The sequence below is a fragment of the Idiotropiscis lumnitzeri genome, chromosome 11, assembly GCF_059441095.1.
Source record: "Idiotropiscis lumnitzeri isolate Australia: NSW breed Sydney's pygmy pipehorse chromosome 11, RoL_Ilum_1.0, whole genome shotgun sequence".
Taxonomy (NCBI): domain Eukaryota; kingdom Metazoa; phylum Chordata; class Actinopteri; order Syngnathiformes; family Syngnathidae; genus Idiotropiscis; species Idiotropiscis lumnitzeri.
This window is the reverse complement of record NC_142401.1, coordinates 10,229,991-10,333,762: the sequence shown is the minus strand read 5'-3', so window position 1 is coordinate 10,333,762 and position 103,772 is coordinate 10,229,991. Positions and strand designations below refer to the sequence as shown.

General features: G+C 40.5%; 6 protein-coding genes across 11 annotated transcripts; 2 read left to right on the top strand and 4 right to left on the bottom strand.

Annotated features, from left to right (window-relative positions):
- Positions 1-400: 400 nt before the first annotated feature.
- itga7 (integrin, alpha 7) lies at positions 401-33,926 on the bottom strand. Of its 4 annotated transcripts, none has more exons than XM_088309593.1 (26): positions 33,552-33,926; positions 21,387-21,514; positions 20,658-20,737; positions 20,327-20,582; positions 19,711-19,842; positions 19,123-19,230; positions 15,608-15,815; positions 15,121-15,317; positions 14,441-14,529; positions 14,234-14,361; positions 14,071-14,166; positions 13,936-13,997; positions 13,630-13,799; positions 13,237-13,386; positions 13,047-13,162; positions 12,705-12,891; positions 12,551-12,625; positions 11,968-12,047; positions 11,794-11,871; positions 11,524-11,626; positions 11,126-11,332; positions 10,831-10,947; positions 10,216-10,329; positions 10,020-10,118; positions 6,066-6,191; positions 401-3,226 (listed from the first exon to the last, which is right to left on the bottom strand). In XM_088309593.1, the coding sequence occupies exons 1-26, from the start codon at positions 33,743-33,745 to the stop codon at positions 3,074-3,076; spliced, it is 3,453 nt and encodes a 1,150-aa protein (XP_088165719.1). In that variant the 5' UTR covers positions 33,746-33,926; the 3' UTR covers positions 401-3,073. The 4 variants fall into 4 exon arrangements, with proteins under 4 accessions (XP_088165719.1, XP_088165718.1, XP_088165715.1 ...); XM_088309592.1 differs by lacking the exon at positions 19,123-19,230 and adding an exon at positions 5,743-5,825 and having other exon boundaries at positions 401-3,264; positions 33,552-33,760; XM_088309589.1 differs by lacking the exon at positions 19,123-19,230.
- Positions 33,927-37,588: 3,662 nt separating this feature from the next.
- LOC148327317 (protein shisa-5-like) lies at positions 37,589-40,124 on the bottom strand. The gene is made up of 5 exons (XM_088309612.1): positions 39,963-40,124; positions 39,701-39,848; positions 38,683-38,846; positions 38,214-38,372; positions 37,589-37,892 (listed from the first exon to the last, which is right to left on the bottom strand). The coding sequence occupies exons 1-5, from the start codon at positions 40,027-40,029 to the stop codon at positions 37,801-37,803; spliced, it is 630 nt and encodes a 209-aa protein (XP_088165738.1). The 5' UTR covers positions 40,030-40,124; the 3' UTR covers positions 37,589-37,800.
- Positions 40,125-42,506: 2,382 nt separating this feature from the next.
- Positions 42,507-49,043, bottom strand: LOC148327316 (protein shisa-4-like). The gene is made up of 5 exons (XM_088309969.1): positions 48,876-49,043; positions 46,688-46,841; positions 45,332-45,468; positions 43,985-44,242; positions 42,507-43,234 (listed from the first exon to the last, which is right to left on the bottom strand). Exons 1-5 carry the CDS (start codon positions 48,943-48,945, stop codon positions 43,050-43,052), a joined length of 804 nt encoding a protein of 267 aa, XP_088166095.1. The 5' UTR covers positions 48,946-49,043; the 3' UTR covers positions 42,507-43,049.
- A 1,407-nt stretch (positions 49,044-50,450) lies between these two features.
- Positions 50,451-55,387, top strand: alas1 (5'-aminolevulinate synthase 1). The gene is made up of 11 exons (XM_088309890.1): positions 50,451-50,622; positions 51,072-51,286; positions 51,369-51,554; positions 51,645-51,770; positions 51,887-52,106; positions 53,004-53,188; positions 53,271-53,450; positions 53,549-53,713; positions 54,467-54,735; positions 54,816-54,978; positions 55,069-55,387. Exons 2-11 carry the CDS (start codon positions 51,082-51,084, stop codon positions 55,227-55,229), a joined length of 1,860 nt encoding a protein of 619 aa, XP_088166016.1. The 5' UTR covers positions 50,451-50,622; positions 51,072-51,081; the 3' UTR covers positions 55,230-55,387.
- An 8,330-nt stretch (positions 55,388-63,717) lies between these two features.
- Positions 63,718-90,447, top strand: LOC148327313 (uncharacterized). Of its 3 annotated transcripts, none has more exons than XM_088308973.1 (11): positions 63,718-63,876; positions 68,374-68,458; positions 68,546-68,717; positions 68,911-69,090; positions 69,158-69,265; positions 69,356-69,471; positions 70,673-70,806; positions 72,806-72,874; positions 72,975-73,052; positions 83,002-83,229; positions 89,565-90,447. In XM_088308973.1, exons 1-11 carry the CDS (start codon positions 63,862-63,864, stop codon positions 89,694-89,696), a joined length of 1,317 nt encoding a protein of 438 aa, XP_088165099.1. In that variant the 5' UTR covers positions 63,718-63,861; the 3' UTR covers positions 89,697-90,447. The 3 variants fall into 3 exon arrangements, with proteins under 3 accessions (XP_088165099.1, XP_088165100.1, XP_088165101.1); XM_088308974.1 differs by lacking the exon at positions 89,565-90,447 and adding an exon at positions 83,325-83,701; XM_088308975.1 differs by lacking the exon at positions 63,718-63,876 and adding an exon at positions 67,164-67,298.
- On the bottom strand, positions 66,146-67,250 carry LOC148327314 (B9 domain-containing protein 2). Its single transcript, XM_088308976.1, has one exon. It carries the CDS (start codon positions 66,941-66,943, stop codon positions 66,416-66,418), a length of 528 nt encoding a protein of 175 aa, XP_088165102.1. The 5' UTR covers positions 66,944-67,250; the 3' UTR covers positions 66,146-66,415.
- Positions 90,448-103,772: the final 13,325 nt, after the last annotated feature.

Sequence of the window (103,772 nt, the reverse complement as noted above, 5' to 3'; positions counted from 1 at the left end):
GACATAAACCTTATAGTGCATTCATTTGCAAAAGAGAAGACTGGAGGGTGTAACCCCCTAAAACAAACAAATGAAGGAAGCTGCAGTGCAAAGGCTTGAAAAGCATCGCAAAAGAAGAATGCAAAAGTTTAGTCGTTCCACAAATTTGGTGCAGTTTGGCAAGCAAACGATTTGAAATGAAATATTCAGGTTTAATCACTTTAATATTCTTTACCTGTGGCTGTTCGGATGCTCAACTAAAAATCCGTGAAAAATAAAAATAGTATGGTTCCATATGAAAATATAAAGTAAACATAAAGCATATGACTATTCAAGCCTGTATGTAGTATATGCATGTAAATTTGAAAGATGCTTCTCTCTGCACACGCATGACACTCAACCTCAAATTATGCCTTACACGTTCAGATGTGACTGTTTATTCAGACATGAACACAAAATTGCTTCTGACTCTCAGATGAGTTTGTGGTCTGCTTACTTAACAACATAAATGATCTGCTTCATCACATGACTCATAATAGAGGGGCAGATTCAACATCTGCATAATTTCCAAGACATATTTCACAAGCAAACAACAAATTAGGGAGAATATTGTTGAGCAACGCAGGAAATGCCACCTGAATCATCGCCATTTCCTGCATGTGGCATCAGGATCAACACCAGAAGCCAAGCTGAACTGGAGCATTCATTTTGCCTGGTGTAGTACGCCCTCTGCTGGACACTAATTGAATTGTCCAGACAAAGACAACATGAATTCTACAGTTTCTTCAATTAGACTTTTTAAATTACTATGAGGGCACATTATCAAATACAAATATGGCTCCACCGCGTCACAAACCTCAACAGAGAAATCGACACTTTCGCCAAAGTTCTGCTTACCGTTCAGCATTGATGTCATGTCTCTCCCCTTTCGTTCACACTGCAAATAAATGTCGCTTTCACTAAACCTCACGTGGAGATAGCAGAAAACAAGATTGACTCGGTTGTTTAATTTCACACTTGATAAGTGAACAGAAACTCCAGAGACCCAACTATCGGCAAATACAAGTATTCAAAGAGCAGATTTTCCACAATATATCTTTAGATCACATCGGGAATATCGAAATGTATACCAAATTGCAAAATCTATTGTAGCAGTTCCATGATTTACATAATGAGCAAAAATTACAATAAAATAACGAAAAGCCTCTTGCAACATGTTGCAATCAAAACCACATGTCAGCACCTTTCGCGCTCCAGAAACCACGATTTCAGAAATTCACGACGGATCAGGACCTTTGCGGTCAAGCAATGATTAAAGGCAGACGTGTTCTTTGACGTCTCCATGGTGACAAACGAACCGATTGTCATCAGCAGCAAACAGTCTCAGTCAAAGGCTCAAATAATGAAACTCAAGCGGTGAGAGGATTCATCGATGATTCCTACAATGCAAGATGACTGAACGTGAAATATTTCAATTCAAAGCAAGAAAAAGTTAAATAAGAAAAAGAATAAAATCGGGGGAAATGTTACTGCTCACACGTGCTATGACGAAAATTGTGAGGGTAATTTTATTTCCACTGCCAAGTGTGAAAGTGCAATTTGTATTGTTTTGATCACGAAATTAGAAACTCTACAGTCCACTTACGTTGGTGCAAAATGCTGCTATGAGCAAATATTTCCAGCAGGTGGTGCTGTACCAGGGTAGAAGTCAGATATGTAAAATTATCAATTTTGCTTTTCATCCGTTTCCTAGTGCTTGTCTAGTTCTTCGGAATGTCACCTCTCCTTCACCTTTGTTGGATGACGTCATCAAGTCAAGGAGAGATGAAAAGGTGCTTCCTTTCCAACATATGAAAAGATGGCACTGTTTTAGATGAATTTGACACTTTTCCACATTTTCTAACCTCGCATTTTCTTTTGCTTTTCTTGGCCTCACTTCCACCTGTGACCCCCCAAAAAGGTCTGTTATTTTCTTAAATGAGTGTTATTTAAAAAAACAAACAAAAAAAAAACATTTTTATTGATATGTTTTATGTCTTGAAGAGCGCCTGTCAACTCCGTCCGAAGTCTTGTAGCTTTAAAAGTTGCTGGAGTAACCTATGCTCAAGCAGACTTAAAGGTTGCATCCTGGCACCCTTCCTGAGGATTTGTAGAATTCGAACACTCCAATCCTCCAAGTTTATCTACTTGGATAGGATAGGAAATTCCTTGGCAAAAACAAGAATTTCAAAAGGCCTCATGTGTCAAACTGAAGGCCCGTAGGCCAGATCCAGCCCGCCATATTTTGCAGCCAAAAGCAAATGTGTCTACTTCATGTTAGTTGCGAAATTATTTTTTTCTTTAAATTTTAGCTACACCCAAATTGCCATTTTTTCTTCACTTTTTACAGATTACAAGCATTTTTTAAATAACAACTCCCTTTGTAACATGAAGTGAAAAATAGCATTCATATATTATGCTTGTCACTAATTTTCATGATGCAGTGGTAATTGTCTATATGCAATAATATGGTGATTTTAATATATATATATATATATATATATATAAATAAACTTAATTTGACACCAACCGAGTGTGCATGTTTGGGGGATAAGGGGATTAAACTGGAGTATGGCAGAAATCGTGGTCAGGTGTGCAACATACCTGCCCATAAATCATACATTTTTCGGGTTTCTGTCAGCCCTGCTTTTAGGTCCAGGACTTCTGGTTAACTTTCCACAAGGACAAGGGTCCCCCAAAAATAGCAAAAAAAAAAAAAAAAAAAAAAAAAAAGCCCTTTTCTGGGGAATTGATTTTTGGCCATCTTTTTACAACTAATCATGTAAAAATTGCCCAAATGAGTTGTCAGTGCTACAGCAGTTAAGGCAAAAAACAAACCGAAAACTAGTAGTCCTTGTCACAGGCTACCTCAGCATAGTCCCACAATCAGTAAATATGCTTCAAATACTCAACGATGGCCGTGCAGTCAGTCAAGATCCAGTCTTCGGCAGCGTGCACGTGTCACAGCTTCAGTTTGTCAGCGTTTCAAATGAGTGCCACGCTCAGAAGGGGTGTGTGGTTGTGGGTGGTCGAAGGGGAGGTTGCGTGTGTGTTTTTATGAAGTCCCGTCACTCCAGTGTGTGGCCCATTCCTTTTTATGAACGCCGGATTTCTCTGTCTGGAACTGCGGCCGCTCCTGGCGAGGGATCTTCACCGCGTGGTACTGAGGCAGTTTGTCTTTGAGGTGGGCCCGTTGGAAGAAACCACACTGGGGGGTCGCAGTCACAATGGAAAGAAGGAAGAGATACACACCATTAGCATTCTCAATTAGCCCACAAGGCAATTCTCAGAGTGGCAGTTTTGGCAGGTCGTTTTTCCACGTCATTTTGAAAGCTCCATTCTGAACGAGCCGCACTGGCCAACAATGCAGGGGAACGAAATTTTATTCTTGTGCAAACTGCGAACAGCAAAAAGGAAAATTGCAGAAAAATTAAGATTGTGGAGTATAATGCAGCTGAGTCTAGTGTACAGTATTTTTAGCATGTTTTTTTGACAGTACAATAAAACAGCAGTCAGTTATAAGGCAAAGCAACAGCACAAGCTAGCATTAGCATGTGTTTCTATTTTCGCCATTTCTAGCGGTTTAGTCTTTAATTTATAATGACATGGTGGTAGGAAAACAGACTTCTACAGCAAAGTGGAGACTATGGAGTGCAACACTGCAGCTTCCAGAACTAAGACTAACTAAGACATGTTTTGTGTGAACTCAAAAAACTTGAAGGTCACAGAGACCAACTTCAGTTTTCCACGCCGCACTGAATCAGCCCGAACAAAAGTCGCAAAAAAAAATAAAATGATCCAAAACAAATAGAGGAGACTGAGGGCAGAAATACTGACCACTCCAAAAAGTAGCATCCCCCAAAAAAAAAAAAAAAAAAAAATTAAACGCATTAATCAGAACAAAACAGAATGGAAGAGAGTGAGGAAAGCAGAATTGTATCCAAGTGGAGACTTAGGGCAGCAAGAAAATGTAGTACTTCTAGCAAACTGAAAACAATGGATATAATTTGAGAATGCCTGTTGAAATTTTGGTCACGTCGAAATGTAAATCCTCAAATGTTGCAATACAAGAGTAAAAGCTAAAATTACTTTGTAATTTAATTTCTAGCCACAAATGACTGTATTTCCATTTGTTTGCTAAGAACAGTGGTTCGATTCTACGTGTATTTCCATTCATTCCCATATCAAGCAACCCATGAAAATCATCACCAGCCTTGGTAAATCCATGTTGTTATTCCAAAACTCAAACACACCGTCAACATGCTCTTCGGAAACTTCAGATCACTCGTCGATTGTGGCAGCCACATAAAGGCACACGTTGGTAAAATGTGAATTTAGTTGTGAAGTGTGACAAACCAAGCAAGTGTGTGTGACAAGTGCAGGCAGTCCACAGCAACACACAGCACAGCAAGCGTCTCGAAAGCCCGCGACTCAACACGGACGTGTGGTGTTCACAGGATGAAAGATTTTCAATGGCGACATGTTAATATTCCATGTTGATAGAAATTTTATGGTTGCTTTTTTACTTCGTGTATTAGATCAAATGTGCAAGTGCTCAATTATTGGAGGACGTTTATCTGGGCGGTTTTTTTTTTTTTTTTTTGACATGTCATGCTCCTTTGCAGGGTTAGCAAATTTAATCTAAAAGTATTTTAAAAAGGATTCAAATGTGAATTAAAATCTAGACATGTTTTAAATTGTGCATGGATTAATTCATTAAAAAGGTACAATAATTGTGCTAACTTTTTAAAATTTTTTTATGGTGGACAAAACAATACTGTGACATTTTGAGGTGTCTCTTTATTAAGACACTTTTTCTTACACACCTCGTCTAAATAGTAAACAAATGATCTTATTTGTATTATATTGTGCACGGATTAAATAATTGTCGTAAAAGATTCACTGAAATGACTTTATTTGGGTTCTTTGATACTCATCATGGCTCCTGACTGCCCCTAAATGATGGCAGCGCAAGTAAATATTTCATCTCGCCTCTGATTTTTTTTTTTTGCTGTTTAATATTTAATAAACAGATTTAATGAAATTAAGCCAACAAAACATTTTAAATGTTTCTTTATTGCTATATGATGCAAAATTAGGATTACAAGTTGACTTCAAATGTGGCTCAATGTATTAAATTATGCTTAAATTAATCAAAATGTACAATAATTTTATGTTTATTTAATTTTTTTAATTTTATTTGTCTATGTTTTGATTTATTATGACAAAGAAATTCAGTTCGGGGTGTCGCACTCTTGTTGTTTGTCTCCATTTTCAATTTGATAATAATTAATTTAATCTGAATGCTAGTGTGTAATTCTATTTTCCTTCTTACAGTTGCAATCCGCCGCTAAGAATGTGACATCACATAAACCGGCTAGCAAAGATTTGATAATCTAAAGAGATTTAATCTCCAAATTTCAAGTTTTAAAGCAGCACTGCGTCACACTGAGAGCGGTTTCTTTTATTCTTCTTTCCATAAAGTAAGAAGTATGAGAAAATCTTGTTCTGTCACGACCGTAACATCGCATTTTATAGTAATTCTTAAAAAAATAATTGATCTCATCCTAGTGAACACCAACACGCCATAAATGTCGGTGAGCGTGAGGTAACAGCAACCATAGGGCGGCCATCTTTACCACGTTGAAGGAAGCAGAAGGAGGGGAGAGAGCGAGCCCGACTGAAATGTGTTGCCATTACAGTTCCGAGGCCTGCTTCTCCACCTCCGAGGGCTGGACGCCCAAATGGGCGCGGTAGTACTCCGCGTCATAGTGTTGGCGCCTCTCGCTGCGCTTGAAGAAGCCACACTGGGGTTCCAAAGATGGAGCGCAGGGAGGAGGTGAAGAGAGCAAGGAAGAATTTCAGAGGTGAAAAGGAGACAATTGGGGTGTTTCCACCAACCAACCAACCAAACTGTTTCGTAACGACCAAAATCATCTGATGAGCGTCGCTGCTCTTGGGCTCTCTTCAGCTGCAAACTTCATAAAACGGAATGACGGACATGTTTTCTCTGGTTATGTACTGCAGGTGTGTGATGATGTCATTACCTTCCAGAGTATGCAGACCAGCAGTGTGAGCAGAAGGATGCCTGCCAGGACGGCGATGAGGATGATCCACCAGGGGATTGAGTACTGATCAACGAGACCGGGCTCGGGATAGATCATCACTGGAACCTAAAGCACAAAGACCAATCAAGAGTGGACACCTTGTCAGAAGTATTCATCCTGTGGGATGATTTATTTTGGAATACATAAACGTAAATAACAATAAAGATTTGAATTAGTGTTCTAATGTGGATGAATGTATTCCATTGGTCATTCAATAATTAAAATGTGACAGATTTTTTTTAACTTGCAGTTTCATTAAATATTAGATCCAATATAACGTGCTAAGTAATTCCTATATAAAGAATATATTTCCCATCAAAAGCTTTTTATGTCGCCTCCCTGATGAAGATCAAGATTAAGATTTAATTAAAATGTAACATATAATACAAGTGTTATTGTGAGTAATTAAAATAAAAAAGCCCATGGCCGTTTGCACTTACAGCATGGCTAAAATAAAATTATAAATGTAAAGTAAATTAAAAACAAAGTATTTGAATCCTAATGGAAATTAAAAAATGACATATAAATCAATTGTGATTAAATCATAAAATGTAAAATAAAATATTATTATTATTATTATTATTATGAAGACATCTGTTCACATTTCCCATTTAAGTTTTAAACAAAATAGAAAAAAAATTACATTTTAATCAACTGATTAATTCATTTAATGATCTTATGATTTATGTCATTTTCACATTTTGAAGAGGAAAAAAAAAATGTTTACAACCATGGAAAACCATTATGAAACAGCCTTTTTCTGTCGTTTGCAGTTAATTTTAAATGTCTAGTCCAACTAACGCTACATTTGTTTGGACCAATATATCACTGACAACAAAAACATAAAAGTTGAACTTCCGGTATGATCGAGACATTTTCCAGAGGTTTTCTTGATAATAACCAAAATCATCTTTCTAAAATAGTTTTGTACTGCCAAAACTGAGCTTTTAGGCATTCCATGATTTCTTTTGCGTCGCTTAGTCAACTTGACGACCTGGGATTACAAATCCTGGGAAACCGCTATGTGCGCGATAGCAGTGTGATCGTCGTCACGGAAACCTGGCTGCACGCAGACGTCCCCGACGCTAGCATCCAGCTGGCCGGGCGCTCGCTACATCGCGCGGATCGGACGAGGGACACCGGTAAGAGGAGGGGCGGGGGGCTCTGTGTTTACGTGCATGAGAACTGGTGCGGCGATAGCACGATCGTCGAGAAGCACTCTTCCCCCGACATCGAGTTCATGTCCGTTAAATGCCGGCCTTATTTTCTCCCGAGGGAGCTAACGGTAGTGATTGTCACAGCTGTTTACATCCCTCCCGACGCTAGCACTAGCACGGCGCTCTCGCTACTCGCGTGCGTCATCAATAAACATCAGCGGGCCCACCCTGATGGCGTTCACGTAGTAGCGGGAGACTTTAATAAGGCCAATTTAAAGACTGTACTCCCAGAGTTTCACCAGCATGTCAAGTGCCCAACGAGGGGAGACAACACTCTCGACCATGTGTACTCGAACATCAAGCACGCATACAGAGCCCTCCCACTCGCCCCTCTCGGCCAGTCAGACCACCTGTCCTTGCAGCTCGCACCTGCGTACACCCCTCTCAGGCGCAGATTCAGGCCTACCACAAAGACTGTGAAAACCTGGCGTGACGACGCCATGAGTGAATTACAGGACTGCTTTCATGACACAAACTGGGACCTCTTTGATCATCAGGACCTTGATGTCTACACGCATTGTGTACTGGACTACATCAAGTTCTGCATGGAAACTGTGTCCCAACATAAGACTATACGGACCTTTCCAAATGCGAAGCCCTGGATGTCCAGCAGGGTTCGCTCTCTCCTCAAGGCCCGTGACGCTGCCTTCAGGTCAGGCGACAAAGCCCAGTACAGGGTGGCTCGTGCTGACCTGAGCAAAGGCATCAAGCTAGCCAAGGCAACCTACAAGGGGAGGCTGGAGGCCCACCTTGCCAGTAACAGGCCACGGGAGGTGTGGCAGGGTCTACGGAGCATCACCAACTTCCGTGGCAGCAGCACGACCTCTGTAGACCCGAGTGCATCGCTGGCAGAGGAGCTTAACTGCTTCTTCGCTCGCTTTGACTCGCCCCAACCGTCACACCCCCGCACTTCAAGCTCCAACTCCCCCCCACTCATCGTAGAGGAACACGATGTGAGGCGCGCGCTCCTGGCGGTCAACCCCAGGAAAGCTACTGGACCCGACGGAATACCAGGCAAGGTCCTCAGAACATGTGCCCACCAACTGTCACATGTTTTCTGCAGGATCTTCAACCGCTCCCTGGCTCAGGCAGTCATCCCCTCCTGCTTGAAAACTTCCACCATTATTCCTGTCCCCAAAAAGTCACCAGCCGTCCACCTGAATGACTACCGTCCTGTTGCTCTCACACCAGTCATTATGAAGTGCTTCGAGAGGCTGGTTCTCCAGCACATCAGGGACTGCCTTCCTCCCACTCTGGACCCCTACCAGTTTGCATACCGGGCTAACAGATCCACTGAGGACGCCATCGACACTGCTCTGCATGTTGTGCTGGGCCACCTGGAACGACAGCAGAGCTATGCAAGGATGCTCTTTGTGGACTACAGCTCGGCATTCAACACGATCATCCCAGACATCCTCGTCGCCAAACTGGACACTCTCGGCCTCCCTGCCCTCACACGCATCTGGATTAAGGACTTTCTGACCAACAGACCCCAGACTGTGTTGCTCGGCCCCTACACGTCCTCCACCCTCATGCTGAGCACCGGTTCCCCCCAAGGATGCGTGCTGAGCCCTCTCCTGTACGCCCTCTACACCTACGACTGCAGCCCGGCCCACGGCAACAACACCATCGTCAAGTTTGCTGACGACACGACAGTGGTCGGTCTGATCTCGGAAGGTGACGAGACAGCCTACAGAGAGGAGGTAAAGAGACTGACAACTTGGTGCAAGGACAACAGACTGCACCTTAACTCTGCTAAAACAAAGGAGATTGTCGTCGACTTCAGGAGGAACAAGACGCTGCCGCCCCCCCTCTGCATCGAAGGCGTGTGTGTGGAGAGGGTCCACACGTTCAAGTTCCTGGGAGTACAGATCTCCGATGACCTTTCTTGGAGTCACAACACCACAGCAGTGGTAAAGAAGGTCCGCCAACGTCTGCACTTCCTGAGAGTCCTCAGGAAATTCAACCTGGACAGGAAGCTGCTGCTGGCCTTCTACCACTCGTCCATCGAGAGCCTGCTGACGTACTGTGTCTCCACCTGGTACAGCGGCTGCACTGAGGCGGACAGAGTGAGGCTCCAGAGGACAGTCAAAACAGCGCAAAGGATTATTGGCTGCCCTCTCCCCCCACTGTCGGACATCTACACCGCCCGGTGCCTCAGAAGGGCTCTCAACATCGTCAATGACAATACCCACCCAAACTCACACCTGTTCGACCTGTTGCCCTCTGGCAGGCGCTACAGATGCATCAAATCAAGGACCAATAGACTGAGAAACAGTTTCTTTCCGAGAGCCATCTCCATACTGAACTCTCACACACACACGAGACCACCCTAACCTCGCAAAACAGCATTGTGATGTGTTTCTATATGCCCTATTCAGTACTGAATTCCATTGCACTGTCTTCTTTATTTATCTAATTTATATATTTGTCTGTATTATTGTTGTATTGCACTGGAGAGGGGAGCCCTCTAATCTCGTTGCACACTTGAGTACAATGACAATAAAGGGATTTCTATTCTATTTCTATTCTATTTCTATTCTTGATATACTTTTAACGGCAGCAAACGAGAATTTGAAGCAAACATTGTGGTCTGTTAATTTTTTTTTTTTCCATGGCTGTATGTCTAGAAAGCTTCACGATCACGTCAGCTTTAATATGTGATTGTATGAGTCACCTGTGCTGCAGCATCCCTGAGTAGCAGATGTTTGATGGTGGACTTGACGGTGATTTCTGCTTTGACTAGCAGTTCCAAAGCACTGACAGCTGGGAATTCCTGCGAACACATGGTGGTAGCACTCACATGAATTAAAGAGCAGAGTGATAAACGGATGTGGGCTTTTTGGCTGACAGAACAAGTCCGCAAATTGTACCTCGATGAAAGTGCTGTTCCACAGCCTGCCTTGGAGCCTGAGTACCGCCTGCCCGGAGAAGCTGTGGAGGGGGCACTGCAAGAGCACGCAACGCGCTGACCCCAGGAGACAATCCTGTCACACCAAAACAACAAACAATCATCACAATGTTCACTTTAAAAACTTCTGCTCAATTGTAACTCAATGTCCAAAAGGGACAAAGCCAAAATAATAAAATAAAAATAAAAATAATTAAATAAATAAATAAAACAACGGAGATTTACGTTAAATTCACACAAGTAGTGGGTTTGTCTATTTTTGACCCAAAATGGGTTATATTTGACTCAGCGGTTTTAGGAGTGTGATGTGAACTCCATCCACTGGTTCCAAAGGCAGCAAGCGCCGTTACCCACCGAGCCATCCAGCAAACACCTACATTGCCTAAAAATGTTGCATTGGATTTGCTCAATTTCAGGACATGTAACTGGCAACCAGCTTCAGCACCTACATCCGTCCAAATCTAATCGTCAGACCAATCTGCTGGGTCAAAATTATTAGCCCCTCCAGTGGGTTGGGAAATCAACGCAGCATTTCTTAATGTGTGATCATTTATATGATTCTTCGTCCTCTTCTCACCAGTTTGAGTGACTTGCGCCTCTCAGAAGCAGCCACAGCCGGAGCGGTTCGTTGCACGTTGCCGCTACTCGTCTCTTGGCCTTCGAGATCCGGGTGGGAACGGCGAGCACGTCCAGCCTGGTGACAAGCCGAGCAGACAAACGACGCAAACATGAAAGCTTTAATTATACGACGGTACCTTCAATTTGGAGTGTGGTTTGTCCAGTGACCAAATGCATAATGCAGTTTTCCCCATCGAAATTAATTTGCATGCCATCATTCACGCATTTGGGACTTCATTTCCCATCACACTCACCGTTTGATTGACAAGCTCTGCAGGTGTGGGGCCATGCAGACCCAAAGGGTTAATCGCCTCCGTCGGAGTACAGTGGGATGCCAAATGTCCATCGAAGTTCATGCTGGCCAGGTACAGGAGCCACTTTCCATTGGCCAGCTCGTAAGGCCACATGATGTTGAGGAAGGCGGAGCCAAGTGTTTGCAGGGCTTGTCCGGGATTGGCCACCTGAGGGGCGGGCATATCATATCGCCAATCATTAAACCACAGTCTTGCCATTGCCCCAGTCAGAGAACCGGACTTTTTAACTTACTTTTCACAATTTTAATCAGACCGTGTTGCAAAAAAGGGTCAAGTGCCCAACTCTGCATATAAACGCATATCCACTTGTTAAAAGCATAAATGTTGCCGTTCCTCACCACAAACTCAAAGTCCACTTGGCTGCCGACGTCCTCGAAACTGCTCATGGCGCTCTCCCCCTTAACAGCACCGCTGAAGAACAGCTGGTGAGGACGAGCCAGCCTGCAGCAACACACAATCGCATTCGTAGTCAGGACGAGTGTACACAGACGCACACAAATACACACTTTTTCAAAGCTGAAACATTTAGTTTATTTTAGCAATTAATAATTAACTGTAAAGGTGTGTCTAATATAGTGGCCGGTGAGTAGAAAGTAACTGTTACTTACCCACTGACAGACAGAGGGAGCTCTATTACAACTTTAGCCATCGCTGTAATTGGTGCCAGGTCAGGCTGCTCACTGATGCTGTGGACAAATAATGAATACCATAAAAATAAAATCATCAGCTCCTGTATAATATGTAAAACGGAAAATGTATTAATACTACAAAAAGGTACTTGCGTAGTCAGTTGGAGGTCGGCAGTCAACTCAGTGGTTTCAATGGTGATGTTGGCCGTGCTCAAGTTGATGGAGAATTTCAACTAAAAAGAGATTTCAATGGATGTATTCTTATTATATTGTGCATTATTAATACAGATTTTATTCTCTTAAAATATTTGAAAATATTTTATTTATATTTTGGAAAAGTACAAGTTTGATTTGAATAATATTGTTCTCTATAGCTGACTGGGAAGTGTATCACATTATTCTAAAATATGTAATAGTTTTATTTATTATTTATTACTCAAATATTTTTTAATAATATATATTACTTAATAATATATACCCACTCAAATCCTTATCATTCATAGTATATAGTGAGTAAGTTAAAATTACATGTATATAATAATAACAACAACAACAACAACAATAATAATAATAATAATAATAGCAATAATAATAATAATGATAGTAATAATAATAATAATAATAATAATAATAATAATAATAATAATAATAATAATAATAATAATAATAATAATAGTAATAATAATAATAATAATAACAATAATAATAAATGTATTCAATCCAAATGGGGGCTCACCTTGGTATTTCTTTTCACAGGATTCCCCAGATCACATTCTACGTCTGAGCCATTTTGGTTGGCTTGACACCTCATCTATAAGTGAGTCATCAATATGAGCAAAGGTTCGCCAAACTATCTCAACAGATTGCAACTCGTGATGATGGCCACACACCTGAGCGGGCACCCTGGAGCCAGCGTAGGAGAGCGTTTTCGGAAGAGAAATGAGCAGCTGAGCGGCGTGGGCGTCGTCGCCGTCCTCCTCGGGACGTAGCGGGTCGGAGGGCGTGTTAGTGACGGTGATCTCCAACACCACCACGCGCTGGTCGGACAAGGAGAACACCTGCACGTCATCCTCGTCCCTGAGATGCACAATCAGGGTGAAGATTAACGGCAGTTTGGACCGAAGCAAGATGGTGGCAGAGGTCCATTCATACTTGGGCGACCAGTTGCTAGGCACCAGCCAACAGCATCCATACAAGCCACTCACATGCATGTTTTGTATCCACACACTAACCTTGGCAGCGGGGTGAACAGGTCAGAGGTGAGAGGCCGCGTTCCAAAGCGGTAGCTCAGCTTTAGGTTGCTCTGACAGATTTTGTCTGGGCCGCATCCCTCTCGCAGGAAGTTCACCTTCAACAAAAGAAGAAGTGCGACTTTGAAAGTGAATGTTATTGCGCAGAGTAGTAGCAGTAACCATGACTGACCTCCGAGTGCAGCGTGTTGGAAGGTGACACGTTGAGCACAGGGGCGAGTTTCTCCAGCCGCTTGACTGCAGAGTGTCTTCGCGGGGGCACGGGTTTGATAGTGTGGGTGATGGACAATGAGATTGGTCGCAGTTTGTCCCGGATGTTCTCCTGCATGGAGAGAGTACCTCATTGAAATAGATTCCTTTCTTGAATTTTCATTTTACTGGGCCATGAACCTCATTAGTATCTCGTGAAGAGGAAAGCAATGACATCCTGTTTTGTCTCAAACAGATAATCCGTGTCCAATTCGATAACTCTGATGTCATCACTTTGCTCCTATACATATTTGCATAATGCTTAATGCTATGCCGTCCTAACCGGCACGCCAGTCCTCAAAAAAGTCTTACTGACATGAAGCTGGAAGGTCGCGGTGGTGCACGCCGGGTGTTTCTGGCGATGAAGCTCCACCTCCTCCGTCTGTATGTACTCGGGCTCCAGGGAACTGCGGCCCAGGAAGTTGACACGGTGGGGCAGGCCCAGCTTCCTGCGCTCTGAGTCGGCTTCAAAGCGCACCACCAGGGCTTCAAGGTGGATGGTGCGCAGCGAGGGAGAGAGATTGAAATGCGGAAATGTCAGGAAGCATGCACGGGGAGCAGGACACTTCATTTTTTTTAAAAGCCGTGTGCTAATTAGCCAGACGCCATATCCAAGTCTCACTTATATGTGGTGAGTAGTGCACCGGGTGGGCCGCGTAGACGAAGCAGGCCTTGACTTCGATGCTAAAATGGAGAGCAAACAGATGAGGATCACGCAAGCAGCTAATGTTACCATATTGCTCAGATCTGCTCTTACCAAACGCCATCTCGGCCCTTGCAGTTATACTGGGCCAGGTCGATGTACTGCGGATCAATGGATATTTCCCGAATCACGTGGATGACTGGGCGAGACCTTTGCGGACAAAATGGAAAGATCAAAGGAATGCTAAAAGAAGAATCGCCCAATCCGCTTTTTATACCTGAAGAGCACCAGGGAATTACTGAGAGAGCCCACTGCGAGGTCTGGATAGTGGTTCTCATCCACATCCAAGCCACCTGAGATGGAGTATCCAAAACGTCTCACGTCAAAGTCTCGGCCATCCAGCACCTAAATAGTCAAACAATAAATAAAGCAACTTACATCGAATACTTTTTTATTTCATTCTTAAAAAAAAAAAAAAACTCACCTGAGCGGGTTTGGTTTCAATTCCAGCATCCGAGCCTCGATAGATGAACACCTTGCCATCCCCATCAAACGGCGCACCAACGGCAATGTCTGTACCAGGGTTATAATAGTTGTTGATTTTTTTATTCGAGTTTAATATTGTCCTGGCTTTGGCGTTTTAAATTCAGTTTTAATTAGTACGTAAGTAAAGTTGCTACTTTTATTATTTTTTTTTTTTTTAAATGCTTTGTTTTAGTTGAGTTTTTATTAGTTTTGCTATTAGTTTTATTTATATATTTATTTTTTAATAAATGGTATATTTTATTATAGGGGGAAGACTTTATTCTTGTAATATTACACGTTTTACACGACTTTAGGGATCTTAGATTTCGGATTTACTAGGTAGGTAGGTTAGGTAGGTAATTGGTTGAATGTTTTCAAACCCCAAATCTACAGATCACGTACCCCAGAGGGTCCGGTGACCCTAGATTGAGAACCACTACACTAGATGACTCTCGGATGTGAGGCAGCGTGACAAAAATAAAGAAAGGCGGAAATTATTGCACGCATACAACTCTAGGGTCAGTTTTCAAAGGAGATGTGTTTGTTTGCAGTAACGTAATGCTAGTCTTTTGCCATTATATTAAAAAAAAAAAAAAAAAAAAAAAGTCATGCATTTCTGCATAGACGTCTGACTCCTACCTCCATATCCGTCCTGGTCTAGATCACCTATGTTGCTGACGATCATGCCAAACATAGAGTCGTACGTCCCGTTGAGACGGATGGGCCGGGCCTGATCGTCCCAGTGACCGAAGGGGTTCAGGTACACGTAGACAGCACCGCCAATCTCTGCCTTACGGTCAAAGAAATTGGGCGCTCCCACAATCAGGTCGGTCCAGCTAAGGAAAGAAACTATTAATTAATACGCATTATAGAGCAGTATCTATCATAAGGTTTTGGTTCCGTTTGGTTCACGCTCTTACTCCGGATTTCCTTTCCAAGCTTTTTTTGGAAAACATTGAAGTCATACTTTGCCATGCTATTGCACTGGACTTCTTTCTCGGACAATCACGACTGCATTTGTTCAGCATCAAGGATTTCCTGATCCCAACCTGTCCGTCCTGAACCGAACTGTAACGCTTAGTGAAAATTGAAAGACGAAAGAGACCCACGTCTCCTCTTTCCTCACCCATCATTGTTAAGATCGGTGGTCGCCACCGAGTAGCCGAAGGAAGATGCGAGCTCCTCTCCCCAGAAAATGTGCTCGGGCACCAGCCGGTAAACGTTGTCTTTGCGTAGCAGCACCACGGCCCCCGTGTGATTAGCCCGCGGAGCACCCGCCACAAAGGTCAACTCCCCGAGGCTCGTGATCCCCATGGCCGAGTCCACCGAGAAGCCTGGCCGAGGAGGCGGAAGCGGGTCGTTAGACTCTGGATTTAGTAGTATTGACCGTGTGGGGGCTGCTCTATGCTCATCTTCTTACTAATGAAATGTATGCCTAAAGTGACTATTGATTTTATGTCCAACTCCTGATGAGGCCAGCTAGTGCTTGTCGGTCTGCCGGTATGTGGGGTGATCTATTGAGCTTTAGCTCATGTCTCCTGAGGTCTGCATCGCTTACTTTTAGTCAAGGCATGTAAACATTGTGACTAGACATAAATCACATTTATAGCCCTAAACTGTGGTGAGCACTCTCTGGGGTGTGTGTGATATAATCGGGTATAATAATTACACATTTAGATTGCTGTTTGGGTTGTAAATGGGCGATGATTTGACTTGCTATAGGAGGGTATATATATATATATATATATATATATATATATATATAATTACATATTTTCATTTGGGGCTACCCCACAAAATACATTTGTGGCTATAAATGTTTTGTATACTTTTGGGGAAGGCTGACCTCAAGCATCTGCTGGTTTCTTTCCTATAGGTGTGCGTATGTGTAATGTGTGTGCGTGTGGGGTTGGGGGGTTCTGTATACAATGTAGAAGTGTGATTGTGGCAGGTGTGGTGTGTTTGGGTCAAAACAACAAAAAACACATCATAACAAACTATCTAAACAGAAGCAAGCACATGCATTTGTGACAACATGCAAAGGGAGTGAGTGACAAAAGGGGGATGGTCTGTGACTGTCTAACACTTCAATGTGGTTAAAAAAAAAACATGAAAGGACGACACAAGGCCGAGACAAACAGCAAGCAGCTCCAGGACAACAGGTGAGGAATGTCTGCAGTGTAAAACATAACGGGCGTCAGAGGAGCTACTTTTGCCACACATGGTGGCTTTTAACGCAGGTCGGGTACAAGGTCACTGTAGTAACTAAAGTGGGGAACGGACAAGGATTAGAAATTCTGGCGTGTTAAGTCTTTCCCTTAACTAATTAAATATTCACTTCCTCAGTGTTCTTTCTAACATTTGATCCATGAGCTAATTTGTATAGGTTTTTACGCATTAATTATTAACATTATGTTACTTATATAATTCAATGCAATGGGTTTGTTATATTTGTATTATTTTAAGTATTTTTTTAATCATTTTATTTCATGTTTAAGATTTGACTACTTAGAAAGAGAGGCATTATTTTATCAATAATATTATAATAATAAAAAAAAATGTCAAATGCAAATGCATACGAACTAGATCCACTTGAGTAAGTAATAAATATTAAGTAATAATATTAAAATAAAATAAAAACAGAGCATTTTCTATAATATTTTTGTAAATTATATTTTATGACCACATAGTATTTAATTATACATATGGTATATAGGTATATAGGTTATATTTACAAATGCAATTTTCACAAACATGCCAGTTTTTATTCCAAAAATGAGGGTGTTATCTCCAAAAAAAAAAAAAAAAACCAGAGAGAAAGCAAGTATAAACAAAGAGGAACAGAGAGAACTTTCTAAAAACAAAATTCAGAACTAAACTGATGGAACGTTGTGCTTCTGAAAAAGGAATCAGCTTATGGATTATTCTGAACAAAGAAATCAAAGAATCGAGTTAAACATCACATTAAAGAAATTTTAAAAAAGAATAAATAAAGCCAGTCTGTTACAGAAAAAGAAATGTAAATTTTTGTTTGGTTGTTATACCAGTGTCATTTTTGAGTCTTTGAACGACATTAACTGAATCTTGGGAACTGAATATTTTATTTTTGTAGTTATAGTAAATGGAATTGTCATTAAATTACTTTTTTAGTTTTTTTGTTATGGAATTTGATTCTGGGTTGAAACAGGACAGTTTTTTCTGCTCCATTCAATTTGAGAACGGAAAACATTTGTACTCATATTTTTGTTTCTTCTGTTATAAATAAATGAAATAAATAGGGGAAATGAAATTAAATCATCATCAAATTATAAAAATAAAATCCTTTGAAATTAATTGACTTTAGGATTTTTCACGACTGACTTTTTGACAAGAATATATTTGTTTTCATCAGGCATGCACTTGTGTCATTTCATCCCATTAGGATCAATGGGGTCATGTGAGTTATTAAAAAAAAAATGAAGGCTAAAATGTCACATGGGAATTAGTGTTGTCTAGGAAACGGCTAAATAAGGAGAGGGGCGAAAGGGTGAACAGGCCTGGAAGGTATGTGAATTAGGAGATTTACGGGAGATCCACGCAGTCAGTGAGACGTAAGAACACTGCAATCCAACGTTAACGATGAAAAGGTCCTGTTAAGTCAACAATGGGTCATTAAGCTTAAACGGGACACAGAAAAAAAAAAAAAAACCTCAACACATCCGATGCATCAACCCTTGTTAGTGAACACGCTAAAAAAAAACAAAAAAAAAAACACTCTTTTGGAGAACTGGGAGAATGTGGTCGAGAAAACCAACACCAAGATACCCTGGAAAAGCCTCCTTTTTTTTGGACACTACATGCAGACTTGAGATGACAAAGACCTACAGACACAAGAGACAAACTCACTGTTGCTCCAAGAGACAACCACCTACTGATGTTGTTGTGGAGGGGGCGGGTGCGTTTAGATGTTTTGATTTGAATCAGGTGTATTGGAGGGTGGAAACATCTAAAACATGCGAGATTGTGGACCTGGAGAACTGGCGTTGCCCGCCCCTGCTGAAGTGGTTCAATCGCTTGAGTCAATACAGGGATTCTTTTGCTAAACAGTAGCAGGATGGATTGAATCTGACAGGATAAGTGGAATGCAAATGAATAGATGGATGGTTTAAATCAGGCGTGGGCAAACTAGGGCCCGGGGGCCACATGCGGCCCGTTAAACGTTTTAATCCGGCCCGCTGAACTTGAAAAAAATTAAATGAATAAACCTTGTTAATGATTTATTTTCTAAATACTGTGGTTTTTCAAAGACATATTCTTGTAATGCTTTTGATCACTTCCATTTAAAATTAAATGTATTTATTTTCTCCGATGATGTGAGATTACCAAAACACTCCATTCATCTGCTCCTGGTCCGGCCCCTCTGTCAAATTTTAGGACCCATTGTGGCCCGCCAATCAAAACGTTTGCCCACCCCTGGTTTAAATTTTTCAGGTGGTTGTCTCTTAAACAGTAAAAGGGACAAAGTCCAACACAGATCAAAATCCGGACATGTGCCATTAGCAGAGAGGACTAACACCAAGAAGAAGAAAATTGATTTTAGGGCTACTTCTAAGTCAGAAAAGGCCAATCCGGCCCAAAGAACAACACATCACACCTACAAACCTAAGTAGCTATTATGGGCTACATCCTCAAAGGCTGTGGGCTTCCTGGAGGGCTCCAGAGTTTTATACAGCAGTGCGTCTTCAACTGGGCTAGCCATGAACAAGAGCCCTATGGCCCAAGACAGGAAAGGAAAGGAGGTAGAGGGACCAGTGCAGGGTGGTGAAATGTGAGGGAGGTAAGGTGGGTGATGGAGAGAGTGACAAAGAAAGGGGGGGAGAGGAGGGTGCAGGTGAGACAAGCTGTGATTGATTGGTGCCGTGTTTTGGTGGGTGGGCGGCAGCCGTTTTCCCTGGAAGAAACCTCCCGGCTCTCTGGTGGAGTGACAGCCCTCCGGGTTCAGAGTGTACCCTCAAGACTCATGGCCGTCATCGGACCATTTGGAAGCCCAATATAATTCCCAGTCCAGAAATAACTCCAAACTCCAACAAGCTAGGAATGCGTTGAAAATCATCCTGGGGTTTCTGCTCCAATTGAGGCCAGGGGCGATATGAGAGAGTGTTGTGGGGGGGTACATTCTGAGCCCTGGTCGCAATCCTCCACCAGACCCTCGCTTCCTCCTCAGCTGTGAGCAGGGAGGGCGACTCCTACCCAGGTAACTGTGGTAGGGCACCGGGATGAGCCGGGCATTAAGCTGTTTCTGATCCGCCACCTCGTAGGGTCCGTCATCATAGAAACCAAGGTCAAGCAGCGTCTGGTTTAGCAGCTGCACGCGCATTTCACCTGGAATGGAAACGTGTGGGGCCACAACACAGCTGTAAGTAATATTTGTATGCTTCCATCACACTGGTGGAAACCATTTTGGTGACTACACTTTAAAATTAGGGGTGTCCAACCCTTGTCCTTGAGGGCCTTTATTCAACAAGTTTTAGATGTCTCCCTCCTCTAGTACACCTGATTCAAATGATCAGGTTCATTATCAGGAGTCTCTGAGCTTGCTGATGAAAAATGAATGGGGGGGCCTCGTGGACTGTGGTTGGACACCCTTGGTTTAGAATATCAGACAACCTCAGATAATCACAAAATGCAACATACAGTACATTCACTTCTTGTGTTTCGGACAAACTAACAATCTAGATCATTTCCTGTTTGTTCTTTCTTATGTATCTATCGACAACTATCTGATGCCTGAGCTTTCCGTCCTACTAAGTGCCACTCTCGTTCATCTCTTTCAGCGCGTCATCTTAATCCCGACAGGCCACCATACCTTTCCAGTTGTAAGTCCCAGGGGCGCCAAACAATATGAAATTGTTGTCTGGGGTGAAACTGACGGAAAGACCCTGCTGGCAGAAGCCAAACTGCTCGTGACCCTGCGGCCGACCCTCGCAGAATTTCCACTCTCCTCCGTCTAGGTCGTCCCGCTCCGTCAGGTCTTCACTCAGGACATAGCAGCGGCCGATGGGATCGCGCGTCTCCGAGGGTTGATGCACACGCTGCCGGAGCTCGTACAGGTGCGCACAGGTCTGAGGGTGGATAGTGTGCTGTTGTTGCTAATGTGGAATCAGAAGATGCTTTTTAATCAAGAGAGCCTGACTTACCACCACCTTTCCTCCAATGCCCTGGCTCTTGACAGTAACTCCCAGCCACTGGTTGTCTTTGCTCTCTTTGTTTAGACTCACTGTTGGAGAAGAACGGAAGACGGGATGAAAAAAATATCTCGGATCTGGTCCGAACGGCTCGGTGACACGTGCGCCTCAAACCAGATCAGCCTGTGTTCAATTTTTTGGTTCACATTTCAAAAATAGACTCTTTAGCTTCATGAAAGATTCTGAAGAGTCTAAAGGTGTGAATGTAAGCGTGAATGGTCGTTGTCTATATGGGCTCTGTCATTGATAGTGCTGGCCGTATCCCACAAACCATAAGATATTTCAAATGCGCTGTGATGAAATCATTGGTAGTGCTTTGACAAAAAGAGCCCCTGGAAAAAAATTGAGAACATTTTTTGGAGGTCTGGCAAAGATCGTGCATCATTCTGACATTTGTATTCAGAAACGTGTGCCATCTTTTGTCAAGTAATACTAATAAATAAATAAAAAAATAAAAAAATAACAACATACTATTTTTAATTTGCAAAAAAAAACACAAAATGGACAATGCCAAAAAAAAACAAGAAAAAAACATATTTTTCACTTGTAAAAAAAAAAACAGGGACAAGGACAAGAAACCAGGAATGTTTTAATGCTTGTTGGTGACTTGTATACCGTTTCACTGCACCTAATGTGACTCAATGAAAGTGGATGTGCCCTTAAATAGGAATAAAAACTTACCTTCACCATCAATGTCCACCCTCTCACAGTCATATTCCTCAGGCGTGATAGGACACTTGAAGAGCGCTCCCGGTCGACTGCCGCGCAACAAACCCTGGCCTGCAGCCTGTGGCGCCCCCACCAGAATCCTGAAGTAACACAAACTGAAGGGTTACGATGATGGATGATCCCAGGATGAATGGATCCACACGACCAGGATCAATCCAATCTACAAATGTTGATCAGGTATTAGACGCATCACCACTAGTTTATGATTTAAGGCGGTTTGCATTATTCAACGCTGATATTTTGGTCACTGGTTGATTTTTCTGCATTTAAATACTTGAATATCGGACAGAATCACGTCAGTCACTGGACAATATTCAGAAACTATTACTGTAACCACCACAAGTAGCTGTGTGTTAGACAGAAAACATGGCTTTGCATTATCTTGACTGCGGCCCAGCTCTGCGTGGAGTCTAGGCAAGTAAAAGCCTTTATTCTCACTGAGGTGGGTGCTGAGATTTTAGAGGGGCCAGAGTCGCTGCCCTCTGCCTTATTAGGAGCGCAGATTCGTAGGCTAGCCGGCTATTTTAAAAACTGAATGTTGGGCCGCATTCCAGCCAACGCTGTCAGCCATGGCGGATGCATGGAAGCGAGTTGTCAAGACACAGAGGGGAAAAGGGGGAAGAGGAAGTAGGGAAAGTAACGAGGGAAAGTTAAAATAGGAAAGGTAAAAATAGTTAGCCTCAAGGATCAGCTTTTGTTTCCAGCTCGGTCAAAAGCATGCGTGGCGAAAACATTCTCTTCGGTCAGAGAATTGTTAAATGACTAAACGGAAAAGGTAACTGCTAATTACCAATTAATTGTAATTTGGCACTACACAAACTAAATTTCTATTGAATTTCACCAGCACCTTGTTACTATTAGCATTAGCTTGTTAGCCTTTTATTTTTCGGTAGATGCTGCTGTTTTGGTTAGCAATTGCATTTCAATGGAGTCAGCAGTTACCTCTGCAATGTCCACGCGTGAACGATAATTGACAATTAATTAAGATCATTGCAACTGCTGAGCTACTTTTTTTTTTTTTTTTTACTCGACGGCATCTGCCCAAAAAGGGCATTTATTCATCTCTGTCTAATATTGATATGAGTCACGATTCCCGACTCCTAATTCAATGTCGGCCTTTTAGAGGCCTTTATTCTTCATTGTTCAGCTATGAGTCACAAACTGTCGTCATTTTCAATTGCCAGCTCATCTTTCAGTGAACTCACATGACATGCACGACTAAGCTTTGTAGGGTTTAAATATGTGGTGTGTGTTCGTGTGTTGGTAGCGAAACATCAACGACATGTAGGCTTGCCTCACTGTAGCGTACATTGCCATCACAATACCCTAAGATCATATCAGACATTTGAGTCTGATCTAAGGTTTTGTTTGGACAAACCCACATGAGCTGTTCAAATTACACAGCAGAAAGCTGTCCATATCATCTTTAATCCGCCAAGGGATTAGATAACATACCATGCCCTCTCCTGCATTCGGTACCCCTTCTTATAGAACTGTATAGATGAGTTGAATGCTCACTGATTTTGCCTGAATTTTGCCTACTATATAATAATAATGTTGTGAGGGTTCTTTTTTTTTTGTTTTCTTAAAAATAGCCAAAATTAAATTTCTTTTTTTTTTTTTTACATGGAAAAAGCTCAATGCCAACCACCCATTAGTAACATTCATCTTGCTCAGTTTTTTCGGTCTTTTTTTTTTAAGTTTAAAATAACAACAACATTATGTACAAGATGAGACCATTTTCTTCATTCCCATTATTTGGCAATTTAAAAAAAAAATCTACATAGCCTATTAAATCATCCCTTTTCAAATAGTGGGACGGGCCCCCGTGGGTGGGGGGGGGGGCGCGGTGCAACGCTAGGTGATCCATGTGTGACCCCAAAGAACATTTACATATAAACATTTATTTAAATACTTTTTTTTTTTTTGCCATACTTGAATATTCATTGCACATCCACTTCAGTAGGTGGCAGTGGCGCTCTCATTGTCAGAGAGTAAAAAGTAATTTATTAGATCCATATATATATTATTTTTATGTTAACAATGATACAATGTTATTAAGAGGTGTACTTAAAACGATTTTATTGACAAATGGGTCTTAGAGGCTGCGTAACAAAAGTAATTGAAAAGCACAACATTTAATATAAAACAGAACATTTTTGACTAAAGTTTTAGACTCTAATACACAGTCAGCGCTGGTTGTTGTTGTTATGCAATAGAATCGTACCACAGGTATCAAACGAACAGCTGCTAATAATGATTAGTTATCATTTACCAGACTGCAAGACAAACACTGCGCACTGATAATGTGACTTGTCACCCAATATAAATTGGCGTTAAACCGATGAAAACCAGACTATCACCAAACATTTGCCACTGATAAGCTGTCAATCACTGATGAATAACTGGCACTAAAAGCAATTAACTACTTAATGGCGAAGGGTTTTCTTCTTTGAACATAACTTAGAAACATGCGTACTGGCCTAGAAACATTTAACCCCGATAATTATTCGGGAGGCAAAGTGGTGCCTGAGTTTAGCACCTCTGCCCATTAGTGTGAATCTGAGTGTGAATACTTGTTTATTTATCCGTGCTCTGTATGGTGTGGCAACCAGACTACAGTGCACTCCACTTCTCTTGCCAAATGCCAGCTGGCAATTAGTGGTAGCCTGGTAGGAAATGGATGGATCGGTACCTTATTTCGACTTGAAAAGAAACAGACCTTTTATTGTTCGTTGATTGGACTTTTGATAGGTATTCGATGTTGTGAAACATTAGTTGCACCCTCAACATTTCCACCAGGATTTCAGCTTGATGAACCACCTAATCTCTTCTCTCACACTTAACATGTGTTGGGTGGACAGCAGGCTTTGGAAGGCGGCTCTGCAGAATCAGCAGGGGGGCGAGGGGCTCATTTGGCCTCCTCTTATTGTCCGCAGGCAAGACTGTGACCTCTCATCTGGATGCACAAACACACACTTGCAAAGGCAAACGTGCAGGCGTGCAGGCATCACTCTGTATCTGAATCTTTAGCCAGCAAAAGTTTAACTACAACAACTGGACTCAGTACCCGGACGGACGCCTGTCTATAAAACGGTCGTTTTCAGGGAAATCTCGCTAAGGAAAGCAACAGCTGAGTATGAGATGCTGTGAATCATGATGCGAGCCACCATGAGCCACAGACAGAGGGCATGGCTAATGCATAATAAAGTGGGAAAAGAGAGGGACAGAGACAGCTGGCAGTCCTTGCGAAAACCCCTTTGGGACGCGGTGGTTTACTGCCAGGGGAGGTGATTCAATGCAATGATTGGTTTCAGAGTGAGCTTTCAAAAAAACATTTGGCAAACTGGAAATTCCCTCAAAAAGTTTGAGTTTCATGATGCAGTTGTTGAGATTTGAAGACAATCAGGTCTCGAAATGGTAAATTCCATTCATGCATTTACTGCACCCTCAGTGTCATGGGAGAGATGGTTCCTATCCTAGCTGGCGGGGTAAAAGTCAAATACCCTGACCCGGTGGTCTATAAATCACAAGATATGAAAACAGACAACCATTCACACTCAGTGAGTGGCAACTGAACACACACTGCCTGCAACCAAAGTCTGGCAAGTGAACTACTACACCGTCAGTTGCTATGGCAGATGCCATCTCATTTTCAGCATCATAAATTACAATCTAAAGGTTGATATATCACATCACAGCCAACGGGCTGTGAAATCCGAGAAATCGGACTGGACGTTTGTTTAAGTATGCCGAAGTTTCAGCAATGTTATGACATTGCTTTTTTTTCTAAATATCACCTTTGTTAGATTAGACCTCTTCGGCACACGTAATTATACAGTCGACTCGAACCAAGTCCTCCTTCTCCACGGCAGTTTTTGGCACACCTATACTCGAGCCTCTCACCGCACCAGCTGGCCCTCTATTGATCGTGAATGACCATTTCCAGGGCATTGATGAGGTAATGGTTGGCCCTGAGGAACATATTCACATCTGTTCTGTCATGCTTCACCTTATCAATTCATTGAGCCGTTAGTTACCTACTGGGAGTGTAAAGTATACTTTTAGGCAGCTCGTGGGCTTAGGGTGGATAACAACTACCCATCGATGTATTTTTCATCCATTTCTATGGAAAAGAAAACATTCACACTCACATTCACGTCGATGGACGATTCAGTCTTCAATGGACCTGCACATTTTTTGCATTGGGGGTGGATGCTAGAGTATCCTGGAGAAACGGGGCAGAACGAGCACAATCCATACAGAAGGCTGGTGCTGGTATACAATCTGCGATCCACAGAACTGACAGGCACACATGCTAACTATTAGCCTCACAGTGCTGCTACAATTCTAAAGATTTATACTAATTTACGGCACCAGAATAAATTGGTGTGGAAAACCCAGATATTTATTCTCCAAGTTGGAGGCACACCCCAACTATGAATGGTAGCATGGAATGGAAATGCAACAGAAACTTTTTCAAGCAGCTAACACAGTTAATATTGTTTCAATGTCACTTTTTTGCGTTTATCTGCATGGCATAAAAACATGCTTTTTTTTTTAGTTATGGATTTATCAACACTAATATGAAATATACAAAAGGAATATTTATAACTTGGACTGCAAGACAAACCTGTCAAATAAAATGGTTTAATATCCTGCTTTATACACGACTGCTACTGTATAGAGATGCTATCATGTGATTGATTCAATTGCACGCGTGTAGACCCACGCACACACACACACGCACACACATTTAATCAAAAGGTGAGGCCGGTCATGGCTTATTCATCTCCTATTTGTGTTAGACCCTCCCCCGCCTTTGGAGAATGTGACAACCAGGGTCACCCTCTTGCTTTCTCCGCAAACAACCTTGATGACACTTGAATAATGAAATACTCTAAACAAACCATGGTGTCACTGACGATCTCAATGTGGAAAGCACGCCATGTTTTCCTGCTCTCAGTGCGACTGAAGTTGTGTCTTTCTTGCTGACGCTGCGCATTGTACCGCTCTCACTCGACTAATATTCCTGAAAGCTTTCGGGCCTGGCTTTCACGTGAATGCGTTGCAGGAGATTTAATGACAAGAGTTACTGTAGAAAGATCATGAATTGCGTTTGGGCATGGGGGAGAAAGCGGGGGAAGCTGTTTTTAACCTATGATGGAGGAAGGCAAAGGGGTGGGGGGCGGGAGTTCTTTTATTGTGCTTTTGTGATGCAAATCAACAAGTCCATTTTGTGTGTGACGGAATGGCGCAGGGACATGGTGGCACACATTTAAAGGGGCGTCAAACTCATTCTTGTCGCAGGCAACATTGTAGTTATGGTTTCCTACAGAGGGCGGTTATGACGGTGACGCCATATAAATGGATAATTGCCTTACCAGGTTTATTTGGAAGTTCATTTAGAGCAAGTGTAGGCAAAATAAGGCCCGGGGGCCACATGCGGCCCGTTAAACGTTTTAATCCGGCCCGCCGAACTTGAAAAAAAAATAAATGAATAAACCTTGTTAATGTTTTATTTTCCAAATACTGTGGTGTGACAAAGACATATTTTGTTGTCATTCTTTTGTTCATTTTCATTTCAAATTAAATGTATTTTTTTTTCTCCGATGAGGTGAGGTTACCAAAACACTCCATCCATCTGCGCTTGGTCCAGCCCCTCTGTCAAATTTTAGAACCCATTGTGGACCGCCAATCAAAAAGTTTGCTCACCCCTAGTTAGAGTATTATCTTATTCCAGAGTCTCAAAGCAACCCAATAAAAAGCGGCATTGTACTTTAGAAACATATACAGTGGTGATGACATTTAATAACAATGATTATTATACGAGTCTGTCAGTACAATTCATTTACTTTTGTAAAACCTCAGTTCAGCAAAAATGTGACTTATGTTTAATGTATTGGATCCGCCGTAAAGACATTCAAAATGTTTAAAGCATACAGGTAAGAAAACAGTTTTCAAACTGGTTCTACCGTCACCAGTGTTTTATATTTCCATGTAACTGTCACTTTTCTCCAACATGCCAACAATTTACAACCCACTGTCACCCATGTGATCGATCACGACATACCAGTATGTTGCGCTGAGATTTCAAGAGGTGAAAATTGCGTCCTTGAATACAAAAGATGACTGAAAGAGGATGACGATTACACACAATAGGAAGCCACACAGTCAAAACAGCATTGCTGATTTGTGAGCTGCAGAAATACACCGCATCGCCCGTGCGACACGTTCAACGAAACACAGAGGACGGAAGATGTAATGCTTCCATTGGATTGGGTCCAGCATATAAACGGATGCAGTGGCAGCGAGCCAAACACATCTATGGGGAAGGCTACATGTTGTATATCATGCTGCTTTGGCTATATGGATGGATAACACCAGTAAAACATGAGTGCTGCATACAGACTGTAAGTGCTTGATTGTATAAAACCAAAGCAGTACTGCTACAGAGAGGGTGAGAAGCTCGGTCATGGGGCTCAGAGTTGAGCGAGGATGAGGTTGCTCAGACAACTGGTTAGGATGCCTCGTGGACGTCTCCCTGGTGAGGTGTTCCGGACACATCTCAAGGGGGAGGAGCCCACAGGGACGGCGCAAAACATGCCTCGGGATTCCCTAGGAAGAGCAAGATAAAGTGGCTGGGAAAGGGAAGTTTGGGTTTATCCGCTAAAGATGCTAATCCCGCAACCCTACCATGGATAAGAGCAAGAAAATGGACGGATGAATTAGTAGATGTCAAATGTTATTATTTTTTTATTTTGAATGAGGGTTTTTTTGTGTAATTTCTCTATTTGTAATTATAAATCCGTATTTTATGTTTAAATATTTATCAACCTTATTAGTTTTTTAAAATATGTATTACTTTATTTTATTTTTTTTTCAAATGTGAAATTTAGTTTTTATTTTTGTCTTGATATTAATTTAAAAGATCCTTATTTCTTTATTTAAAATTTAGTAATATATAATGCATGTATTTTAATATTTTATATGCAATTTTGTTATTTTAATTGATTTTATTATTTGATATTTTTATTGTAAAAATATGTATCTTCAAATTTATTTTCTTTATAAATGTTTTAAATTTGATCATTTTTTATTTCAAAATATATTCTAATGTATCTTCAGTTTCATATTTTAGTATCCTCAGTTTTTTTTTATATATACACAAACACACACACACACACACACACGTGTTCCCAACCAACCCAATTGCCAAACAATATACATTATAGTACAAGCATTATTCAAGTGTTGCCAGTACTAAAATGCTGTTTTATGAGAATTTTGCTATAGGTTGTGTTGAAAGTCAGACAAAGTACAATATCGAATTTGCGGTTCTGATAGACAAACTGGGGGCTTGAACACAGGGAGTTTCCTGTCTACGCCATGTGCTCAACTATTAGTGGAACCACTTGTCATCTCAGTATAAATAGCAGATGCCCACATAACTCCCACTCAAATGCCCCCGTCGTCTGTCTGACAGTAGCGGCAGGAGCAGATTGTCAAGCTGCTTCGAGATGCCAACAGACCTCCGCCAAGGCCAAGTAATAGAAGCCAGCACTTGTGCTCACACTGAGGAGATAGTGTGCAGCACGGCACAAAGACAGTACAGTAGTTTACTGCACCGCAACCGCAAGAAGCTGGCTATCAGCGTGGGCTTCAAGATGCCTTTTGCTGATGGCCGTCTTTCACAAAGCTGCTTTGATTTTTACAAACCGCCTTTGTGCCTCCAAAAAAATGATACTAGCGTCGGCACGGAAACGAAGATCACCTTATTTAGACTTGACCAATGACGGGATTCATCTATTTCTGGGGAGTATACACAGGTTGTCCCAAAAGTCACTGTACAATTCCATTTTTCTGTTTCATTTCAGGTATCATTCGGACAAATGTGAGGCTATCAGCATTTGAGAAGCTTGGGCTTTGCAGTTTTGTAAGGAAAACGCTAAGAGTGCTGTGTTTTCATGACGTTTTCATTCCTTTGGGGAACAGCCTCTATTCAAGGGATTGCCACTATTTCAGGAAATGGTAAAGTGAGGATTGTAGTTAGTTAGTGTTACTGTCTGCTTGCATCAGGGCCAAATGGGTCCTGGGAGCTTTGGTGAAAAAAAAAATAATAATTTGCAATGTGTCTTTGCAATGCTCATTACTGGCATCTATAGGTGTGGAATGCAACAGCACCCTCTTCCATGTCAGAATAGGACACACAGGAATGTTTAGGGTTGTATTGGATCGCGTGAGCCTAATGAGGCGTTCATAACTTCAAAGTAGTTATCATATCACAATCATGGGACCTCAGGCAAGAGTCAGACACAAAGCTCGGGCACATTCAAAGAACAGATGAGTCACGGTAGCATCTGATTACAACACTTTGGGGCAAGATGTCTCTTCATAGCACTTTTTAGAACGTGTCATCTGAACTGCTTAATGGAAATGTATTATTCATGCAGGAGAGTCAGTTTCCCTAGATTTGTTTGGTGAATAACAAAGTATGCTTTCAGGATGAAGTCTGATAAGATACTGCTGAGGTTGTGATACTGATATCTTGATTTCAGGGAATTGCACCCGTAATGCGACATGTACTGTAGATATGTTTACCGTACTTAAAGCTATTTCTGTTTTTAGATATTGCCCTAAAAGGGCCTCACAGGGTAAATGGTAATTGGACTACACTTACACCGTGTTAAAGAAAGAAAAAAGTAATAAATACAATTGTAAATTAATTAATAAAAATCAGGTTTTGGTGCATTTTTTTAGTCAGACAGAAACCTTATTGCTAACCTTTTTTTTAATTAGATTTTTTAAATATTTCTTATAATAATAATATTCCGCTCGTGTGCCTAATATTGAGGCCGTTGAGCATAAACATGTAGTCAGGCGTTTCCATCCAACAATATTTTGCTAAAAATATCACCGAGACGTCCATACATAGCGATGGAGTGATGTTACGAGCAGCCACGTATACACACCATCCATGCCATCGCTTTCTTGAATCTCTTCAGGTCTTCCAGCATGGCAGCAATATGACACTTTTGGCTCGAGTCTCTTTTTAAAATAAGATAGAGCCATGCTGCTGCGCCGTATATATACAGTATTAGTTATTTCACAGTCGCTTTGCAGCTGATGTCACAGTGTTGGTTTGAGCAGGCGACATCATGACTGCGGTGCTGCTAAAGCGGGCAGTTGACAGTTAAAAATGGAGGAATATTGTATTAGGGAAGATGCCTTTATTTAGTTCATACACAGCGTCTGGACCAAAAAAAAAATACAATTTGCTGCTAGATTGTGGTTTATGATAAGTGAAAGTGGAGTTTAACAAAAAAAAACAACAAAAAAAAAAAACTACGGTACTGCATTATAAACAAATACGGAGAAATATTTTCCAAACAATGAGGTGGACCGAATGGATCCACTCAAAAATGAGACGGAAATTATCCCATTCCTCATTGGTCTGAAAGTTGTATTTATTACAAATAATATAACATTGTTCATCTATCTAAGCCAGCGACATATTCAGTAGTGAAAGTGAGTATGATTAAATGCTCTTCCACTTGTTTGAAGGGCCAATTAAACTGTTGACAAAAGTTTTATTTTCAACTACACAGACCCAGATTTCACACAGAGTAAGTAAACATGTTATATATAGACAATATCGTCATTATTTTTGGTAAGAGTGGTGCCTTGACACAAGTTGAATTCATTTCCGGGCCATTGCCATGATTTAAAATGATCTCTCCTCATTGAAATGAATGAAAAATCCATTAATCTGCTCCGGCACTCGTGAAAAACATTTTTTGTTAAGCGATTTTTAATATGAAAAATTGCACTCTACAATTTAGCACGTTATTACAAATATTCAGTAATAACACCATTTAAAAGAGTGTAGATAAGTGAAAAGTTTATGCATCATGGTTTCAGACATTAATGTGCATCGACATTGGGGGGCTCCCTCTGGTGCCAGATAATTGGCCACCAGGGGACAATATAATACTTAATAGAAAATGAATATGCAAAGAATCTGATCCCTTTTCAGTCCAGCAAGCTGTAGTAATTTTTCGTTTTTTTACAGAGGATGAAGTATATATGTTGTTGAGTGTGATTATATTGTCAGTGCTACATTGCTTAGTCTTGCGTTAGCATTGAGCTAGTAGCCGTTCATAAGTTATGTGGTTTTGTTCATTTGACATGTTTACTTCGATAGCAAAAGACACACTCAAAGACAATTCATTTTCTTATTTAATCAATTCATGCGCGAGTCTGTTTTTATTAGCAACAGAGTTCAAATAGATAAGTGTGGGACCTCAAAAGTCTCTAGAGAACTTTGAAGTTGAACGGTCGTCATGAGTAATGTGCTTAAAAAACGTCAGCAAATGCCTTGATTCCCGTGAGAATCGGTGGATTATTTTTTTTTTTTTTCTTTGTGTGTTGGCGGTGAGGGGGGCTTCAACAAGAGAAGAACTGATTGTCAACCTCTTTTTATATTTGCATGACAGTTCATCTTGAAGCAAAAAGAAGGGAGAGCACATTAATGGGCGCAGTGAGGATCTGCATACCGAATCAATACGGTGCTTAATAGGTTTTTAGAATCTTATGTTCCACTCCACTTTGTGTTTGGCTGCTATTCTTAAGTGCTGTACAAGTAAAAAAAAAATGAATGTAGCATTAGGCTTTAAAAACAGCAGGAGTATAAGTGAAGACCTGATTTTAGACAACTTATACGTCAACTCTCGCATGCGGTAACACTGATGATAATCAATAAACCTTGATGACGTGTTTAATGAAACAATTTCCATCTTCTGCTGATTCATCACATATACCCTCATTCGCCCTTGACTTCCCGTTTGGTTCGAGCTGAATGTACAGCACACAATAAACTCCTGCGGCCATTTCAATTACCGGTGCCCTGACAATCATTTGGCACAACAATGCAGCAGCACAGATTCAGTGGCAACATTTTTATCGCACACTGTGTGTCGCAGTGACAAAGTATGGAACATGATGTGCAGATCTCCCCATAAGCAGAATGATCCATCGTAAACTACCCAAATTTCACTCGCTCGGAAAATTATTCATCTACTATAAATATTGCATCTATGCCAGAGATGTTTAGTGACGCAAGCTGCGTGTCCACCTGTTGCAATGCGTACGTCAGAAAAACAGCTTTATGTTTTTCTAAGCACATTTGTGAGTAAGTTGAGGCAAGATCATATTTAGTCATATACAATATATATCGTTGGATTTTTTTTTTTTTGTAAAACATTTATCCATGACTTAATTTACGATAAATAGTCTACTATTCCCAGTCGGGCCTGACCGATTAATCGGCCAGCCAATTTAATCTGCCAATATTAGCGCTTTATTTCAAAAATATTTTTAATACATACATTTTTTATATACTTAAAACACTACACCATAAGACAAAGATAATAACATTCAAACATTACACCCCCACAAAAAAATCTTCAAAATATAGTTTTTAATTTTTGACGATTTCTTTCTCTGTTCTAAAGTTGAGCAAATAAAGACAAAGCATTGAAAAACAGTCGAATGTTCTTCTTGTGATCCATATCTTTATTGTTGGCACCAAAAATACATTATTTTATTTGTTATCTTTTTTTTTTTAATTAATCAGACCATTAATCATTTATAAGGGTTTTATTCTGCCAAATATCACAATTAGCATCAGCCCAAAAAAAAATCCATATTGGTCAAGCCTTAACACCCAGTGCAGTACACAACATGTATTTATCTTCATTTTATGTTTAGTTTTACTGTAGGCTTAACAAGGAGTAGTATTAAATCCCTTTTTGAAGTTTGTTCACTCTTGTGATCTGAGCTGAGTTGAGTTCACTGCCACCAAAAGGTGATCTTCATTTTTTGCAAGTCAAAGCGAAAAAATAAGCCAAAACACGGCTAATATGTCAAGAAACTCATGTGACTCAAACATCGAGACATCATTGTGCTGTTATATATTAAATGTATAATATTTGTGATTATATATTTTAAGAGTGTAAAGCACTTCCTGTGTTCTTTCTATGATAACTTGTCAAAGGGAAGAGGCAGAATGCTTCCATACAGGATTAGAACAGGTGCACGCAGAAGTTATAAACTCACCAGCTCTGAGGTTCTGGGGTGAGCTGCTGGTGCAGAGCGAGAGAGAAACCAAAAAAGGTCCCGCGGTCTCCCAGCTTGTGCAGCGTGTGAGTAGTATCCAGGTTGAAAGCCCCCACGTGGTAGAGGAGAGTCAGCAGAGCCCACAGGAGACCCATCCTGGTCCCAAGGTGTCCACCTAGGGCCGCTTCTGCCATGCTGAAGCTTCAGGAGCCGAACGAAAAGATCTCCCAGTTATTCCGAGGAGGAAATCCTGCTCCTGCGGCGGGAAATCCTCTTGTTGTGGCTTTTTGGTGCAGTCAGTGTGAAAGGGGGGAGCAGGCTGGGCTCAATGTGCTCCCGTCGGCTACCAGAGTGCAAGTGTGCAGTACGCGCCTCCTCCCCTCTCCTGCTCCTCTGTGCACCCGAGGGAGACGAGGGAGGACAAGTGCCTTGAATAGCCCCACTCACTCCTCCCCCCTCCATCCTTACACACACACACACACGCCCCCCCCCCCCCCCCCCACACACACACACACTCTCAGCTGACAGCAACACTCAAAGGACTGCTGCCAAAATACCAGGCAAGGTTGTCAAGGTACTTGGAGGCTATTGAATAGAGACAAGAGTGGGTGAAGAAAAAAATAAATATATAAAAATACACCTTTTATCTGCCTGGTTCACACGGTCCAAAATACTTCCCTTTTTAGATGACATGCATTGAATTGATTGGACTGTAGAGAATTGTTAGTGTACTCCAAGACATTTTATTAATATTTTTTATTTGTTTGTTTTTAAATGCAAAGTTTTAATGATTTTGGCAGTGTGTTTTGTGTTTGTTCCCGATATTTTTAATTATAGTTCCATACTTGATAACGGCTGATTATTGCGGTGTACAGTGGCGCCTTGAGATGTAAGAGTAATTCGATCCATAACCACGCCCACTGAAATAAGTTACAATTCTTACAGGAAAACTAGCACATTATAATATTGTACTGTAAAAAAAAAAAGTAACCACATAATTAAATATAATGCCAAGAAATTAAACTGCCTTTGTTTAAATTCACTTGGCATTGTGCTGCCAAACTGCCATCTATTAGTTTAAGTAGTTGAGTTAAAACACACTATAGAAGTGATCGTGATCATTTATTTTTCACATTTATTGATTTTAATTAACATAATATTGTGATGTAATTGACTTTAAAAAAAACATTACATTATGGTATTTTAGAATATCAAGGTAACAAAATCTTTTACGTGAGCAAATAATAATTACAGATAAAATTAAAATAAGTAAGAAACTTAAAAGCTGTTTCATGTATTTACTTTTTTGGGGTCAATTTTATTTTTGGGTGGAGCCTATACCAGTGGATTTTATTACATATGATGAATATTTGCATTCTAAATTTGTTACATTACATTCTATTCTGTTAGATCATTTTGTTTTAATTTTGATAATTAATTGAAATAACAAATCAGTGAAATCCCTTAACAGTTCACTTGAATGCCGCACCCATCGCCCCAAATATCGGTGTTTATACTGTACAGTATAAAACACGCGGTGAACAGGAAGTAGCTCATGCACACACACCATGGAGACAATCTGGACTACATTAGAAAGTCCACAATGAGCCATAAAAAAATTGAACTTTTGTATTTCCTGTGAGAGGACAGAATGGTGGGAAAGGTCCGTCCACATATTGTTGACTTTTGCAACGACTTTACATCCCAGTCGTGCGATGTCAGCTGCAGTCGGACCACCTGATGACTGCTAGTGTGCAGCTGTCCCCTCAACTGTTGCATGCAATAAACCATCACGTGTGTGACGTATTACATGAGGTTTAGCTTGCTTGTCGCAAGTTACCTTCAAACTTTAGCTGTTTATAGGGATGAAAGTGGAGTGATAGAATGAATTTAAAAAACTACTGTTGTCGTTTTGTGCAATAATTCTATTTCTATTTTTGCCTTGTAGTCACAATGTAGTTAATTTTAATGATTTTTTTTTTTCTTGTCAACTGGCTCCACAAAAAATACATTTGTATGAATTAAATTGTGTTTGCAAGCGTGTAGGAACGTTGCATGTATGACTACTTGGACAGGGAAGCAAAGCATCCACTTGGGAGTTTGTTCCCACACACAAGCCAAGCCATTCTTGCGAGGCGCTCTGCGGCCAGCATGAAACACGTTTTCAACTGTCCAGACGGTGTTTTAACACGAGAACATTCTTATGCTCGCAACTGGGTTATAGTAAGTTAAAAAGTTTACTTGAAAACTTCGTTGTGTACTACTCACCTTCGCTGAGCGAGAAGAGGGAGGATTGTTGACTTTGTGCATCCAACTGCAACACAAATGTAAAAAGAAGTTAAGCATTGTATGTTAAAACAATAACCCCCCCCAAAAGTGTGGACTCACCATTTATGTAACGGATTTAGACATCAAGGTGAGTCTCTTCACATTCCAATCGTCTGTTATTTGTGATGTGGAGTTTTTGTTGCTCTGGTCAAATCGTATTGACAGCCAAGAAGAGACTGTTCTATGCTTATGATACTTTTTACCCTCATTTGCTATACTTCTGTACTGGCAACGACAAACACAGGAAGCCCTTCTACAAATAAACATTGTTGATAAGTCATTTATTTCTTTTCCAAGTAACAGATATTTCGCTAAAAAGAATATGTTTTGAAAATGGTATAGGTTCTTTTTAATAAATAAAAAAAATCACTTAATTGTATATATTTAATATTTAAAAGTGGAAATTTCCTAACATTCATGCAATGTTTGAGTTTTTAAATAATATAATTAATGTACAGAATATGTAAAAGCACATAAGATCGAATCAATAAATATTTAATTAAATAATTATAACACCGGGCAGCACGATGGCCTCACAGTGCAGATGAGCCGGCTGCGGCCTTCCTGTGTGGAGTTTGCATGTTCTCCCCGTGCCTGTGTGGGTTTCCTCCCTGTATTCCGGTTTCCTCCCACATTCCAAAAACATGCATGGCAAGTTGATTGGACACTTTAAATTGCACGTAGGTGTGAGCGCGGATGGTTGTTTGTCTATGTGTGCCATGCGATTGGCTGGCACCCAGTCCAGGGTGTCCCCCGTCTACGGCCTGAAGATAGCTGAGATAGGCTCCGGCGCCCCCCGCGGCCCTCCTGTGAAGAAGCGGTTCAGATCATGAATGGATTGATTACAGCACCATTAGCTTCTTTATTTCAACGAAGTGCTATCGGTTGTGTATTGTGTCTTCCGCTTTAAAATACGGATGAATTGTGACCCATACGACTTTAATGCGGATGCGCCATATTTATTTTATAAAAAAAGGCCATTGAAAAAGACCTCGGGACAGAACACAGCAATGTTGGATGCATGGACGCAAGGAAAGACCGATGCCACATGGCGCATGACAGCGGCATCCTGACGCGAAGCCTCATTAACAGTCAGAGCACCACCTCAAGGAGAGTGCTTATTTTAGGCCTTAAGTAGTCGGCACATATGGGCATGGTCATTTTTCCCGTTTTAGCCCCGCCCACCGCAGTCCCGTCCATAGTCAGCACTATTACTGTATTGATTCATTGACACAAAAAGATGCGGTGGTGTGTGGGGGTACTGTAAAAGGGTGTGTTGCCGCTCATTACGGGATTAAATCCAAGCACATCCAGGCTGACTATTTAACTACACTTCCCTAAAGGAGGCTGAGCTCAGTGCAGCTGTTTTCCCACACTGGATGCGCATTTTGGAATATCAAAGGTGGGGGGAATAGCAGCGCATTCATCATAAGATGTCACCTTGTCAAATTGTGACCGACAAGAAAAGTGGATCGAGTCCAAATAAATCCGAATGCTCCTTTGCTGTTGACTTGATGATTTATACCTTGAGAAACAACAGGAAATGTGACATCATTATTAAATGACTCTTTCCTGGATCATCTTGCAGCCTCTGGGCCCTCAAAGTGGACAAATAGTGAGCTCTGGTGGTGCACTGAGTCTACTGCGGGCACATAGCAGTAGGCGTGGAACAAGAAACCTACGGATCTTTTTAAACAGGACATTACGAGCAGCATTTTGTCTTATTTTAATTGAAGCTTAAAAAGAGGATAGTTGCAGAATAGATATTTACACTTGTGTTTCATAATTTTCAAAAGAGTAAGCGTGGATGTTGTCAAGCTTAATATAGCCACTCTGTCATGATGAAATATACATTTTAAAAACCTTTCAGAAATTCCAAATATATTTCCTAAACAAGCACACTCCTTTCCAAGTGTGAGATTTAGGGTTTGAAGCCATATGCGGGGTTGTAGGGAGGTTGTGAATGTTCATCTGGACGTGGCGGAAGAACACCTGGAGGGTATGCTGAAGGAGCTGAAACAAATATAGATGACAGAATGTGACATGATAATGAAAATGCACATCTGCAGGTCAAGCAAAAGCTGAATATCGGCATTTCATATATATATATATATATATATATATACATATATATATATATACACACATATATATAAAACTGTAATAAACTGTGGAAAAATATGCATTGCATACAAAATAATTTCACACAAACTAAACATAATAAAATTTTTCTATACAATTATAAAGAGTACAAAAATATCCTTGTATAATGAGCCCAACTCATCTTATTATTATTTTATTACAATCTCATTACAAGTCAAAGAAAGAACTCACCTACTCCCATGTATGGCGCTGGGCCCACCGGTGCTGTGGGCATAGCGGGGCCTCCGTAATGAGGCGGTACAGGTACGGGCTGGTAGCCCGGATGGTACGGCTGATGTTGAGGTGTTGAGGCCGGCTGATTGGGAGCGGCGACAAAGGTGGTTGTCACATCTACACGAAGTGTGAATTTTTTTTATTTAGTGGGAGTCTAGGAGAGGACAACAATTGTGTGTTGTGCAGTGACTCCAAACACTTTAGCAATCTGCGAAAGATTGTCCAACCTCAAACAGGCCGAATAATAAAAATGCTCTTCCACGAGACACAAAAAAGTTGTAAATTAATATGGGTGTGTAGACTTTTTATATCAATTGGACATTCTTTACATTTGTTTAGTGTTTTGCTGTGTAAATTTTCTAATGTCAAATAAGTGATATGGCTCAAAAAATATTGGTAAACAAACTGACAAAAGAAAGTGTCTCACTTGTGTGTCCCCGCGAGTTGCGTTGTTTCCTGCACTTTTTGTACAGAAAGCAGCATGGAGCCACAAAGCAGGTGACGAGACCCACGCAGAAGATAATGGGAATGACCGCGCCGAGGATGCTGCCCAAAAGTAAGGCAGGCCTGGAGTGCTTCTCAAAGCGAGGCCTGCGCAGATGAACCAGCAGTAGTCATCAACTGAAGCATTATCACTCATGTGTGGTTAAAATTTAACCTCTAAAGTTGATGTTTTGCTCCCCACTGTAAAACCTAGAGAACTGGGTAAAATATATTAGCTAGCTAGCTAGCTAGCTAGCTAGCTAGCTAGCTAGATAGCTATGTATGTAGTCCACCTTTTGCCCAAAGTCAGCTGGACAGATGTAGAACAATGTAATCCAGTAGCGCCTCCATCAGGACTAAATTAAAAACAATAGTGAATAAAAATGAATAGAGTGCCATCATTGTTTTTAATTTGTCCTAAATCTCATGAGTAAAAAGGCTACTTCTTTTTTAATGGAGGATTATCAACATATACAATACAATACAATGTGAGGCACCATTATTACATTATTACTCTAGTCTACAAAGGTGGTTGGGTTGCATTTGTACCATAGTGTCAAGTCAAGTTAAGTCAAATAACTTAATTTGGGAAAGATTTTTTTTAAAGGATACCCTGCTCACAAGTGTAAAAATACATTTTTGTTCATTTCTACCGCTTTTCTAGTTCAGCCATTCAGGTGAACTGGATTTCTTCCAATTGACCTTTGGCAAGAAACGGGGCACACCCTGGACTAGTCACCAGACAAAAATTCACACCTATGAGCAAATTAGTCTTCAATGAACTTGAAAAAAAAAAAAGTAAAAGAAAAAGTAACACATGCAGTTGTTCGTTGATCCTCGCCTTGTAAGGTTTGTCGACTCACGGTTTTGAGCGACTAACTCGCTTGCCCCCCAAAATTTCAGTACTGTCCAAGTTGAGAGGTTAAAAAATCCAGAGATATTTTTTGTGCAAATTTTGCTACCTGTCATCGCAGAGTTCTTGAGTTAACTGCTTTGTCTTTTCAGTGCAGCAATACTTATTGCTACAGGTTCCACAACAGTACAAGCCACCACACTGGTGACCATCGCGGCGGATGCCGCTGTCGTCCCAGTAGCTGGAACAGTCGTCAGCTGGAAGACAAGCCAAGACATATTGAGAGCACAAATTAACCTTTTGCTTTCACTTACATAATGAGTTCCATACTTAAACGTCTGGAGAAAGATAAAACCAAAAATGTAACTCACCCCATGTAGTTGGTAGAACGATGACATAGGACACAAACACTAGAATGGACAAAACGGCCGACACCATTACTGCGAAGACACACTAATACTGACTTTAGCACATACTCTTTGTGTATTTGTGTGTGTGTGTGGAAGTAGTGTGCATCTGACCCACCCAGCAGCATAGTCACCCAACAACATTCCTTCCTGAGAACCTGCTCGGTGTAATTAATGAGGGATTGCTATGGTTAAAAGGTATCCAAATAAAATGTGTATCATATGCTTCTTTTAGGACTTTCAGGTCAAGTCGAGCGACAGAACAAGCAACTGTGGATTGGAGAGCCTCAGGCTGACGGGAACCCTGAGAAAAGGCTGACATTAGCCCATATCAATGAGAAAACACTGGCACTGCTCTAGACACTACTACAATGTGGCGGAAATTTCTACGAGCTTTACTCGCTGTTGCTTCCTGGTGGCGTGCAGGAGCCTTGAAGCGGGAGCTGATATTGGTCTATATCAGAGGTGTCAAACGCATTTTTCTGGCAGGCAACATCATAGTTTTGGTTTTGCTCGGTGGCCCATTATGACAGTGAACCCATATAAATCATCATCATCATGTTATTATTACATATACACAACAAACTAATGGATACCTAGTTTTTAAAATCATCATCCCGGAAAATGTTGTTTAACTAACATTCAATTCATTTTGAAAGTGTGATTGATAGCAAAGAAAAAAATGCAATATTGTAACGTTTTTAAAATTGACAATTTGAAATTTTGGTATTTTAACAAGAAACATGAAGCTGTGCATGATTTGCCTTCGTGGGCCCCATGAAATGATGTGGAGGGCCGGATCTGGCCCCTGGGCCTCGGGTTTGACACCTGTGGTCAATATCAATGCTTCAGATGAGTTTGTTTTTTGGGGGTCCTTTAGGGTCCTTCATGGCTGGGACTCCACAACATACACCGCCACTTACTTCATGAGGCACCACCTAATGGGATGCACAATTTCTCAGTATGACGCAGTGCAAATGACAGTGCTAAGACATATTTCTTGATGGTCTTACAGGACATTTTAACTCTTGGAAATAAAAGGCTCCAATCAAACATCTTCAGCATGACCAAACAGACCCAAAATGAAAATAAATCAAAATGTATAAACTTAAAAATCTAAATCAGATATTTTGGGACAATGTGGATATCCATCTCTAAAAGTCTTCAAATAAAACCTCGGCGTAACATCGCACATCACAACGCTGACCTTGAAAGGTAGGAGACATCCACATGATACAAGCATACATACAAGGCGAAATTCTATTTATTGAGCCGGCATGTGGTCACATTTCACAGGAAGAAAGTCGAGCAATCTGTACGCATGGTACACAAATCACACACCGTGATGTGATGGGGAACATCTACCAAAATCTAAATCAAAAGGAGGAAGTTGCAAAGCTCCGGTGAGCTTGCGTTACATCGGGTTTTGAAAGGCTCCGCTGGGTTTGCAAAAAGGTCACTTGAGCATATGTACTTTCAAGTAAAAGAGGAAATCAACGAGGCAATTCTGTGCAGAGCGCAGGAAAAGACGGTTAGTAGAATAGCATAGCTTAGAAAATCTAGATGTTGAAAAGTGAAACATGAGGTGAGACAAAAAAAAAACAAAAACAAGACTGGGTTGAGTCACAAGCAAGCTGCTCTTGTCTTGTTTCGTTTTTGTCACACCTCGAAGCTGACATATTTTATGTTGACCAGGTTAATGCAACTATATATTCCAAATTCCATCCACCTAATGTTGTTTTTGACATGATGTGGTTAAGAAGGCACAGCAGTTGCATGTCAGTAAATCAAGAACAAAGAAACTTTGGTTACTTTGCTACTAATGCATTGGTACATTTGCATCCAGTCTTAACAATTAAAACATCCTAAGGTTGCACCCCAAAAAAATATTGACAATACAAACAAAAATCCAAGTTGTTAAGTCCACATAAAATGCTCATAACAAACATTCCCTTTTAGCCGGGGAGCTCCTCACTCCGTAACATATATTTTCCACTATTGTCAAAAAAAAATAAAATTATACTTTCAACTTTTTCCCCCCACAAGCTACTGACCACTACTTTCCCAAGAGACTCTCCTTTTTTGCATGTGGCAGTTTTCAAAGTGTGAGGCAAGACACTTTACTCCAAAGGATGGCACAACAGCTTGAGTAAAATTACAAAACACTTTTTAAGACAAATGTTAAAGGAAAAGAGCTAATTTTTTTTTTTTTGTCCTAACAACGCGAGGGGAAAATAGACACGTATATTAAAAGGATTTAAATACAATGCTAAGTATTGTTACATAAACTGTTCAGGCTGGAATTTATGCACTGGTGTTGACAACTTGTTTAGCTAATCTTGTGTAGATAGTAACAGAAGTAAGATGATGCTGTAGGAACTGGCGGAACAACAGCAGGGGGTGGCAAAAGTCAGCTCTAAGAATTCCATTTCGTTTGTGCAAAACTGCTTTTAAAATGTTACTTAAAGTTTTAAAATGTAGTGAAGGTTGTAAATATTCAATACCTGCTTTGTTTTTTTACATTGTGTTATGCCTTAATGGACAAAACTCTGTAGTTTTTATGCCCTTTAAAGTGTGTCTCACAGTCCCACACTTTGAAAACTCCATGACATCTGCCAAAAAAACATATTACAACAATTACACACAAACGGCAAAAAAATAAAGAACTCTATCACTGGCTACACATTGTAATAGCACTGGCGGACGACAGGAGCAGCTAACAATGAAAAGGCGATACGTGGCTAGACAGAAGTAATAACGTCAGCACAAGAGAACACGACAACAACGTGTCCAATTTTAACACTGTAATAATCAAACATGGCCGAAGATGGTCGAGAAGGTTCAAATGGGGGAAGGAGGAAGAAAAGAAAAAAAAATGAAATCTGGACTTGCTTCCTGAGAACTGCAAGGCAAACATCTCTTCCCAAAAAGGCATGCACAAACCTTTTTGTGCATTAGTGTGTATAGAAATGGCCTGGGTGGATGTAGCATGACAAAGTACAAAGAAAAAAAATATTCTTTGAAGATGCTGCAGAAAATTCAACATGACCTTTATCCCATCTTGGGTGGCGGAGAGACAAAATCTGGGTTGTATGCCGGCTGAGCCAGATAGTCTACTTGGGCTGCAGGAGCGTTGGCCTGTGGCTGCACGGGGGGCTGCAGAGGGTAGGACGGCTGACCAGGGTTGAACGCAGCTTGGCTGTAAGGCATCGGGTTGGGAGGGTAGCCCGGGCCGGCTGGATACAAGGAAAGACAAAAAAAAGATAAGTGTCAAATTTCACAGAGTATTACTTTTGCGGTGATTAAACGGGGTTTTATTTTTATTTGATCCTTTTTGGTCAAATACACGTGGTTAATCCATGCACACAGACCAATCACACGCATCACAAATCTTCTCATGTAACTCAATGGTTCAGAGCCACTTTGTGAGTTTGAGGATACCAGCAGAGTCTGGTTGCAACACTGCTTCAAAAGCACTTTGATTTTCAAGCAAACAGCATACAACAAATTCAGTGAGTGTTTATCGTTGGTTATATTGTTTCAATACAAGAAAATTGTATGTATTTTTTTGGATTACCTTGGAGCAGGAGTGGGCAAACTACGGCCCGGGGGCCACATGCAGCCCCTTAAACGTTTTCATTCGGCCCGCCGAACTTGAAAAGAAATTCAATGAATAAACCTTGTTAATGTTTTATTTTCAAAATACTGTGTTTTTTTTTTCAAATACATATATATTGTTGTAATGCTTTTATTCATTTTCATTTAAAATTAAATGAATTTTTTTCTCCTATGAGGTGAGGTTGCCAAAACACTCCAGCTATCTGCTCCTGGTCCGGCCCCTCTGTCAAATTTTGGAACCCATTGTGGCCGACCAATCAAAAAGTTTGCCCACCCCTGCCTTAGACTATCGGTGGTAGGCGATATCAACATCTGTAATCAAATTAGTCGACTTATTCAAGGTCATGTGTGTACAAATCCCCACTCACTCGCTTCCTGATATGTTGGCGGTGGTCCTGGTGTGTAAGGCTGTCCTGGAGGAGGAATGGCGGGCATAGGCTGTGGCGGGTATCCCTGAGGTGGCATGGGCTGGCCCCCATAGCCCATCTGCACTGGTACAGGATGGTAGGCTGGATAAGGTGCCCCCTGGTAGGGCTGTGGTTGCCCGGGCGATGCCGTTGGTTGCTGAGGGTAACGCTGGGGGGTGTTGGTTACAACGGTAGTGTGAGTGGTGGTTGCGATTACCGCTGTGAGGAAATGCCAGAAAGAAAAGTCATTTCCAAATCAAGGGCAAAAACATGAAGACAAGCATAATTACCAACACACAACAATCATACTTTTTACATAAACCTGGAGGAATTTTGTGTTATAAAAAACAAAAATAAATCCAAAGAAGAGTAGAGCCTGTATAAAATCACAAGCGAAAACCCCACAAATCCCATCTCTCAACCCCACCCACACCATTCTTTTTCCACCCCAAGGCCATCATGACCACTTCCCGTACACAATGTGCGGTGGTCGTGAGGTCCTCTCATGTGGTTGCCGTGGAGACTATGAGTCATGCACATTTGCACAGACGCACAGACACAGTAGGTGGAGCTCTGACATTCCAGCTGCACTCTCCTCGGCAACAAACTATGGCCAGCTGACAGGAAGTTAAAGAGTACACAACAGGAGTGAGGCACACACTCGTTTTTTCCCCCTGCCTAATATATGTAAATGCTTGTGGGAATTTTCACTGTGTCATCAATTAAATTTCTTCCCAAGTTTATGTGAAACTAATTGGAACAGAGCCAACAAAAGCGGAAAGTCCCATTTTGTAAGTACAAAGAATGAGAGTCATGGCGCATGATTCTCCTGACTGCGCTTCTTCAAAATCTAGACAAACCAAGTATGACTCTGAGTCACTGGGGGAAAAGATGACTTCACTTTGAATGGTTCGACAGTATAACATGATCAGCTGCGGGTTTTCACTTGTTCAAAACGACTTGAGAATCCATCTGACAGAAATGATTTGCAGATGTGTAGGATCTTTATTTTCCTGGCATGCAAACAACTAACCTAACATGCGTGTTATCTAATCTCATCATGCATCTAATCTCGTTGTAAACTGAGTATGATGACAATAAAGGGCATTCTCATTCTGACGTTTGAGGACCATGGGAATTAAATTCAATACAAAATGAAAAAGAGGAAGAGGAAAGGAAGATGCACGCCTAAAGAATCATATGAACATTGTGTTTCAAGAGCATTGCCAGAGAGTGACTGAGGACAAGCAAAAACATAATTTCAACAGAAATGGACATCTATAATTGACGGGTAGCGGATGAACTTACGTCGTGGCTTGCGGCACACCTTGTACAGGCAACAGCAGGGACACACGCAGCAGCTGATGAGCACCACCACCACAAAGATGACACCGCCGATCACGGAACCCAACATTGGAGTGGTTTCCATGAATGAATGATATTCACTAATCAAAGGAACAAATATTATAATGAAGAATTAATAATAAATATAACACAGAAAGAAAAAAAAATTCACCAGAAGAAGTTGTACAATTTGGAACTTTTTATGATAACACAGGTCAGAAGTTGCGCCATTTCCAGTGTAAAGTCATTTTACGTCACGAGACTTCAGGTTAAATGAGCCTCCAAATGATTGCCGTTTTTCTTTGCCCATCTAGAGCATTACGATTGATTGCAAAACGGGAAAAATGTAACAAAAGCATAAAGACGTGAATCTCAGTTACGAACTTAATTGGCTAAGCAATTACGATTGTAACGCCAAAGGTTCATAAATTGAGGTACAGTTTCCCACTGAAATTAATGGAAATGTAATTAAGTTCCAGCACTAATTCTAAGTTATACAGCCTTTTTTAAACTACATGCAGTTACAATGCTTAATTAAGTGACAAGACACTCTCATAAAAAAAAAAAAGAAGAGTTGAAAAAATATGCTAACTATTTACTAGTCAGGGTACCCTGTGACTGGCTGGCAACAGTTCAGGGCCGCCGCGCCGGATCATCACGTTGTCGTCGTGCGGTGGCAGAGTACCCATACGGGGAAACCAAGAATGATCCAAAAACCCGGCGTCCGAACCGAAACTCTGTTTCGCTCCCGGACCCATACCTCTATGAATAGAGGTGTAGCCATACGAAACTTACTTACTAGTCAGGGGAGGAGGGCTGCAGTTCCGCCACTGAAAAATCGTATTCTTCCGTAATACCATGGGAGATTCTTCTCTCTCTCCTTTTTCAAATATGGTTTTTACAATTCATTATTTGATTTTGTCACACCACTCCAGTAAAACTCTTTTTTTGCCTTTTGGGTTAAAAAAAATATCAAGTGGGACTAATACCTCACTTGCCATGCATGATGCACAAAGCCTATTACACAACACAAGAAACGGCACAGCTCCCATGACAATTATTTGTGATTTGATGATCAAGGATATGGAGGCAAAACTTTCGCCTACATATGCAAAAGAGCGATAAAACTATTTTATAGTTTACAGCAATTCGTTCAGCATGTTGCTCGAGAAACAACTACAACGTTGCTTTATGACGGCAGGGGTACACAAGTCTCCACTGTCCTGGCCTGACGCGTACAATGTGGCTCAAGTGAAATATAACACCAGTAATACAAGTTGCGAAATCACAGGTGTGTAGTGTTAATGCGAAGAGTATTACCATTCTTCTTGGCTATCCTCCGTAAAGCGATGAAAACTATCCCGACAGCACCGTTTGGAATAGCAGTTACCACAGCAGAATCCTTGGAAACATCGCTCGTATTCGTGATACTGGCCATATGTGTCAGTGTAGGCCAGGCAGTGTTTATCGTCCGCTGTAACACATTACAAGCAAAAAAATAAATAAATAAAAAAAACGCAAGCAGCAGGTTTCAGTTGATGATGAGCCTGGATGTCACTTATTACATTGGGCCGTAAAATGTTGTTCAACCACCGTCACGGACATAAAAACTCCTTTAAATTCATATGCTTGACATTACGGAGAGCTCAGCATTGATCGATATTTGACTATTGATTGGTAGAGTGTGAATGAAATATTATTTTGAAAATTAGGTACTGCAATCTGTGAGTACACAAGCAGAACAACTCATGTGAAAATGTAGTAAAACAGTTAGCCCATAAGATGGCAAATTTTTTAAAAAAAATACATTTAAAAAAAAAAAAGTCTTTATAGTGCTTCTGCAGAAAGGCAGGTCGCTTAAGTTATTCCTCCGTCATTATAGCAGGGATATATTTTCGAATTGTTGAGCATGGAAATACTAACGCGATACTACTGCCAAAGGAAATTATGAGACAAATGGCGAAGAGCCAGGAAAAAGAAAGTTATCTTGAAGAGACAATATCAGCAGTCCTACTTCAAATACGGGCTCATCCCTTCAGGTGATTCGCACGCACGAAGGCTGGTTTATATAATAAGTGGCGACCATTTGACATGAAGCAATGAAGCCTTCAAAACTGCCCAGACAAACTTCCGTTTTCAACTATCTTTGAAGTTGCATTTTATGCAATGACGTTGATCTAAACAAAATTACAATTTAGACTGGAGGTCAATAAGACATGTGATGTTACGCTTAATGGTGAGATGCATTTTTAATAATTACATTACACTTTTCTTTCCTGAAAAACAGAGATAGTCAGTCTGTCCCAGGGCCAGAACAGTCTGTCCCAGGGCCAGAATAGTCTGTCCCGGTCAGCCGCCCATTTTTGGGGCATGACAAATATTATAAAAAGGCTCGATCAAGCAAGACCGGAGGTAGATTTTAGTCTGGCCCTCATGCGTGTGATGTGGTCGCGAGGCGGACAAAAGTTCGTCTCAATCTACTGAGTGAAATGGGCAAACGACAAAAATTGTCTCTGAACGAGTGAAAAGTGCCACGACTAACTGTCCGTACTTACTTGCATTGGGCACGTTCGTGGAGAGGCAGAAGAATAATGAGACAAAGAATAATGAGACAAAGAGGAAGAAGAAGGAGAAGGACAGCCGGGTTTACATGGAGACTTTTTTTGTCATTCTGTTTGAAATCATTCCAAATGAATATCTCTGGTCACCTGTTTATGTGACGTGATCTTTTCTGATTCGCAGTTTACATACTCCACCCTGTTAATCAGATTAGCCGGGCCGACAATTTTTATGAATAAGGACTGAGGGCCGAGGCCGGAACAATACCGAGTTCGCGGCCGGAGGGCGGCTGACTGATCGGTAAAAAAAAGGGTCATGTGCCCAGTTAGGGTGAAAAAGTCGGTTGGGGGCAGCTGGTGAAAGATAAATATAAATGCAAACACCGCAAGCTTTTAAACTGTTACATTATTAGTTTCCGAAATAGCATGTCCGCAGTATTACAACATAAGACTAAATATGTAATTATACTGTCCAACAAGTGTGCTTTGATTGAATGGCAATTATTTTATTACTGTAACTGTAGACCAAGCCATTACAATTGCAATGAAGTTCTTTGAGGGTTAAACCAAATTGATTAGATCATACTGAACAAATGATCATTGTATATTGCGAGGTAGGATTTTTTTGTTCCATGTACATGTTTGACATGTACTTCGACATGTAATATTATGTACGAGGTGGTGCACTTAACTTTCTTTTTGGGGAAAACGAAACTGTCGAAAAAGCTGTCGTTTAAATCACTCAACCGAGAGAAAACGAAATAAAAGGGCCGTGAAAACATGCGTTTGAATTATTCGTTTAGGTAGCTACCGTCATTACAAGGCTCATACTTATTTCATTTTTTGGGCGGGGGGGTGCGCTTCTCGGCAATGACAAATAGCTCTGTGACCGAAACAACAATGGCAACCACGGAACATTGTCGATAACTAGACTTATTTTCCAAACTTACCGGACACGCAGGCGACCAGAGCGGCACATAGTAAGGCCAAAAGGACGACACCGGGCAGGCCTGAAGCCATGGTTTCTCGTTGTAGATGCAGAAGCCAGGATGGAGTCACACGCACAACAGGAAGCGAACGCCTCAACCTCTTAACAAAGATCGTCTGTTCATATTGCAACTGGTGTCTCACTCCAATGTACTTCCGCCCTCACTTCGGGTTGATCGGACTGACACATTTTGGATCAAATAGTTGAAGAGCAGAAGATTGTTGCTTGCGATGTGTCTCAATATTTGTCACTGACATGGCATCCACGTACAAATATAATTAATTTGTAGTCCATCCATTTTTCACTGAAACATTTTTATTGGGGCATTATTTATCTGATGTGACCATGTATGTGAAGGAATAAATTTAACTCGTGCAGTGTGCCATTCAACTGTACATTTTACATTTACAGGGAAATCTCCTGTCAAATACCACAAATCCAACATTTTCAGGGGGGGGAAGAAAACGTCAAATATCAAGCAAAATTTTAATTTAAAACTGTCATCGTGTACTGTGACGTTATGCAGTCTTGTGAGACTTCACACAAACACACACAGTTTTGAGTTTTGTCTTTTTCTAACGCTTCCAGGAACAGCATATGTGGAGGGAAAGTGTCATCACCATAGAACCAGAAATTTAACATACTCTGACACGGTAAATGATCTGGCTACTCAGGGCATCAAATATAATTAAATATCAATTTTATACGATTACAAATCCCTGCCAACTTTGGGTGAGAGGTGGGCTCCATCTGGCTTGGACAGGTCACCAGTCAATCACACTTACATGGTCTATTTCGAGTGTTCAAAGAGCCTAACATGCATGCATGTTTTTGCAATGTTGGAGGGAGACTGAGTACTTGGATTTGGTAAGCAAGAATGGATGAACCATACAAACTCCACACAGATTCAAACCACAATCCTCAAAATTGTGAGGCAAACGTGTAAACCACAAGTCCATCATTGTTTACAGGACGTAAACCGCAGTCAGCAAGTGTCATTCCTAAAAATATCTGTAGAGAGCAGCAAAACCTCACTGAGCGGAAACGCAAAAATTCTCGAGTCCACACTGAAAAGAATTACCAAGACAAAATTGCATGTAAATAAAGGTGTGTTCAACTGATCTTCACAACGGATCGATTTTTTTCCCCATCAATAATACTCGGCGGTCCCATGGTACCTTACTCTTCCTAACCAGCTGAAAAAAATGTGCTCTTAAAATTGTTTCTATTTCACATCTTTTTCTTTTTCAATTATCAATGCACGTACAAAAGATTCAGCATTCAACTTAAAACGTTTGAAAAAAATACTAGACTTTTGATCTTAATGTGATTGGACACGTTCATTCAAAAGGTTAGAGAAGTTCAAATGGAGATAATTTGTGTAATCTTCTATCTTCATCAAACATTTTAGCCTGTTGCAGGAAACACGGGTCATATCTACGTACTGTAATTGGAATTATCTTCCTGGAAATTCTTAACTGAGGGAAAAAACGCTTAAAGGCACACGTGTGAGATCTCGCGAGACTTGTCAAGCGAGGCTTGCGCTTATAAGCGGCTGCACATCCGCGTCCTTCTCGTTCGTCCTCAGTGTAGGATAACGAAGTTGTCGCTTCTTGGCTTTCTTCTCCATCGAGAACTTCGCGCTTTCAACTCTTCGAGTTCACTTAAAAGACGAACTTTGTCATTTTTTCCCTGTGAGATTTTTCTTGGTGAGTTTTGTTGATAATTTTCTTGGTCCTACTCTTACCGCCGCCATCATTCTCAGTCGCTGCTTATAGCTTCGTGGCTAATGTGTTGGTTGCTTAAGACAAAGTCAGGTCAAACTGTAAAGAGCGTGGGCGTTCTTTCCCCCATTTTCTTTTACTCAAGTTCTTGTCAGTATTTACAGTTTTAGTCGATGTGTAGAACAATCGGATGGGCAAAACATTTTTTCCGCATGTGTTATAATCACGTAATACCAGGAAGAATTTGAAGGCGACCCAAAGTGTTTGTCATTTCTCTTGACTGTCGAGGTTTAGTCATGATTTTATCAACGCGTTTTTCATTGAGACAGTTGACGATTTTCACTCCTGTTTAGAAAAATAACCATTTAACATCTTGTTTGACTTTATGGCGTGGAAATATGAGAATCATTTCCCATATGTTTCTTCTCCTTCAGCACAATCACCATGGATGTCATAGTGCGCCGCTGTCCATTCCTGGCCCGCATGCCCCAGGCCTTCATGCAGCAGCCCAGGAATTCGCTGGTGGTTTATGCCCAGCGATGCCCCATCATGATGGAGATGGCCTCCAAACCAATGGCTCCGTCTCTGGCGCGGGCTCTCTGTTCGTCCTCTTCCCATCAACAGAGGACAGAGAATAACACCACCGAAGGTATGATAATGATCAATTAAGCGACATGATTACAACCGGGTGCAATTGCGTAACTAAAGTCGGATTGTCTTTGGACTTTTAGGCACCAAATCGGAAGTGGAGGCCAAGCTGCCTGCTGGGCATTCAACCGTGCAGCCTTCTGGTCAGGCTGTGGCCTCCAAATGCCCCTTCCTGGCTGCAGAGATGGGCCAGAAGAATAGCAGCGTGGTCCGCCAGGTTGGCATGGAGTTCCAAGAGGATGTTCAGGAAGTCCGGACTGTCCAGAAAGGTGAGTGTCACTTCTGGAGTAACCTCGCAAGAAAGCTGAAGTAGAAACATGATGGTCATCGTCCTCCATTTTGTTCCTTCTCTTTTCCAGAGGTGTATCCTGATCAGCTGAAGAAGCCTTCCTTGGCCGGTTCGAGTGAAAGTCTCATGAAGACCCTTCTTAAGCAGCGCCCTAAGATGGTCTCGCACCTGCTCCAGGACAACTTGCCAAGCAGCTGTAAGTGCAGTGTGCAATGCGGTTTTGTGAAGAAATTAACTGATCACTTTCGTCACAACTTGTTACCATATGGAGTCGCATTGCCGCATTCAAGCGAGTCTTCCTCTTCCTGACAGTGTCCCGCTTCCACTACGACGGCTATTTCGAGAAGAAGATAGAAGAGAAGAAGAGCGACCACACGTACCGCGTGTTCAAGACGGTGAACCGCCTGGCCGAGGAGTTCCCCATGGCCGACGATTTCACTGGCTCCCTGGAGGATAAGAGGGAGGTGTCGGTGTGGTGCAGCAACGACTACCTGGGCATGAGTCGACATCCTCGGGTAGTTCAATCAATCATGTGAGTTTGGTCACGTTAACATATATAGTCTCATATTTCCTCTTAAGACACAGAGAGACCGGTTGTAATTTGAAAATTACTTGACACCCAAATGCAATCCATCCATTGTTTGTGTGGTCACTGTAGTAGCTAGTCTTAGCTTACACCAAGTCTAACTCCGTGATACTGGTTAACAAATCTTCCTAAAATATTTAACTGAGCAGGCAAAGAAGTAAAATTCATGCTATTAAGCGTCATACAAGCCATAACCATTCCGGTATTACTATTTTGGAAAACATAAATAGAATCGGCGTAATGTCACTTTTTCGTTTTAACAAACTCACACAAGTTATCCAATGAATTCAATCATTAATATAAAGAAAATTTTAATACAGAAAACTCATATATAAAACCTTTACTGAGCCAAAGCTCTGATTTTGAATTTGAAATACACCTTGGCACACCACCAAACAAAAAACGTCACAAAAGTATGAATCTGGCCTTCTGCGGATCCTTGAAAAGTTTTTAAAAGGCATTGAATGTATAAATCTAAAACCAAGGCCTTAATTGCAAATCTCAAAATAAATTCATTGTCTTCTAAAACACAACTTCAACGCAATTGCCACAGCAGAGCCAACAAAACAGTGATGTGGTTTTAGTCGGGACTCTTTAGAGCAGATGCACGTAATGTTTGTGCTCTTGCAACACTGGGAAAGATGTTATATAAATAATTTGAATTCGAATTAAAAAGTCTTGAATTGATTATGCATGATATTCTGTACCTGTTTTAAGAGAACACAAAGCTGATATGAATGGCAACAGGCGGATCCAGTTTCATTGTACAATCTGCCACATTTTTCTGCCTGCCACTATTCTGTTTAAAAAAAATTAAATGGGAATTTTATTTGTTGCCTCTAGGGAAACACTACGAAAGCACGGGTCCGGAGCGGGCGGCACTCGGAACATCTCTGGGACCAGCAAGTTCCACGTGGAACTGGAACAGGAGCTGGCCGACCTCCACAAAAAGGATGCGGCGCTGCTCTTCACTTCCTGCTTTGTGGCCAATGACTCCACCCTGTTTACTCTGGCCAAGATGCTGCCAGGTATTTTAATGACCCATTTATTCCATGCTGTAAATCTTTGTAGTTTGTAACGACTGTATCTCAATAACTTGGGTTGTCGCAGGTTGTGAGATTTACTCTGACGCGGGCAACCACGCGTCGATGATTCAGGGAATCCGGAACAGCGGTGCCAAGAAGTTCATTTTCCGCCACAATGACGTCGCTCACCTCAGAGAGTTGCTGCTAAAAGGAGATCCCAGCAAGCCAAAGATCGTCGCATTTGAAACCGTCCATTCTATGGATGGTCAGTTGCCGATCATCCCTTTTTTTTTTCTGTAATTCAAAATCCAAACAAAAAAAAAACAAATTGAGTGTAACATTTGGCATTTCTTTGCCACACAGGTGCTGTGTGTCCGCTGGAGGAGATGTGCGATGTGGCTCACGAATTTGGCGCCATCACATTCGTCGACGAGGTTCACGCTGTGGGTCTGTACGGTGCCAGGGGAGGCGGCATTGGAGACCGGGATGGCGTCATGCACAAGATGGATATCATCTCTGGGACACTCGGTCAGCATGACATTTCTACTTGACGCTGATTTTCTTTCGCTCATTTCAAGACTGAACACGTATCTTAAAAGGCTTGGAATATCCTTTTGTTGTTCTATTTGAGAGGAGGCCTTTGTCGTGTCACCCAATATGCTGGAGGGCTTAAAGGAACTCCTCGCTGCCCTGCTGTTGCTAAGAGACCAGGGGCTTGAATTGCTCTCTTGTCATTGTCATTTCCATCTGTGCGCTATTCTAGACAAACAAAAACAAAGTGGAAACCTTCATAAGTAGAACTAGTAGTGGCTCTAAACATTGCTTCCTACCCAGCTGGATGAAAGTACTTCAAACACTGGAGGAGTCTTTTTCTCTCGAAAATGAGTACTCCTTTATTAAGTATGTCATTTCTAGTGGATAGTTTCTTTTCTTATGTTCTTCCTCACTTAGTACTGATGCAAAATATGAGAAATAATTTGTTTACTGAAATAAGGTCTAGTAACCAATACATTTCAGATTTCCTTTCTGGGCACGACACTTTTGTTAATTTAATGCTTTTGCATGTGGGAAAGGAGAGCATCAGTTGCTGATGCACTTTACAGCCATCTTTATTCATCAGGAGCAGAGTAGAATACAAACACAATAAAATACTAACACATATATATATACAGCATGTAAACCGTTTACGGTCTGGTCTGTCTTTTGCATATTTTTAATTATTGCGGGTTGGTCTGGGATATATACCCTGCAGTATTCACTGAATTGTTCGTCCTCTTCCAGGCAAAGCTTTCGGCTGCGTCGGCGGCTACATCGCCAGCACCGCTTCCCTGGTGGACACGGTCCGCTCGTACGCCGCCGGTTTCATCTTCACCACCTCTCTGCCACCGATGTTACTGTCTGGCGCCCGGCAGTCCATCCAGGTGCTCAAGGGCGAGGAGGGTCGCGCGCTGAGACGTAAGCACCAGCGAAACGTCAAGCTGCTGCGGCAGATGCTGATGGACGCCGGGCTGCCTGTGGTGCACTGCCCCAGCCACATCATTCCAGTTCGGGTAAATCCACGGGGCATGCCCGACAGTGGCCGAATTGCAACATTTCAACTAAAACTTAAGCCTTTTACCCCACTTCCTAGGTGTCTGACGCCGAGAAGAACACGGAGGTGTGTGACCTCATGATGAGTCGCCACAATATCTACGTGCAGGCCATCAACTATCCCACTGTGGCCAAAGGGGATGAGCTCCTGCGCATTGCTCCGACACCTCACCACACCCCTGAGATGATGAAATGCTTTGTTGGTAAGGAGTAGCCCTGGTGTAATGTGAACCTGTCTATTGAAATACAAAGTTTGGTAACCTCTACCTGCCCATTTTCTTTTCTCTACACAGAGAGGTTGGTTCACACATGGAAGGAGGCCGGCCTGGAGCTGAAGCCTCACTCTTCCGCTGAGTGCACCTTCTGCCAGCAGCCTCTGCACTTTGAGCTGATGAGTGAGCGAGAGAAGTCTTACTTCAATGGCCTCAGCCACCCCATCTCAGCCCGCGCATAACCAATCACCCCCAAAGCTGGCTCCTGACAACTCATATATGTCGATGCCCTTTCTATGTCGCATAATTATCTTTGATATGTCCACTTTAGCGCATTATTTAAAATACTCTATCGTCAAATATTATCTATGCTTAAAAATAAAATATGAGCTTGAACATTTATGTGGTCAGTTAATTCTTTAAGTGTCTCAAAGCAAAGAATGTCCCCCCCCCCCCCAAAAAAAAATTTATAAAAAAACAACCCCCCCTGGTTGATTAAGAGAAGCCTTCAATAACCAGTTCAAGTCACATGAATACAATAAAAAGATTACATTACCATCAGTGTTCAAAAAAGAAAATGTAATTTAAATGTGTGTTCTGGTGAACTTGTAATTCTACAAGACACAAGGAGCAGAGAACACCAAATTTGACTTGACAAGCCAGTTTTGAAAAGAATGTGATTGTTTTTTTCCATTGAGCTTGCGTGCACTACTATGACAGGTGAAGACACTCCCTTGTGAATATACTTTTCCGCTGGGATACCGCTTACTTATTTGCTACTTTCTTCGCAGAACAAAGGGTGAACTTTTGCCTGGAAAAACAACATGCAAATAGCCTTCCAATTCAAACCGGGAAGGGTGCCAGAGCACTGTATGATATGACTGCAATTGACTGATAAATTGCCATTTGCATGCAGAAATTATGTAAACATAACCAGCATGCAAACTTAAGCATCGTGGCAAATGACCTGCATGAAAATGACCAGGAAAACTTGTCCACATACATGTTCTACATTATTTTTTCGTTATTCTCTATTACGAGCAGTTGTTAATACGTTTTCAGAGAACAAGATTTCAAGAGTCAGGTGTTGTAGTCTAACGTCAACATGTGACTTCATAATTGCACATGTAAAAGAATGGTGAGGAAAAAAAAAAAACATCAATCTACGTCTAAACTTTGGGGAAAGCATTTCCAGAAGAGTTGAAGTTGTTGTATATGCAAAGAATGGTCCGGTGTCATACTAAACCCTTCGGATTAGATGTCACTTAAATCGATAAGGCAGGTGAGCCAATACTTATGGAAATAAGTGTACATTACTAGAAGTTAACACGTTCTTCTTTTGCACTTTGTCCAGGCAGGACAAGCATTTATGAGATTCTGTGTAAAATTAAAAGAAACAAGAATTTAGATGTGGGTTTTTCAAAAATCAATTTAGCCATCTCAGGGGGCGGCCATTTTGTCACTTCTGTCAACTGAAAATGGCATCACAGTTTTTCAAGGCTCATGTAATGACCAATCATGGCTCAGCCTCAGAAAACAGGTGACCTATGATTGGTCGTTATCTGAGCCTTGAGCAACTGTGATGTCATTTTCAGTTGACACAGATAACAAAATGGCTTCCCCCTGTATGGCAAAAAACTGGTGGATTTTGTTGCGTAACTCATATTCCACAAACGCAATATTAATCAGAATGCCATGTTTCTACTCGTGAACAGGCATACATTTTATTGCAAAGAATTTTTGGGGGTTGACTTCCCCCTATGCTCGACGAATGACTATTGCATTTTCAGATTAAATTTAATAAATAAATAAAATTAGGTATTATTATTTTTTTCTAATGGAACGGGCATCATATATTTTATTAACATGACTGTAAATTATATCGACATCAAAATACCATATTTTAACAGAATAATTATGGCACCCATATAGCTCCATGAGGTTTTCTTTTATTCACAGATCATACTGTACTCTTCATTTACAATAAAAAAATAAAATTGGCTGACCGTTAAACACTATACTTTTACTGAATAATTATGGTAACCTGTTTCCAGCAGTTTCTTTCTGTATACTTTCACTACAGTCAAGAACCTGACTTTGCATAGTTAATTAAGTTTTCACGATTGTGGGTGAGTCAGAAACAAGTGAACTGGGTCATGTGACCCATTACCAGAATTCAGAAGTTTTTTTTTTTTTCAGATTTAGGTGGTTGCCACCTGAATCTTTGCGTGTGTGACTATTGAGCGAGTGTAATCCACTAAAGGCGAGAATAATCTCGGTGTTCACGTTGCTGTGGTATTAAGCAGGATCTGTATCATGCATGGAACATGATGCTGAAAATTAAATATTTTGTCAATCACCTTTATCAGCACAGAAAACAACAAACTATCTTCATATGTATTTTGAACAAATGATGCATCATCTCATCGGCATACGTTATCATGTAATGAAACATTATTATGGTTGGACACCAAGCAATATATTGTATATTTGACCGCAGCGTATTGACCCACTGTTCTGTGAGGGAGGTGACATAATTTTTCCTATGTAACATGACCCAACCCAGATCCAGAAAATAAAACACCGAAAGAGGCTGAACAACAACAGAAGCAAAGGTAACCTACTTATTTAGATGTCTGTGCTTATGGATGTGTGCATTACATTAGGACAATATATTATCCTTTTTAAAAAGATTTTTTTAAAAAAGACCTATCAGGTTAGGTTAATGCCATCATATCAAAGTGACACTAGGAAATAATAAAACAAATCCGGACATTCCGGATTTTAGTCGTCATGTACACATGGATGTTGAGGAGCAACATTGGAGTGAAGCTGGTTTGTGTTATATTCATGTTTTCTTACGTCAAATTATTCGCCTTTTTTTTTTCGGGGGCTCACCATGCCTGATGACTCAGCCAATTTTGAAAACCTGTATCCTGGTGAAAAATGTAAGTTTCAAAGGGTCCTGAGTAGTATCAAATTAATCAGCCATCTGATTTGATTAGTTCTTTTAAAACTCGCAAAAGCTGGACGATTCTGCAGATTGTTTTCCCCACCCCAAAACATTAACACACTACAACACGAGACAAAGATAATGACATTCATAGATTTCCTCAGAATTACGAACAAAAAGACAATTGATTTTCTCACCGTTATAAATTTAAGTACCACAGGACAATTTGTTGTAAAATCATTCATGTCACCATTGTTATAAGCATTAAGATACCAAAAAATTAGTTCTTTTATTCATTTTATATTTTTTAAAATTAATCTGTTGATTAATAAGCTGTTTTCAACATTTTTATCCCGCTAAAAATTGTGTATAATATAATAGAGAAAAAAGAAAAAAAATCCATATTAGCCACAAACTAGTCTGGAACACAATTGTCTCGCTGCTTATATAAGTCAGAAGCAGCCGTATTGGGATAATTCCAGAATTTGAACTTCAAAAAACTCCTACTCAGGTTTTTGTTCACCCACAGCAGATGGTTGCAGCTAATTACCAAGCTTATTTTTTCTTTTTTTTTTTTTTATCTACACCATCTTATGATGGCATCAAATCTTGACGATCATTTTGAGGAGCTTACAGCTTTAATAACCACTGCAATCACTAAAAAAAAAATATATATATATATATATACATATACATATATATATCTTTGAATTCAATGCCGCGTCACCAGGAAAGTACACCGTGATCAGCTAGTCCGTGTTCTGAAGGTGTGGCTTAGCAAAAGCTAAATATGTTAATACGCACACAGCCGGTGCTCATTTCTGACAATTAAAGCGTCAGTCTGAAAACACATCTGACACTTCTTCATTCCATCTCAAAAGTTCCTAACACACACACACACTGCAGCTGGATTGTTAGAACAATGTATCCTTTATTGAGACCGAAATGAATTCCCTTTCAAATGACACTTGACCGGTTTATCTGATGCACAGACTTTGATCCCAGAACTCTTGTGGAATTGCCACACATATAATAGAGCAGTGGCAGGATTTATACTTCAGAAACGTCACTGTGAATGTTTGATATTCCACTTGGATTCAGTAAAATAGTTGTATAAAAAAAAATCTGCTTTTATAAGATATGAAGTTTAGTTTAGACCAGACGTGGGCAAACTACGGCCTGGGGGCCACATGCGGCCCGTTAACGTTTCAATACGGCCGGCCAAACTTGAAAAAATGTAAATGAATAAACCTTGTTAATGTTTTATTTTCTAAATACTGTGGTGAGTCAAAGACCGATATTTTGTTGGAATGCTTTTGTTCATTTTCATTTAAAATTAAATGTATTCTTTTTTTCTCCAATGAGGTGAGGTTACCAAAATACTCCAGCTATCTGCTCCTGGTCCGGCCCCTCTGTCAAATTGTGGAACCCATTGTGGCCCACCAATCAAAAAGTTTGCCCAACCCTGGTTTAGACTGAAGTTGTCAGTGAGCTATGACCGTATATACACAAACATAGAGCAAGGCATTTATTTAATTCCCTGCCAATGGGGAATTCTGCTGGCACCTTTAATACAAGTCAAGTTAAAGTGGACTTTAAAGAGAAAATATATATTATAATATTAACCACGGCACTCTTGGCACGCACAACATTGTGGAATGAATGACCAATAGTCATGTCCACGTAACGTCACCTTTGAATACTGTGCAGGGGACTCATTCATATGATGTTTGTCCAAATTTGTCTGTTTTATTAGTTGCTGCTGTTTTAGTTAGCAATGTCATTCAAATGGGCTCAGCAGGTAACTCAATGTAAATGATCCTGATGATCAAATGAGGTTTTTACCGTTAATACTCATATTTTTTTTCCTTCTGGGAAAAGGTGGGCGTTTATTTGAGGGAGGCGTTTGTTTCTCCGACATGCTAATCGACAGGTGCAATTTGGTGGCTTGATGATAAAGTGTAGTAAATATACAATCGGTGCTTTTACTGTCTTTATGGGTGCTCACGTGCATGTCACAATTGGCAACCCCTCCTTTTTTTTTTTTTTTTTTTTTACGCAGGGTCAACAATCCTCAAAGCGGTAGAGGAGGAGGAGTTAGCGTGGTTGTCGTGTATGCGAAAGGACCGCCCCTTCAAACCAAGCTGATTTTATTTCTGATTTTAACTCAGGATACTTGAGAACTATTTTAAACTGTTGAAAATACAAAATATGAATCCTGAAAAGTCCTTCTATCCAATCAAACACATTTTCACATCAATCTCATAATTTCACATTGCGTGCAACGCTTTTTCCGGGCTGCAAATCTGAGGAATGTCACCCTCACTTCGAAGCATGCATGAAGTGCACACGATATCTTTTGCCTTTCTCCTGAACCCGATAACGTTCATGACACGAATCACCGTTTAGGATGCCATTTTACAATTTACACTCAAGAGTAAAGAGTCTATCTTAGCTTTTTACCCACTCACGGTTTACAAATGAGGAAATTACGCAGCGGTTCCTGTTTGTAAAGACAGTGGCAGTGCCTCGAAGGACAAGCAAGGTTGTATCACTGGATATGTTGCAAAGGAGAAAAAAAACACTCAAGACACGCCCACTATTATGGCAGGATTTTAAAAAAGTCCTTCCTTGAGAGCAGTAATTAACGCTTCCTGTCACAGTTCAAAAGAATTCCATTGTCTAACAGGTCGGGCAAGCATCCTTCTCATGCCATTCTATTTTGACTTCTTAAACAATGAAAAATGTTCATTGACGCGTGAGTGCTCATTATGTTCATTTGATCTGTCTTCGGCGGCGCGGTGGCCAACTGGTTAGCACGATGGCCATGCAGTCATCCGGTGCAGTGTTCGATTCTGCCTCCGGCCTTGCTGTGTGGAGTTTGCATAATCTCTGCGTGGGTTTTCTCCGGGTACTCTGGTTTCCTCACACAGTCTAAAAAATCTCTTGTATTGGTCTACCAAAATTTTGTCTTGATTGTGAAAATGTCATCATGACTGCAATTTGAAAACGGCCAAACATTTACAATTAGGTTCTATTATCGCATAGTGAATGGGCTTGTGTATGTGCAGGGGCCTTGAAATCGAGCCTCACTAACCACCCATCAACCTTCACCCCAACCCCACAGTAAGGCCTCCCTGGCACTTTTATCACACTTTTATCCTTGCTGGTCCTCCATTGACATAAATTGGCCAGTTTCCAGACTCTCCAGCTGGACATTCCTCCCCATCTCTGGTCTTTCATGTCCTTGTTTCGATACACACCCACACCCACATGCAAGGTTAAGATTTTTTTTTGTTGGTTTTAAAAGGTTCGTCACTTGTGTTCCTTTGTGATTTTATTCCATAAGAGTGGACAGCAAATATATTACACACTGGCGTTGTTATGTGACCTTTGTTATTTATTTTGTGGCGTCGCACGCAACCTTCACTCGAGTATCAAGGCTGTCAGACTTTGTCCACGCCTGCTCAAATTCTTATCAGGAACAAGGATGTGCAGGAGGAAACATACCTTCGGAAAATGGCGGAATGCTCAAGTCAAACAAGCCGTCGAACAGGATGAATATATCATATAATATCTTTCGCGAATTGTTCTTGTTGACTCTAAATGAAGAGAATATACATTTGTTTCTAATGAAAATTGTGACGAGAAAAAAATGCAATGCCCTTGTAATTTTTATGCAAAGGCCTTCTCGTTAAAAAAAGAAAAATTCGTTTTTAGTCAGGGACTCTATTTATTTAGTTAGTTTTTTTTAACCAATCCATCCATTCACACAATTTCTATACTGCACATCCTCCTAAGCCTAAGCTGTTTATGGGAAAATCTTATGGGCTCATGTTTTGATATGAAGCTGGCTGATGTTTCATTTTTGTGGACGCATTGTGTTGCACATGGCGCTCAAAGATGGTTAAAAGACAGGTTTGAGTTTCTTTCAGCTCACAAATTCATTTTCCATCTTTAAAATGTCCTAAAAACTTCTTAAATACAAAAAATCTCTCTTACTACTCAGCCAAACATTTCCTCATCAACGGCATACTGTAGATGGTTTGTTATGTTGCTAAATATAAACCAGTCATTATAAAAACTGTGGAAAAAGAAAGATACTTCCTCTTGGCTCGAACAGCCAGCCAGACACACAGAAGGTGTGTCCAAAATTTAAAGACCACAATACATTTCCGGAAAACAAAACTGATTGTTTCGTGTGTAACTGAGATTTTGTTAAGCAGAAAATGGTGTGAAATTGCAACACACTACAAATGTGAGTGTGAAGTACAGTGCATAACATAAACATGAGAAAAATGCTTTAGGTAACATTTTAGGTGTAACTGTTTTCACTTCCCTTTGACAAATGGCCCAAGGCAAAAAGGTATGAACATGTTCACACACACCCAAGCATATTTTTCAAATGAAAGAAATGTTCAGGTTTTCATTTTATAGCTCCACTGTACCATTTATTTGCGTAAATAATTATTTTCAGGGATACCTTCTTGTTCCTGCTCATCACTTCTGGTATTGCGAAAGAGTTCATTGAGTTTAAATATTTAACTTCAGAAGATTATCTGAAAGTTTGTCAATTTTTAGAGGAGAAAATTTAATCAATATATTTCGATGGAGGCCAAGGGGTTGTCAAAAATTAAAGTAAATTCGAAATTTGATAAGATCAAATAAGAAATTAATGGAAATATACTTTTAATTTGAATTAAATTTTTCAAATTTCATGTCGCTGCTTGTGATAAAAGATGAAAGGAAAATGAACTGGAATGTTAATGTACACTGGGTGCAGCTCAAGGCAAAAACGATTAATTTGACATAATTTGTTGCAGCTCAACACTGACACTCAAGGTTTGAATATTGGATGCGAGATTTTTTTGTTTAGTGATGTGCCGGGAGATTTTGCTTATGCAAAAGTACATGCTTTGGCTCGCTAAAGATTAGGAAATACTTGTATGGACTTATTTTTCTCAACCAGGGTGACGTGGCACACTAATGTGTAGCAGAAGTGGTCAGGGGATGCTGCGATCAAATTTCACTGCATGAAAATTATTATTTTTCAATTACAACTATAACTTTGTTAATCTATCTATACCAGTGAAGTATAGTGACAGCCAAAACAATCAGACGTGCTTCTGAAAGGTGGCAGATAGATCACCCAAAACAAAGCCAGTGGCAAGGTTTTCCCATTTTTTTGTGAAAACTTTACAGTTAAATGGGAGTATTGACTTACTAAAGGCTGGGAAGCACTAGAGTTGACAATGGTAGATGTATATGATGCCTTATAAAGTAGTTTAACATTTGTTTACCAATAAAGACAATTTGTGGCCATGTCTATTGTTTGCTCCCCATTAATAAAAGAAAACTGCTGACATCTGGCGGTAACAAGCCGGTACTGCATTTTGGAACAGCACATTAAAACAGAGTTAAAATCGCTTACTATCAATTAATTGACCAGGTTAATACCAATAATAGAACATGCTTTATGTTATGTCAGTATATATTCTATTTTTTTTTACTTTCAGTAATGAAAATTATGCAGCGTCCCCTTTAACAAATCCGACCGGGTAACCAGGCGCCCAATCGCGGCGCGTAAACTGAAACTTGTTGTTGTTGGCATAAACTAGCAGCTAACGTGCTAGCCTTATTTTTCTCCTTTTAAGAGTTAACTGTGGCTTCTTAAGAAGTACCGTATCACTCTTGACAAATATTCGGAAGTCGTCGCTACATAAACGACCGGGTAACCAGGCGCCCAATCGCGGCGCGTAAACTGAAACTTGTTGTTGTTGGCATAAACTAGCAGCTAACGTGCTAGCCTTATTTTTCTCCTTTTAAGAGTTAACTGTGGCTTCTTAAGAAGTACCGTATCACTCTTGACAAATATTCGGAAGTCGTCGCTACATAAACGTGACGTCCCGGAACAGCGAAAGATGACTTCTGCACTGGTAAGAGAGTTTATAATACTCGCATTACAGGCAGGTGTGGAAGTCGTGTCTGTCATAAGTAGCAACTGACGTGTAACGGACGACACGAAGTAACGTTAAAATTTGCGAGCTGTGTACGTGATCATAGTACTCTTATATTTCTTGATGCACGTGTTGATTTGGGGAGGAGTATTTAGATTTAATGTTTGTTCTTTTTCGATTCCTTTATTTTTTTTAATATTTCGAGTCATGAGACAAGCCAAAGTACGCGTGGCGGAAGTACGTCATGAACAGTCATCCAGTGCCGTTTACTGTAATATTGTACAGGAGGTATTGTGTTCAAATTTAAACAGAAAAAATATTTAGATGTTGCGTGTAATAAACACATTGTGTTTTAGAATAATAGATGCATAATAATACGACATATTTCTATTTTAAAATGGGTGGGATAGTGAACGTTTGTGGTCAAAATGTAGCGTGCATTAAGTACCACTTCGTTTATGTTCAAAGGATGAATTGGATTCCAGTTTTTCTTTGAGGTCCTCTTCCAACTGTCTTTTTTTTTCAATATTTCAGTACAAGCTGGGTTCCGACTCTTTGCCAGCATGCAGCAGGCCTTGCATTCTTGAAAAACCTTATAATATAAGATAATCGAATAGAATAGAATAGAAAATAAAATATAATACAGGGCGACATGGTGGAAGACTGGTTAGCACGATGGCCTCACAGTACAGAGGTGCAGGGTTTGATTCCAGCTCCGGCCTTGCTGTGTGGAGTTTGCATGTTCTCCCCGTGTCTGCGTGGGTTTTTCTGGGTACTCCGGTTTCCTCCAACATCCCAAACACATGCGTGGCAGGTTGATTGGACACTCTAAATTGCCCCTATAGGTAAGAGTGTGAGCGTGGATTGTTGTTTGTCTATGTGTACCCTACGATTGGCTGGCAACCAGTTGGGGTGTACCCTGCCTGCAGCCGGAAGACTGCTGGGATAGGCTCCAGCACCATCGCGACCCTTGTGAGGAAATAGGTTTTAAAAAAAAATATATATATATAATCTTGAAATATCTATTTAACAATGAAAAATACGACTAACATTATTACCGACTGTCAACACTGAATATTGCATTTTTGTCCTGAACTGAGTGGTTTTGCTTTTAGTGAGACATTTTAGTGAGACAACTGGGCTTGTGCTTCACTGAGCTTTGTCATTCTTAGTGGTAGGGAGGCAATTGCTGTGCTCAAACTATTTTTTTTACATTGATGGTGCTTTTTAAATAGATTTTGAAATCCTGCGTATCCTCAGAAGTGCCTTCACATACCTCTAGGTGTTCACTTACATCCGTTTGCAAAAAACACTGACCTATTACATGTGTAATTTTGCAACAGTAATGCAGTATTGGCACAATCTGTTCAAAGTGTGAAGTAATATCATTGAAAGTTTAATGTAATGATGAAATATCAAGTTTTATGAATCATGTGTTTAATGATGCAAAATGGAGGTTTGTCTGAAACATTTATATTCTTCGTACATGTGAGCTTTTACTGTAACTTCTGGTTGAATATTTTTTTCTGCCTGCACTGGCTGGGCCTGTAATAATGCTGAAACCATATATTGTAAATGTTTAATCATGAGTGTTGTAATGGTACACCACAATTTCGGCTTGGTACGTACCTTGGTTTTAAGTTCACATTGGGCGATGTAATGAAACAAAATGTTAAGCCAAGTGCTTATCTTTTTGCTTCAACATGGACTGAATATTAAGCTTAAATCTTTTCTTTGTAGGAAGATTCATTATAAATGGCCTTTTTAGGTTTTGAAAGATGCAGACAATTGCAAATGTAAGGTTTTGAATGGCATGGATAAATATACATGCTACAATAACATTCGAAAAATGCACTCATTATTGCTTTGGCAAAATTTTTGCATAACCTGGGAGAGGCTGCTTTTTTTTTTTTTTTTTTTTAAACATTTCTAAATATAGGTTTGTTAGCCAGAAGCTGAGCTCAAGTGTGTTTATGGATTTGCCACATGGCTAAAATGTGAGGCAGTTAACCCCAGTAAGTGCCACACATTGTAGTACATAATCCATGCATTTGGGGTGTTAGCATTTTTATGGCTTTTGTTAGTTGAACTGATGGTCAAGGACACGCTTTGAAGTTTTCGGGGACACTTAAAGACGTGGAATGTAATGATGTGGAATCTCTGTCAAATTTCCGGTATTTTTCTCGTGTGAAAATAAGATTCGGATTTTGTAAATATTTATAGTAATTTAATGAAAATGTATCACATTCAAGCCTCAATATAAACATTTTTTTCATCAAAAATAGACATCCGTACAAAACATTGCAATATTGAAAACCTGCCATTAAAACTGATTTCTAAGTAGAACTCTATATAGGTTTTAAATATTTTATTGATCAGTTCTTTGACTTAAGAACAAAATAATGACTGTTCAGCTCAATATTACCCGTTTAATAACTTTGTTCAACGCGTTCGAAAGTTCATAGTTCAAAATGTCTCATATGAGAAAAAAAAAAAGAAGATGCAGCTCATTTTAGTGTCAACTCTCGACGCCGTATTTGTCAAAGTGTCTCATGATGATGCCGAGCTCCAGCTCCACGGTGCCCATAGCCGCCGTGTGCAGCCTGTATCTGTCCGCCCCGCTGTAGATGAGATCGGGGCTCCTTAGCTGCGGCCCCCCGCCGACAAACATCCGCGATAACTCCTCTTGCCAGGAGCCGCGAGGCCTCCACGTACAGCAGCTGACTCGATGATGTCCCGGGCTGGAGGGGACGTGGCAGTAGCCGTACCCGAACAACTCACACCGACCGAACGAGTCCTGGTGCCACACCTGGAGGTGGATCTTGGGCCAACCTTGGACTCCCTTGGTGGCGTAATGCAAATCAATGGGATGGCACCAGTACGCCATGTCTCCCGTCTGGGGGGTGTCCACTTGAGTTTGACCCTGCTTCAAGCCGGAGAGGAGACGCCACCCTCCGCCCGTGTGAACCCCCCATTTGCAAAAGAGACTGTTCCGAGGGAAGCCCGTGGCCCCGACAAGATGACCTATGATGTGCAGCTCGGCCATGCCACGAAAAATTCACTCTGGCGTGGCAAAACAAGTCTTTATGTCCCCTTCGCACGCGTGCAAGCGTCACGGGCTTTCGTCTCCAAGACGACACTGTTCGTTATTTGTACGCTCGTTGCACCGCGTTTTGCATGTCAGACGGTCTAAAAAGCGCCGCTTGCATTGGAATGCATGACCCGATCGTTAGCTTTCTGTCAAGGCTCCGTACAATAACCGCGCAATGCTGCGATGGATGCATAAAGCTGGGTCGAAAAGACAAACATCAGGGACTGATAAATGTGAAGGAGCGACGACTTCGTCTTCTTCTTCTTCGCCGCTTGAAAGCAAATCCAATCGGAACAGCGCCGTCATGCGGGTATAAGGCTGACAATGATAAACTACATTAGGCACAGATTTTTTTATTTCTTGGGGGGTGAGGGGGGGGGTGACAGATTCAGTGACGGGATTTGTGAGCGAGCATGTGTGTAGGTACATTTAAATCAATGTAGATCAAGGATGGGCATTTTTTTATGCATACAAGCAAAGTCTGCGCTGTATGTATTAAGGGACAATACCCAAAACCAACAACAAAGAGTTTGGATTAGGGCTGTGTTTTAAATGATATCTCAGTTTTGATTTTCTTAGCCCGATATTGTTTCATAAAACCATATATCGAGTTAATAACATTTTAATAACATTAGTAACATTTTAATAACATATTTTTCCTCATAAATTTACATGACTTCACGGCAAAAAAAAGCTTAACAAGAAACTAACATTCAATGCAAGAACTAATTTCTAATTATTTTTAAAAAAAATCAACTCAGTCAAAATTTTCATGTTATTGAGGAGTTGAGGTGCTGTGATAGCGCTGCTTATCATTCAAAATTCATCCACAATTAAAAAACATTAGGCCTTCTCATGTTGTTATTGTACAATCCAGTGTCAGCGCAAATGAGACATGTCTGCCATCTAGTGGTAATTGGCATTCTTACTACTTAAACCTGCGTAATTGCAGTTCGGCACCCGCAGGTTTACATCCATACATATTTTTTTGTCTTCTTTTAAATATGAGATTAATCATGGGGCCACTCAAATTTGTGCCCCACAGGTTGAAAGTTTCCCGTCCCAGATGTGGACGATGAGAGTTAAAAAAAAAAAAAATTCTAATGCAAATTGTAATAATAGTGATAATAATAATATCAAGCACAATGGTAATTATACCTTTTGTATTATAAACAGCATAGCATAAATGAACAATTAATTATTTGTCTCTGTTCTCCGCGCATGTATATTGTGCAAAATTCAAATTGTGGCCACATACAGTGGTACACTATTGTATTGCAAACATTATTATTATTATATTATTATTATTATTATTATTATTATTATTATTATTACTTTTGTTTTTGTCGGACAGACAAGTTTATCATGTCTCCCTATTCATATAGCCTGATCCGACACTTGAGCGTAATTTCAAGGGTCACAAGGACGCCGTGACGAGCGTGGACTTCAGCTGCAACTTGAAACAGATTGGTAACTGCTCTATCAATCAAATTTGACTTGTGTTTTGTGACAATTGCTTACTTAACCTCAATCTCGCCTTGCATCATCATCCTCCAGCCACAAGCTCCACGGACTGCAGCGTGATGATTTGGAACATGAAACCTCAGAGGCGTGCATATCGTTTTGAAGGGCATGAAGACTCCGTCACCTCCATCGAGTTTTCTCCCTCTGGACACCTGGTGGCCTCCTGCTCCAAGGACAAGACTGTGCGCCTTTGGGTGCCCAACATGTATGTTTTTTTTTCTTCCAAGTTACAAAATTACTTATTTTATTTCCTCCATGTGTGTTTTTTATTTAAATAACTGTGGAGTTTAAATCAAATGATTGTTGTACCACACCCGCCACCTAAGTAGTGTTTTACCGGTAGTATTGTAACTAATAAAACCATTTGATGCTTTTGTTATTGTTTGTGGGTTTTCCAGGAAGGCTCAGTCAACCGTATTCAAGGCTCATACGGCCACCGTGCGTAGTGTGAATTTTTCCGGGGACGGTCAAGCTCTGATCACGGCGTCCGATGACAAGACGGTCAAGGTGTGGGCAGTCCATCGGCAGAAGTTCCTGTTCTCCCTCAACCAGCATATCAACTGGGTCCGCTGTGCCAGGTGTGAAACGTTTTACGAACCCAAATATACCTGCAACCTCATTACTACATATATGCATTTCTTGCAGGTTTTCGCCAGACAGCCGCTTGATCATTTCCTCGAGTGATGACAAAACCATTAAGCTGTGGGACAAGAACAGCAGGGAATGTATTCATTCTTTTTACGAACATGCAGGGTGAGCACTTTTTTTTTTGTGTGTGGGGGGGGGGGGTGGCAATGCAAAGGTGTCTTCATTAATTTCATTTTTCTTTCCTCTATGCTCAAGTTATGCAAATCATGTGGATTTCCATCCCAGTGGAACATGCATCGCTGCAGCCAGTACTGACAATTCTGTCAAAGTGTGGGACATTCGATCCCTCAAGATGCTGCAACATTACCAAGGTAGAGAGAGAGAGATCAATATTATTTGACATAATTACAGTCAACTGTGTGTTATCTCGTTGTCATTACGTGAAATGTTGAGGGGAGAATTTTGTCTATCTGCCGTTCTGTTGTTTTCCTGAGCCTCCTGTTAATGGATTTCATCTGCAAGCGCTAATAATGGATAATGACACCGGTGTGTATCAGACTTCCTTGTCCCCGCCTCCGCTTCATTATTTTGGTTGTGTTCACAAGTTCCCAGACTGTTTAAGTGTCTTAATTAAATTCTAATTTATTCAGGATGTTGTGATGCTATTATGTGGATGTACTGTGTTGTAAATCAGATATAGGGCAACCTGCAAAGTCACAACCAAGACACCTTTCAAGAAACTTTTTCCCCCCTCTCATGCTTAGGAAAGTTGCTCCGGGCATCATCAGTAATACAATTGATGAAAAATAATTGACCATACATATAGAAAGTCTACAACCCCGTTCAAGTTTGAACAGGGGTGTGTAGACTTTGTAGCAAAATAGCTACCGGTAATTGAAGGAAACAGAGAAGCTAACAGCAGTCTTCAAATGTTGATCAATTTTACTTTATTATATTATTTTGTATGTGTGTGTGTGTGTGTGTGTGTGTTAACTTTAAACTCGTACGACTTAGGCATGGTAAAAAGGTCTTTAAAAATGTGGCCAGTGCGTACAGTTGAAGACCGCAATCAGCACACTGCACGCACTACCATCTTTTGGCCAACAGAGGGCGCCGGTAGTTCACGTAAAACCTGCATTGCTCATTTTGTCTGAGTCAAGAATCCAATTACTGCATGCCGACATGAATCAAAGGTGATTATGAGAGGTCCCCACAGGCTAGAGCAATTGACATAATCTTTTGTGTGAATGTAAACATGATGTTGAGCTTTCTTTAAGGCACTGTGTGAGCACAGCAGTGGCAAAAAATATCGAGGTGGTACATATAAATTGGCGGAAATGCAAAAAAACACGAGTGATTTTGCTGCAATCGATCATGTACGGAATTGCTATGAATTATGCAGGTAGGTTAATTATGTACAAAAGGCCTCTGTGCTTCATGTGGCGCTCAGCTGCCTGCCCAATACAGCTGTATTTAAGTCTAAGAAAAGTTTTACAATGCAGTATGTTTAAATGCAGAAAAATATTATATATGCTACTTTTCTATTTATATGTGTGTGTGTGTTCTGTCTAGTCCACAATGGCGTCGTGAACAGTTTGTCTTTTCATCCATCTGGTAATTTCCTCCTCACCGCATCCAACGATTCCACAACCAAGATACTGGACCTCGTGGAGGGAAAACTGTTGTTCACACTACATGGGCACCAGGTACAAACGCACACTCATACGCATCTATGTTTCTTTTTTTATTCCCTGGGCTAATCTTGCGTTTGCATTATTAGCTCAGGCCTGCGGGCTAATCCTTGGAGGCTCCGTGGTGCCCGTGTGCACCAAATTGTTGTTCTAAGCATCGCTCTCTACTCTGGATGACACCTTCCTGCATGTTTTTTTTCCTTGAAGTGTGTATACAGTATGTTCATTTACTTTTTTCCGCCACATTTACTTTTTCCGCCACATTTGTATATGTGTTTACAGTTTATTTTAGTGCTTGCCAGGCAAGCAGCCCACTCATAATGACTCATCTCCGAAACAGGACTGTGTTTCTTCCTCTGTTCGTGTGGATCCTCTCCTCCTCCTCCTCCTTTTCATCTTCCTTCTCTTTGTTTCGGCGCCTTCCTTTTGTCCAACGTCAACTCTACTCTATCTGTCTGTTCTCACAGCTTTGATATTCTCATTTTAGACCCAACTGGACTGGCAGGCCAAACATCCAGTGGAAGCTTATCGATCGAACACATTTTTGTGTCCTCTGTGTGATGTCTTTATACCTCATACTTTATTCCAGTCCACTCTTTGTACTGATTTAAAAAAAAAAAAAAAAAAAAACACATCGCCTTTTTCACACCTCTGAAGTTGTCATCTCTCGCACACCACTCCATTTGTCTCATTGTTCTTTTTGGCTCAGCACTGACTCCAATCGGCTAGAGCTAGGAGCTCTCGCAGCACAGTACAACCTCTTTAGAGTTGAACTTCTTTTTACACTTAAATGGCAGTTGAGAAGACTCCACATACCACAATTAATAAACACAGCAGCAAGTTGGCCTGGTCTCTGCAAATTAGCCACGCAGTCGACTCTTCCGTGCGTGCATCTTCTCTCCAGCCTGCACAGTACAATATGACTAAGTCAACAATAATAAGGAAAAAAAAAATGAAACAACAGAATGCACAGAGGCTTGCATTGTCTCTCTCCTGATAATTTTGTCCCTCGCTAGATTAGACTGACCGTTGAAAACATTTTCTTTAAACGTTATATGGTGGAGACAGTGTGACCCTGGAATGGATTTATTCAATTTGCGTTGTGCCTTTTGGGCAAATTATTTCAAATCAGAAGTCGGCCAGTGACCTGACAAGGATTTCAACGACGCTGCATAGAGGTTTCACTGTTATTCGCCTCGCCCATCAGTATGGGTGCGAAGGTTAAAGTGACGGCTTCCAGAGCACCCCTTTTGATGGTACTTCCACAGGTTGAGTGCGAAACGGACCTCAGATTTCATTTGTATGCTGCACTTAAGTGTCAGAACACACAGATGAGGTCAACTATGGTCCTGCCAGTGGGTTCATTGCTACATAAAGAAAAGGAAGAAAATGGTGGGAAGCAAACCTCATGAACAATGTCAAATTTGTTCCTGAAATTCTATATCATGAGTGGTGCTGGTTTTTTTTAGGATGAAAGGTAAAATTGTGTTCAGGCATGGGGTGGAGGAATGTGCGAGTGTCCGTTGAGGTAATGAGCTGAAGAATGCACATTTAATTGAGAGTCTCCCCCTCCGAAAAAGTACAGTAATGTGTGTTTGTCTAGCCGTGGCAAGTGCCAGCCTGGCAGCAGGCATTAGTCAGAGCAGAAACAGAACATACTGTCTGTCATGTCGTCGCGTTGCCATAGTGACACTGTCTGCTTCGCTCAGGTGCTCCTGGGAAAGCATTCCTCACACAAATCGGCCTGTCTGGGTGCAAGCCGCGCATAGGACGCGGCTCCTTTTTTTTTTGGTATTTCCATTCGCCTCATGCGTCTTTTGGTTCCATTGCTTTGTCCTGACACCCCCCCAGGTGATCATTGCTAGCTGGCTCTGACCAGAGTTTGACCCCTGCCCACCCGCGGCTCTGCTTTCTTTATTGGTTTCCCCGTACCCCCATGCAGTTTTGGTAGTTAGCAGAGGAGTCGTCAGGTGAGACAAAGGTACAATGTGATCTCGTCTCTGTGGCTCCACAGGGTCCAGTAAATTGTGTGGCCTTTTCCAGAACGGGAGAGTACTTCGCCTCTGGAGGTTCTGATGAACAGGTGATAAGTTAAACTCTTCTCGCCTGTTAAGCTGCATTTTATAGCAAAGCAATCTCCTGAAAACCATTCATGTGCATGACAATTTTACACCAACCTGCAGGTGATGGTGTGGAAGAGCAACTTTGATGAGACCAGTGACACAGCGAGGGTGCAGCAGTCCACCTGTTCCACGCACCAGGTGCCATATTCAATATTCTAAAGGCGAAAATTTAAGATACCGTCGTACTAAGGCTGGGCAGTATGGACTTTCACAAAAATCAGATTTCCCACTCATTGATTTTTTTTCCACTTTGCTTATAGAAAATGCAAAAGACAATGGCATTATACAAAACCAGTGTTGCTTTCAACTTCCAAAGAAATCCCATCTTTTAATTTACTGAAGAACTGAAAAAGTGTAAAATGTTCTCTCTTGTAAAACCACATAAAAGAACATGATGCTTACTAAATTAACAATTTAAATGTTCACTATTCAACATAGTGAGTCATCAAAATATACTGTATTTGTGGCTCGGATGCACATACCTCGGGACAAAAGTTTCCACAATGTTTTTGCTTTTGCGATGTATACAATACAATACAACTTTTCATCACAACAGCTGCAGCTGTAACAAAGCACTTAACTAAATTAGCAGTGAATGGCCACCACGCCTTCCACCAGCCGCCTCCCTTGACTTTTTGACAGCAATTAAATTCATGAGTTGCTTTTTTGAAAAATTGCAAGTCGCTTTCTTGGCAACAGTGGTCTGCAATTTTTGATTATTAATTTCAGAATAGAAGCAGGTTCTCATTCGGGATTTTTATATTGTGGGTTTTGTTTTTGCTTTTTTAGGTTCTTGTTTTATGACTGCTCATTCTGTATGAATTTCAATCAATCAAAAACCAATAACCTATTTTAAGCTTGCTCGTATCTGCTCCCTGCCATGTTCAATGTCAGCACTGCGTGTCAGTGAGGATACGCTTTGAAGTATGCGACACGCATTTTTGTCTCTGAAGCCTTTTCCCACTAAATTGGTCCACTATCGATTATAAACAAAATTAGCCTTACAAATGAACTTGAAATAATTGATCAAATTGATTAATCGGCCAGCCCTACCGTTCAGAATAATGAATGTCACATTTTAATCTGTTTATTGCTTACACTTAATTCTGAAATGTTATCAAAGAGAGGCATCCCTACAATTTTCTTTCCCCAAAAATTACATCCATCCATCCATATCTAACCTTCTTATCCTCACAAGGGTTGCGCTGGAGCCTATCCCAGCTGTCTTCGGGCAGTAGGAAGGGTACACCCTCTACATATGTGTCTATATCTGATTTACATATTAATTTTTTTATTATTTTTTTATTTTTGTTACACGGGTTTATGTTACGTTTAAATATTCAATAAATCAATCCATATGCAGCAAAATATTCACGTACAATATAAATAGTATTCTTACATATTAACAACATAATCTCACAGGTTCACATACAGGTTCATGCAAATATTTACAGCTCGTTTAAAAATAAACACGTGGCACCCACATGCTACAGATGCCCCTGTGTTTAGTGTTTTCGTGCTGCCTTTCCCCCTCCAAGCATATTGCACCTTTGAAGTCTGGTATATTTCACGTCCATACCTCTCACGCAAGGCGACCAATATCTATCTCATCCTGCACCTTCACTTTGATGTGAAATACTTTCATCCCCATTTCCTGACTTCATCAAGTGATTTGCATATTAATCTAATCTCTGTTTATATTATGATAGCATTTTTTTAATGCAATATTCATATAGACACTCGCTTGTGTAAGCCTCAAGTAATGACAATGAAGCACCTGAAATACTTTTATTAGACCTTGGCTAAGGCCAATATATGACAAAATGCACTCACAGTTTGCTTAAAATAAAATTTATGTTTTAAGTTGGTTTGCTTTCAACCAAGGTTAATGCAAAACTTCATTTTTTTTGTGTTTGTGTAATGTTGCAATTGCAATGACAAAAAAAGAAAATAACCTTCCAAAATGTTCTCCAACATGTTCATTTGACATTTCTATTGTGTGGCTACCACCCCAATCATCAATAAATGCCATGGTCAATTATGCTGAAAATATCCAGACTCAAAAAGACTTTCAAGCCATTTATGTGCGTGTCTAGTTTACATCCGAGATGCAGTACAACATCGTTAATTCTATTTAAAAAAAAAAAAGAGTAATTTTTTAGTTGCACAAACGTGTCTTTTTGCCTGTGGCATTGATTGCACACATTTTCTGTTGCAGATGTGTGTGATTACTGCCAGAATGTAACTAGCTGTGGTATTAAACAAAGCGTGCAGAGGAAATGATATCAAGAGCACTCTGTATCTTTAGCACAATATTCGTCCATCTATTTTCTATAGAACTTGTCTTCATTAGTCAGGGTTGAACTGGAACTTATCCCATCTGACATTGGGCCAGAGGCAGGGTAGACCCGAGCTAAGATTCAACCCTACAACTTCTCAACTGAGGCAGAGGTCTTAAAGGAGATTTTTTTCCCCCCAAATTTAAAATGTATTTATGTCTTGCTGAAATATGCCAGTTTGAGGGTAGTTGTACTGTTCCATGAAAATGAGCCACTTCTTACCCTGCCGTATCGCTTTTGTTACCATGACAACTAGGGGCGGAGTTTGGGGCTAAGAAGAAAAAATCGAACGCAAACTGCACATGCGAGTCCCCATAACTAAAAAAATGTGAAGGCGCGACCTCTTCACCAAGCTGTGAACACAGATGTGTGTATGTGGCGCAAGCAGATAAATGTTCGCCAAACGCAAATATACGAAAATTCTGCAAAATTTTGAACAGCTTGCTCACAGACACATTTTTGAAAATAGACAGCTTACAAATATTGTACTCGGTTGTGTAATTTTACACGTGGGTGGGCAGGCACTTGAGAGACTGTTTAGACACGCAATTAAAAAGCCAATTTTCCCGAATATGTCCCTTAACAATTGCAAATTCATAAGTCCCTTTTACTCTTCCACCGCCTTTTTCCTGTGTTAATGTTCTGTATAAACCACAAACACACCGACTGGGGAGAGGAAACTTTTTCAACTTGAAGGGGTCGTAGCAAATTCGTGTTAAAATTTATTTATTTATTGCTGAATTAATATATATTATTTAAATTAGTAATATGTATTTTGTAAACAACGCAAAATGAAATTAATGATGTTTAGAGGTAGTAGGGGTGTGCTAAAAAAATCAAAACGGGAATATTTCCTTGCCCCTTCACAATACACAAATCTATACGGAAGCATCAAAACCTATACTACACATTCATTCATAAAGTTTCGCGGCGTGTCTCTGAAAGCTGCTTCTTGCTGTGCAATGTGCACACATTTCGACCGGACATGACACGGGAAGCGCTACTATCAGTCGAAGAAGAAAACATATTTGCTATATGATTTGAGTATACACATGACTGTTTTCTTAAAATATTATCTAAAGGAAATTGTGTGTCGTTAAACAAATGTATCGTGACCCCTGCATCGTAATATGCATGGTGTCATGAGGTTATTGGCAATACCCAGCCCTAATTTTTAGATGTTCGTTTTGATATAATTTAAAGGTCTCATATCAATCTAAATGTTCTCAACTCCCTACAGATACATGTGGCAGCTCAAATTGTTCATTTTTTTTGTCATCAAACACCTCTACTGATAGCAGCCCGGTAGTAGTGCACACCATTTTTCCTCAATTCATCAATAATAAACTCCACAGATTTTGCAAGGTTCTTAACAAGCAAATTAATTGATTACTATGTTCATTTCTAATTATGATTAACGAAATGAACCTACACCAGTGAAAGCATTCTGTCATTGCGTTTCGATGCACAGTTGTTATGGAAATGAATCTAATCACAGTAAATTACGATAAGCACTTCTCAATATTTCCACTCCCAAGTTGACATTTAGAGTTGATCGTAGATTGGAAGATCTTTTTTTAACAGATTATGCACTCTCTCAAAGCAAATAATGGACAGACTATTTTCTGAAAAAGGTCGTAGGGTTTTGCGGCTATTAGTTCTCTTTAAATATTAAAATGCTTAGTCAAATATCGCTTTCACGCAAAAAAGGGGAAGGTGGTTGCAGAGAGGGGAAGATACCCCAGAGAAGGTTTTAGATTTCAATCATTTCAACCTGCCGCAGTCTTACTTACATCAACAAGGACGAAGCCAAGGTCCCCGCTTGCACAACACTCAGCACCCTACTTTCTTCTTGCCCGTATCGATCGCCTACCGACCAGAGTCACACACAATGATCGATCTTTATACTTTCTCATACCCGGGATCGGTCATCTGCTTCAACAAGTGCATACACGTGCAGAAAAGCAAGCGAGCATCTATTTACTGACATTTTGCCTTGCAACTTTACTAGCTTTCATTATTTGGATTGAATTGACTCATGGAGGGGAAATGCGAGCTCAGAACCAGAAGGAGAATTTTTATTATCCTCAATCGTTTGATATTGAAAATAATGTTGGGCTTAGCAATGGTCGCTAAAGGGCGTTGAGGATGTTAGCAAAAGGTCAATTGCCTGAAATTGTATTCATGACTGCCAGTGGGCAAACCTGCGGTTCTAAAGTTAATCAGACCTGTTGAAGAAACTCAATAGAATCACCCGTCATTTGCATGAAATGATGTTTCGCATCAGGAATGCCATCCCATTAGGCTTGAATTAAAACGATAAAATTCATTGGAACATTCCATAAATCATCAGTTTAAGACTGAAGAACCAAGCGTTTTGCTCAGGGAAATACATGCATGTATGCAACATAGTTATTTATACTACATGCCTGCACGCAGATATTACGTTTTAATTAAGGTTCATTCTGGGCTTTCATTCATCTTTTTTTTTTCCACAATTGTCACCTACGGATTGCAACGTTGGTATCGATGCCAAGTGACGCACCAGGAAAGTGCCACCTTCCTATCTTTGCTTTTTATGTATTATTTATCCATTCAGAATTCATTATTTATAGCGCCTCTTTCATCTGCCACGTGTGTGTGTCGCCTGAGAGGAAAGGGAAGAAGTGAAAAAATGTCACCCTCTTGCTTAAACAGTCTGTTAGAAATGGATTTGGAATGCTTCATGCATTTGGGTGTAAACAACCAACAAGAAGAGTTGTTCTAATAACGAACGGGAGGTAAATCTTCCTCGCTTAGCGGTGCTTTGAAGTGAAGTGGGATAATGCAGTGAATAGAATGAATTCGTGAACGTGTTCAACCACTCGAATGAACTCAAGACAGCTCATCAAAATCAGATCCTGTTTTTCTAAGCAATGTGTATACATTGTATGATTTCCCTGCAAAGAGGATTTTCAAACTACATTGGCACCACTGAAGGAGGACCTAAATGAAAAGTTTTTTTTCCCGCCAAAAATTGTTGGATGCGGGCACAAGTCCAAACGCTGTATTCTGATTAATATTTTTGTGGAATAAGAATTCAACAAATCGAGCTATCCATTTTCAACCCTCTCATGTGACTGACATTTTGACCAGTGCTGCCGTCTGCTGTTGATTGAAATTGACGTCACCTGACGGCTCACCTGTTTTCTGGGTTTGTTCATGTGTGCAAGCCCATTGGCAGTTGTGATGTCAAGAGCGGTATTGGCCAAAATGGCTCATTGAATAAATGGAGCTTCTTAATTCGTATCCCTCAAATGCAGTAATCTTCAATTCATTCTGTCGCTTTTGAAGCATAACCAAGTTTTGGAAGATCCTTCCCAGCTATGCTCCGCATCCACTCACAGCCAAGTCCAGCCTTCGGTTACAATTAATTTAATCAAGAGATGGACCAATGAGTGCAATGCATGGCGGGAAAGGCCGCTCACTGTTGCAGCTTCCCCCCTCGGAATCAAATCCACAGGGAATACCAAAGTAGCTCATTTGATATGCTGATCTGTTTATGTGCTCGGATGCGAGGTTGCACGATGCTGTGCCAGTCATGGGCACGCCACCAGAAACACGGAGGCCTGTTTGTTGGACACAATAAATCAGCTTTAAAATGAGCTCTTGCCCAGCCGAAAAACCGTGAAGACCGTGAATGTGTGTGATTTTTTTTTTCAGTGCTCAACACAGCTGAGCAAGTCTTTGCTGCTGTGGGAAAATATGAGTGTGTGCGTGTGTGTGAGCGCCATCCATAGCTGACAGGCAGATCAGCTCTCTCTTATCACATCCGCCCTAATCTCCCCCGCCTCCCCCCTTGTCTCTAGCTTCACATCTGGGTCTTTCTCCCGCTCACGTGTACAGGCAGACGAGCTGCACGCTCGCAACAGGCTTCCCTTCACAGCTCAACACGCACACACACATGCACGCCGCACTGCGCGGCTTTAGGATGTGGAGGGACAGAGAAGACTCCCAAAGCATCTTGAACTTCTTTTCCCTCTTCGCCATTGTTTTAATAGGGCTGCCACACAGTGCATGCATATAACTGCAATGTTGACTCTTTTGAAGTTGCTGAAATTAAATCCCTCAGTTGCTGTTCGTGATGTGAGGTCTAAAATCTTCACATTTAAAAGATGATATAATGTAGCGTAGACTGAAGCGATGACTGGCTTTCTGTGCAGATGGTGCTGTGGAGTCCTATGCAAGAACGACTTCAGTAAAAAAAAAAAATGCTGAGTGGTCGGATGTATGCAACAGTTGTGCACGGGGAAAAACCTTGACATACATAAGACATCACTGAGCGATTGTTCTAAACAAGCAGAACTAACGTCACTCCCTGAGAAAGGGAAAAGCATATTCCCTGGCACAGTAGAGTGTTTGAGTCCAAGACTCAATGAGAAATTGTATATGGAGGAGATAGATAGATGATGGTATGGTGGTGACTGTCAGAAGCTGTCTCGGATGAGAGGTGAAATATCCTTTAAGACAAGCAGAAGAGTCCAGTTGCAATCGATTCGATGCCCTGAGAAGAAATTTGGGTTTCTTTAGCGTGGGGACAACCTGCAGCTGTGGTAACGGGAATTTTGGGGTTGGGCCGCCCATTGGCGGTGTTGTATGGAAGGTTGTATGGGATCAAATGCTGCTCATTGTTCTATTTAGAAGAAACCGGTGTGGCTAGGAGTGCTGGACAATGGTTTCTCGTAACAAAAATGCCCCTTTTAGTTGATTATTTTGTTTCATTTGTTCAGACAAACGGAGGTTCATTTTTACAACTGTGTGTAAAGGTATTCCGCAAAGTCAATTGAATTCCGGACTTGTGACGGTTTTGAGGCTTTTTTTTTTTTATTATTCTGTATCTTTGTACGAAAGATGTTTTATATTCCACTATTTTCAAGAGGACTTTTTTTAAGATCCCGAAGTAGACGGCAGTTGCACATCGGAACTGGTAGAGGTTAAAAATGAACCTCTGTTTGTCTGAACAAATGAAAAAATCAACTAATCGACATGAAGAAAACAAGATTAATTTCATGACTCTATACCAGAAAGTGATGCCACCTGGTTGGGATTGGATCATCAAGAGGACTTTTTTTTAATTTAAATGAAGACGGCAGTTGCACGTCGAAACTAGCAGAGGTAAAAATGAACCTCAGTTTGCCCATTTGGTGTTCCAGTCTCATTCGATTATTAGAATGGGAATTTAGCTGAATAGCCCTTTGGTACTGGCGAGCATTCTTGCTTTTCTTCTTTTTTATTTTTTTTTTTGTACATGTCTTGGAACATGTGTAACTTATAATGGTAGTTCGAGCTGGGTGAAAGCATGCCAATGAGGCAGGCTGCATGACTTCAGAGCTTTGGCACCTCAATAAAATGCCCCTGCGAATGTTATGACTAACACCTGGGTTGGAAAGAGCCTCATAGCGTTGAAGAAATGTTCACGTTTCAGCATCCTTTTGTGTCAAGTTGTAAAAGCAGCCGTGCGCTTGTGTCCCAGCTTGTGTCCGTCTCCTCTCGTAAAAAATGTTCGCCTCTTGTGTGTCAGTATTTGTCTGCGCTTGTGTCGTTTGTAGTGCAGCATGCAAGGTCCATTGATGGATGGCTGCTTTCAAATCAAAGTTTCATTTGGGCCTCAGGAAATTTTCCACTGTTGGTTTTCCACTCCAGGTGATTCATTAGTAGGGGTGGTTACTATGTGTGCTGAGTTGGTGTGCACATACAGTTTGTGTTTACATTTGAGCACGTCAGGGTTTTGCCTGACTGTGTGTGTAAGGCGACTGTAGTACAAAACATGTATAAATGTCACATAAAGATGTTGAGAAGTGCTTCATTGTTTGAAATATTTCTGTCTGGAATGCAAAATCCAAACGATTACACAAAATTGGTTTGTTTTTTGGCTTTTTTTTAGCTCAAAGTGAAAGAGCATTTCAATGTTTAAAGTCACACGTAAGAAAAATCAGTGTTGAAAAATATAGAAGAAAATGTCCGACTCGGATGAAGGCGATATAAACCGAATACAGATGTGAAATCTGGAGGAGCGGGGGAATGAAAAACAACGGAATGGCCATAAATCAGAATGTCGCACGCTCTACTGTTGCTTAATGCATATGATAATGTGAATCATATGCCAAAGCCTTCGTGTTCACCGGATAATAACAGATTGTACACTCGTGAGGCATAATGGACCAAAATGTTGGGCTGCACTTTTCACGGTCATCATGTAAACATCACTGAGGGAACTTGAGGACATGTTCATCCTTCAGTGGCGTTATAAGGATATGTAGATTTCATACGGGTGTGTTTTACGTAAGCTGTTTTGGTTGTCCTGCGGTGACCCCTTGTAAGCAATGAAGCAGCTGTTGTAATGCAGTACAAATTAAGGATGCACAGACAACACTTTTTTTCCCAACTTTTTTCAAGTACAAGTACAATGTAATGACATTACATCTTAACTGCATGTTTTTCTATCAGTCTTGCCATATGTAAGCTGTAATAGAAGGATTTTACAGTCATGTGGCACCACTTGACTTGGCCAGAGCTTTTATGTCAGGCGTGTAAAGTGGTATCGGTTTGTAGTATCGGAGCATTTTTCAAGTCCAAGTACTACAGATTGGTATCAAGCATTCCAAATACAATGCTTAAGTCTCCGAAAGTGAATCTAGTATTGTGGACCCACGCAGAGATAGGTTCAGAGCTGGATCTCAAATAGCAAAGATCTGTGGATAATTTGCGGCCATTGAAATGCATTGGCGGGCATGAGGGGAATTAAACACAAAACGAAGGTTATTTTAGTTAAGGAAAACTAATGAAAAAACTAAAATTGAACAAACATTTTCGTTCAGGAAATTAGATAAAAATGAAAATGTGATTAAAAAATGAAATCTCAATGAAATTACATTTTATGTTTACAAAACTAAATATATTTTTGTTTTTTTGGCATTTAATTTACGTACTACTTTTTTGGGGGGTTTATATCCATCCTTCCATTATCCAAGCCGCTTATCCTCCCTCACGGGGGTCGCGGATATATATAAAAATATATACATACAGTCAATGCTTATCATGGTCTTTTTTTAATCTTGCACATGTGAAACACTTATGAAAAAAAAACGAAAACTTTTTACTTAAAAAAAATCAATAAAAACTAAAACTAATAAAAAAAACTAACAAAGGTGCTCTGAAAACTAACTAAATTTAAAAAATAAAACTATAATGACCCTGCACAAAACAAAAAAAAGTTGTGGAAAGTGTGAAAGTGACATACTTTGTAATCCCTTATACTTTCTGTAAACTTTTTTTTTTAATTTTTGTCTACACATTCAGTTTTTTGATCCTTTGAGGCCAGCACAGATTTATGCTCCTTTTTGGTTTACTCCCAATTCTGGGGAAAATAAGCCTGTCACTCCCAATGTATAGTTTGAAAATACATGTTCGAGCATGCTCTCTGTGTTTAAGACAATTATTTTGTTTGGTGTGGAAAGTAGTAATTTGCCACCCACTCAGAACAGCAGACTCATGACTTAGCCCTGCACATGCATTTTAGAATGTACTGACGTTTCCTGTTAGGGTTATGGCAGAAATATCATGTTTAGAATTTGGAGTCAGAGTTTGGCTTGTATATTATGCTTTAAACTTAAGGTTTGGCAAATTTAGCATTTTAAGCTTGGGTTAAGGGTTTAAGATATGGCTTTGCCTAGCACGATAGTGATCTTGTTTGTTTCCTGTGATTTTAGACCCAGGAACCAACCCAAACAGCTGCCAAAATAGGCCGTCGTCACAATGGAGCCATGCATCCCAACACCCACAAGAGTTCAAGCACCAGTTCCACCTCCACCCACGCAAAGGTCCGCAGCCCGGCTCAGCCCTCGCACCAAGTGCCCCATGCCTTGGAGGAAAGCATGACCCATGGTCTAACCAGCACACTTGAACACATTATGGGTCAACTGGATATTCTCACGCAGGTAGGTGGACGTCCAGCTCGTCTTTGGTAGCATGCGGCGCCCCACCCACTCGTACAGTAGAGAACAAAAGCTTCCTTTTACTTCTCAACGTATAGGCCAGAAGTGGTTTCAGCAACATGGACATGCAAATGATTGCACAACTACGTCTGTGGTGCTTGGCACGGCATCCTACTGGTTGATTAATCACATTTCATTCAGCAAACATTACCACCCAATAAGCTGTGTTCAGTATGAATTTGGTTGTAATCTTCTGTTTTTATTATGTGTTTTATCCATGTTTGATTCATGAATTCTGGATTCTCAGTTGGTAGTTCTCAGGAGGTATTATAATATTTTGTATCTGACTACTTTAGAAATCTTTATTCTTCTCAACGGGGCATTCCACTTATGTTACCACGTAGCTCTGCCAATATTTCCGAAGACACTTTTAAAGAGGCGGAATTCTTTGAATTGTGGTGAGAAAGTAATCATAAAACAAATAGGTTGGAAGTCTGGCTATTTTGCATACCATATATGGTGGTGCTTGGGTTGGGGTGGCAAGCTCCAGAAATAGAGCGTCAAATAAATGGAGTGTCTACAAATACCAAGCTGGGTGTTGTTGAATGAGGACATGTCGCAGCGGAATATTTGCAGTCAACCATATGGATGGTCCTGTGTAGAAACCTGCATGGGATTCTGTAAAAAAAAAATAAAAAATGGAGTGAATAGCTCAGTGAGGCAGGCTGCAACACGCTTTGTCCCCCCCTTTCACATTTCACCACTAATACATGTTTCCTTCAAGCCTGAAAGCTGAACACCTACAATGACAACAGGAATGTCTGACACAATGACCAGTCACGGAATGCACTCTGACCTTTTTCTGTCATCACATGTCAACTCTAGAGGAGAGCTTTGGCCTCCCTGGATAGCCTTCTTCGCCACAATTTTTCTTTACGGCTTTACAAGAGGACAGCCTTGCTTTCATATATTCCAAATGTGAGCATGTTGTAACACTCATGCTGTTAGGAAAGCATGAATAACTACCGATACATACTTTTCTTGCTTCACCATTCAGCTCTTTGGAACTCTCTCCATCGAGGAATCTGACGGTAGCGAATGAATTATTCAGCATACGACAGAAGCTTCCATAGACACACTTTGCTGTCTTTGCTGTTTTTCACTTGTCCACCCACCACCCCACCGGGTTGTCAGTTGCCCCCCCCCTACCCCTCCACGAAATCCCATATGTATTTAACTACTATGTATCACCCCATGCATAGTCTATTTCACTCAAGTCAGAATACTTTATGAATGTCTCTAATAAGCAGTGCTGGGAAGTTAAACTGAAACATGTTCCAATACATTCCAGAGGTGTAACAGGAGAGTAACCCAATTTCTATGATTTAAGAGTTGGATTTCCTGTTTTTGAAGGAGCCACTCAACTATTAGTGTTGTGATCAGCCCCTGATTTGTGCATCTTTATTTAGGCTGACAGTTTCATAATACGTCACGCTAACGTCATTGGTTAGATTGATGACTTTTTAAATGGTATTCGCACTCACACTAGCTAAAGTTCTTTTTATTAAATGAGCTCCAGATTGCTTAGTATATATGAAAACCAGCCTATACATAGGAATTCTCTTTCACATTGCTTTGTAAATACACTTTAGACGTCTCTAAGGCTTAGCTAAATGTCCTCGAGCTGCGCTAACATCCGATGTCAGCATGTTAACGATTTAGTGCTGGGGTGTCCATTTCCAGTCCTCGAGGGCCCCTATCCAAAACACCTGATTCAAATGATCAGGATTGTTATTGGGTTTCTGACGAGCTTGCTGATCATTTCAATCAGGTGTGTGGGAATAGAGAGACATCTAAAACAGGCTGGACACAAAACGGTTGAAACTAAACCCCAAGAAGTGTTTGCGTTCTTAACTCTTTATTTCTCACTTTTCTACTGAAGCAGTTCAGCATCAACACCTGTCTGTCTTGTGGGTCAGACATAGAGTGGGCCGTACCCAAGCGATGAGACGTTGCACGTAAAGCTGAAGGCGATGGGGAGTATAATGCATTCAAGAGTGAAAAGAAAAACTGCTCGCTCTATTTTAGGGGCATAAAGATTTGGTTCCTCTCCTAAATGAAAGCTATGGACCAGTATCATGTTGCTGCAGCCTGGGGTCACGTGCACAATCGCACACACCACTCACACAAACAACATTAGTAAGGCTGAGGACTGAGGGGCCATATCAGGTTGGTAAGATAAACAGGGTATTATTGATCGAGAGAACAGGGACTAGGAGAAAGACGTACACGCCTTTACCCTGCTTGGATGGATTGAATAACAGGAGATGCCTCATCTGATGACCCCGAAAGAAAACGCCCATCGCCCACACATACCCCCGCTTCTGAAGACTAAGAATGCAGGCAGAAGTGTTCTCATAATTTATTTGGCGGTACTTTATTGGTGTCTTTGTTGTTTTCAAACATAAAAAAAACATCGAAAAATGACGGGCCATCTCTCAGTTGTCTACATATAATAAGTAAAATGCTTAAAGGGGAAGTCAACCCGAAAACATTTTTTGCAAATATACGCCTTCACTAGTTGAAACTTGGCATTCTAATTAATATCGCATTTGAGGTAATATGACTTAAGCAGTAAAATAGACCCATTTTTAGTCATCTCAAGAGGCGGCCATTTTGCCACTTGCTGTAAACTGAAAATGACATCACAGTTGCTCAGGTAACAGACCAATCATGCCATACCTGTTTTCTCAAGATGAACAATGATTGGTCGTTATCTGAAGCCTTAGTAACTGATGAGTAAGTGATAAATCGGTCACCCACTTATATGACTACAAATGGTCGCATTTTGCTGCTTAACTCATATTCCGCAAACACAATATTAATCAGAATGCCATGTTTCGTCTGGTGGGCCTGCATAGAAAATATTTTTTTACAGATATTTTTTTGGGGTTGACTTCCCCTTTAAATATCATACAAGTGTTACCAGAAATTCCAATACTATATTATGCTAAAACTAGGCACTCTCTTAACCGTAATTTCTAATAAGGGGGACTAATAAACGTCACTAATCTATTTTTTAAACAGTTTTGCAGAAGTCGAAGATAAACTTCACTACTACTATAATGTCAACGTTAACACATGGCAGCACTTTTGGCCGTCTTGTCTTTGGAAATATATTTATACTTTGATCGACGGTCTGTGCTATCTGTGCGAGATATCACAGTAGCCCAGAACTGTTAGGACTCCGCTGGAATTCTAATGTTCTGCCAACTGTCTCAAAATTTTTGATTTGTGCTATTGGAAGGAATAACAAAGCGGGGGGGTTGTCCGTGAAGTCTCCAAATTCATGTTTTTAGTTAAACCGAAGACTCTCCAAAACCTCACTTCAGCCTTAGTCACTGGAGCTTCACTCAGATCCAATCGCAAAATACAGGCTACATTTTCATTTTTATTCCATAGATCTCAATTTGGCCAGCTTCTTTCGGTAGTAAAAGAGGCCTTAGGCCCCCCCACAAGTCTGACAATAGCTTCATGGAAAAGCTCTGTTGAATATCAAATAAAAAAAGAAAATCACTGCACAAGTATCTGATTATTATCAGGTCCCACAATATCACGATATTCATTCAGTGTAGGGCAGTTTCATAACACGTAATTACTTTTGCTAACATGTTCCCTTTCCCTCGTGTGGAGTAATATTTTATTTAATTTTTATCTAAGGCGAGGCTCCCCTTAACTTATTTTGTTCAGTATTGAGGGCACGTCATTTTTTCTATGCAACACGTTACCTAAAATGATTCACCACGTAACTGCTTCTTTAAGAACTACATCAACAAATGAGATTTAATTCTAGCATTTTAATACTTGACCAAGAACATAATTGATCCACTGCCATCTTTTATTAGACCCACAGAATATTGCGTTTTATGACAGTGTCAAAGAAAGAATTGACTCTCTACTTACAACCTGTTTCATTCAGTGGATCATTTTTTGGTGAAAATTTTAATCATGTCATGTTAAGCAAAACGGTGACATTGACGCTACTTTAATTTTTTTGCTTTGTGACAATTTAAATTTAAAACAACAAAAACCAGACCGGCAAAGGGATTTTGATTATTTTGTTTACAGATATACAGATGGAAATGGCTCACATGAACTGCATTATCTTTTCTCATGACGCATACGCTGTCATATCATATATACAGACTTGTCCGACTTCCTACATGTTGGCACTTTCCCTTCTTCATATCCGACGTGACGAGCAGAAAATCGCCCCCTAACCTTTGTCTTCCACACAAAAGCTGTGCTGCCGCCATCGACAGTTGTTCCTCTTTTCAGTTGTTTACATGCTTGATATTCAGAGACAGACAGGCATCTTTTCCAATGAATTCACTGAGAGTATTTCATTAGTTTCACAGTCGTCACTTTCGACCCACCACCTAAACGAGGGAGGGTTCATTAACTTCCGCCGCAACTGGATTTGCCTCCGAGCTAACTGGGTAAGAAAGCATTTGCTTGTAAAACAGAAATTCTCCGTTCAATGAATCACATGACCAAAACATATCACCTATGGTCGCTGGGCTCAGTCTGCATCTTGGGCGCACGAGACGTATCCCAACGTAAATCTTTACCAGTTTCTCAGTCGAGTAAAGTAGACGATGAACAACTTTAAATTGTACAAGGCCATGTCTCAAGCACATTGAGGAGCTACGTATATGCTTCAAGATGACATGCTATAATTCATCTGAAAGAATTGTACCTGGATCTTCGTCCAGCTCCTAAAAGATTTTAAGGAATAAATACTTTCTTGCAGATAATCCTGCAAACAAGGTCTTTTGTTTGACGCGTTCAACAAGCGCCTTTGAAACAAGTCGACGTGTTCCTGACCGGCTGTATCCAAAGTCGTGAGCTTCCTTGCCGCACTGTGTTTGTCACCAGGCAACACAGGGGACACATTCACAATCATGTTACTGTTGTCAGCCTCCTTGAGATGATCATTTTTTTTTTCTTTCTTTTTTTATTTTTTTTATTTGCAGAACCGTCGTCGTATAAGTGCTGCCTGAATGATTTGTGATCATTATTACACCGCCCGGCTTTGCAATGGGACACCATTGTTCTCTTGTCTTGAATGTCTTCAGGCACTACTCAAAATTCAAATAACAAATCAATCAGTCAGGGAGGAAAACAAAGAAAATCAAATGAAACCAAGGCAAAATAACAGCCGTCTACCCTTTTTTGCTGCAGTCACAAATAATCTGATCAAGCAAACGGCTGAGCCTTGAACTTGCCAGACCACTGGCACACCAGCAACATGTGCTTGGTTTATTAGAGAACGCCTGGACGCTTTCTAGTCTGTTATTTACTTTAGTTGCACTGAATTGAATTGAAAGCATTTGACAGGTGAGATGTGCACAAGCCTGATATGCAAACATGGTGGAACTCATCTTTTATTTTAGAGCTCAGGTCTCCAAATATAGTGGAACAGCCTATTCATATGGTTCACATCACAATTTCAACTAATCACGACCCCTTTTCAGCCACTCAGTTGCATTTTTTTGTGCTCTTTCTATGAAAAGCTAAGATGGCACTAACGCCCTGGCTAATAGGAATGTAGTAATTGGTGTCAACAAAGTATTTGGAAGTGATAAAGCTCGACTGCGAGACAAATCTTTGTATGTTGGAGAGAGGTTTAACCTGGGTTGTTAGTGGAAGAGTCTTTGCCACTTGGGCATTTGCATGCACATTGGTTAATTTTTTTTTTATCAAATAAAATGGATGTAATTTATTTTTGGTAAGATAAGTTTGAAAATGTTATTGTAATATATAAATTATTTATAATGGTAATTGGACAAATTTAGGGTTTGGAACAGGGCTCAGTCTCTGTTGTGCGTTTATTTGACATTTATTTAGCATTGTTTCGTTTCATTTTCTAGACGTTAGCTTCTGCTTTGCACCTATGACCGTCAGAATTTCTAAATGTTACTTGAACAAATAAAGTAAATGAATTGCTTTGAAATAAGAACAACTTGAATTGTATTTCCAGTGTCGTATGCTGATTACACCGATCCATATTGCATATTCTCCATTGTCTTGTGGCAGGCAGAAACAGACTTTTTCCCAAGCAATATTTGTTTCACACTCACGACAGCTCAAAAGTACACAAACTGCCTCATTCACACTCACACAATTGCGGCCATTATTTGTCCATCACTGTCACGCTGGCGCTGCACGTCCTTTTCTAACATGTCTCCTCTGTCCTCTCCATCCCCTTCTTTCCCGCTTTGTCTCGCTTTCCTTCATCATCATCATCATCATCATCCTCCTCTTTGTCCGTCCAGACGGTGTCCATCTTGGAACAGCGGCTGACGCTGACAGAAGACAAGCTGAAGGAGTGTTTACAGAACCAGGTGGCATCTCAGGCGCAAACGTTTCCAGACGAGGCAAGCTGGACGTCGGCCGCCCCGTACTGAGTCTCGCCGCTTGCCGATCCAACTCACGGAGACGCGGCAGAGACAAATGTTATAGAGGTGGTTGCTTGAAACGTTGCAGAGAGCGCGTTTATTGTTCTGCTGATGTGTTTGCAGTAGGCGACGTTTTCTTACTTGTCTATGCGAAGCGGGTCTGTTTTTTTAGCTGTTTGTTTTGGGCAAACTTGGACGGAATGGCAACTGCAAGCTGCACTTCATCTAAACACAAATATCATGGTTGTTACCCCATTCACTTTTCTTTTTTATTATTTTTCAAGTGACATAAATTAAGAAGACTGATTGGATGTCACTCTTCATTGTTGAGTGATTATGTCCCAGGTTGCTATGCCACTTTTTAGTTCCCCACTGCATTTCGCCACGATAAGTCATAGATTTTTTTTTTCTCATTTTAAAAGTTTCCAAGTATTTTAAACAAGATGTCTGTGACATGCATATTCGACTTTAGACCTATTGCCCATCTGGTATACTTGTGGGTCGTGGTGAGTCCGACTTTTGTTACCATGACGACTTGCAAGAGCAGACCCCCATAAAGACAATAATTTTTTTTTTTTTTTATTTGTCGGGGTAGGCTTTCATACACCACAATGTGTGTATGTAACTATTTGTACTGCACATGAGCCATTAGTACAAAAATATTATTGGTTTCAATATATACTCTTTAAGTGCATGTTAATCTCGAGGTGCTTTTTGTACATTTGTACGTGCTTTCTTAACTTCGACTATGTGACTTTTACTGTTGTATCCGGACCATCTTGTTATTTATTTATTTTTTTTTAATTTTTCTTTTTTTTTTATTCCCTCTCCAATTGAAATTAAAGAGACTCCAGATGCTCTTTCATAACTGTACAAGTCCATTTGTTGTCATTGCTTCTGCCTGGGCAATGATGTCATCAGAAGTCACGCTTTTAAGCGGACCATTTCCTCCACCAACTGGTCCCCGGAGCCGAAGCGGTTGTCCAACACATCGTGACTTTCTTTTGTTTTGTTGTCTTTAGCAGAAATATGGACAGCGTGAGTCGTGAGTTTTGTCATCCCAAGCGCCCGGTGAGTCACTTTCACCTCTTCCTTTGCCAGATTCTTGGAGCTGCCATGCATTAGGCCAGCCTTCCGCCAAGTGGTATGCTATTTCCTTTGGGGTGCTGTGAGTCGGCAGGGTAGTAGATCATCCAGGGACACAATACACATTTTGTTTTTGCATACACACTTATTTCATTTTTGCGCTCACTACACGCAAGGATTTGGATGCTAAATCAATATCGAACAAGTTTACCATTTACAATGGACTGCTCTGAAATAGGGACTGAAAATCACTCTGGACCAGGCGTGGGCAAACTACGGCCTGGGGGCCAACTGTGGCCCGTTTAATGTTTTAATCCGGCCCGCCGAACTTAAAAAAAAATTAAATGATTAAACCTTGTTTTTTGTTTTCTAAATGCTGTGGTTTTTCAAGGACCTGTATATTGTTGTAATGCTTTTGTTCACTTTCATTAAAATTAAATGTATTTTTTTCTCCAATGAGGTGAGGTTACCAAAACACTCCATCCATCTGGCACTGGTCCAGCCCCTCTGTCAAATTTTAGAACCCATTGTGGCCCGCCAATCAAAAAGTTTGCCCACCCCTGCTCTAGACACACATACACTGCAGGATAGTCAGTTATGATAATCTTTTTGAAAACATCCAATCAAGCCTTTGTTGACTTTGAACAGAAAAGGGCAACATTTTCAAATTTGGCCCGATTTATAAGCACGTCTGTACAGTAATCACTTTAGATACCATGTGATCTGTAGCATAAGGTCACGTTGTCGAAAAGTAATTTTAAAACATTTATAAAAATGCCCTTATATTTCATTGCACTATTACATACACAACCTGTCTGCATTTGTTAAAATCAGCACTTTTATTTTTAGTCGCCCCAATGGAAATGAGCTTGAGGTTACACTCACACAGTTTTTTTTTTTTTTTTTAAACTCATGGAACAAATGACTTGACGCAGAACACGGTGGTCCGGGTCCCAGGTCAGTCCCGAGAGCGGCGTGTGGCGTCACGAGAGGAAGCGGGGGAACGTATTAATGACTGACTTCTTTTAAAAGAAGCCAGCGCGGCCTCTCTTGCACCCGTGGAAAAAGAAGCAAAACACAACCTGAGTTCTGGAGTTGTGCTGCAGGGCCCACTCTCTTCCTTCCTGTCTGGGGCATTCTCAGACACACACACAAAACACGTCTCCCTCCAGTAACTATGGGCCTCAAGCAGATGGCCTGCCAGGAGCTCTTGTAGAGGAGGGGGTTCAACCGTTTCTAGTACGGACTCTTGACAAGCAACAATTCTCAGTAAATTTTCATTGTCTTACACTTCTGCTGTTCCAGTGACGTTTTTTTTTTTACTACAGGTTTGTCATTTTAATGACGACGATGATGTTGGTGGAGATGTTGGTACTTTCCTGACAAGTGGAGGTGTGCAAAAATGTCTGCAAAAGTAAGTAAAACGAGTCTTGAGAGTAGGCCTCTGTAATATGTGGGCCATATGTGGCCTACAAGTGTGTGTGGGAGGGGGGTTGGTGAGTCTGTGAGGAGAACATCTGGATATGTTTTTCCTTGTAAGCTGTGGTTGCCGCCACTGCCTGCCTGTGTGTGTGTGTACGTACGTACGTGTGTGCGTGTATGAGTGTGAATGAGCATGTTAGTGTTTTCCTGGTTCAGTGTGCCAGGGCTTTGTACGGTTCCCATCTTGTTGGTCACTAAACTGGCATTATTTAGAGAGAATTCACCAGTCCCTCTCAGTTCCTTCTGCTGCAGGTATTTGTTGTTACAATGCGGAAGAAAAACAAACCGATTTTTCCCAAACACATCAATAGCTGATGTGTATTCTTAGACATACGAGTTCTACTAGCCACTTATAATTTGTCTCTCAGACCAAAAAACACAGAATTTGCAGCTGTATTTTCTTTGCTTTTTTTCTTTTGTTGGATGGGAAAAACAGTAACGCGAGTGCACAGTAACACAGAGTTGTGCTGTAAGTTATTTGCAATGACTGCCAGTGCAAAATTGTCAGCTATATGCCAGATACAATTTTGAACTTCTTAGGTCGAGCATATTCCATTTGCCATAAAAAAATAATGAATGAATCTGTTTCAATTATTATGGATTATTATTATTTTTTTAACTTAAAATGGCATGAATCAAACTAACCAATAACTAACTGAAGAAGGCATGACTGAGGGATGCGTCTCCTTACACTCATCACAGCTCACATTTCTAGCAACCAAGATTTATTATTTAACTCCGGTTCGTAATAAAAGTTAAAACAAGGAAGGGGAAATCTCCCTTTTTCATGTCAGGGGACGGGTGCAACCACCAACACCATCGTGACCAGGTCATCAGGTAAGTTGGCCACCTCTTATGTTCTAATTGTACGTGCCAAAAAAATACAACAAACCGTTAACATTTGGTTTTTTGGAATACTCCATGAATAAGTTATGTTGACATTGTACCGTAGCTGCCTTAGTTTGTTACCGTGCATACGCCGGACTGAGCTGGGGCGGCGAAGGGGTGTGTGTGTTTGGGCCGAGGCAGATGATGGTGGTGGTTGGGTGTCGTGTGAGTGAAACTCCATTCAAATTTTGCCAGCAGTTTCAAGACTAAATACTCCAGTACAATGTATATTCTGGGAAATGTACTTTTTAATAGCGTGGACAGTATCAAAAAGTATGACAATGAAATCCATACTGACGCCGAATTAGAGTGGGCGGGGCGAGCAGTGGCTCGTTTTCAGGAGACCCCTGCCCCCTGCCACAACACAGGCTAATTTCATTTTGATCTGAAAGCCAGTCCTGTGCACAATTTCCTGTGCACATTCTTATTTTGACACCCTTCACAAAATATATTCCTAAATATTGTGCGACTTGAAATTTTTACGATTTAACAACTTCAGGGGCTTTCAATAGATTTATGTGGCATATCTGCAAGTAAAAATGCATGTCTTGACACACCGTTGTGTAATTTTATCTCCTGTTTGTTCTCGCTCTAAGCAATGGTGGGGGATCCCACCTGGGATGAAAGAAGTGTGCGCTGGTGGCCACATCAAAATATCTTTCAAAGTGGTTGCATGTGCTCAGAAATATGCAGAAAGGAAACGCACGCACGCACACACGGCGACAGACCTCATGCACTAACCACACTCAGAATAATTTAAAACAGGAAGTGTTTTTTTTTTTTCTACTTGATGAGAGGTCTGGGTGATGTGGCATTGCAATCATGTCCCATTTCATATTTTTTTCAAGTTAACAACTAGCACCAAGCTTTTAATTCCAATATTGGAGCACCACTGGGCGAATGTGTAGCCTTTCCCAGTTCGAGGCAACAACCTGCTGGCTCGGAAGGTGGGGAAAACACAGCACGTGTTAAATCTTGAATTGGAACGATGCGGACACGCATCTCATGCCGTGACGGTTTTTATTTTGGTGTCTCTTCAATAAGCAGGGAACCATATTTGGTTACAGCTTATTGGTAAAGAAGTGTGACTAAAGTGATTACAATTATGAGGAAATATTGAGAATTACGGTCCAATTGCTTCATGAGCTTGGTCATGGAATGAATCAAATGCAAAAATTGTAAACAATGTTCCTAAAAAAAATCTCATGAGATCGTGTGGATTTGATTTACCGTGGGCTTTTTTTTTTTTGTACTTTTCTTCGTGAGAACCAACACATAAAGAGACCAGTGATTGCAAAGAGCAAGTATGGTGATAAACATAACCAGAGTGATGTGTATAATTGAATTTCAATTCGGTAAGTTAATGCCTTGTCTAACGTAGAATTACAAGTAGGTACGACTGATTTTCTTTCGGTTTAACCAAAAAAAAAGATGAAAAAAAACAAAACATTTTTGAACATGTATGGACCGGACAAGTAATTTCATCATAATCAATATGTTTGAATTTTATTTTTCTCTTTGAAATTATATCCTGTTTTTAAAAGGTTTTTAAAAAAATAAATAATTTTAATAATATAATTTCAGAATGATTAAAAAAATCATTAGCTATACCTTCTACTTTTTTTTTTTTACATTATTTGCATAATGTGAGAAATTTTCAACAACTTGTGTTTTATTTCAGAGGTTCCACTGCATTCAGAAAAAGTGCTCTTAAAAAAAAAAATCTTCTGTCCACTAGAAGTCATGAACAAGTATGAGTGTTATTTAAAAGTGTTGAACGTTACGCCGTGTGGTGCACACCATGTTGTGACATCACTGGCTGGTTTGAAAGCAGGAGAATTCTTCTTTTTCTCGCCATCTCCTTTTGGAACAGAGCTGGATTTGGCCAAATTCCCGACTGCCTCATTTCCTGAACCAATCCCCCCCTCACCCCCACCACACACACGCACACACACTCCCATCGTCCTCCCCCAACCCTCCACACCACCACTTCAGTCCACTCACCGCACCCTCCTCCACTCTGGAGACTGAGCCACGCTTGTCGACAGTTGCTGAGGTTTTTGGCGCTGCGCTGCACTCAACCCACGCCTGGGCTTGTGCTCCAAAACCATCTTTTCCATTCGCTCTCTTGGAGTGAATGGCTGGAAGCAGTACAAATACAAAGCCATTCACATGGACCTCGTTTACTCAACTTGAAAGAACAAAAGCATTTGTTTCACCTAAATTTGCATTTATCGACTAAAAAGTAAATTAGGGCGGCCATAAAGACTAAAATACCAAATCAACATGCACACAAAAATAAGAAGTCGGCCTAACTTTAAATTGAACTTTTCGCCAAATCACCAGTCAATTTTAAATAGAATTTCTTTTACTTTGAGATGAACTAGAAGTCCAGTCCAGTTGACTTGAGGCAAAAGAAACTGTTTAAACCTTGTAATGGTCGCCAGCCATTTGCAAGGCACAAAACTCTTCAATTCTTACTCTTCAAACCCGGATCTCTTTAGGTTTGGGATGAGGTGAGCACTGGTTAGACTAAAGCAAATAATAAAGTTATTGATCATCAGTTCTTTATATTGTGGCCATAAAAAACAAATCACTACATTTTCCTCTCCAGGCAAGAGAAAATTAATAATTTTACATTTTTGCTACCCGGTGTTGGGAACATTACTTTGGAAATGTTAAAGTTAACATGTTGAAAATGTAAGTAATAGTGTACCTATTTTAATTTGTCAAAGTAAAATTACATTTGATTACCGTACTGTACAGATTATAAAGATCACCTTTTTTTCATAGTTTGGTTGGTCCTTATACTCAGGTGCAACTTATACAATAATTAGAGCTCGGACTCACACCCAAAATCCATGACGCAGGATTCGAGTTAAGGTAAGCCATTTTAAACTAAAAAGAAAAACGTTTGCGTAGTTTTCGAATCCAATCGGGACCTGTTCGCTGGTGTCAACACGATTGGGGAAAAAAAATATTTTGAGTGCTAGTCTGAGCTCAACTGTTTTTGGTCTCAGGTTCTGGAAAAATAAATTTTCCCCCAATTTTTGAATATAATTTTTTCATTTATTTTGTTGCCATGTTCCCTTTCTGACAAACTTTAGAAATGTTCTTATCCGTCTCAGTGCTTGGCATGCGAGTGCTTGAAATGCTGGCCACAGAAACCCCTAGTAAGAACTTATCGCTCTCAAAAAGGGGCCTAGTCACTCTAAAGTCAGTGCGGTTGTGTCAACCATATTCCTGATTTAGCACACTTAGGTCCACTCGTTTGTCCTGCCGTGCTGCTTGAAAGCACTTCAGGCGGCAGGCTGTGCAAATGTGCTGGCAGACAGAAAATTGATGACCCCACTTGACAACAGACCCGAGGCATAAAACAAACCCTCGGATAAGTCGGCCAACACCTGCTTCCCTCCTTCCTCCTCCGCCTCACCTCATCTTCTCACCGTACTAAAGGTCAGACACTCGCTCGTATGTAGGGCAGGGCAGCATTGCAAAAAAAAAAAAAAAAAAAGCCACATGAAAGGATTATTTCTAAATGTTATTAATGAAGCCACGATAATTTCTCAATTTTAGTTTAATGAAATGATCCACCTGGTTTATTGCAGCATTCGTCGTCTGCAACTCCATCCAGAGCTGTCTCAATATTTCAAAACAACCCCCTACATTTAAATTTTTTTTTTTTTTCAAAATGATTAAAGATTGTTCGTTTAAACGAGAAAAAAACTAATCATACATTGTTACATTTTTTTATAAACTGTTTTGACATGGAATGTTGGGAGATGAATATTATTGTTTTAGCGTTTTCTTGAGAACTTATTCTAACAGTTGATTTGACACGTCGTCAAAATAGATCCGCAACGTCATTGCTAAAAAACTCCACTCCCAGTTGAAGTTTACCATCAAGCTTCACAGTAAAACAAAAGACAATTACAAGTTTTGTATTTAAAATAAACACACAACTTTGGTTTTCACTATCTTAATGTTAACACATAATACAAAATGCCATAGATGGGCTAAGGACATCAATAATCACAATGTTACCCTTTAAACTGATATTTGAAGACAACTGGCGGAGCAACACATGTAGAAAGACAATATAACAATACTCATAGATGATTTTTACCCTCTACAAAAAATGTTTAGTACTACTGCAGCTTACTGAGTCACTGACAGTCGTAAACTATTCTGTATCTGCATGACTGTATATATTGCCCCTGGTGGCGAAGTTGCACACGCGAGCAAGAGCCACAATGAATTATTATAACAAACTGTTTAATCATTTACATTCTATTTATTATTTTCTCAAATGTTTTCATAAACTCCCGGTCAATGTTAGGCAAGCCTCCTCTCTGTCCAATTTTCAAAACTCATTTGAAGACACATTTTTATACTTTAGCTTTCGATTCAACATGAGACTGTCGCTGCTCTGCTGTTCTTCTGGTATCTATTGTATATGTGTTTGTTTATTTTAGTTTGTGTTCTTATTTTATTTATTGATTAATTTATTACACTATATGGAAAGCGCTTTGTAACAGCTCCAGCTGTTTTGTGCTGTTGTCTTGATTATAAAGCACATTAAACATTTTTGGGGGAGGCTGGAACAGATTAATGACATTTCCATTTATTTTAATGGGAAAATATGTTTCGAGTTACGAGTATGGACACGGAATAAATTTGTATCTCAATGTAATGCAGTAATAATTTATAATACTTACATTATTTCATTTTATTCTAAAATATTATTAATATAATGATCATTGTGAGGAGAAGTGGTACAGATAATGGATAGATCTGAGTTAAAGGAGTATTTAAAAAGTTGTAATTGAACGTTACTAAAAATTAATTTAAAAAAAACTTGTATAGATGATTATTATACAAATTGTTTACAGCTGAAAAAGTTTGTAATGTATTTTTTGATTGTATTTTTTTTAACCTGACTATTTTCTATGAGTGTCCTATAAAAAAAAAAAATCAAATGTCTCTTTTGGTAAACATGAATGTTCATTTTGGCTTTGTAACAGTATTGTGTAATATTGTAGTCGGTTTTATAAAGACTCAATTACAGGACATTTTTAAGAGGGTGAATCGAAACACATTTAAAAGTTCGGTAAGCATTTATTGGCGGTGCACTGAAATGAGCAACTGAGCAACATTGTTGTGTAATGTAGCAGAGAGGTCTTAATTAAAGTGCTGCTTGAATGTTGAGACTGAAGTGATCATTAAAAGCGGCCCTGGGGGCCATGAATCTTTGACCATGCAAGCCATACGGCCTTCAGTTCTCATGGTAACATAACAAGGTGAGGCACTGTTTGTGTGTGTGTGTGTGTCTGGGTGTTTTTCCTCTCCAATTTGATTTGATTAAGTTAAAAAAAAAAAAGATAAATGTTGAAATAAAGGTCTCAGTCAGTCAAAACGGCAACACATTCAATGTTGTTCTTGCTGTCTGCAGGTTAGATGAGTCACTCACTCTTTATTAACACTGACGCCTTGACGGACACCTCGTGTGTTTTTCGAGCCATTCCGGGCTTTCTTTACTCACTGTTGGCTCTGTGGTGTCACTCACGCTCAAGTAAAAACTCTCACAAGAAAAAAAAAAAAGTAAAAAAATACACTCACAGTTACGTAAAACTAAGAACTAACCAAAGTTTATAATCACAAAAAAAAAGTACAATACAATTTATTTATACAGCGCATTTCAAAACAGCTGGAGCGGTAACAAAGCGCTTTCCATATGGTGTAATATAATTTAGTGGGAAATTAGAACACAAATTAAAACACGTTTTGATACAATTGATAAGGGAATAACAGCGACAGTCTGTGTGGAGTCTAAAGATAACGAATACAAATGTGTCTTCAAACGACTTTTAAAAGTGGAGTATAATAGTATGAGACAATTTGGTTATTTAATAGCCCCCTAATAATGATTGTATTGGCTATTCGGCAAACAACAGCGAAAAAATCCCATCATGTACTACTGTATTGTTAGCTTAGTAAGATTGCTTCATTAATTTGTACTTACTGTTTTGCTTATTAATCAAAAATGCCATTAAAAGACCTTGTTGTATTTTCATTTGGATGCAGGACTTTATCACCAAGTCGCCAATTTGTACTTGTCAACTAGTGTGCTGATCCGTGCTATTGGTGCATGCAGCGGACTCCTCACAAAAGGCTCCGTAGATATGTGGTAGAGTTGTCGTCTCCCAACTCAAAGGTTGTGGGTTTGATTCCCCGGCCATTGTGACCATGTCGAAGTGTCTTTGAGCAAGATCATGAAAGCCAAGCTGCTCCTGATGCTGCATGTGTCATCGTTTGGTAAATAAATTAGGAAAAGCGCGATACAAGTTAGAACCCATTTACCCTAATCAAGCGTAGTTGCTTGAAAAGTGGCAGATTTTCACCAAGTCTATTTTCTAAATCATTGGGGGAGAAAGTTGAAGGTGCAGAAGGCACTATTACCTAAATTTGTTACGGTTATGTCTTAATTCGAAATATTCAGAACAGCTCGCTCCAGATACAGCTTGGAAAATGTGCAGATGAAATATCAATTTCACTTTTTATGTGCTTCTGCAGTCAAAAATTCAATTTTCCACATATGTCCCCTTAAAAATCAGGAATAGTCCTCGAAATGTATTCCCATGATTTTCATTCAGTCAGCTCCATCGTGCTTATATCATCGCGCGTGCGTGTGATTTCCAACAGCGCTCTTTTCTCCAGCACTGGGAGTTCGTCTCTTTTGTCTTTCTAGTTTGATCTCTTGTAATAAATTCAGTCGAGAGTCTTTATTCCCGTCGAGAGAGAGTTCACGTTGCAAGCACGTGTTCATATCATCTTCAACAAACACACACGCATACTCGCGGATGATCTGTGATGTTGCTGAAAAATTCATATCTTTGAATATTCTTCTTTTTGAATTCCTGAAGACTGAACGCTTTATCGACATTTTGCCCGACAGTCGCACTCTTGAAATGACTTCACCCGCGGATCCTGTGCGACTGCTGTCGTTAATATGAGTCACACATATTGTATACTTGTTACTTGGAAGTTAATCCATCCATTTAACAAATGACATACTCCAAATTTAAGTTAAAGCAATTCAGTTATAGAAATAACTTCCTTATAAATAGGTTAATGAGTAACACAGCAACTTGCATGTTTTTTTTGGCATATTCAGAAAAAAAAAATTTCTTCTCTTGCTGTAAAATGGGCATCACTGCCCCCTATGTTTCGGAGTATGAATAGCAAGCATTAGTCTTTTTTATCGGTCAACGTCCGACAACCCATAGAAAATATGTCCGCGATTCAAAACCCACCATTTGAGAATTACTGATCTAATAAATGCCTGGTCCTAAACATCCCTGTCAGTAGAAACACAAAAGTAATCATTTAATTTGCGTTTAACATGTCAAATACAGACACTAGCATAAGCGTCAGTCTTGACAACTCGAACATGATACATTTCCTAGAAACAAATTGTACGTGTGGAAGTGGCAGCGGAAGTCGAAGCGTTAGTGTGGGCGAGCGGCGTCCACCTACCCGATCACTCAAACCGCTGCGAGACCTCAAATAAAGACAGAGGCGTCGTTGTCGTTGTGCTGCACATTTGGATCGTAATAAAAAGGCAATTACCAGCCTGAAGACAATCCCAACATACAAATCCTGCTTAATCCCAACAAAGTGAGTCGGTAAATGTCGCGGGGAGTCAAATTCAATTGGAAAATGTGAGAAAGAACATCTTAATCTGTGAGGAAAAGGTGTTGGATCTCATCAGGTGAAGCATATATCACTTCAGTGCTTGTTACTGCACAGAGCCTCAGCCTCTTGACCCACAATTTTAACGCGGTATGCTAGCGATTTTCAAAATAGATTTGAAAATAATAATTTATAGTTTGTTAGTTAGGTCAGAACTTGGGTAATTTTATGGTGTAAATTAATCCGTAATTTTATGTGTTTATAGGTGTAACTTAAATGGAACAAGAAGGGAACATTTTAATATGTTAATTACAGTTAATAATGTCACATTGTTTTTATGTCCGGAACTTTTATTTCTTATGTTGGTATTACGGAATGTTTACATGAATTGCAAGTCAACTGGGCATGTCCACCTGTTAATGCTAATGCTCGTCTTCAAAGTTATGCTGACGCGAAAAGGAACTCCGTTGTGGATTATCGGGCATTTTACCTCTTTTCACGGCAAGCGGCGAACGAGGTATTTATTTGTTGTGCATTTTATTTCCTTTGTCATCGCTGTGCGTCTCATTTCTACTGTTCTATTGCATTATACATGTAGTTCTCACGCCGTGGGCAAGTTCCGTGATGGCGTATGCAAGTCCTCACCACCGCAGAAGATGTGAATGGATTAAACGCCCGTTCGCAAGAAACGCCTGTGTCAGTGTTGTCGTGAAGAAAGCTACACGAATTGAAACTGTGCACTCACTTCAGGTAACTAAATTCACGATCCAATTTCACTTAATTGGTCCGACGTTCAGTTCAGGCCAGAGAGAAAAATTTTAACATATATGAGAACGAATGTTTGTTTCTTTATCACTGCAAATTCTGCCTGTTCAAACTGCGTGTAATTTAATATTAAATATAGATACAATATTTCTTAGATAATTTTATTGTTGGTCATGATGGTGGTACTTAAGAGCTAATATTTTTTCAAGTGGTACTTGTGTAAAAAGTTGGAGAACCACACAAACGCGGGTTTCCAAGTTTCCGAACACGACCAGTAAGTTTAGCAAACTCAGCAAAAATGTACCCCATTATGACTAAGGTGCTGAATTGAACAGGAAGCGAAGAAAAACACGACTCTAATAAATTAATTTTCTTTTACATTTACACTTGTTGCATAAAATCCTCATGGCTCATTTCACCATCATGCGGCCTATAGGCGCCGCTGGAACAATACATACAGAACCCACACATGCTGAGGCAGAGCGTGGTCGTGCGTGAGTTCCAAATGTTCCCACTGGTTTGTAAGGAAACGCCAACAGAGCTTGTTGTGTGTGTGGATATGAGAGCCCTGAAGTTTTTTCCCCTATCTTGTTTGTGTGCTTGCGCGTGCAACTCTATGTTTGTGTGTGCGCGTGTGTTCACTAGCGAGTCAAGAGAAGCATTGTCTGCAGCTGGTGAATCCCCCCCTACTCCACCCCTGCTCTGTGCAGCTGTGAGGAAATCAAATGCTCCTCTCCCCCCCACCCTCCTATTCTGTCACAACCTGCTGATGTCCTATGAGGTCACTCGTGGTGGAGCCTAGTGACGACCCACTGACACTGACCCCATTTAGAAAGAGATGTCCTAAAATCACTTCTCCGCAGCGACTAGGTTAGCGCTTTAGCTGGTCAGCAAAAGAAAAATAATCGGCGGGCAGAAACCTCAAAATGAAGGGCTTTGTTGCTGCGTAACTGCATAAACAAAAATGACGCCATGTCCATCACATCAATCTCGGACATGGCATGACGGTGGCAGTGGACTGGTGTGCCACAAAACCACCGCGTGTAAAGATGGAAAGTGTGATAAATATAGAAAGTTGCAGCTTCTTTAAGAAAAACAAAACGATCGTCAATGGCACTCACTCTACACTCACTTAAGACAACTCAACTCACCATCCAATTTCACTGAATTCATCCGACATCTATATTTATTAACTCCAAATAATGCATCTTAGTTCATCTATCTATGTGAGCGACATATTCTGTCAGACAGGAGAATCAAATGCACTTCCACTTGATGGCAAAAATTACGATCAACCAAACCTAATTAACGATTATGTTTAGTTGTGTGCCGTGAGATGCAAAACGTCTTGATTGAATAGAGATCTGAAAACACTCTTAGGGCAAATGTGAATCATCCATTTAAAAAATAAATAAATGCCTCACTCCAATAAACTCATTTTCCCCTCATCATAACTAAAACTGTAACTTTAACTATTTTACTTCATACTAAGACAGTTCTGTACACTATGACATTAAAGAGGTTTGAAGTCTGTTGCTAACCAAAACAGCAGCACCAAACCAGTCTGACGGATGCCTAAACCAGAACAGAAAACCTTCAATGGTCATGTAAAGATATGGAACCAATCAGTCAGGCACATGCATTCACGACCTCTCAATTCTGGGTCCTCCAAAATGTTGCTGTCATGCATACAGCGGGTGCACCCCGAACCAACCTCACAAGAGAAAAGAAATACATCACATTTTAGTCACTGATGATTGGTGTGTTACTTTGGAGGGTCCGGATGGATGGAGTTCAGGATGCGTGATGGATGTCCCGGGAAGGCTGCAAAGTCAGCAAGGAGGTGGCCGAGTGATGTTTTAGGCTGACAAAGTGGAGTGAGATGCTTGGTATTTATGGTGCCTGGCGGTGTCAAAATGACCTGCAAAATTTATGGAGTTCCTAACTGACCATTTCCTGACATGATATAAAAAGAAGACCTGCACTAAAATACTTTTCAAGCTATCCCACACTGCAAAATATACCATTGAATCTTTAACTGCTATTCTTGGAAGATAGGGAACAGGCTGGCCCGTGAAGAGTGAAAATCCACATATAATCAGGGTTATTATAGTTTTGGAATTTGAATTATAGTTATTTTTTTATTTCGTTTTTTTACATTGTAGTCGGCTT

Bases quoted from the DNA above. Each gene is read 5' to 3' on its own strand.
- LOC148327317 (XM_088309612.1), bottom strand. From the start codon at position 40,029: ATGGTGTCGGCCGTTTTGTCCATTCTAGTGTTTGTGTCCTATGTCATC. The intron at 39,849-39,962 runs GTGAGTTACATT...CTTGTCTTCCAG, and splicing joins CGTTCTACCAACTACATGGG to CTGACGACTGTTCCAGCTAC. The intron at 38,373-38,682 runs GTGAGACACTTT...CACTTCGTGTAG, and splicing joins CAACTCGCGGGGACACACAA to ATGTGACAACCACCTTTGTC.
- LOC148327313 (XM_088308975.1), top strand. From the start codon at position 67,164: ATGCTGCGATGGATGCATAAAGCTGGGTCGAAAAGACAAACATCAGGG. The intron at 72,875-72,974 runs GTGATAAGTTAA...ACCAACCTGCAG, and splicing joins CTGGAGGTTCTGATGAACAG to GTGATGGTGTGGAAGAGCAA. The intron at 83,230-89,564 runs GTAGGTGGACGT...TTGTCCGTCCAG, and splicing joins AACTGGATATTCTCACGCAG to ACGGTGTCCATCTTGGAACA.
- LOC148327314 (XM_088308976.1), bottom strand. From the start codon at position 66,943: ATGGCCGAGCTGCACATCATAGGTCATCTTGTCGGGGCCACGGGCTTC.
- itga7 (XM_088309593.1), bottom strand. From the start codon at position 33,745: ATGGCAGAAGCGGCCCTAGGTGGACACCTTGGGACCAGGATGGGTCTC. The intron at 20,738-21,386 runs GTAAGTTTTTAT...CTTCTCCAACAG, and splicing joins GGTGGACATTGATGGTGAAG to TGAGTCTAAACAAAGAGAGC. The intron at 15,318-15,607 runs GTGAGGAAAGAG...TTCTTTCCTTAG, and splicing joins ACCGATCTTAACAATGATGG to CTGGACCGACCTGATTGTGG.
- LOC148327316 (XM_088309969.1), bottom strand. From the start codon at position 48,945: ATGGCTTCAGGCCTGCCCGGTGTCGTCCTTTTGGCCTTACTATGTGCC. The intron at 45,469-46,687 runs GTAATACTCTTC...TCCTTTGATTAG, and splicing joins GAGGATAGCCAAGAAGAATG to TGAATATCATTCATTCATGG. The intron at 44,243-45,331 runs GTAAGTTCATCC...ATTTCCTCACAG, and splicing joins GGTGTGCCGCAAGCCACGAC to CGGTAATCGCAACCACCACT.
- alas1 (XM_088309890.1), top strand. From the start codon at position 51,082: ATGGATGTCATAGTGCGCCGCTGTCCATTCCTGGCCCGCATGCCCCAG. The intron at 53,189-53,270 runs GTATTTTAATGA...GGGTTGTCGCAG, and splicing joins TCTGGCCAAGATGCTGCCAG to GTTGTGAGATTTACTCTGAC. The intron at 54,979-55,068 runs GTAAGGAGTAGC...TTCTCTACACAG, and splicing joins GATGATGAAATGCTTTGTTG to AGAGGTTGGTTCACACATGG.